The 144179-nt window shown below is 39.8% G+C and overlaps 1 protein-coding gene across 1 annotated transcript; it reads left to right on the plus strand.

Moving 5' to 3' along the window:
• The first annotated feature begins 15452 nt into the window (after positions 1 to 15452).
• TGFB2 (transforming growth factor beta 2) lies at positions 15453 to 112067 on the plus strand. Its single transcript, XM_036756018.1, has 7 exons — positions 15453 to 16350; positions 82883 to 83046; positions 102700 to 102832; positions 102927 to 103037; positions 104689 to 104854; positions 106784 to 106937; positions 111062 to 112067. Exons 1-7 carry the CDS (start codon positions 16011 to 16013, stop codon positions 111218 to 111220), a joined length of 1227 nt encoding a protein of 408 aa, XP_036611913.1. The 5' UTR covers positions 15453 to 16010; the 3' UTR covers positions 111221 to 112067.
• The last annotated feature ends 32112 nt before the right edge of the window (positions 112068 to 144179 follow it).

Here is a 144179-nt window from a genome sequence, read left to right on the forward strand (position 1 = left end):
CACTTTCTGCTCTCATACTTTAATGGTCAGTATGATTGACACATGTCCCCATATTGCATGTCAGTTATAGGTAGAGGGAATATTTTAGGGCCTGCAGATATTATGAGAGACTATTTGAGGTGAATTGGCAGTAAGACTAAATTTTGAAACTGAAGAGAGAACCATTCTGTGCCTACAAAAAGCTCTCTCATTCCCTCCCCAAGAAAACAGGAGTCTGAATTACGTCCAGCTGGGTAGATGAATCTTACTGACTATTCAAGGCAGAGGTAGGCCCTGTGAGTTTTACTCTTGATCTTAAAATCTGTTATACTTCGCTGCAAAAGAGCGAGCTTTTCTGAAGTTGAAATTCTGATGGGCACAGAGTCTCCAGCCAGCTTTGGAAATAGCATGTTCTGAAGTTTTTTAAGTGAATGATCCTTAGGTAAAGTAAAAAGCGACATTAAATATTATAAATTATATATTCTAGCAAAGTATAACATTTAGCTTTTTTTTGATTAGAGAAATTTTGGCAGTAGTTGTCATCTTTTGTTTTACTGAAGATTGAAGTATTTTCGCTATCAGCCGTTCAGTTAGGTGAGGCATTCTGGTATGACTTGGTGTAACAGCTATTAGGTACAGTACCTTTGAAGAAACTCTTTAAAACTGGATTTTTTTCTTTTCCACTTTTTGTTTGAGGTTTTTCCTACTGGCCGTACCCCAAGGTGGTCCTTGACACAAAGACCAAGAAATAACTGCCTATAGTTTCAAATACTTTTTCATGCTCAGATATGGACTCTTTGAGTCAGAATGCAAAGGATTGCTTTCATTGTGCTTTGCCTTTGTTGAAGCTCTTTTATCCAATCTTTTATCCAATCTTTATCCACTTATTCATCTTCATCCACTTCTTTTCCCCCTTATTTTCTTCTAATATAGTAACTGAATAAGCCCCCTGAATGTATAATTACCTTATCTTTGGCATAGGTCTTTGTTTTTTTTTCTTGAATTTTATTTTTATCCCATACAAAGTAAATGAGTAAGTTTTGTGAAAATACTACATGTCTACATTTATTTAAAACTATTTTGATTATGTATGCAGTTTTGGTTTTTGACTCTAAAATATTTTAGAGACAGAGTAGGATGATGGAAAGAGTATTAGACTTGGTGGAAGTAGACCTAAGGCTCCAACATTTTATTAAACATGTTACCAAAAGCAGATCACCTAAACCTTTCTGAACCTACAGTTTCTGCCCCTGTAAAGTGGGGATACTATTTGTACTGCCTATCTCACAGGGTTAATTAAAGTAAATAATATTTTCTCTTTGTCAAAAGTATAATGAAAAATGCAGTTAGAAACTATGGGTTTTTTTTATATGTAGCAAAACATGAATTTTTGTGCCATCAAAATGCCTTATGAAGTTTCAGAGAACAATATTGAAAAATAGTACAACTTTATCAGTTGTATTTAAGGTCCCTTCTACAATTTATATTGAAGGGGGGGAGTGTTTAAAATTTTTTGCTAATCATTTTTAATTATTTCCTGAGTTTAGGATTCATTGTTTCATGTTGTACAGCATTTAACTAAAATCATAGAAAATTAAGATAGAACCCTAGAAATTTATTTAAACATTGCCTTTCTTCTGCATCCCCCAGAAGCACTATGCCAAATGTAAAATTTCCTCCCCACTCCAACAGAAAGGTAAATGATGCCCAGAAACATTACAAAATAGGTGCTTCATGCAACAGATAATAGACCCTATGACTTCTGGACTACCTTACACGCCACTGGATCCCCATGTCAACATTGAACTTGAACCAAAGAACAGTTATTTAGGTCTTCTGAGAGGTTGGCTCAGTTGTGGGTCTCAAGTTGTTCAACAGCTCCACTCTGTCTGTCACACTCTATATCATGCAGGGAATACAAATGTAGGTTGCATTTTGGGGCAAGAGAAACCCCAGAAAACAAAGCACAATGAGTAATATTAACTTAGCTTAAAGTGATGAGGTGTTAACCACATTTGTATAAATAACATCTTCTCCAACCCCTGGATCATTACACTGCATTTCTAATGTAATCGGTTCATAAATATCAAAGCGGGAACACCACATTTGTAAGGGGTCAGGACCAACTGGAGTTCTGAATGGAGAGACAGCTGAGAGCCTCGTCCCAATGCGTGGGTGGCCTCTGCAGCTGTTGATCCATCCTTGAGCTGCTTGGGGGTTGCCTCTTTTCTCTTGCAGAACCAGAATTTGGCCTTAAGTCAATTCATCGCCCAGCGTGGAATTGATAGAAGCAACGGATTGACCTCAACTCTCAAAATTGCAGTGAAACAGCCAGACGCAGCAGTGGCTGAAACATTGAGCAGTACCAAACACAATTTCAGGAACTTTACTAAATGATGATGTTTGGTTTTATACAATATCTGTCTCTGTAATGTGTCGCAAACATAGAAATGCATTCTTCTAGGATTCAGGGAGAGTGTTTTCTGTGGTTTGTAAGTAGAGACAATCACTACACTAATATTCTCCTTTAAATAAGAGGGAAATTAATTTCTTGTGAAATAAATTACAGATTCCATGTTTACATCTGGCATTGGTAGCAACATTAGTGATATTTTTTTATTTTGTGTCATTTTAAACAAGATGCTTGTTGTATACATTAGGTTTTCCTGGGAATTTTTGCCATAGGTAATTATAAATGAAACCTATGTAGTTTTACATTGTTCAAAAACAAAATGAGAGAGTTAACCATTGTATCTCAAAGTTGTCTCCCGTGTGTGTGTGTGTGTGTGTGTGTTTTTTCCTCCAGATAATAATTTTTTGAAATCCCACTTCGCTACTGAACAGTGCTTGTAAGGCCGCGCCTTTGATGTGGTTTTAGGTGTTTGCTATTTTAAAATTTTATTTATTTTGTCAAAACACATGGACAGCTGGGTAAGAGGAAATTTTTGACAGTTAACAAGAGACTACTCGATCAACCTGAAAAGGCAAATCTGAGGCTTTGAGGGGGAAAAAAAAATCAGGATTCCTCAAGAACTCATTGAATCAAATAACAGCAAGATAATTTAAAGCTGCTTTGGATTTTTTCACCATCTGTGAGGAAGGCAACCTCTTTTTTGACCTTTATTTTTGGAACTTCAACATTTAAATTATCCTTTTTCTCACCCTTGACCACGTAAGGGTTGATACAGGAAGTACTGGAATTGACACTGGCTTGTAGGTACATATTGATTTTATGCTTTGCATAATCAGTTGTAATTAAAATGGGAAAGGCAATTGAATCACCTATGTACAAGTACTACGATAAGACCCTAGGGAAATAATTAAGGTAATTAGGACATTGGTCCCTGCAGCTCATAGAGTGGACTAAAAGCATATGACCTACACACATACTATACAGTGGTACAGTTCCCCTATCCATAATGCAGAATATGCTGTCGTAAAAGTGGGGGAAAGTATGTATACTTTGGAGAATAAGGAAACTATAGAAGTTGTGATATTTGAGATGAGCCTTGAATGGTGGGATTCTGAGAGATGTGGGGAGAGGAGAGCACTCTAGGTATAGAGAATGGCATTAGCAAAGGGAAGGAGCCAGGAAAAAAGATTTTGCCTTCAGTGTCCTTATCTTCAAGAGTTGGTTTAGGTACCATCCTGTGAAATCTTTATTAATTATTCCTCTCACTCCCAATATTCTCTCCACTCCTTCAAATTACCTCATTTTCTACACATGTACTCCCCACTAGGAACTTAGGTGCAAGAGTTGTTTTGCTTTTTACTTTTATAGGGCAGTGTCTTGAACACAGATGCTTGATAAGCATTTGAATTTAATTGATATACACAAAGACTGTTTGTAATCCAGTTTGACTGAAGCATGATGCCACCTTTGGGTAGGTGGTAGTGTCTGATATAGTAGAAAGGTGGGGAGTGGATGGCCTTGAATATCTGGCTAAAGAATTTTTGACTCAGTAGGCAATAAGGGGCTTTTGAAGGGCTAAAGCGGATCGACCTAATCAAATCTCTTCATTAGGAATTCTGTCGGTGATAGAGGGACTGAAGGTGTGCAGACGTATCTTTCAGAGAGGTAATGAAGGTCTGTACCTGGTTTGTAGTGGGGGAAATAGAAGAAGGGAAGTGGTAAGGAATGGGAAAGATTACAGAGGCACAATTGATGGGACTTGACAACCAACAGGATTTATATTTGACTCTCTACTTTTCCTCACCTTACAAGTCAAAAGTTTTGATCATGGGTGACTGGGAGAATCAGGTGGTACTGGAGAGAAATAAGGGGAAGTGGTCTGTTTGGGGAGAAGGATATGTTCTGTTTGGGGCATGTTCAATTTAAGATACCACTGAGCCTGAAAGATCACAAGATCATCATTTAGGGGCAGGGGGGACCTTAGGGTCCATCTTGTCTAAGCCCCTCAATGAGCTGGTGAGAGGTCAAGTGATTCACTCAGGTCATGAAACTCATATCTGAGACAGGATTTGAACTCAGGTCTTCTTGACTCTCTAGTAATCTTGAATAGAAAAAGCAGACTACTACTTCACCAGACCCCCCCCCCAAAAAAAAATCATTTCTGAGGACACTGGGAGTAGTAGGACACACTGAGCAATCTTGGAAACTGGAGTTCCAAAGAACAAACGCAGTTCTTGCCTATGCCAGCCCTTTGTCAAGAGCTCCAAAATTTTCCAGATTTCTACTGAACAGCTCCAGCAGGAAAGTGTGTGTCATTTGGAGTTAATGGGAATCCTGCTCCTGCCATCCACTACCTGTGTAACCTTCAGCAAGTCATAACCTCTCCAAACCACAGTTTCCTCACCCAAAAAATATAGAGTGAGATTAAGTATGAAACACAGACCAGCCTCAAATACAAGTGACAGTGTCCAGAGTTCTGTGTATTAGTGTATCATAGAGAGACCTGATATTTTCATCACTTACTTTGAGAAATATATTACATACATATAGATAGATACATCCATTTATTTGTCTATCCAAATACATACAAACGTATATATGCATATGTATATGTGTATATAGTATATGTGTATATGTGTGTATGTATGTGTGTGTATATATGTATCACTTAGGAGCATCCTTCATATGACCTGAGTTTATGGCCAGCAGAAAAAGCAAGGATAAGCAAATGGGACACAGTCTTTGTAAGTAAGAAAACGTCTTTTATTGTGCAAACCAACGATTTAGGACTTACAGCTTTATGCCACCATATGTCCCATGTTGAAGGCTATTAGTTGTTACATAACCATCCATCTTCTTTTAAAGTCTTATTTCACCAGATCTCCGTCTATGCTTATATTATTACCAAAGTACTACAATTGAATCTTCTGAGTCTTCTGACATAGGATAATTACTATCACCACTGGAGTGATGAGCATTCATCTAGTAAAAAATGACCAGCTTTAGCTGCTCTTCTTGCATATATACCAAAAATGAAACAAATTGCAATTCGGTTAGTATTTGGAGACCTGCAAATTAAATTGAATCTATGCAGATTAAGATGGTGAGATTCTTTGCTAGTAAGAATTTAGACAATGAGCTATTTTTCCCTTACTCTTCCCTTACTGTTCCATGCTAAAGTTTATTCTCAGTAAACAAAGGAACTATATTCCAAGCTTTGGAAATAATTTGAAATATAGTTTTCAAACAACTTATTGAAACAGGACTGTGCTCTTTCTAAGAGTTTTTTCTATTGGTGGACAGAAATTAGGTTGTGTGATTTGATGACTAAAGCACAGCTTTGGGGTACTATAGTTGTATAAGCATGTCTAGATCTCTAAGTGTAGTCAAATGGAAAGTATACTTAATATAGAATCAGAGAAACTGTATTCAGATTCCAGCTCTGTCACTTGTGTGGCCTTGTGCAAGACACTTAACTTCTCAGTTTCCTTATTCCTTACCCCCAACCCCCTCTAAAATTCCTTGTTACTTTTTGAGGGCACCACCATCCGCCAGTCCCCTAGACTTGCAACCTAGATGTCATCCTCAACTCCACATTATATTCCTCCCCCACCCCCACCCCAATCCCAATGTGCTGCCAAGGCCTGGCAATTTCACCTTTGCTCCATCTCTTGAATGCATCCCCTTCTCTCCTCTGACTGCCTCCACTCTGGTCCAAGCCTTCCCCACCTCACACTTAGACTATTGCAATAGCCCACAGGTGGGGCTGCCTGCCTCAAGTCTCTCCTCTCTCCAATCCATCCTCCATTCAGCCACCAAAGTAATTTTCCTAATGTGCGGGCTAGTCCCTTCTTACTCAGTAGCTCCCTATCACCTCCAGGATCAAATACAAACTCCTCAGATATCCAAAGTCATATGTAATTGCCCCCCAAAACACACACCTTTAACATCGCATGTCATACACCCCTCCACATATTCCTCAGTACAGTGATACTGGCCTCCTTGCTGCTCCACAAACAAAATGCTCCATCTCTTCGTTCTAGGTACTTTTATCGGCTGTACCCCATACCTGGAATACCTTCCTCATCTTCTCCTCCTGGCTTTCTTCAAGTCCCAACTAAAATCCCATCTTCTACAGGAAGCCTTTCCCATCCCTGTTAATTCCAGTGCCTTCCCTCTCTTAATTATTTCCCGTTTTATCTTGTGTATACCTTGTTTGTATGTGTTTGTTTGTTGTCTCCCCTATTAGATTATAAACCCCTTGAGGCAGGGTTAGGCATTTAATTAATATTTATTGACTTGCTGACTCATCTGTAAAATCAGATTGGACTAAATTCTTAACATATGTGTGTTTGTTTGTGTGTGTGTGTGTGTGTGTGTATGTGATGGACTCCTTTGGCAGTCTGGTGAAGCTTGAGGTGCTCTTCTCATGATAGCTATTAAATGCATAAAATAAAATACATGCAAAAAGAAATCAATTATATTGAAATAGGCTCATCTTTATCTATCTTTCTATCTCTCTATTTACATGTGCCCTGGACTAGATTATCTTTAGATTCTCAAGTTCTGAATCCAGAACCCCATGATCTATAACCTCATGAAATTTCTGCATTGCCGCTCTGCATCATTTGAAGGGGTTTTCACACAAGGAATTTTCTTCCCCACTGAAGTCTCAGGTCTAAAACAAAAGTAACAGAAGAAATAATTTTTACATTACATGCTTTGTAAGCTAGCAATGATAAAATACACACAGTTTGGTTTGTGGGTCTTTAAAAAATGTTACAGTGCAGAACCTATCGCTATTTTCCTCTAGGTGGCATGATTTAAGCTGTCATTGAATCAACTGTTTCCCCTAACCCTATGAATAGCCGGTTTCTTCTCACTCAAGCAGGACAACTTTCAGCTGATAAGATGCAATTGCTAAAACCAGCTGTGCTGCAGCAATTCAGTTATTTACCTTGCTCAGGTCATTCCACCCTGAGGAGATGAAGTGGTTCTTTGAAGAAAAGAATTTGTGTAATTATCTCTAGTAGCTATACCAAACATTTGGCCAGGTGTCCTGGGGTTTTTGTGTGCTGCGCTAAAGGTAGGGTCTCCTTAATGTGGTGATGGCACTTTTTCAGTGTATTTCTTTGGTTGAGATTAAGTCACTAGCATCCTTTCTGGAAATTGCTGACCAAGCCATTCAGGCGAGATTATTGTCTTGTATTTCACATTCGGATATAACCAAACCCATTTGGATATAACCAAAACAATCTAAAGAGAGGCCACAAATGGTTGAAATCCTGACCACATCTTTTTTTTTTTAAGTTAACAGGAAACACAAGCCCTTTCAATTTTGTGAAGTAACTTCCCAGGTGTCCCTGGTTTTGTGAAGCAGTTACTGTTTATTAAAAAGGAAAGATCAACATGTGAAAAGACAGCATTATGGGGAGCTGAAAGCACCAAATGACAAACAGAAACGTTCTGTTCTTTTTCTGTACCGGCACTAAAATGGGAAGGGAGAAGAGTCTGATTTTGCTCTTCAGAATCTTAATTGGTTGCTCATTTTCTAAAATTTAAAAATGAATTTACCAGAATGAGAATAGAAGAGTCAGCAGGAAGAAGTGTTCTCTCCAGCTGTGGCATGAGATTGCTGTCAGCCCCTCTCTCCTACTTTCTGTTCCCACTTTGCAAACTCTTGATAAGCCTCACTCTGGCTTCACCCACCTTTGACTTCTACAAGAGACTTGTACTCATGGATATCAAGAGTTCTGTTCAGGGGTCTTCTGGCCTTTTGTGTCTTTGTCTTGATCCAGATTTATATTCATTCTAAATAGTTCAAGAAAATAAAGTCTTTTAAAAGTGTAGTCATGGTAGTAGTTGTTGGAGTATCTTCAGTACAAGGAGTTGGGGGAGAATGAAGGGTAATTACCAACATATATTACTCTCAATCTGAGTTTCCATCATACTATAATTCTTTACCATCTACCTTGAGTTGGTCAGGAAGGTGTTGTCTGAATATAGTATCTCCATCATAGCAAGATTATGTGAAAGTGATTGGAAAATGAGTGTTTTACATTCACCACCCAAAGCAAAAGTTCATCATGGAATATTTCTGTTTTTATATCATATCCTGAGAAAATACAAAAGTGAGAAATCATAGATATGGATCCTTTCTAATCAATGACAGATTTAGGCAACAAAAATTTAAATGCCTTAAAAATATACATAGTAAACATTTTTTAAAAAAAGTAAAATCTCTTTAATAGGAAATTGGCTTATTGCACTGTTATAAATTATTTTAATTTCAATTTATCAAACATTTAGTACCTACTATATACCAGACCCGAGATAACTAAGACAAAAACAACAACCACCATCCAGCTCTGCCCTCAAGCAGTTTATGTTTTCTTGAGAACCATGTACATAGAAACTGTAAATAAAACATAAAATACTTTAAGATTAAAATATGATCCACAATTAAGATTGTTTAATTTTATTTTGAGACTGTAGAGACATATTGTAAAGGAGAAACCGGATTGAGAAGATGCAAAACAAAACAAATACAAAAACCCAACAATTTATTGTAAGTCAAATGAACCAAAATCCAAGAAAGGGAATTTGAGAAAAGCTAACGATTATTCAGTAAAATTCTTAACAATACATTTTCCCCTAATATGAAAATAATAGTCTAGCATATTATCTACAACAATTCAGGTTAATTGGACAGACAGAGCAGAGAGAAGCAAACAGTGATCCGTGTTAACACAATCTGAGGACCCATGGAAGCACTGTCAAATTTAAGTTTGATAGTGATTGGGGAGACAGTGGAAATTTGGGCCTCCTAATAGCAAACCTGGAATATATCCTTTGCTGATAAGTAACTTTGGTGAGTCAGGTACCTGGAAACTGGTGTAGCAGAGTGATGAGCAGTGTGGGAGTACTATTGGCACCCAAACAAGTAGAAAGTCAAGGCAGATGATTTGTAGCCAGAAAACCTGGGTTCAAATCTTGGCTCTGAGCTGAAGCAGGTCACTTTGGTTACCTTTTTGGTTGCCTTGTATAAAATGATGGAGCCAGGACCAAACGATCTCTATGTTCCATTTGATTTTAAATCTATGATTTTATGATATATTTAGCAGTATTCTACTTGCTAATTTCTTTCCTTCTCCTAATTGGAGGGTTCCCTTTGCTCTTTGGGGGATCTGGCACTACCTATAAAATAATGAATCATCAATATTAGGTTTGCTCTATTCTCACGATGGTTAGATTTCTCATTTATGTAAAGACTGCTCTGAGTTTTTATTTTTAGGTGGAATCAATATTTCCAACTTGTTTTTAATCTCTAATTATTAGGCAGAAAAAAGGCAGAATACTAAATCTTGTCATCACTGTATGTGAGATGACAACTATGTTAATGGAATATATTACACAATCTATAAACCCTAATGAAATGTGTAGCAGATAAAATGCACCAAACATGCCCACATATTATTATCTTCAATAAAAGGGTATACCCAAGATAACCAAAAGTCATATTTGTATTAATTGTAAAAATATCTGATTTGCTTTTCTCTGCATCATTTACCTCCTCCATTCCTTTACCTTATCTTGCATTTCACTCTTCTCCATACTTCTCTTCAGTGAAGGCCCTATTCTTCATCTTGTTCCCTTTTCCAGCAAGCAACCCCCAGATACTTGTGTTATTCAATGTGTCCTTGGCCCTCAGAAGTGAGGGAGAGGGAGATGGGGGTAGTTAAGGGTGCGACCACAGCGCACTGCTAACCACCTCCTTAAAAAAGAAGTTGACTCATTTGTCATAATCAGTTCTTTATTTTACACTCATGTGTCATGGGGCCAAATACTTTGCTACAGGTTTTGTTTTATGCACTTCACCTAATTTGCTAGTAGACCAAGGGTGGAGAATTTCTTGCCCACAGGCCTGATTTGGCTCTCAGTGGGAGAGTATTCTGTGGACTGTGAGGATTTCCCCTCTGGGGCACTGTTACTACCATCCCATTCACCATGAGCCTCTCTGAAGAGTTATTAATATACTAATCATAATTTTAAGGGGGAGTAATAACTTGCTTAGACTCTCACAACCCAACTGAATAGCAAGGCACAGTTTACCTCCCTGTAAAACCTTAAACCTATTTTTAAAAACTCCAGTTCTTTCCTGCTGATCCCTGCCCCTCTAGCCTGCCTTTTCCTCCAGCCCCTGTCTTACTTTGACTCTTTCTTCCTTACCACCTTTCATCTAACCCCATTGTTTCCCCCATTAGACTGAGAGCTCTTTGAGATGAATATCTATTTGCCTTTCTTTGTATTCCCACTGTGTAGCACATAGTAGGCACTTAATAAATGCTTGTCGATTTGATTCTACTTGGATATAATTGGCTAAATATGGAATTGAAATACATTCTGTATTATTTGTTGATTTATGAAATACAGTTTTATATGTGTACCACAATCTTGTTTTTAAAAGGTAAACAGAATGTCAGTTTTCTAAGAAAAAGTATTTTTTTTCACTTGTGTGGTTCTTAATTGTTTTTTTCCCTACAGAATTAATGACCTTAAATGGGACAGCGGAGGTGGGCGGGGGTTGGGGGGGGGACGGACTATACTCATACATTTGGACCATACATACAAAGAGGAAAAAGCCTACAAAAAACCATTTCATTTTGAATTTTACATTCTGCAAACTGACAAGTTTTCCTATGAATAGCAATGCATAGGAAGTGGATAGTATAGTGATGTTTTAATTGCTCTTCAACTGTCTTTTCTGAGTGTACTACCTTTCCTCTCCCCAAGTATCTGAACAGCATACAGTAGACTCTCAAATGCTTTTTAATTTAGAAACCGACAAGCATCTTGGAACAGTACATAGGGTCAAATGAGATAATATTTGCAAAGTGCTTTGTAACCTTTAAAGTGCCATGAAAATGTTAAAACTAGTATTATTAGTAGGATAAACTGTAAGCAAGAATTTAAGACTACCTAGTGCTTAGCATAATGCTTGGCACTTAGTAGGCACTTAATAAATGTTTATTGAATGATTTCTGTATTCTCACATTAAAGGATTATCTCTACTCCTTTGCATTTGCCAGGTGCCAAGGTTTATAGTAAAATTTAATTAGTTCAGCAGTTTAATAATTTTTTCTTCCCTTTAAAATCACCATGGGAACCTCTCAGAATGATTACAAATGAAATTGTTCTTTCTTTAGCATTAGGAAGGACCCAATCAGCTCACCAACTCCTCTCCCTCCCGATCAATAAGGTTAATGCTGAAGGATAGCAATGAGTAGTTGTTTTGACATCAAACATTTGGTTAGGCTCTTGTAGGAATTCCAGAAGACCTAAGTGAATGGTACCATTTAATGAGCAGGCAAAAGCTAGTGACTGAAACAGCTGCACCCTCCTGCACTCTGATCTGGAAAACAAAGAATTCCGTTTCAAGTGAAGTTACAAGAGGCTTAAATCTTTACTACTTTGCAGGATTTAAATGGTAAACTAGCATCCGACTCTGGGCATTTCCCAGTTCTCTCTCCCCATGGGCACAGATAGATACATCCATGGTTATGGGATCTTCTCTACATGGGTACTCAGAAGCAAACCACAAGCAAAGTTGTGGGGATGAGGTGACACAGAAAGCCATTGTTATAGACAGAACATTTATTAAGTGCTTATTATGTGCCAGGTACTGTACTAAGCACTGGGGAAACACATACAAACAAGCAAGACAGTCCCTTCTATCCAAGAACTTATATTTTAATGGAGGAAGTATGCTGAAAGTGAAGGGGAGGGGAAACTGAATAGGAGCATGGTGAGGAGAGAGCTGGGAAGTTGCATGGAGGCATGGGCTCCAGCAAAAAAAGGCACAGGTTGCCTGTCAGGGCCAGGGGATCAAATGAGATGAAGATGGTGGCCAGGGGTAGGCACTTAATAAATAATTATATGATAGAATATTTTATTTATTTTTTAATGTTAACTTTTTCTACACACAAAATAAATGAACAGCATAGTACCCCATCTCTATAATTTAATTTCATTGAGTGGCCAATGTTGGGAAAGGCACTACTGGATACTGGAGATCTTTTTAGTAGGAGTCTCCCTATTGGTAATAATGAGCAAGTATTCACAAGTGAAACTGAATGTCATTGTTTTTCATTGACCCTTACCCTAATGGTTTCCTCATTTTAGTCAGAAAATGAAGAAGTCAGTATTCTATGACTGTTATGTGCAGTCCTGGACTACAGTGAAAATTATAGATGACAAAGTGGCCACAGAGCCATGAATTTAGATGTAATTTTCTTCAGAAAATGTATGTGGTATTTTCACCCTGAGAATGAGAAAGAGATCGATTTAATAGGAATGAGAGAGAGAGAGAGAGAGAGAGAGAGAGAGAGAGAGAGAGAGAGAGAGAGAGAGTAGATGTGAATCTGCCCATAGGTTCTAAAGCCTTTCTTGCATAGGAAGTCTCCAAGATGGTTGCCATACTTCCTTTTCTGCACACTCCTCCTTCCAGTTTACTAGGCTTCCCAATAGGGAGTAGATGGCAACCAGATGTAGCACCCCCACCCCTGTTTTGCTGAAGGACTTTACTGTCAGCCCTACCCTGTCCTTCACAAGTTGGCATGATAAGGTGCTATTTACCTCCCCATTTTACAAATGAAGTAACAGAACCCTAGAGAGGTTAAGTGACTTGCCTAGGATCATATAGCTAGTGCTTGAGGAAGACTCAAATTTGATTCTTCCTGATTCCAGTTTCAGAGCTCTGTCCACATATCAGGCATTTAATACATGTTTGTTGATTGATTGTGTGGTCACAAAGCATTATTGCCAATGCCAAAATGGAACCCCCTTTCCCCAAAGCAGCTGCTCGAATTTTAATGCCTTATGACCTCAACATAATGAAAAGATTGTTGTTTCTTGGTTGCTTCTCTTGAACTGCCTACCAATCTCAGTCTCCTCTCTGTTATTTTTTTTTGTTTTGGTTACAGGGTGGTGGCAGGATCTCCCTTAGTTTACTGGCTACTTTGGTCACATGCCCTTCGGCCCGATTCATATCTAGAACTTGAATTATAAAAGCTGTAAAGTGTCTGGTTTTTCTGTGTTGCAAGGAAGGAAAGCATTATTTTTCAAAGAATGGGATAGTCCTGTTCACTTCAGGGATGAACCTTCTCAAGTGATAGAGCCCTTCCACCTGGATGACCTTTTTAATTATAATCTAGCTAAAGTAAAAAAGAAAAAAAGAGGGAGAGAACAAGGTTACCTGGCAGAATTTTATCTTGCATTTCTCCAAAGGAGGAGACCGAGGCAGAAAATGGCAAGCTGTGTGCAGTGGATTGCAGGAGATATCCAAGTTAGAACTCAAGTCACCAGATGAATGCTCATAGGAAAAAAAAAATACAACTGAAGGACAAACTCTTTGGCCAGAGGAGGAGGTGAAGAGTGAGCCAAATAATGTATTAAGCAAGCAACTAAGGAGAATGGGGGTCATCATTTTCTATTGAGATAGGAGCTAGGATTTGAGATAGGTGAAGATATGACTTTCTTTAGATGTGCCCTGGTTAGTGGGCAAGGGACAGGCTGGGAGACTGAATTGTAGATAGACCAGAATATGAAGGTGAAGTGTTTCTTTGTATACATATATATGTATATATGTATGTATATATGTATGTCTGTATGTGCAAATATGTGTATATGTTTATATACACATGTGCATACATAGAAACATATATTTGCCATGAGGATGAAGGACTCAAATATAAGAACAAGCTATGAAGCCCTGGCTTTCAAAAAGAAGGTTTAATAATGTAGGGTAAATGCCAAGCCTAACCTTCCAGGAGAGCCGCCTAAAGTTATTATATAAAGTTAAATGCAGTTAATCGTTTTTGTGAGGGCTGCTATACTCATACACTTCTCCCCTGCCTCCTTCAATCCCACACCCCATCAGTGCCTCAGAGAGAGACTCAATAGCTGGGGGTAAGAAGGAAAGAAAAAAAAAAAAACGGGAGGACTTCTGACTGCAATCCCAGCACGTCACTTTGTTGGAGGCAAACACGTGGTGCGAGGAGAACTTATAAATCTCCCCTCCCCGGCAAGATCGTGATGTTATCTGCTGGCAAAAGTTTCCCTCCGAGCTGAGCTAAAGGAGGAGAGAGAGAGAGGGAGGGAGAGAGAGAGAGAGAGAGAGAGAGAGAGAGAGAGAGAGAGAGAGAGAGAGAGAGAGAGAGAGAAGGAGAAGAAGGAGGAGGAGGAGGAGGAGGAAAGAGGGAGAAAGAGGGAGAAAGAAAAAGAGAGATGGAGAACAGAGTATAACGGTCTTCCAAACCATTCAGGAAAGGAACAGAGGGGTTGCCCGGTAGAAAAGGAGAGAAAAGAAAGGTGGAGAGACTCTGACTTTTCGGGTGGCAAGTGCTGGAAAATAACACAGGGAAGATTGGTCAAGCGGGCCAAAGACGGAGAGAGATTCGATAAAGGGGGAGGTGGGAGTCCGAGGGAGCGAGCAAGGAACCCACCGAAAACAACCCCCACGCCCCTTAGGAATAAAGCATCTCCCCAACCAGTCCTTCCAAGCCGCTGCCTTTGCGGGCAGCCAGGAGAGGAAGACAGCTGCGGCGGCGGCGAAGGCAGCGTTGGCGGCGGCGGCCGGGGCAGTGGCTTGTTTGTAGCTGGGTTACAGTTTGGTTTGGAGGAGCAGAAGGAGGAGGAGAAGGAGGAGGAGGAGGAGGAGGAGGAGGAGGAGGTGGAGGAGGAGGAGGAGGAGACGTTCGCGGGCAGCACCGGCGGCTGCAGCTACAAGAAGTAACCCGGGCGGGGTTGGTGCACGCGGCCCGGGGTGCATGCAACAGCTTGCGGCACCCGGAGCGAAGATCGTCGCCGCCTTTGCTGCCCGCTACGGACAAGGACGGAACGGGGTGGGAAGCGGAGCGCACCCCGCCTCCCCTCGTTGTCTCGGGCTCTCCCCCAACATACAGGCGCGCGCGCGCGCGCGCACACACACACACACACACACACACACACACACACACACACGTGTGCGATTTTCGGCTGCTCCTCCAGCCGCAGTGTGTCTTCTCTCGCAGAGACTTCGGCGCCCGCAGTGGAAGTGGGGAGAGCTGCCTCTTGTTCCCTATCCCCACTTTTTGATTTTTATTTTTAATTTCTCCTCCCCTTTCCCCACACCCCCAGCATCTCGGAGCACCCCTTTCTGTCGGGTTGCTAGCTGCCAGCACTGGGGCCTCCCTGTCGCAGGAGGCGAGTTCAGGTTAGCCCCTCCGGGCTGGACACTGACACACTGAACCCCGCGTCCTTCGGCTCAATGATTTCTGCCTAAGAGACTTTTTTCCCTTCTTTTTTCGCCTCCCCTTGCCCCCGCCCCACCAAAAAAAAAAAAAAAAGCTAGAATTCCCCCTCACTCACCCAACTGCCAGCCCATATTTATGTTGCCACCCTTCTGAGCACTCACATTTTCTCTTTTTTAGACAATTTGAGAGGTCATTTGGTCATTATCTTTAGTTCGTTTGCCAAATTCCATACTTGATCTGATTTTTTCGCCCTTTAATCCCCATCCATTCTCTATTTTGAGGATCTCCCCCCTTTTTAACTCCCCCTTCCGATTCTTATAAAAAAAATGCACTACTATCTCCTAAGCGTTTTCCTGACCCTGGATCTGGTCACCGTGGCGCTGAGCCTCTCTACCTGCAGCACCCTCGACATGGATCAGTTCATGCGCAAGAGGATCGAGGCGATCCGGGGCCAGATCCTCAGCAAGCTGAAGCTCACCAGCCCCCCTGAAGAATACCCCGAACCTGAGGAGGTTCCCCCGGAGGTGATCTCCATTTACAACAGCACCAGAGACTTGCTCCAGGAGAAAGCCAACCGGAGGGCAGCGGCTTGCGAAAGGGAGAGAAGCGACGAGGAGTACTATGCCAAAGAGGTTTACAAAATAGACATGCCCTACTACTCAGAAAGTAAGTGCTGCGTTTATTCTCGAGTCCCTGAGATTTGGTGGTTCCCGGCGCTTTCCAAACTCCCTCTGTAGTCCTCTCCTCTCCGAGTTCCATCTCTGCTCAAGCTGTCTTCCCCCATTCCCTTCCCCCCCACCCCAAACGATCCTTTAGAGTTATGTGCTCAAGGCAATTTCTTTGTACCTTTACTTTCTGTTTTTCTCCTTTCCCCTCCCTCTTCTCTTCCCTCCTTTTCCTCCCAATCTCCCTCTGCTGCGCTCTTCTTTTTCCTCTTCCCTGAAAATTCATCACACGGTCCATTGGCGAGGAGGCAGCCCTCCTCAGCAACCTACGATCCACTCCCCAGGGGCAGAGCTGACTGCAGAAATCTTGGTAGGTTTATTTTCTTTGGGCGGAAGAGTTTGTTACCACATTGGCTCTTGAATGGTTAAAAAAAATTGGGCTGGAGGGAGGACGAAGACTTGCCTCCTTCCCACCTCGCGCCCCACCGCTGATCTGATGGCACATTTCTGAATCCATCTCCATTGTATCTATGTTTAAAAATTATTATCTACTAAAAAAAATACATCTAAAAAAGATGTCAGTTTAAACTTTGCATTTGACTTCTTCAATCCCTAATGCGTATCTTGCCACCAGAAAATGAATGCACGTCCCCTCTCTCTCATATCCCCTCCCCCATCCAGAATCCTGTAATTTCACTTTTTGGACTTTCATTCATAAGGAAATGGGAACTTTTTTTAGTACTTGAATTTTAAGTCGACTTTCCCCCTAAATTGAGTGCAGGCTGACCTCTCTTCCCCTGCCACATACTCATTTGGTCTTATTGTTTGCTTAAAGGTTTAGTAGAAAACTCTTTCCATTTTTCTTAATAGGTTTATAACAAGTCCTCTCTTTTCAACCTATGTTGCCTGTGCTAACTTAACTCCCTTTTCGATTTGCTCTCGGCAGTTGTTTTGATGATGCATTCCTAAATCTAAGAGGGAGTAAAAGAGCCCTCCCTGCTCCTAGACTTGCTGGGTTGCCATATCCTTAAATCCATCTGGCATACAGTAGTGACTAGAGGGAAATGATTTACTGTGGAGTTCTTTGGGCGGGGGAGGAGGGGGGGAGAAGGGAGTGGGGCAGTTAGCTTGAAATGGATTCAGAGCGCTTCTTTAAAAATGCCTCCTGTGATACCTGAGAGGGTTAAATACCAGGAAGAAATCATGGAGGGGGGGGGGGGGAAGGGAGGGAATCCTTCAACATTACTGTATTCCAAATCCCAATCCCTTTCCGTTTCATTGGCTGCCCATTTCTCTCCTCCCCTTTCTATGCCCTATATACTTGTTGGCCGCTTTTGCAAAGTCTCCGTGCCTTGCCTAAATAGATAATACAGCCATCTTGGTAACTTTATCCAAGAGTTTCTAATTGCAGGGTGGTGCATTTTTTAATATATTTATTTTTAGTTTAACAAGTCGCTGCTTTGTGGCTTGTCATGTCTTGTAGGTGATGGTCCCAGAATGACAGCCAGAGTGTCTGAACCCCAGCCTTTTCGGCAGTCTTTCTTCTGCCGCTGTTGTCTCTCTTTTATTGTGAAATGACAGCATCAGGTTCGGGCCACTCCGGCAAGCAGGATGATTTTATTATTGTAATTATGGCACCCTCCAACAACAGCTACGAGAAATAAGCGCCACCCTTGTTATCCCCAGGGAAATAAGCCTTTTTACTTGGGCTGGAGCCAACGGGATATTCGGAAAGCAATGGCATTGCAAGCTGTAGCAATACCAGGGAGACAGAGTGAGGAATCAGGCCAGCTTTCTTTTTCCGGCACGTGCAGCAGCCCTGCTGGTACTTGGGTGGACAGACCAGCACACTGTCTGGTGCCCGAACAGGTCGTGCTTTAGGCGTTTAGGAACAAATGCGAAAATAAATTGCTCTCAGTTCTTGGACACATCTCTAACCTGTAATCAATTATTTTGGAGATACCAGGTTATCTAAGGAGAAAGTGTCGACCCAGGGTTCTTTCCAGTAGAACTTTGAGTCTAAGAAACTAAGGCCACACCATCCCAGTTAACTTATTTCCATTATCACTGGAGGAAGCCTCTGGTTTTAGAAGGAGCCCAGTGCATGTTATATAGGCTCATTCTAGGTAACTACCTTCCTGTAAAAGGCCAAATTAGGTATCTAAAATATTATCAAGGCACTCAGAGGTATGGGTCTGTTAACCAAGAAGGTAACATCGAATCCAGTTATCTACCAACAGGGCACATTACAGCAGTTTAGAAGCAGGTCCTATAAGTAGCAGATTGGGTATTACTGTGTAAATACTGAGTGATTTTATAGAAAGTAGGTTAACTGATTTTCCAGCACTTTCTAGTTATGCTGGATTATATGAATCCTTCCAAAAAAAAAAGAAAGGAAAAAATCACTCCATCATATTTTTTTAAGGAGTAAATTGAAAGAGAACAGACCAGCTCTCCCCGTTTAGAACTTTATTGCATAGTTTTTACTTCTTTCACTTCTGAAAGGAGTGGTGGAGTGGTAAGGGAGGTGGGAAAGGAGACTGGCATTTCTTGCCGTGAATACACTGAAGGTCAAAAGCTGTAGAGATGAAGGCATGGGAAAGATCACTGGCTCAGTTTTTTTTTTTAAACCACAAAGTTATTAGCATTCAGTGACTGACTTTGGCATGAGTATTACAAATATGCTCTAATTATACTGAGCCAGCTATATATCACTACAGATTGCTGATAGCCCTTTGCAGGACATTTCATAAAGTTCAGACTAAATATTTTTAGCAATGTGGAGATTTAAAAGCAGAAATATAAGAGATATTGTATATGCCCTAAGGCATATTTTGTCTTAAATATTATCCTTGGCCAACTGTACTATATAAATACAGTAAATATGAATAGAATTGGCCAGGTGCCAATCTCCTGGGATGAATTTTAGTCAAGAAGGTATGTATAGGATATAAATAATACTGTGTCAACATTTAAAGAAGGGCTCTGATTAGTTTTGAATTTATTCATATTAATCTTTTCACGTGCTGTTAGTTTAAGGCTCAAAGTAGAGTTATGCTAAGGTTTACCCATGGTTTGCACAGAGGGAATCAGGGGACATCTGGTCCTTTTGACAATCCTTTTGAGATTCAAGGCTCATCTATTCAAAAGATACTGCAAAAGACTTGAGTGACTCAGAAAGATTGCTTCAAATACAATAGGCTTCTTGATGTTTTTTAAACTACTAACAATAAAAATATAACCTAAGGGCTTGGTAAATCAAAAGGGTCTAGAATTTTTTTTTCCCCTTTCTTCTTCTCTGCTCCTTGCTTCCCTTTAATTGTAGCAATCTCTTCATTTCTTGTGTTGCTTTATTATAGTATGATATGGCACAATTCTTCCTTTACATTCATTTCAGATGACTGGCTTTCTCTAGTTATTTTTTGTTGGTAGTAATTGTAATTAATGCCTCATACATGTATATTTCTTTGTAATTTTCAAAGCATTTTCACCTGCTTTTTCTCATCTGATTCTTTTAGCAACCCTGTAAAATAGGCTGTGTCGGTATGACTACCCCCATTTTACAGAGGAATAATGAGAATCAGAGAAGTTAAGTCACGTACCCAAGTCACACAGCAAACAAGGAACAGACTTCGGCTAGAAAGAATTCTGTTCCTTTGGCTCCTTATGCTATCTTCTTTATACTAAGCTGTGCTGCCTTTTAAAACCCAGTTGTGCACAAAAAAATGATTATGATAAAAGGATGATTAGAAAGTTCTCTTAGGTAAATGGGAGATTGTGAATTCTTTTTATATAGCATGTTTTATTCTTGTGATCTTTACTTATCAAGGCCTTTTCCCATTCATTCACTTTCACTGCTGATCTTTTCTTAGGGTAGTCAATATTGGGAGGGAGGGAAAATGAAGAAGTGCCTCAGATTTTACTTGCACAGAAAACGAGCAGTTCATACAAATGCAGAGTGAACATGGCCAAGCTAGGCACTGAAGAAAGTAAGTCAGTCATCACTTGGCTAATTCTATCATGTTGAGTTGGATGGACTAAGCTATACAGTCTGAAAAATCAAAAAGAAATTTCCTTTGTTACTGTTTCACATGAATTTTAAACATTTCCTCTTAGAACTTCCCCTGCCTCTAATCTTTCCCAGTGACAATGTGGAATGCAGAGTGAGTGTCAATAATGTGGTAGGTTTGGGGAGTGTAGCTGAGGATTCTGTTCATGAATACTGCTTTCTACATATAAATTGACCCTTTACTGGCCAACTGCCCAATGAAAGAAAACATTACTGACTGGACACAGAAGTATTTTTGGCTTTATCTCCAAGGCGTTGAATTTTCAGGAATTCGGAATAATTGAGTTACTGGTATGCAACTGGCAAAACTTCTCTCCTCCCCTTCATATATTGCATCATTACTCTGTGTTGTTACTGCTGTGCAGCTCACTTGTGGTGCCTTTAGTTTAGGTCACTACCGACTCAGGATCAGAATTTCTTCCCTTTTTCCCTTTCTCTTTTTCCCCTTTCTCCTTCTTTCTCTTCTTCCCTTCTCCCTTCTACCTCCCTGTCTCTTTCTCCTATTCTGTCTCCCTCTCTGTTTCTCTCTTTCTGTCTCTCTCTCTCTCCTCCTTCAGTTCATCCAAAGATTAAAAGCATACTTAAAATAAACATAATACTTTGAAACTGGAATAATGAGACCTTTTGTAGTGAGGCAGTAGGAAGGCTGACTGGCTTGGCACCCTCCCCAGCTCACAGTAGGGGCTTTGAAGTCTGAAGACCTGGGTTTGAATCCTGATTACTTTCTTATAACTTGTGTCCTTGGGTTACTCCCTTAACCTCATTTGGCCTAAATTTCCTCATCCCTAAAATGAGGGAGTCGGATGAGATGACTTTGAGGTTGCAATTGGATATAAATCTGTCATCATGTGAACTACTAGGAAATCTGACTTCTATCATGGGAACAAATACAACTTACTTTCTGGGGCTAGAAAGATGATTGTGAATTCTTGACCAGAGATGGGAGCACTTGTGTCTCCACAGTGACCCCTACAGTTCATATGTAGCATGGCACTTTCAGGTTTTCGCTTCCCAAAATTACAGCTTCTAGACCTGGTAGGGGCTTCAGAGGTCACCTGATACAATCCCCTCATTTTACAGATGAAAAAAAAAAACCAACAGCATCAAAAAACTGAGGTACAGAGATGCAAAGTGATTTGTCCAAGGTCACACAGGTAGTTAGTGAGAGAGGTGGAATTTGACCCCAGACTATTGTTGTTTTCCCATCTCCTTTGGGAACATTTGGCATGGTTATTTCATTTTCCATATAAAAATACCCAAACATACCAGGATATTTTCACAGAGGAAACTGAGATGTTCCAAGGAGAAGATCCCACATCCGGTTGTTGGCTGACCCGAAGAGTCTGCCCATTGTGGGCCCTTGACTCATTAATTGTTTAAGGATTAGAATATGTTTAGAGACTGCAGGGATAGTAGATTAGAGAAGTAAAGAAAATACTTAGCAAAGTAAAGAAGCCAAATCCAAAGGGGTCTTCAGAATTCCAGGAGAGACAGAAAGATTTTGGAATAAAAAGACCACTGATGATGACAGGTCTCATTTTAGAGAAAGAAACAGTCTATCTTGAAATAATGGAAGGGTTGGCATGGGGAAAGCAGATTAGTGTTATTATTTGTAGCTCCAAAGGGCAGAATTAGGACCTGTTGGTAGAAGCTATTAGGGAAAAGAATCTTGGCTCTGTATAAAGGAAAACTTCCCAAGAAATTGAGCTCTCCACAAGAGAATGGACTACCTAGGAGGTGGTAGATTTTTTTGCCACTGGAAATGTTGAAGCAAAGTCTCTAGGGCCAATTGTCAGAAATTCCTACATTGGATGGGGATGTTGCACTATATTATCACCCTCTGAGATCCTTCCAACTTAAAGATTTTATGTGTTTATTTTTTTGAGGAGGAGGGGCACATTGTACTTTCATTGGTATAGAGAAATTTCTTCTACCAATGCAGATCAGCAACTGATCTGTAATTGATAAGTAACTTTAGAAAGTTACTTAGGACACTGAGAGGTTATTAATAATAACAAATACATAAAAATATTGATTTACATAGAAGCCTCTATATGCCAAGCACTGTACTAAGCACTGTACAATTATAATCTTATTTGATCCTCAAAATAACCCTGGGAGATAGGTGCTGTTATTTTCCCTGTTTTGAATGATGAACTGAGGCAAACAGATTTTGTGACTTGCCCAGGGTCAGTAAGTGTCTGAAGTCAGATTTGAACTTAGATCTTCCTAATTCCAGGCCTGTGTTCTATCCACTGCTCCACTTAGCTAAGGTTCTACCGTTACTTACATGTCAGGAAGTAGGACTTGGACGCAGTTCACCCAGCCTTCAAGGCCAGCTCTCGCTATCCATGCTCCCCACTGCCTCTGCATGACTATAGTAATTAGAAAATTCATACTGTTCCTCTCCCCTCCCCAACCCAGAATCCTCCACAAGGTGAGCTTTTAAATGGCATCCCTTTCAACTATCTTGATGTAATGTTTCAGGCACTGGTGTGATCCAGGAGAGATGGTTTGGATTTGCCAGATGTGCTTGTTCTACTTACGCTGGCCTTCTCCTCAGGAGTGTTTTCCACATTGCAGACTGGGAGTTAAAGCTCTGAACAGCTTGACAAAAGGAGGCCCTGGCAAAGATAAACAAATGTTCCCATTGTCATTTCGAAACCTTATGCTGTACATTTTCATTTTTTTAAATAAAGGTAGTTTTTAGCCTGAGAATTATATGTTCTCCAGGTATTCCCTCTTCTCTCTCTCTCTCTCTCTCTCTCTCTCTCTCTCTCTCTCTCTCTCTATCTCTCTCTCTCTCTCTCTCTCTCTCACCCTTCCTCCCCTATCTCCTCCTTTGTCTCTGTCCCTCTGTGTTTCTTTTCTCCTCGTCCTCCTCGTCCTCCTCTTCCTCCTCGTCCTCCTCTTCCTCCTCGTCCTCCTCCTCCTCCTCCTCCTCCTCCTCCTCCTCCTCCTCCTCCTCCTCCTCCTCCTCCTTCTTCTTCTCTTCTTCTTCTTCTTCTTCTTCTTCTTCTTCTTCTTCTTCTTCTTCTTCTTCTTCTTCTTCTTCTTCTTCTTCTTCTTCTTCTTCTTCTTCTTCTTCTTCTTCTTCTTCTCCTTCTCCTTCTCCTTCTCCTTCTCCTTCTCCTTCTTCTCTCTTTCCCCTGTCTCTCATTTAATAATATGTTAGGGATGCCTCAACAGGTTTGTTTAGACTGAAAAGCTTGCCTCAGTCATTTGTTTAGAGTAAGTTTGCATCCTGCCTGCAACCACAAGCTGTTTTTTACTTCTTTTTAAATCTTCAAATGTCCCGAAGTAGATGCTGAACTACCAGCTTTCTTCCTGACCTGACTGGGCTGGCTCTGTTTTCTCTGAAAAGTCCCCCTTGATTTCTTTCCCATAAGTCCTCAGTTGCATTCACCTGATTGTTATTATGAAATACCTGCATGTTTCTCAATTAAACATACACATAACTTACACACAGAGTATGCCATACCTGAACCAGGAACGTTTTCTAACATGAGGTTGGAAGAAATTAGTACATTAACCCACCAGGCACCGTTTGCAATGTCAGGCCTTCTAGCTCATTTTCTGTATTGCTGTCTCTGCTTAGTAGGAATACTCAATCTTGGTTCAGTTAGATACTTCTCTGGTCAAGAATGCCTTTGATACTTTAAGGGTGAAAGGGGTGCAGGATTTAAGAGTGGCAGAAAGAGGCAGGAAGACTGGGTCTGGTCCTACCTATAGTCCTGATGCTAATGAAGTTGGTGAGAATTTCCTTTCCATTCAGAGGAAGGAAGGATGAGTTAGTTGGAGAATTCCAGGAACAAGTGACCCATGTGACCAACTAAGGACTGTCTTTCCCCTTGTTATTAGCATCTTTTCATTCCAAGTCTAGAGCTTCCAATAACCTTAGATTGACTCATGGTCTGAGGTTTCATGTGTAGCCTAGGAGATTGAGGAATTTGGCACTCCTCCTCCCTACCCTGGTTAGTCGATGGATCAAGGGAATAAACTAAGTAAAGTGGAAGAGTTATTAACATTAAATTCATATTCACTCAAAAATATCAAGATTTATATTTATATTCTTAAACTCTGTTCCTAGAAATGAGAATGACTGGTCATGAAACTTGGGCAAGTCTCTGTGCCTGTCTGCCCCTGCCTCATTTCCCCCTCATTAAGTACAATTAACTCTTTTTTTCCCTGCCACTCAGAGATAAGGAAGATATGGGTCATTGAAATCCATGATTTTATTCTTTAGTTGGAAACTTCTCCCTCTTAACATTTTATCACCTTTGCTAACTGGCCAGCTTCCCTTTAATTTCTCTTTTGTATTCCTCATTGGTAATAGCATTGGTTCATGTGACCCACCCACCAACATTCATTATGCCTGGGCAGGGCACAGTACTGGATGCTGTGGGAATTCTCAACAAGAGAAGGCTCCCTTCTTGTCCACCCTCAGGGAGCCTTAACACCTATTTGAGAGAGCTCACAGTAGATGGAATGTAAAAGTCTAGTAATCTGGGCAACAGGAGCATCTAGAATTGCAGTGAAACCAATCCTCTGGAGCATGTGGTAATTTACTGCCCTCAAGCGGGCTTGGCTGTGTGGCGTGCTGGGATGTCCCCAGTTATCTCCAGAAGCTTTGTGAGATCTCACATCAAAATGAATTTGAATTCATATTAATATGCACACCTTTAAATGTGTGCCATAAAACCTGTCCTTCCCTTTGATTTTATGTGTCAGGAAACAAAAATAATATTCTAGTAGTTGTAGCCCCAAGGTTTTGACCTACTGCCCAAACCCTTAATGCCTTGAACCTTGGGATAAAAGCAAGGAGTAAACCTTGTATGCTGTGTAAACGTTATCTATCACCTTGATCAAACCTTCCACCGCCCCCCCCCAAAAAAAAAATTCCGAACCCTGACGGGACCACAATTAAGAGACTTGAGATGGTATGAATCTGGCAGTTCAGGAGGCTACAATCAATCAGTCAGTCAACATTTATTTATTGGGTGCTTCTTACATTCCTGCTAGCGCTCTGCCTGAAAAATGCAAAGATAAAAAACGTAAGAAGTCCTTGTTCAGAGGGACATCGCGATCACTCCCAAAAGCAACTGGAGGCCAAAGCTACCAAAACTAGATCAAGATCTAAGCTGGAAGTTGGTGATGGAAAGGAGAAAACATGTTAGAAGGAGGGAAGTTCATGAAAGTGAGAGATGGACTGAGAAGGTTCCCAGGAAAGAGGAAAGAGAAGATGTAATGGAAGGTCAACCCAGGAAGATCCGAGAGGAAAACTAATTTTATTAAAATTTATGGTCACATAGTGCTTCAGGATTTGCAAAATATTTTACATGTGTCATCCTGTAAAGCTGTTATTACACATATATGAGCTTATTCAAGCTTCTCAATAATGCTGTGAGGTAGATTCTTCAGGTATTTTTATACCCATATTACAGGTGGGGAAACTGAGGCTCTGAGATGTTAAGTTATTTGTGCTTGGTTATAATGCCAGCATGTCGTAAGGGAGGTGATATTGCAGAAGAGAAGTTGAGTCTGTTCCCATTTTAGTTCATATCACATTGGGTCTATTACAATTTTTTGAAATCCCTTCATTGGCACTAAAGATGTTTCCCTATCATGGTTCAGGGATGTGTGAAGTCCTGAGTGCTTAGGAGTTTGCATTTTTTAGTGGAAAGGAAAACATTCTTCACTGAATCTAGGATCTTAGTAGTGTGAATATAGTGTAGAATCCATGGGTGAAAATGGAAATTCATCCTTAATCCCTCATCTTGTTTGACTCTTGTCCATATCTTCCGATAGTTCCTCCAAAGGGAGTACAGCTAAAGTGTCGAGCATCACCTTCTCTATCTCCTGACCTCAGGTAGGCCAAGAGTGGAGTAAAGCATGGGCATCTGTTACCCTTTCTTTCTCTATACAAGCAAAGCTTGGTGTGGGTCAAAAGAAAATTTGATAGAGGTAGTTTGTCCATTCACCTTTGGATACTCGACTAAGTCACTTGTTAACAAAAACAGAAATGGGTAGATTGAATTTCCCTTCAAATAGAGAGAATTATGGGAATCAGGGGAAAAGGGGGGGAAATAATTGTTGGATTTTGTGAAGCCCCAACCATCTGAAACCAGTTTGAAAACATGGACTAACCCTCAAATGCAGATGTGCTTATGTCCATGTTCGCAATGAGGACTTGTCACTGTTTTTTCAATTCTTTTGAGTTGCTTGCTTTTTTTAAAAAAAAGATAAATTTGAAGCAGATTCAGATGTTTTATGCCTGAGGAAAAGATACTGTTTTTCCCAAAGGAAAAGAAAAACATACAGCAAGCTGTTTAAAAATAATGACTGGCTTTTATTTATTTTTTAAATGTAGCATCCTTTTAGTTTCGTGAAAACAAACAAACAAAAAAAAAGAGGCAAATGTTGTGACTTAGATCTTGGCTCTGTTTGTTTGGCTCTTTTTCTCCATATCTAACCCACACTACTCTGACAAATACTGCATCTGTCTTGACAAGCTAGTTCACAAATAACCATTCATTCATAACTTCAGGCTGTTGTAAGAATTCCTATTTGTTACTTAATCTTGTGATAGGGAATGCAAACTTTGGCTTGGAAAAAGGACCCTGTCAAGTGACCGAAAGTACATCATCATCTTTACAAAAAAATCAAGAAGGAAGTCTTTTTGAAAGAGGATCTCATGCTGTTGTAGATTAAAAAAAAATAAATACACTGAAGAGCATTAAACCGTCTCTTGTTGCTGGAGCACAAACTGGAATGTTCTGGGAAAGATCGTTTAATTGTTAAGTTTTGGATTCACTTCAGTAATTGTAATTTCAACGCTTCTTGGGTAAAGTCGGTCTATCAGTGATTGTTCTCTGTACACCAAATGTGGCAGTAAATCTGTCATTTTTTCCATCTTGGCTTTTCCTACTTATACAATCGTTTATTCTCCTTTTTTTTGGCTGGTGTCTTTATCTCCCTTTTTTCCATTGGTTTCATCTCACAACCCTGCTTTGAATTCTCAGGCTAGGAAAATACTGTTGGTATTTTATTTTTCCTTGTTCTTTTGTTTATTTGTTTATCATTTGTTATTACGCAGCTATTTCAGCTGGGTTACTAAAAGATTGGTCATTTATTCTGGTTGTAGATCAGATGGAGATGTCATACTCATGGTTTGAGGTAGTTTTCTTGCAGAAGGTAGATGATTTGGTGAAGGAACTGACAAATCATTTGAAGTACAAGGGGAGGGGAGAGGAGGGGAGAGAAGGAACAGAAGTCTTAGTCCTCAAAACCCTCCTCCCTTACCATGTTGACTATTGGAAAAAGAGTAAGGGTAAGAAACAGAAACAGAAGTCTAGGGGAAAGTCTCAATACTTTTTAAGGAATAACCAGCCCAGGATGAGGTATCTTCTCAGAGCTCTTCTTCAGGGACAGACTTATTACTTATATTTTGCAACTTTCATTTTTGAATGTTTTGTGATAGAAACAGAAGAATGCTTGGGAATAGTTTGTCACCCCTTAAAAATGTTTGTGTATGTGTGTGTATGTATATGTGTATGTGAACACTCTCAAAAAACTGTCCTTTTTCCTTGCCTTCTCTTCCCCCACCCTAATACATTCATACACACACACACACACACATACATACATACATACATACATACATACACCCATACGTGCATATTTCTTCTCAAAGTCTAAGACAGTTGCTTGGTGAGTTGCCTTTTTTAGGTCTCTGCTGAAGCCTATAACTTAGGACTTGTATCTGTGAATGTCCTGTTCTGGATCTGAGCCACTTTGGGGACAGGCACCTTTGATCACACTGATCTGTGTGCTAGTTTAGTCATATAGATGTTTATCAGCCTAGAATTAAACCTGAAATTACTAAGTGTGTTGATTGAGCTCTGGGCGTGGGGTCAGAGCCTTTGAGCTAATCTCAGCCCTGACACTGATTCACTTTCTGAACTTGGGCATGTCTCCTTCCTTGTGGTTTTTCTGTTCTACAGAATGATGCTAGCCTTGCTCTTAGGGGTGTATTTAAGGATGATTCTATTGTTGGACAGTATCATCATCAAGCTGATGAATAATAACTGAAAAAGAAGACAGGAGCCTCGTGGATGGGGTGAAGCATGGTGTTAGTAATTTTGTGGTACCAGCTCACCTGTCCTAGATCGCTCACTTGACCAATGAATCAAAAAACATTTATTAAACCCTTGCTATTGGGTCAGTAAGCATTGTGAATAGAGCACCAGGCATTGAGTCAGGAAGACCTTGGTTTAAATCTGGCCTCAGACACTTACTAGCTGAGGGACCCTGGGCAAGTCACTTAACCCTGTTTGTCTCAGTTTCCTCACCTATAAAATGAGCTGGAGAAGGAAATGGCAAATCACTCCAGTATCTTTGCCAAGAAAACCCCCAATGGGATCACAAAGAGGAGTCAGACATGATTTAAACTACTCAACAACAATGAAGCATTTTAAAGCACTTGTTACATACTAATTACTGTGCTAGATTCCACTGATACAAATAAAAAAGGGAGTCTCTGCCCTCAAGAAGCTTAAGTTTCTCTAAACCAAGTTAGCATTGGATTCCTCCTAGTAGAACCTCATTTAATGTTGGGATTGGGAAAAAATGGTTGCTTTACTTTGTAGGATTTTTGTGTCGTGCTAAAAGAGATGCTGTGCATATATTCCAAAGATGCTATTGCCAAAAAGATAGGCCACACATACCCTCCAAATTTGGACAGCATTTTCTGTGGTAGCAAAGAACTAGAAAGAGCAGATGTCCATTGATTAGAGAATGGCTAAGCAAATTGTGGGACAAAATGTCTTAATGGAATATAGACTGTTCTCACTTTATGTAAATGGGCATTCCTCAGATCTCTATATAAAGCGATATTTTCATAATGCAAATTTGCCCAGAGATACAGGGAAGGGAGGGAGGGAAGCAGAAAGGGGCCCCCCACTCTGGTGGAGGGAGGGGGCCAGGACAGAGGAACAGGAAGAGGAATATGTGGGGCTGAACCAGCTACACTAGGACCTGGCCAGAACCAATAGGAAGAACATGGGAATGAGGGTTGTGGGGAGGCAGACATAGACAGTAGAGGAAAAGGAACAGGCAGGGGTAGACACTCAGGTGAGTAGGTGGAGCAGGGCAAAAGTCTCCCCTCTCAGGAGGTCTCAAGTGGAGCCCCCCATCCATGGGGGGGTGCACTAGTCTGTTCTGCTGATTTCACTTGGAGGTTTTTTGGGGGGGTGAGGCTGTGGAGCTGGGGGGCATGAGGGGAGAGAGAGAGAGAGAGAGAGAGAAAGAGAGAGAGAGAGAGAGAGAGAGAGAGAGAGAGAGAGAGAGAGAGAGAGAGAGAAAGAGCAATACTGTACAGTAAAGTTAACAGGGGTTTTTTGGAATGCGGATTTCGTTTAGGATTCTTTATGTAAAGTTGAATTTGCATAATACAAATTTACATAAAGTATGGACTGTCTGTATTACTGTAAGAAATGACTAACATGACAAGTACAGAGAAGCACAAAAAAACTTAGATGAATTGATGCAAACTGAAGTAATCAGAGCCAGGAAAACAATATATCCAGTGACGACAATATTATAAAAAACAAGCATCACAAAACATTCAAAAATGAAAGTTGTAAAATATAAGTAATAAGTCTGTGCCTGAAGAAGAGCTCTGAGAAGAAACCTCATCCTGGGCTGGTTACTCCTTAAAAGGTATTGAGACCTTCCCCTAGACCTGATTGGCTCAGGGGAGTAAAGGCTCAGACCTCACCCCCTGGTCCCCTGAGTACAAGGCATCCAGGAGGTGCTTGGCTGATGGCTCATGATGGGTAACTCACTCAGCTGAATCAATTTGAAGTTTCCTCAGTGCCTATCCTTGTTGAACATCCTCCTTGCTGTGGCTAAGGAAATCTCTTTTTTATTAACTTTTGAATGACCTACAAATGTCTCATTTTGTTCCAGGATTGAACCTAAACCATAGGATTGGTCTGAGCTTAGCCCAGCACAGAGCACAATGAATAGAACTTGAATTCTTGTAGCCAGAATACTATAAAATTAGATGCAGCAGGAGTATTGGGTTGGATTCCAGTTCAAATCCTATCTGTGCAACTTACTATTTGATAGTCACTTAACTCTGCTTGATCTCAGTTTCCTTGCCTGTAAAATGAAGACTTGAACTGGCTGACCCCTGAGGTCTCTTTCCAATCTAAATCTATGATCCTGTGAATTGAATTAGTGAAGACAGTGGCTTCAATTCAACTCAGTTCATTTGGTTGCAAAGAGAGGTATTGCCCTGTAGATGAGAAAAGCTTTCTGACCAGCCTGTAGATCTGTCTAATGGTGCCTCTTCCAGGTTCTATTCACCTGCTAAATGTAAACTAAATTTACATACTTGACTACTACTTGACATAAATTGTTAGTGGTTATCCCACGCGTGCACTTGGTGACTCTGAGTTCAACTAATTAAAAGAGATTGTCTCTGTTCTGCAACGCAGTAGATACTGGCCTGAAGAAGGTGCTGTTTCCCAGGGAAAGGAGTTAAATCCCCCAAGAAATGCCTAATATCAGAGTTGGGGCAAAGCAGTATTAACTGAGCCAGAGTCCCGCTGACTGATTCTTTCTCATTGGTTATTCTGTTTGAGGTTTGCATTTAAGAGAACAATTTTCAGCATCTCTCCTTCGAAGGTCAGATAGTAGTGAGAAAACTTTGTTTGACTTGTTAATCTGGTGAGGAGCAAACAGTTTATATCAGTGTAGCTTCCTGTCTTTGCAAACTGGTTATTTGAGGTTTTTTGATCTGTAAGCCGTTACAAAAAGGATTTAAAAATAAACAATATGGTTCCTTATTGTTGGGAGCATATGTGAGCAGATGTCCATTGGTAGCAGCATATGGCAGCAATATGGTAGTGTGTCTGATTGGAGAACAGAGAGTGACAGGCCTTCATTAATGCCCCCATAATGCTCAGATTGTTCAGTCTCCTGCACCTGAAATAAATAGTATTCTGACTAGAAAAATCCGATGCAGCAGATCACAATATAGTACTGGAATCTTGGCCTCAGCATATCCTTTAAGGCACTTGGGAAGACACAAGTCAAACTTCACCTCAGGCAGGAAAGATCACAAGCTTAGATATATGTGGCCTTGGGCAAACTTCCTGGGCCTCAGTTACCTTATTGTAAAATGGAAATTTTACTACATGGCTTCTGAGGTCCTTTCTGGATTTAGATTTAGGATCCTAGTATATAAATTGCAAATTCTGCCTTTAGTATGTGCAATAGGAACAAGGCAAGCCAGAGGCAAAAATCTATTAGATATTCATATGGGTGGTCAAAATTTGTTTGAGTGATGATGTGACAGCCATTTGCTTTAATGATTATTTCCTAGAAGTCTGATTTTTATATTCATTAAGTATAAGATGGACTTTTTTTTTGGAAGGAGGCTTTGTGGCATGGTGGATAGAGAACTATCCCTGGAGCCTGGAATACTTAGGCTCAAATCTTGCCTCTGACAAATACTGGCAATGTGACCCCGAGAAAGTCACTTTCCCAATGTCCTGTTAAATTCTCTTAAGACTATAAGTTATAGAAAAGATGCCAACCTGCATTGTTGGAAGCAGTTTCTCCATGTGGGAGTTCCCAATACCAATGAAAAAATAGGTTTAGCTTATTACTCTTCCTGGCCCCCAGGGTTAGAGGTAGGACCAGTGAAAGTCATAGTCAATAGCTGTCAGCTTAATGTAAGAAAAAGTTGCTTAATAATTGTATTCATCCTAAAATAGAATGAATTGAAGTATTGCCTATTCTTGGAGGTCTTCAAGCAGAGGCTGGGTGACCAACTATTTTAGGATTCTTGTAGAGTGAATTTGTATGTCAGGTATGGCATTTTATACTCCAAATACTTAGAAATTAATGAACTCTATGGTTCTCTCCCAATTTTGCAATTATAAGGTCTTTTCCTGTCATTAGAGAAAGTCCTTAAATTAGGGATGAAGGAAAAACTAGCCACAATGGAGGCAGTGTGGTACAGTGGCAAAAGCACTGAATTCAGCCCAAGGACTCAGTTTCCATTTCTGCCACTAGTACTTGTGTGACCTTGGTGAGTCACTCTATTCCTTTGGACCTTCCTTGGTTTCCTCGTCTATAAAATGTTGGACCTTCAAGTTCCCTCTCAGCTCTAAATCTATTATCCTATGGCACTTCTAAAAGATAAGGCCTAGTTGAACAAAAGATAGATTTCAAAAATTTAGGAAAAGGAACTGGGCAGATAAAGGAATCACCCCCTGTTAGAGCTGAAAGAGACCTTAAAGTTGATCAAGATCTTCATTTTGTACTGATCTGCCTAAGATCATAGAGTTTATTAGTGGCAGAACTATTAGCTGTCATCATCATCATTGTCATCATTAATTATCTGCTTATTATAACTATAATGGAATGAGGTGACTCTATTTTTACTAAGCAATAAATTAGGCATTTATACTTCTAGTGTTTTGGCCTTTTTGAGGCAAACAGGCAGGTCTTTGGACTCTCAGCAACAGTTCCTGCTTAACTGAGGTTATTTCTGTTAAGTTTCTCATTGGGAGAAAATGCAGACCAGTTTACCAGGTCTGATTGCTCTTCTTCAAAAAGTAAAATATTTCATTCCTTAATAACTGTTAGCAGCATATGGTAGTGTTATTTAATTCGTCACCTGGAGCTCCTAATAGCACTGGTTATAGAGCATTTATGCCTTCAGGCTAGCAGGCAATTCTTTTACTTAGTTGGTTAAGAAGATATCTTCTGCTAATGGAAATGATCAGTGTTTTCTTAGGATTCAGAAATTCAAGATAGTGGATTTCTGGAGCAAATGGGTTGTGTCTTCATTTGTAAATTGCTTTTCATTTGGAGAGGTCAAAGCATTTTATACTCTAAATATTTACTTCTAAACTCTCTACAACCTGGCTTCTGATCTTAAGATTCAACCATTCTCACTGAAGTTATCAGTGATCTCTTACTTGCCAAATCTCATGGCAATCCTCATCCTTCTTGACCTACCTGGATTTAACGGTTTATCATCCACTCCTGGATGCTTACTCCTACCTAGGTTTCTGTGACATTGTTCTCTCCTGATTTTCCTCCAGTCTGACCACTCCTCAATCTTCTAGGTCATACACACTAATTGTGGGTGTCCCCCAAAACTCTGTTTTGGACCCTCTTCACTCCTCCCTCTATACTATTTTGCTTGGTGATCTTATCAGTTCACATGAGTTTAATGATCATTTTTATGCAGACAGTTCTCAGATCCATAGATCCAGCCTTAGCCTCTCTATTGAGTCCAAGTCTCGCATCAACAATTGCCCTTTGGAGATCTCAAATACAGATACATACAAAGTACTGAAATGCTAGGTAGTTATGGAAGGCACTAGCAGGTGTAAGAATCAAGAAAGGCTTCATTAAGAAGGTGCTACTTGAGCTACATCTTGCGGGAGGAAGAGAAACTTTGTGAGGCAAAAGTGAGAAGGATGTGCATTATAAGAATGGGGGATGGTCAGTATGAGTCAGGAGAACCTGAGATGGAGTGCCATGTGTGAGGAACAGAGAGAAGGCCAGTTTTACTGGATTATAGAGTGCTGGAAGGAGAGTAATTTGTAATTAATAGATGAATAAATAAATATTGTTGGATTGAATTATATCGCAAAAATGGGTAATGTTCCAAGGTCTCTTTGTGGGTATCTTGTCTACTTGGACCTTGAAACAGCTATGCAAAAGAGGAAAATTCGGGACAATAATACAGCTAGGTGTGGAGCTGGCCAGCTGGACAATGGGAATCTGGGGTTCATTTTCTCATCATTGATCTCCATGAGATCTCAGCTGTGCACAGGCAGGTTGAAAGGGAGAAGAAGATGCTGTTTGTTCCATGCTCTTGAGTCCAGTGAAGACATTTGGCTTCGGTTGGGTTTCAAAAATGGGTGAAGGTTCAGGATTCAGGGAGAAACAATCTTCTCATTCCTACCCAAACTGGTTTGCCAGATAGTGGCTACAGCTGAGGACTGGTTCACTTGGATATTATACTCTGCAATTTGTCAGGCCTAACCTCACTTCTAAGGAATCACTATGGTTTATTTCACAGCACCCTTGCCTGTGGTTTCCTCGGAAGAGCTGGCTTCTGAAAAGATTGTGTATTTCTCATCATACTAGGAAAACTTTTCTGGGACTATGAACCCTAATATGCATTTAAAAGGAAAAACAAAGAATCAGGCACTTAATTGATGCTGAAAATGAGGATATTTTATTTTCCTTTTCTTCTGTCCCATGACACAAACAATTCTGAAGCAATATCTGTTTCAAATAGCTCACTTTCTTTTTTAAAAAAATAAGTTTTACTGACTTTTTTTGCATCCCTAGTATCCTTCTTCCTTCCAGATAGCAACCCCATAAAACAAATAGTGTTTTTTTTTCTGAAGATTAAAAAAATGAATAGGAAAAAATTAGCAAAATTGAACAATATGTTGAAAAACTCTGAAAATAGGCACATTGTATAATGCTTGTGGACCTCTTCCTCTTGCCTCTGTAAAGGGGTGGGATGGCAGTCTCTCCTCATTTATCTTCTTAAAAGTCAGGCTTGTTCTTTATTATTTTTCAACATTCACTTTAGAGAGTGTGTGTGTGTGTGTGTGTGTGTGTGTGTGTGTGTGTGTTTGGTTGTTCATTCTATTTACGTTGTATAAAATCTCTCACTTTAGTTTCATGTCAGGATTTAAATCCAAGAGCCAAAAGTCTGACTTGCTGTCCTCTGTACAACACTATATGAGACTGATTTGAAACAGAAACAAACCTAAAACATTTCTTTCCTCTTCTTTCCTTTGCTTTGTCTGCCCTTTTAAAAGCAGCCTATCACTCTGGGCTAATTTCCTTTTCATCCGTTATTACCCCAGTAAACAGGTTGAGCAATCAATCTATCCTGGTTCCCTGGGCAGTATTTCTTCCTAGACACTCCTTCTTGGTTTGGGTTGTGTCTTAACATTCTGTTACGAGGGGCCTGCCTTCAACCTTGTTAAAAATGAGAGCTCAGTACGCTTCTCAGCTAGTCTGGAAAATTCAGGAGTGCTTCTCAGTGGGTGAAAGGGGGAAAGCAAGGGCAAGAAGAGACCGCATCTACCATTTAGGGCTGGGGGACCAGAGCTTTTATCTTTGCCGACAGTCCAGACAGAAAAATCTACTGATCACTTTTAAATCTTTCGCGCAGTATAGCCGAGCAGTGGGGGTCTGCATTTCTTTCGTCTCTGTTCTTAGAAATAGTAATTGAGTAAAAATGTAAGTGACTATGTGCCAGGGGGCAGGCGTCCAGGGTCAGAGTGAATTTCTCCATGCTGAGTGTGATTTTGAACACTCGTTAAGTGGAAACGACCTGTGCCAAGCAGTTAGAGGGCCATCTCTGTCACCTTGCATGAACTGCTTCTCCATTCCAATGAGATGTTGGGAACGGTTTAGAAGGAGACCAGGACCTATGGCGCCGCTTGCTTTCCCGGCCCTCTAATCTTGGGCTGGTGATTGCCACGTGTTCTAATGTTGCAGCCTGGGCCTGGCAGCTGTAATGGTTCAGGTGCTTTAAAATACTTCTCAGTTTAAAACAGTATTTACTTTCCACCTGCCTAGGTTATTTTGTTTGATTTTTATTTATTTATTTTTTTTTTTGTGGGGAGGATCTTCCTCATTAGTTCCTGCCAACATGACCAAAAAGGAGAATGTCTTCAGATGCTAGAGAGATTCTCCGGGGGATGCAGAGGGACAAAAGATAAACAATTTAAACAGTGTGTGTGTGTGTGTGTGTGTGTGTGTGTGTGTATCAGTCAATAAACATTTATTAAGTGCCTACCACATGTCAGGCACTGTGCTAAGTTCTGGAGATACAAAGGAAGGCAAAAGACAGTCCCTGCTCTCAAGGAGCTCATAGTCTAATGGTATAGACAACATGCAAACATATATGTATGTGTATAAACATACAAATGTATATTATATATACACACATACATCTATCTCCATTGACTTTAACCTCATCTGTACAATGGTCTGATTAGATGATTCCAAAGGCCCCTTCCATTTCTAACTCCAGTAATCCTACAGGCCCATGAATTGGTGCATCTACTCTGGTGGGTTTGGATTTTCAGCTGATTACTGAACAACTTTCAATGATCTCAGTTCATCTGTGGATGAATGGCAGATCTGAACATGCGTATCAGCTTCTCCAGGGTTATTCAGAATCTGGGCTCAGCGTTGTTTTGCCCACTTGACTGTCTCTCTTCCTCCTCATCTTAAATATAAACAGTAAAGAGTTAACCCCTGTTTTCTAGTCTGCAACACCCATTTCCACATGGGTGAGCAAATCACTCACAACAAGGGTCTAAACAGTGAGTGTGCTTACATGGTATGGAGCACTGCATCACTCGAGGTCCCAAACGCAAGAGGTGGGTGCCGAGTTCAGAAGTTGGATCGGTTATGCATGGGACTAAATTCCCTTCTCCAAGTACGTTTAATTGGGGCAGCTGTGGAGCAGGAAGGGAATTTTGGAAGCTAAAGAGCAGTTCCCTGTGGTTGTGTTTTGGTCGAGACTTTCCAGCCCGTTCATGGCCAGAGTCCCATGCTGAGCATTCCCGCATTCTGTGGGCTGAGAATCTAGCCTTAGAGAGAATGCAAATTCTAGTGTCACAGCCAAAAGGCATTTTCAGGTCAACAAAGTTTTCTCTTACTGCTTAGTACTATTCTCTTCCAAGGGAATTACCACAGGCAAAAATCTGACCAACTGATTTAAACAAGGACAATAATAGAAAAAAAATCACTGCTAAATGAAATAGCTTGGGTGATTTATACAGTGCAAAAGTGTCCATACGCTAAAACCAGTCCCACCCTCTTACCTTGAAATCATTTGGTAGTTGCTCCTTACATGGAAAGATGAATCTGGCAGCCCAAGCAGTGAGAATTATGGGGTTTCTGACCCACTTTGTCTCCTGAGTTCGGCTCTACGGTATGGCTGCCCTGATTCAGATCGTTATTGTAGAACTTGGTCCAGTAAGCTGCTTTGAGAAATCTCCAAGTCTCCTCAGAGTTTATTAGTTTACTCTATATGTATATCTAAGTTGAAATATGAGAAGAAACAACAAAAATAAGGAGCCCCAGGAAAAACATCACTGAGATGAATTCTAGTTTGATTCTATCTAGCCAACAATTATATATTAAACATGTATTATGCACCAGGAACTAAGTGCTGGGGACATAGAGACAAAACTAAAATAGCCCTTGCCTTCAGGGAGCTTCCATTCCAATGGGGGAAAGTCAATAGCTTTCACTAAGCACTTGCTACCAGCCAGGCTCAGAGCTAAAAGAGTAGAAAGGAAGATAGTCCCTGCCCCCAAGGAACTTACATTCCAATAGGTTGGTTAGGAGGTACCTAACTAGGGGTGGGAGTGGGTGCTTAGTAGAGAAAGTCTGTAGTACTGCCTGCAGAAGAATGAGACAATACTGCCCCAGAGTCCTTTTAGAATTGAGATTCTAAGGAGGATCCATTCAATCAATTACAGGGAGATTTGGGTAGTTGACTACTTCCTATGTGTGTGTGAATTCCAGAGCTAGAATAAGCTTTCAGGATGAAAATGTTTCTGGTGCATGGTAGAGAAAATCTGGAGTGAAATGGCTTGGATGTCCCTCTTAAATGAAGACTCTGGGAGGAGTTATACAATTAAGAGAGGGTTCGAGGCAGAACGAACTTCTAACATATGAATTAATATTAACTATTACTGACACCCAATGCAGTACTTTGTCCACAACACCATGATCCAAGACAGATCCACTCCAGGTACCAAGTCCTTCCTTTGTAAATAGTATCAGAGCACTTCAAGTGTACTTTGAGTATACAATAGATGTAGTTCCAGGTGCTTCAGACTCCATTTTCCTTATCTTCTCTTTAGAGCGGTGTCCTCCATGCATAGAAAGCCTTGTAATATTACATAAGTCTGTCCCATTTTTCTACCCTCTACTTCGGTTAGGCCTGATGAGAATGTAAGGTGATCAAAAGAGTACTTGTCCTTATGCATAATTCACTGTGTGATCTTAGGTAAGTTACTTCAATTCTCTGGGCTACATAAAAAGAGGGAATGGACTAAGGTCATTTCCAGCTCTAACATTCTGTGATTCTGCATTGTAGACCAGGAAAGAGAATCGTTCCCCAGATGTCACCAACAAAGTATTGCCACTTTGCTCTCTTCAGAGACAGTAAAATTGCTCACAGTTCTAGGGGGTAGAGTGGTATCTGCAAAGTGAGTAAGAGACTCCCATCTTGCAGTGGCTTATTTTTCTATACCTTTAATATCCAGCTCATGGCTCCTTTGTGCACTTGAGGATATATGGCTGGGATCAAATAGGCCTTTAGACTTGACTAATAGCCCTTGAGACATAAAAGTTAGAAGGTACTATAGCTTAAAAGCCCAAATGAGACTGTGAAAGTAGAATATTAAAATGAGACAGTTGCACCTCATGACCTCTAAAGTTCTTTTCAGCTGGAATCCATGATCCTAGGTGGGTCCTGAAAGCCACCAAGTATTCACTTATTGAGTGATAGCCCAATGTGTAGGATTTCCACTGCATTCAATTTTTAAATGCCTAACAGAAAAGCATTGTCACTGAAATTCTCAAGCCAGGAGGTGGAAGTGAGGAGGAGTGGATGGGGAGAGGGAGATGAGATCCCAATGAGATTGGGAACAGTTTAGAAGGAGATGAGGACCTATGGTGTTGCTTGCTTTCCCATCCCTCTAATCTTGTACTAGTGATTTTTGAGTTCTAATGCTGCAGCCTAGGCCTGGTAGCTTCAATGGTTCAGGTGCTTTAAAATACTTCTCAATTTAAAATACAACAGAGAGAGAGAGAGAGAGAGAGAGAGAGAGAGAGAGAGAGAGCAAGCACATGGGGATCAGCTAGTGAAAAGGCATAAGTTATGGAGATGGCGTGTCCTATGTGAGAAACAGCAAAGAGGCCAGTATTGCACCATTATAGAGCATATAAAAGGGGGTAAGGCATAAAAAAATTTTAGGAAGAGACATGGCTGTACAAAGGCTTTAATGCAAAACAGGATTTTGAGTTTGATCCTGGAGATAGCAGGAAGCCACCGGAATTCATTAATTTTGTGACAAGGGGGATGACATGGTCAATACATGTGCTTTGATGAAATCACTGGCTTCCGAGTGGAGAATGGATTGGAGTGGGGAGACACAAGACAGGGAGACCATCCAGCAGTCTCTTTTAGTAGTCCAGGTGAGAGGTGATGAGAGTATATACCAGGGTGGTGACTAGATGAGAAGGAAAAGTGATGTGAGATGTGAAGAGTAAAAACAAAAAAAGTGACTTGCCCAGGGTTACACAGCCACTGTGTGTCAGAGGCAGACATGAACCTGGGTCTTTTTTGATTGGAAGGCTGGTACTATACCCACTGCACCATGCTTCTTCTCTATATTTAAAGAAGGAAAAATAAACTTCATGTAGGACCATTTTCACATGTAATTTGGTTTTTGTAACTGAGACAAGTTTATCACCTATAATATGGCATAGCCAGTTTTGCCAAGGAATTTGCAGCACAGTCTTATGTGTGACTTGACTGTGTTAAAGAAATTAAAACTCTCTGTGCCTCAGCATCTCCTCCTCTAAATATGAAAGTACCCTGGAACCTTTCTGTAAACACTCTTTGCTTTAGTGCAGAACACCTTGACCCTTGGGGGTCCTAGGCAATAGCCACTGTGGCCCTGAGAAGCCTAGAAATATCTCTTATGTTCTCTCTACGGTAATGATCTGAATTACATTTCCAGTTTAGCATAACTGAATCCCCCACCATTTGCCTAGAGGGAGCACAGCTATCCAGTTTTCTAATCTCTGGTGTAATTCCACATTTCTCAGCCTATTTTTTTTTAAGGAGTGTTCTTTATTTTCTCTGAGTCCCTTGCCAATGCAAACATCATGTACTTCATAGTCTCTCAGAATTCCGTATAAAACTAAGCCTTAGGATTCTTAACAAACACTTATCAGGAAGATTATGTGGAATCTTGCTTCTTTAGACTGGTTAGAAAACCAGAGAGATTGCATGTAACAGAGACAGTGAGCGAGCGCATCCCTAATGCGATGGAAAGCCGGCAGTTCAACTTTCTGACAGGCCCTGAGCTTGTTGGGTTCCTTGGGTCTTACAAGTTCATAAATAATCATCTCTACAGCTTATTCTTAGTAACAACAGATGCTGCACTTTTCCCATCCTGCTCTTTGGGGTCCTGGTAGGGGTGAGGAGTGGGGGCTGGAAAGAAGAGGAAAAAAGGAAAGCATTGTTTTGCACATGGCTGGACATCTGTATTTTCTGAATTGCCCTGTTGTATGTATGATGCAACTGCTGGAGCTGTTTTGCTGAATATGAACTTTGTCCACCGACTAGAGTCTAAATTGGTTTTGGATTCCTCCAAAATCGAAATGGTCAGGCCATATTTTTCTAATATTTCCTTGGATCGCATCTTGGGTCTCAAGCGCCTAGTACAGATTTGTATGCGTTTGCATATTCAGCATAGATTGCTTCCCTTTTCCTGGTGTACCTTGCCTGTTTTCCCAAGACTGCTACTTACCTCAGCCCTTTATGTGCATCCAGGAAAGGAGGAAGGCGGCTCCCCATGGAACTGAAGCCAGTGTGGCTTCAAGGATCATTTACTTCAGTGTTATTGTTAGGAAGAGAACAGATTGGTTTTCAGAAACAAAACAGGTGAAGCACCATGAGCAGCTAACCTACTGAATAGTTATGGAAACTCCAATAACCTCCTGAAAACTTGGACCAACTTTTCAGATCTTGCAGAGTGAAGGTCATGTATTTTGATCATCTACCCTAAAGCTTAAGCATCTATTCAGAAACTCAGGAGGCCTGCCTACCTGTTAAACAGCTTTTATGACTTGGTAGACAAAGCTTCTGCTACCAATATGGCAGCAACACATAGAGACCATGTATTTTTTTTCAGTTATGTTAAATTTAGCATCATAGGATCCTATATTTAGAGTTGAAAAGTACCCCAGGGACCATCTAGTCCAGGGGTGGGGAATCTGTGGCCTTCTAGGTCCTTGGGTGAGGCCTTTTGACTGAGTCCAGTTTTTACAGAACAAATCCTTTTGTTAAGGGGATTTGTTCTATGAAGTTTGGATTCAGTCAGAGGGCCACACTTGAGGACATAGAGGGCTACATGTGGTCTTGAGGCCACAGGTTCCCCACTCCTGATCTAGTCCAACCTCCTTATTTTACAGATGAAAGAAACTGAGGCCCATCGGTAGTTAGTGGCAGAGGTGGACTCCAGAGATAGTGCTCTTTCCATTGAGATTTGGCATTTTCCCCCCTTTTATATAAGGGATTTTGAATTAGCAATGAAAAATAAAACACCAAAAAAAATCGTTTTTTCAAAGTAGATTAGTAGAGAATTCAACTTTCCCTTTTTGAATCTGGAAAACATTCTATATTCAGGAAAGGAGTTTATTGTGTTCTTAGGAGACTTCTAGTTGCTGCTGTTGTGTTTTAACCCACTTTGTTTCTATCCTGTCACAGTAAAAACCTATGAAACTCCAGGTTCGACAGCAGAGTTCAAGGCATTCTCCACTGGTATTAGAATCCAAAGAATAGTATTCCCTGGCTGCATTTGACCTACTGACTGCATACCTCTGTTTTTCCTATCTGTGGAAAGAAACCTAGAAGCACAGACTCATAGATTTAGGGCCGGAAGGGCCCTTCGCGTCCATCTGGTTCAACTCTCTTATTCCTCTGATGAGGAAATTCAGGCCAAGACAGATTAAATGATTTGTCTGATTGGGGCCATTCAGATAGTAAGTGACAGAGTTGGGATTTGCATATGCTTTTACATGCATGTTGTCTCCCTGGAGAGAATGTAAGTTACTTAAGGTCAGAGATATTTCATTTCTGTGTGCTTACCGACTGATTGATTGACTGATTGAGCCATTGATTGGATACAAGTTTTCTGACTCCAAATACAGTGATCTTTACACTGGGGGAGGGAGAGGAGAGGAAGTAACAGCATTTGATTAAGTGCTTACTGTATGCCAGGCACTGTGCTAAGCGCTTTATAGATCTTATCTCATGTGATCCTCACAATGACCTTGGGGGGCAGATGCTACCATTATGCCCGTTTTATAGTTGAGATTAAATGACTTGCCCAGAATCACACAGCTAGTGAATGTCTGAGGCTGGATTTGAACTCAGGTCTTCCCAACTCTGGGCCCAGCTCTATTTACTGTGTCACCTAGTTGCCTCATTGTTTTTTATTTTGACCTTTACCTTTAATTAGATGTGACTTTGGGAATGACATTTTATCTCTCTTAACTCCAGATTCTCTATAGAGTAAGGGGGTTAGACCAGATAACCTCTAATGCCCCTTCCAAATTTATGATTTGAAAGCACTTAAATAATGAAGATAGCGCCTCTTAACGTTATAAAGGGAAGCAGTACATCCTTGCAGATAGCCACTGAGTAACAATTTATTCAGGATGAGAAGTAAATATTAAAAACTCTTGATATAAATTTTTGTATTTCTTTCATGGAAAGTGTCAGCCTTTTTTTTTTTCTTTTTGCAAACTGGTTACTTTAGGTTACTATTTGTGATTACTTTTTTAATTCATTGATGTTTATAATAGATAGTATAGCACCACCCTCTATCAATAGGTAAAAGTTCTAGAAATTTCAATAGCTGTAAGTTGGATAAAATGACCTTCATCCACCTTCCTTTTCACTTTAAGGAATAGTAGGTATTCAATCAATGTTTGTTGAATGAATGAATGGCTTGGTGAGTGAGGGAGGGAATGATTGAATTTTACAATGGTAATAATGCATTGTCTTGCATTACCAGCTGCCTCTTAAACATCTCAGATTGGATGGCTAGTACACATCTTAAACTGAATATCTCCAAAAAACCACTTCTTTACGATTCCCATAAATGCTTCCCTCTTCTTGACTTCCCTATTATTCTGTAAGGCACTGCCATCCTACCAGATACCTCAGTGACATTTTTAATTCCTCACACTCTCTCATGCATTCCCTGCCACCCCCTCCCCCACCCAATCCAGTCACTTGCCAAGCCAAGTCATTTTTCCCTGCACAGTGTCTCTTGTCTCTATCCACTACTTTCCTCCGACCCAGCTGTCACCCTGGCACACCCTCATCACATCAAGCCTGGACTTTTGCAATAGCCTCTGATTGGTCTTGCTGCCTGCAGTCTCCCCATTTCCAGTCCATCCTCCACTCAGACGCCAGAGTGATTATTCTTCCTAAAGCACAGGTCTGACCATGTCCCTCCTGTACTCAATAAACTATGGTGGTTCCCTGTTACCTTCAAGATCAAATACAAAATCCTGTGTTTGGCATTTAAAGCCCTACACCAGCCTTCCTCATTTCTTTACAGTCTTCTTACACTTTCTTGTTTTTGACTGACTTTTCATGACCCCATTTGGGGTTTTCTTGGAAAATATACTAAAGTAGTTTTGCCATTTCCTCCTCCGGCTCATTTTACAGGTGAGGAAACTGAGGCAGACAGGGTTAAGTGACTTGCCCAGGGTCACATAGCTAGGAAGTGTCTGAGGCTGGATTTGAACTCATCAAGATGAGCTTTCCTGACTTCAGGGCCAGGGGTCCATCCACTAAGCCACTTAGCTGCCCCCTCTTACACTTTACTCTCCTCCATGTATTCCATGATCCAGCAACACTGGACTGTTCTTGTACAGAACATTCCATCTCTTTGCATTTTGACTGTAACCCATGTCACGAATGCTCTCCTTTCTCATCTCTGTTTCCTGTCTTCCTTTAAGACTCAGCTCAAATCCCACCTTCTGCAAAGGCCTTTCCAGGCTTCCCCGTCTCCCCTCTCCCATTGCTAGTCACTTCCCTCTGACATTACTCCCAATTTGCCCTGTATCGATCTTGTGCATGCACAGTTGTTTGCCTGTTGTATCTTCCATTATAGTAATGCTTATTAAGTGCTTCTTGACATGAACAAGAACTTCATGGGTTATCAGGAAGAGAGGGTCTAAATTGGCCACAACCCAGGTTTTTTTTTTCCCACCAGGTCATCCAGTCTTTTAGCCATCTTTTAATTGCTTACCTAGAGGAACTCTGAACAGTCATCACTATGGAACTGTAGTCTCTGCTTAGTCTTGCTCAACCATGGCTCACTTTTGTTGTTGTTTCAAGTAGCATTCTTCATAAAAGCATATTATGAGCTCAAAAACGCTCCGAGTCCCTAGGGCACCCCAGGATCAAGAGAGAAGCTGCTTGCCAGCCGTTGTGAAAGAGGAGAAGTCCAACTCCTGTGCATTCCCGCCATGGATATTCCTGCAGGGACACCTAGATTAGACAACTCTCCCTTTGGGAGTTCAAGCTGCTGTCAGTGGGGTTATAAAGAAAAATTTAGGTCTGTGCACTTGGGTCCATAGCCAGACAGCCTAAGTATTTTTAGGGCTCTTCTTGTCTCAATTGGTGATCCCTGCTTGAAGCTTTAACACATGCGGCTTCACTGAAACAACTTTTAAGCTATTCTCAGGGCAGTGCAGGAGGGGTTGGATTAGTGTTATAGTCTTTAAACAGTTTTCTTCATAGCTAAATATCCAGCAGGCTGAATAGAGGAAATTCAAGTCTAACCCTGAAGGGACCCCTGTTTAGTCATCTGTCTAGACAGACTAGTTCATATAATAGGCCTCTCTTTGTTTCTTTTTCACTCTTCTAACAGTTGGTGGTCTCTTCTTTTAAATTGGGTGAAGATGTCACCCTTTGTATTTTTGATCTTGAGGCTACCGGTGACAAGCCAAGAAAGTGACTCACGCGTGGGAGCCTCCGTTGCCTCTTGAGTTAGAAATTTCTCCTTCCTCCAGACCCTTCAAAGCTTTTGACTTTACCTTTCTTTCACCCCCTTTCCAAGTGCTATTCTCAGGCCATAGCAATATAAGAAGGTCATGTCCATGTTTTTTAATGTCCAGTTTAACGGATTTATTTAGTTTAACTCAATAACTTCTGGGGGTAGGGTGAGGGGAATTTGAGAAAAGCAAATAGCATCCAAAAACTGGTCCAAAGAAAGTGTGGTAGTTACTTTGCAAGAGGAATATGATATTAGTGTCAGTATTTGAATTGGGTTGGGGATAGGTGGGATTGAGAGGATGAGGTTATCCTGCTTCAATTTGCTTTTTATCCAGAGGGCCTGAAACCATCTGATTCCCTGAATTAGCCTAATCTAGCTACTTCTTTATTTCTCCTACTGAAATGTTACACAAACCATCCCACATCCATTTCCTTTTCATCCCTTTTTTATAACTGTTAAATCACTGCTTTGAGCCTAGTCCTGAAAAATATGGTCAGCACTCAGTAAAGTGATGAAACTTACATTGTAGAGAGGAAAGCTATGGCATCTCCAGGGCAATTGGGCTGCCATGGACAATCAACCTTAATAAAATAAGCTAAAAAACTAACAACTAGAAAAAAAATCGAGCAGGCCCATCAGCATGATAAAGGCACTTATGAAGGGAATGAAGTTAATGTTCTGTGTGTCAGTGATAACATTTTTTCCACAATACTTAATGAAATGCTATGCAGCATAACTCTGTTATAACATGACCCTTGGATCAAGATATGCTGTAGAGTCACGTCCCTCCAAACCCAGCAGCTTTGAGTAGTAGAAGCCTGATGGAACTTTGGAGGAATCTTAGAGAATATTGAGCCCAAGTCTTTCATTTTAAAGATGAGAAAACAATTCTCAGAGAAGGGAAGTGGCTTATCCAAGGTCATACAGGTCAGAAGTGCCAGAAGTGGGATGTGAATCCAGGCCTTCTGACTCCAAAACTTCGCATTACTCTACCTGCTTGTTTTCTAAGCCAGCTGTCCTCCCCAGAGCATTATAAGTGGGGTCTCATTTTAACTAGTCATTCATTCCATTTAGTACTCCCCTTTGTTTGGGGAAATATCTTATTTCCCTAAGTATGGAAGAGACCAAAGTTCCTTTTTAATCTCCATTTTTTTTTGGTGAATTAGCTATTTGTACCCCTACCCCTACCTCCTTGGTAGAGGCCAAGGGCATATACCAAGCTATTCCCTCCCCATCTTCTCCATCCTCCCAAACAAACAAAAACCAACAGGTATACATGTGCCTCAACCCCTGGCTATATCCTTTACTCTCTCCTTTGGCAGATAGTTATAGCTCATGATGTGGTTCAAGGGGTACCTCCCCCACCCACAATGTTTCCCCCATTAATTCCTATAACTCTAGCTTTAGAAATCTGTGCATTTGGGTTAAGCCCCACTTTCTCCCTGGGTCCTTTTAAAACACAAATACTTGGTGGGGGGCAGTGTAACACAAGAAGCCAATAATTTCTTAAGGTATTGGTTTACAAAATATAGCTCTTCCAGACTAGAGGAATCTGGGTCACCCTGTGAGTGCATGGTTCAAAAGACACTAAATGGGGAAAGGAGGGAGGGAGGAAGAAGGGTGCAGAACAGCACTGTGTGGGATAATGTCTGGCCCAGTGTACCACTTCAGATGTATCATCTCATAGCTGCAAGCAGATTACAGAGCTGCTGACCATATATACCAAGATGCTATACCTATATGCTATAACCCAAGTCCCAAAGCCCATTGGTATGGGATTCTCTCCTCATTGGGGAAGATCAATGAGCTGGACCAAGTTGGTAAGAGAGGAAATAAGAAGAGATCTGATTTTCAGTCTCTTTAGGTTCTTCTGGCATAATGGTACCCTCTCTTCAATGCCTACCTACATACATAACACATATACATGTATGTACTATATGTATATGCATATATATATACATATAATTCTGCTCATGCTTGTAGGACTGGGCCCTCATTCAATCACACACATGCACACATACACCCCAAGATTGTGTTTTTTTAAAAACTTCAGATTTTTTCCATATCGCCTTTAGCTCCCTCCACCCCAACCTTGGATACCCTCAAACCATTTCGTTTGATTACCAATAGTTGAGGGTAGGACTTAATATTGCTTTAATTATTGTAATGGTCAAATAAGAGAATATAGTTTCTTTTTATTTATGGGCGGATTACCTATTCTCTTTGAGCCTCATTTTCTCATTTGTAAAATGGGGATAATAATACCTATGGCATTCACTTCATAAGATTGGTTGTGAAGCACAAGTAATACAATGTAAAGTAGCTTGGCAAACTTTAAAGTACCACATGGCTGTCAGTTATTAATAACATTGTTGAGTAGAATAAATATAAATCAATGTATAATAAATTCATAATAGTAAAATAACATAAATACTAATAAATAAAATTAATAATAATCCTTATGATGAGTCTAGAAAGACAGCATAAAGTAGTGTATAAAGAGCTTGCCTCAGAGTTACAAAGACCTGGGTTCAAGTGTAACATGCTGACTGCTGCCCCTAAACAAGTCACTTAACTTCTCCTGTGCTTTAGGAAGTGAAGAAAGATGGCATGGTACAATGGAAAAGAACTGGATTTGTAATTGGATCCCATGGGTTTGAATCCTGTCTCTGCTACCTGGTGATGGTCAGCAAGTCATTTTCACCTTTTAGGAACTCTGTTTCCTCATCTGTAAAATGAGGGGGTGTGAGCAGATGATCCCTAAAGTCTTTTCCAACTCTAAATCTATGATCTTTGAGGCATGGGTGTTGTGGGAATATCCCTTACTGAGAGTTCCCTTTGCCAGAGGATTCACAGGTTGGGACAAAAACAACAAAAAGAATACTCTACGCTCTTCTTAATTCCTCTCTAATTCCCACATTCATCCTACATGTGTGTTCTCCCACCCTACCCCCTACATTTTGCCAATGGGGAAGAAACTGTTTAAACAATGTAGAGTAAAAAATCTGGGAGATAGGAGGATGCCATGGGAAAGTTCTTTTAGTTTCTTCCCTCATCTTGGCATTTGTACCAGGAAAGGCCAATGTTTGCATTTCTGATTCTTGCATGATCTCATTTTCCCTCTTTCATTTGAACATTATCTCTCTCCTTGGGTTCAAAGAGTGAGAAGTGGCTCATTCATTTATTCTACTATTTAGACTCTTATGCATTGTAGTACATGTTTCCAGTGACCAGCTTGTTGTTAACAGCTAGAAATTCAAGGTTGAGGGAAAGCAAAGAACCAGTCCCATCTGAAGAGGTGCCAATTTGTCATTCACTCTGCTTGTTACTCGAGTTATTTGACCCAGAGTGCACTACCAAGCACATGCTTGATAGCAGATACCTACTCCCTGATAATTCGATGAGGACATGAAGATTACTTGTAGTTGTCTACACTAGTAAGCTGAGTTTACAGTTATGGCATTCCTTGCCACAGACAGGCAAAGAGATCCTTGGAAGTGTGATTTAATTGCTGGTAGCTTCCTGAAAGAAAATTTCAATTCCTCCTTATGCAGATATCTGTAAAAAATAGTCCTCTGATTTTACTGAGCTCAGTGTTTATCTCTTCTTTGGCTGGTGTGCACGATTCTAGCTTAGCCTCCTTTAAAATTATTAATTCTTATTCAAACTTTTCATTACTGACAAATAGCATCCTCTGAGTCTTCACCCCTCACTCCCACACTTGCCTTCCAGAGGTACTGACACAGGAAGCTGTATAGGGAAAGAGCTGGTCTTTGCAGACTGCAGAAAAGAGTTGAGAGTAAGGGGAGATAGGATAATAGAGAGACCACTACCCTGGTCTTTCACTGGGCTGCATTTACAAAGAAATTACTATGTTGAAAAATGGAAAACATTATGCCCCTTCGTTAGTGAATGTTCATTAGGGTCAGAAATATTTAAAAAGAGTAATTGAGGATGTCACTTATTTTTGTTTTTAGGATGGTTTTACTGGTTCCTTCGATTAGCAAACAGAGCAAATGTTTATAGAGTTGGAGGATTTTCGATATCTTTATTTGAATTGTACAGAGCAGCCAAAGGCGGTCTGGCGAGAGGCAAGAGTGAATATGTAGAGGTGCCAAGAAGGAACTGCATTGAGCTTGGGATGCCGAGCATTCCAAACCTGTTACCTTCTAAGTGTAATATTTACCAGATTTTTGCTTCTTCTGGAGATGAGGAGCAGAGCAGGGTAGGAGGGGGTGTGGGGGGGGGCAGAAGAGCTCTGTGTGAAGTAAGATGAATTGCCCTGGCATTTGGGTAGCTGAGTTGGGTGAAAGTTTTGCTAGTAATCTGCCCTTGCTGGGAACTATTAGGAAAGGAAACAGAAAAGAGACCTTGCGGGTAGAGGTCAAAGATCTTTCCAGATTAACAGTGCATGGCTAAATAGTAAAGCAGTCTGGAAGCTTCCTCATTTTAATTTTATTTATTTTTGAATGAAAAAAAATTGTACAAATTTCACTGTTACTCTTGTCATGGTTTTTGCCCTGCTTCTTTCTCTGGCTCCCTTTTTATTTTTGTGGAGCCTGTATAGGTCCAGGAAGTAGTTGCTTAAATAAGTCGGTGCTAACTTGAACTGAACTCTCCATGAAAGAAGGAGTTGGAGATGGAGATCCAAGTAGGCTAAATTGAACCCCATCTATCTAATTTACACAAACTAGTAAATGTGGGAAAATTGTTGGAGTGGAGAAAGGGAAAAAAATAGAGGAACATTTTCAAACTGGATGAATTAAAAAATGTAGCCACAGCAGTCATAATAATACAGCTAAGTCCCAGTTGGTAAGAATAATGAATCTCATGGAGTGGTTGCATTAGTTTAATTTGAACTTGCTATTTCCACTGGGCTAGCACCAATGACTATACTTTTACACAATTATAACTTTGAGTAGTGTGAATTTAGAATGCATGTGAGCACATCACAGGTTTCATTATGCTCACTTATTGGGACCTAGCAATAAAATAATATCAAGCAGGTATTTAAGATTTTCCAGGAACTTTACATATGGTATGTCAATTTTAAGGCAGCTGAGTGGCATAGCTGAAGTCAGAAAGATCTGCATTTGAATCCTGCCTCGGGTTTTTATTAGCTGTGTTATCCTAATCAAATCACTTAACTTCTGTCAGCTTCAGTTTTCTCATCTGTAAGTTGGGGATAATAATAGCATCTACTTCAAAGACATACGAGGATCAAATGACATAATATGTAAAGTGCTTTGTATAGCATCTTAAAGTGCTACGTAGATATTTTGTCTGTTGTCGAAGTTGCCGTTGTTATATCCAGTGACTTTGTGAGGTAGGTATTATACTCAGCAATTCATTTCAACTTTTTCTACTTGACCAATACCATTCTCTGAGCCCTCACTCTTTACTCCCACACTTTTGCTCAAGAGGCATAGATATATAAATTTGTGTGGAGAAAGGGTTTCTTATTTCACAAATAAATAAACTGAGGCTTACAAAGCTGAATTGCTGTGAAAGCACCTACATAAAGTCAGCATGTTTTACTCTCAGCATCACCTCATTTGAGGAGCAAATTCATGAAAAATTCCTACAGGTCCTCAAATTTCAGTGGAGAAAACTCTATCCGGTACATTCTTGCCTTCGTAATAGTGGTTTGGAATTTTTTTTTGGCAAAGATACTGTAGTGGTTTGCCATTTCCTTCTCCAGCTCATTTTACAAATGAGGAAACTGAGGTAAATAGGGTTAAGTGACTTGCCCAGGATCCCATAGCTAGTAAATGTCTAAGGCCAGATTTTAACTCAGATTTTCCCTACTCCAGGCCCTGCGCGCTTATCTACTGTTCCAAGATGTGAGGTATTTTATAATGATCTGAAAAATTTAAGGCTCGTTTCCATTTTTAAAAAGTGTTTGTTCCATATTGACTACCACAGCACTGGAACCAGCTATCACATGCAATACTATTTTTTAAAAGTCAGTTTGCAAGCATGGTATTCAGGGATGTTTTTCAAAGGAGGCTGGAAGCTGGAAACAGATGACCCGTTTTGCTTTGGGAACCATTGAGAGAGCCCTTATTCAGCCACCATTAATTTGCTTCTCAGGGAATGTGCTTTGGTTAAGTTTCACCCAAAATGAAATCCTGCCTCAGATGTTCCTAGCTGCGTGACTCTGGGCAATTTGCTTAACCTCTGTCTGCCTCATTTTTCTCATCTGTAAAATGGGGATAATAGTAATACCTACTTTCCTGAGAATCAAATGAAATAATATTTTACAAAGTGCCTTGCATATAAATGCATAGAGCAGTGTAAATGCCAGCTATTAGATTTTTGTTTTATGTCATTGAAGATGGAAAAAAATCAATGCAATGGAAAAGCTTCAGAGATCCCTGGGTTACTTTACCTTTTAGTAGATGTGTCTCAAGACACACATTTAAACTTCAGGTAAAGAAGTTAACAACTGTGTTTAATTTTAACCACTTGGTTGTGCTTTCCAATTACAATAGGTGGTCATGATTTTGCTTCTATGAAAAAAGTCTTTCTTTATCATATGATAATCAGTCTTCCTTCCCTCCTTCCTTCTTTCCTTCCTTCCTTCCTTCCTTCTTTCCTTCCTTCCTTCCTTCCTTCTTTCCTTCCTTCCTTCCTTCCTTCCCTCCCTCCTTTGTAGCTCAGTTATGCCCTGTTACTGAGCTTTTAGGTAAAGGGAACTTACTTCATCCAAAGAATGATTTTCCCACACTTGAAATTTTAACACATGGAACTTAAGCAACTAATTCATAGCCAAAAAGTTAGTAGGTGAAGAAACTGGGAAAAGAAAAATCTGGGACTTACCCTTGTCCACAGCTTTGTTTATTGTTGTTGTTTCAGTCATGCCCAACTCTGTGACCCCATTTGGGGTTTTCTTGGCAAAGATACTGTTGTGGTTTGCCATTTACTTCTCCAGCTCATTTTACAGATGAGGAAACTGAGGTAAATAGGGTCAAGTGACTTGCCCAGGATCACATAACTAATAGCCTGAGGCCAGATTTGAATGCAGATTTTCCAGACTCCAGGCCCTGCACGCTATCTACTGTTCCACCTAGTTGTGCTTTTGTTCTCAGCACTAGGCCACAGTTGCCTTTAAATGCTATCCATATCCCTCCTATTGGTGTATTCCATAGCAAGCTTTGAATTTCAGTTGGGAAAGAAGCATAAGAACAATATCCTTTCACCATTGACTTCTGGTTACAACTTCTGAAAATAAATATTCTATGTAATAGAGGAAAGAAATATTGAAGAGGGGATCATTATGACACCCTTCTAAGTTGTGTTTTTATAATACCTTAGCTTTTAGACTTTAACATTCCAACAGAAGGGGAAATTTCCAGGGAAGACAAATTGAAAAAAGAAATACTGAGAGGAAGGAAGGAGTTATGAACTCTTCAAAGAAGATAGAACTTAAATAGTTCTCATTCTCTTCCATCTCAGAGTGTTATGGATTCAGAGAAGTTGTGGATTCATGGCAGGAACAGAGGTTTGATTAAAAAGTGAAATGACTGAGTAGCCATAGAACACCTTTAGAAGGGGTAACTTTTGATGTGTGGCACCCAAGTTAGTTTCCAGAATATAATACATGCCACAATCCACTGCAGATTTGAATCTATGCCCAGAAGTACAAAAAATGAATGGTTTTTAGATGTAACAGAAAGACTGGTTATTTGTCCAGGCGAAAGTCTTTCCTCCCTAGAGGCAGCAGGAGCTGTTGAGGTAGGTGGTTCATGGAACCAAAGGCTTCCACAGGCAGAGGAAGCAAGTCTGCAGACAGCAGCACTATAGAAAAGTAAGAATTGCATGGGTGATGAGAAGTGAAAGTATTTTTTTCAAGTTCTTCGTTGCTTTGACCATCATAGTTTAGGTTTTTTTTTTTTCATTTACATGCTTAAATATCACCACATGTCAAAGGCATGCCCAGGATTTGGGGATGTTTCCCATGTGTTGGTTTCCCTGGCTTGGAAGTAGCAACATATTAACCACAGACTCATGAAGTGTTTTATGAAAAAGGTGATTTTATGTAATAAAAGTAACCTTTAAATTCCCCATTCACTGCCAGAAGTAGAAAGGTAAACACCAAATTCTGAGGAGCCCCTAGAGTAGGAGTTATTAACCGTTTTATTGTGTCATAGACCCCTTTGTCAGTCTGTGGATCCCTTCTCAGAATAATTGTTTGAAATTCATAAAATCAAATATACAAGGTTACAAAACATTACCTTGAAAGATAATTATAAAAATATTTTAAAAATCAAAATATTAAAAATGTTTTTTAAAACATTCATATCACCACATGTCAGAGGTGTGAACTTGACTTAAGGCCTGGCATTCTATCTACTACACCACCTAGCAACCCTCCAGGAAAGGGAAAGAAGGAGAAATTTAAACTCACTGAGAGTGGTGACAATATTTGTGATGTAGGAGCTTGTCACTCATGATCATGAAAAAAGTGAATGTAGATAGTGTGCTTTGGAGTGAACACAATAAAGTATTAGCTGCTATGAGCAACATGGGAAAATATGTGATGAAAAGGGGGAGACAGTTTGAAGCAGACGTAAAGGCTACCAGCCTAGTTCAAGCTGTTTTCATCCCTCACCTAGATTATTGCAAAAGCCTCTTGTTTTCCCTGACTTATCTCTCCCCTCGCTAGTCTATTGTCCAAAAAGTTTCTTCTACAGAAGAGGTCTGACAGGTTACTCTTCTACTTAACAAACTCAGGTGGCTCCCTATTAACCTCTACCGTCAAATAGACTCTTCTGTTTGGTGTCTAAAGCTTTTAACAACCCTGAGAATATGGCCTATTTTTTGTCTTTGTTTCTCCAGTGCCTCGTATAGTGTAGGCACTTAACAAATGCTAGTTGGTCGATTGATATGGGGTTTGAAACAATTGATGTCAGTGATGCTTTTTTTATAGTCCCTTACTTTCTTGTTTCTCATCTGATTGCTTTTCAGTCACTTTACATAAATCTTCTCTTTCTGGCTCCCTCCCTAACCTTTTTCTTCTTATTCCTAATGGATATTCAACCTAGGTATCAATCAGAGCTAAGGATGTACACAGGCTCATATACAGGTTACTTTGCCCAGGTAGCAGTTACAGAGAGCTTCCCCTTATAAATGACCTCATGAGTGAAAGACTCCATCCACTAGTGCTGATTGTAACCCATCTGAGACTTTTCATTCTATGTGATTCGATTCTTATTCCTGTCTTTCCATAAATTCTCTATAAAGAATCTACTCCAGTGGTATGAATGCTTTCCTCTGGAAGGTTTAATATTTTATGGATTCCAATGCAAAACTCTGACTTCCATGAGAGTAACTCAGTGAATCTGTGGGCATATAGATTAAAGAAGTAGTGATTCTTTCATCTGAGAGGCATTCTGCCAGAGAGGATAGTGAGCTGGCCTCGGAGCCAGGGAGACATCGGTTCAAGTCCTGCCTTGGACATATACTGGTTATGTGACTTTGGTCGAGTCGCATGACCTTTTAGAGTTCTAGGCAACTCTTTAAGGCTGTAAATTAAATTACAGAGAAGGGCTGGCTTACATTGGCAGAGGGAGTACCTTACCAGGTGCTCCCTACACTAATGAAATTACAAATCTGGTTCCTATTTCTGTTTCATCACACGTCTTACTGAGGTAGACGTATACCTGGATGCAGTGAACTATGGTGCCCTGATACAGTTGCAAATGCAGGTATTTAGTCCTTAGAAGTTTGTGCTCTGTAGGTCTGAGTAGGGAAATGGGGGCAGTGGGTGTATTGAGTGTGATATGGCAGTTGAGAAAATTAAGCTCTTAGGCTACATTAAGGGGGATGAAGAATTCAGTAATCCAAGGAGTTCAGAGTCCTTTGGTACAGTGCCCTGGCCAGAGCATATCTGACATATATGTGTGTGTGTGTATATATACACACACACATATGCATACATGTCTGACATATATGTATACATACATATATACACATGCATATAGATATACATAGATGTACATATGTGATATATGTATATGTGTATATATATATTATATATATATACACATTGTGTGTGTGTGTGTGTGTGTGTGTTTTGAATAGAGAGATGGCCTCAAAGTCAGGAGGACCTGGGTTAAAGTTATATGGCTTTGGGCCCATCATTTAAGCTCTTAGCGTCCAGGCAATTTTCTAAGACTATAAATTACAGAAAAGAGGCTGACCCACATTGATAGAGGAAGTTCCTTCCTAGGCATTAATGATAAAGTTGCAGATCCAATAAAAAACAACAAAACATAAGATAGACTTGCGATTTCATTGGCGCAGGAAACTACTGCATACAGATAGTCCCTTGTTCTGTGAATTGATACATATGTGGATAGATGTACACCTCAAAGGCATGTCTGATAGAAATGGTTCATTTGTAGTGTCAGTGACATTTTAAATGACCTGAGAGGTTCAATAAAAATATATCTCTGTCCTAGAATACCTTTCATTGATTTTGAATTTTAAAAATATAACATAGTTTGTTTGTAAAATGGTATTTGGGGAAACTTCCTAAAGCTCTCAGGCTATCCACATAAATACAATTTATGAACCACTTACCAAGGAGACAGACTTAAGCTTGAGTTCCCACAAACTCTTGTGCTCTCTCTCTCTTTCTCTTTATCTTTCTCTCTCTCTCTCTTTCTCTCTTTCTCTGAACCTCTAATACACACACACACCCCTTTCATCAAGTGAGGAAAATATGGTCCACCATGAAAATTCTGAGGAATGATAAAAGGTTTGGGATTTATTTTTATGCCAACTGGAATCCTTGCATGGTACATATTAGTGGATAAAAGAACTGGACTTCTGATTTTAAAAGGTGGCTACTAGCGCTAATGACAATAGCTCTTGTTATTAATAGAATTAAATTGAATTGTGCATTGAATTGTATTGAACTTCCTTTTGAAAGTACTAATTATGCAATCTGTTACTGAACAGGTAAAGAACAGAGAGAGAATTTTCTAGCAAACCATAGTCCTAACTATTCCCAAAGGACATAGGAAAAGAAGAGACTGCTCGGGCCTGGGTCTGGGCTGAGGATATCTGAATTCTAATTATGGTTCTGGTACTAACTGTGTGACTTTAGACAAATTGCTTAATCTTTCAGTTTATTTTATTTTACTTTTTTTTTTTGTAAATTGAAGATAATAATACCTGACCTATTTATCTCACAGGTCATTGTAAGAATTCAATGAGTTAATATGCATAAATTTTGAAAATATAGATGTCAAATGTTATTGTTCTGAAGAAGAGAGGAATTAAGACAAAAAAAGAAGCCTCATAGTAAATCCTTGTACCTTTATGCTATCCTGAAGACATGGGGTCTGTGGATTCATTTGCTTTTAAAATGTGATTTCATTCTATTAAGAAGGGCAGTTAGAGCAAGTATCATTGTTTCCATTTTATTCAAGTACACAAAGGATTTTGTGATTTTAGTCACCAAGACCCCAAGATTAAGTGACTTTCCCCGGGGGTCACAAAGCTAGTAAGTGTCAGAGGGAGGAGGTGAACCCATGTCTTCCCTATTCCAAGCTCAATACTCTATTGAGTATACCACGCCACTCAGTTCCTGTTTTACAAAGGAGGAAACTGAGAATTCAGAGAAGTCTAGCACTTGGCCTGACATCACACAGCTGCTTAGTAGTATGGTCTCTGGGATACAGATTTAAAAGACCCTAGCCTGAAAGGGCCAGTGTCTCCTGTTGCATCCTGGGCCATCTCCAGTCGTCTTGGTGAATATCAGGCCACTGGACCTAGATGACTCTGGAGGAGAAGGTGAGGCTGGTAACCTTGCACAGCCTTCCCTTACTCAAATCAAAGTCTACTGCAAGTCATGCCATCATTTCCCTGATGTCACAGTCCTCTTCGAGAACGAAGGACAAGCACAACCTATTGAGTATGATATTGCAACTGAGAAAGCTAAGCTATTAGGCTACATCGAGAGGGATGAATAGTTCAGAAACCCAAGGAGTTGGAAAGCCTTCCTGTCTCTGTCCTGGCCAGGCCACATCTGCAATGTGTTCAGTTTTATATGCCTCATCATTTTAGGAAGGGCATGGGTAACCCAGAAGATGGCCAGAGCAGGGCAATATTAAATTAAAATTAAATATTAAAGGGCTTTGAATCCATGCTATATGAGGAGTGAAAGAATCAGAGATATGTATCCTGGAGAAAGAGTGAAGGGTGGAGTGGAATACGAGAGCTATCATCTAGTGTTTGTAGGGCTGTCAAAGAGAAGAAAAATGAGATGTATTGTTCTGTTTGTCCCCAGAGGGCCAATCCAGAAGCAAAAGGCAGAGGCGATTTCAGGCTTGAAGTTGGGGAAAAAGTTCCTAACCATCAGCGCTCTTTCTCTCAAAGTAGAATGGCATGTTTCAGGAGGGAGGGACTGCTGTTGAAGGTCTCCCTTCTCCTCTCGGCTTCATGGCTCCCTCAGCTTCCTTGGCTTCCAGTCTCCACTAAAACCCCACCTTCTGTAGCAACCCTTTCCCCATCCCTCTTAATGCCAGTGTTTTCTCCCTCTGCTGATTAGCTCCAATTTATCCTATCTGCCGCTGGTTTGTATGTCATTGTCTTTCTCATCAGACTATGGGCTCCTTGAAGGCTGGGACTGAGCTTTGTGTTTCTTTTATATCCCCAGGGCTTATTACAGTGTTTGGCACATGGCAGATGCTTAACAAATGCTTACTGACTGACCACTTATCATGGGATTCTTGTAGGGACAGTTTGGACTAACTGGTCACTGAGGTTCATTCCAACCTGGTGATTCTGTGATCCATTGGGAAGAGAGACCTGCCCTGTGGTTAGCCCTACAAATACCACCCAAGGAGAATCTGATCTATTTTAGAGATGACTTTGATTAGCCTTGCCACAAAAAGTTGTGGAGGGTCTTGGCTCATCCATTAGCAGTTTGGATTTCCTTGCAACTTGGTAAAAGGAGAACAAAGGGGCCACTTCTTCCCTCCTGATTCAAGCAGTAAAAGAAAGGCTGCTTCTGTGGTCTTTAACTTATTTGTCGGTAGTTGGGGAGAGGAGGAAGGCAAGATAAGGGCTAGAAAGAGGATTTGGAAGGAGGAACAAAAAAAAAAATCTCCCATTCTTGTTACCCTTGAATCATAGGAACTTGGATTTAGAACTGGAGGAGGCATTGAGAGGCATCCCAAGGCCTATCTCCTCATTTTACAAATTAGACATTTGAGGCATAGAGAAGGTAATCAATTTGTCTAGGGTCACACAGCTATTAAGTGTTTGGAAAAGGATTTGCATCTGACTTAAAGTCTAGACCTTATCCATTGTCCCTCCCTGTCTCTTATACTATTGCTGTCGGTTAGCAAACACTCATTTGTAGTGAAAAGAGGCCTGAATCAGGCAGATCTATGTGGTTGATTCTTGGCTCCACTGTTTCTTACTGTGTTGGCACAATTACTTAATCTCTCAGTCTCTCAGTCTCTCTCTCTCTCTCTCTCCATACATACATATATACATATATATACACACACACATATATATGTACATATGTATATGTGTGTGTGTGTTTCTAGATGATCTCCAAAGTTCCTTCTAACTCTAAATGTATGGCCTGGCTCAGAGCTAACTCTGTTGTATTGGGTTTCCTTTCATCTTTTATGTCTGATTCTTAGTATGACAAAGATTGCGAATTACTGAGATGTTTATAGCAGACTCCATCAGTGAATAAACCAACCTGAATTGTGTTGCTTCTCTGTGTGCCAAACACTATACAAAGAGCTAGGGTTACAAAGACAAAAAGGAAACAGTCCCTATGCTTACAACGTTTATATTTTATTAGGGAGAAGGGGATCTGAATATATTTATTGTTTATGCTTTCCTTATGAGAAACATGACAGGGGAAACACCTAAGATACTTTCAGGCACCCTTGTATCTCTATTCTGTTTATTTCAGTCCTGCTGTCCAGTGATCCCTGATTTCATTTTCAATTACTGGCACTGATTTGAAGTCTCTCTGGTCATACCCTGCCCCATCCCCACTCCCACCCCCCATCTTGCCTAGCCCTGCCCCCTAATATATATCTGAGCAAACATTTATAGAAAATAACTGAGACCATAGAATGTGGCTGTCATTCATTCAATCAATTTGTTCAACAAGTATTATTGAAGGCCTACTGTGTGTCAGGGATTGTGTTAAAGCCTATTCTGTTGGAAGATGAAGAGTGAGGGGAACCAGCCTTAAGCAGTGTTAGAGAGAAAGCAAGAGCATTATTACTTATATAACGCCATTGGAATAACTGCCCTTATTCCTAGGATGATAGCTTTGCTTGTGAGTGCTTCTTTGCAAGGGGCAGTTCCAAGTTTAAGTCGCCACAAGGCAAAGCAAGAGATTGAAGCCATGCAATCCAAAGCCCACTGCATTCTTTTCTTTTGTATTAGAAAATATTTTTTATTACTACTGATTATATTTGTGAGTGGACATGACTGTGCCTAACCAGCATTTGCCCTCTGGTTGTAGGCCTTTAGCAGCTGTCATCATGCGATGATTAGGGCTTATTAGAGAACTTAGTGTTTCGTACTTTCCTTTCTGTTGTCCTCAAGAGTGATGGAGTGTATTTATATTCATGGGGCAGGATCTAAATTCTTGGCTTTGTTCTTTACCTTCTGTGGGACCTTGAGCGAGTGACTTTACCTTTCCAGGCCTCATCTAAGGGGTCTGTGGACAGATTTTTTTGGGGGGGTGGTGTATGAATGTAGATGGAAAAAAATTACACATTTACTTCAGTATAGTTGGTTCACTTGGTAGTCCTATACATTTTATTTTGTGCATTTTCAAAACATTACTCTGAGAGAGTCTATATGTTTTGCCAGAATTCCCAAGGGGTCCAGAACACAAAAATGGTTAAGAACCCTTGGACTAGGAGATGTCCAAAGCCCCTTTATAACTCAAAATCTACAATCCTATGAACAAGGATTGACTTCTACAACTTACTTGGCAAATGAGTGTGCTGCCTTTGCTTAAAGACTTTTACTGACCAGAAGCCCACTACCTCCCAAGACATCCCATTACACTTTGGGATATCTCTCGTCACTAGGAGTTTTTCTTTACCATATAGCCAGAGACATCTGAAGAAAAAAAAGTATCAATTCTCTACCTACAAGGCTTCGTTTCTTCTTTTCCTCTCCTGGTCAGGGATTACAGAAGAGAATCCCTCATAACGAAGGTGTCTTCCAGTTCCAAGATTTTATGATCCTAACTATTCTAGTTTACCCTTATCTCTCTTCACTGGATTCCTGTGAACACTCATAATTTTTGTCATATGGCTGCAGCTCTTTTGAAGAGACATCAATTTATCAATTTGAATTTGTCAATTGAATATTTACCAGTTAGTGGTGATTTCTGATTCTTTTCCAACAAAGCAGTAATTTCTAAAAGGGCAGGGACCTCATCTTTTCCTGTATTCTTTATGTTACTTACTGATTGCTGTATATAGATTGGTGCTTAATTCATGGGTATTAGTTGATTCTCCCAACAACCATTAGAAAAATTAATGAATTTTGCTTCGTTATAGTCACAAAATTCCTTGAAGTAGATTCAAACAGAACTTTAATCATAGGCTCTAGGGTACAACCATTTAAAATTTTTAAAAATTATCTCTGGGGATCCCAGTCAGTTCTACCCCCACATTTCAGGGCCAAATTAAAGACTGGAGGTGGGATAGCTAGTTAATGAAGCAGGGAGATACCCCTTTGGAGACATCCTAGTTAATTTAGAAGTAACTAACCCTTGAAGCTTCAATTTCGACAATTGCTATGAAACTGAAATGGTTTCATTCATCTTAGACATGTTCTGGCCTTATTCAGCAAATGCATCAAGACAGGATTAAGATGAAATACTCCATTGGGAATTAAAACATTTTTCCAAAGATTTGTCATTGGAAGGATTTATGAGGGAGTAGAAGATGGTTTAGGATAGAAAACTGGCTCATTTGGTAGCATAAAAACATTGCTAGAAAATACTTGTTAGTCTCAGGTCATCAGCCTGCTTGACATAGCTACAGCGTATTACGTTTATTTTCTGTGGCACATAGATAACATGTGAGAGCGAATGCTTAATATTTCTTGAGTAAGTTGATGTTGAAAGTGTCCATTGTACCTAAGCAGCCTATAGAGGCTTGATGTCTCTTCAAAATAGCTTTGTTCCTTGACTCTCCTTCCTCAAATTTTCCTAGAGTGCTTTCGCTCTTTCTGCCACCTTATATATTATATTTGCCTTCATACTTGTAATTGTCTCTTTATTGTTTTGCAGGCTCCTTGAGGGCAGGAACGGTTATTTTGCCTCTTTTTTATCCTTGCATCTAGCACAGTGCATTGTACATAGGATCGTAGCACAGTGCCTGGTACATTGCATTTCTTGATCACAGAGATTCTTCACTTTTGGGTCTCAGGACCCCTTTGTAAGTCTGGTGATGCCTATGGGCTCCTTCTCAAAGTAATGTTTTTAAATCCACAAAATAAAATACACGGAAAAAGGAAACCAATTCTGTTGAAATATAATTATAAAATATATATTTTTAAAAGTTTACAGACCCCAGGTTGTTGTTGTTGTTGAAGTTGTTTCAATCATGTCTGACTCTTTGTGACCCCGTTTGGGGCTTTCTTGGCAAAGATACTGGAATGGTTTGCCATTTCCTTTTCCAGTTCATTTTATGGATGAGGAAACTAAGGCAAACAGGGTTAAGTGGCTAGCACAGGATCATACAGCTAGTAAGTGTCTGAGGCCAGATTTGAACTCAGGTCTTCCTGATTCCAGGTCACCTAAATGCCTCTTCCTTCTACCTTGAACTAAATAAGTTTTAAGTGCTGATTACTAACACCTTTCCTGGCTTCCAAGTCTCAGCTAAAATCCCGCCTTCAACGGGAAGCTTTTCCTCATCCTCCTTAATTCTTGTGCCTTCCCTCTATTATCTCCAATTTATTCTGTATATATCTTGTTTGTACATAGTTGTTTCCATCTCTCTTCCTCACTAGACTGTGAGAGCACAGTCTGTCAATCCTTTGCCTTCCTTTGTATCCCTAGCACTTAGCACAGTGCCTGGCTTGTAGTTAAGACTTAGTAAGGGCTCTTGGACTGACTGATCTATTTATATGCCTTCCACTGGCTTTTATCTTTGAGCATTTAGAGGTTCTGTATGGAAGGGAAAGACCGTTGAATAGTTGAAGACATCTATGAACCTTTGACCTGGGCTCAAATCAGGCAGATCCTTGCCAGGCAGTGAATGGGGGTGAGTCTACTATTGAAATAGCACTTTTTATTCTTTGGCTTGGCTACTGCTGAGGGGTTAATAAATCTGCTTCCTCCTGTTCCCAAGTGATTGGAGAGAACAGTTAGTTTTAAGGATCTCCAAGATCTTCACTCATAGACCTAACACTGGAGCCATGTCTCTTCATCCAACCATCTATCTATCCACCCATCTGCCACTGGGCTCAGTGCCTTTGTGGCTAACTGGCCTTGTGGATTGCTAATGCAGCTGCTATGGAATGGACCCCCACCCCCATCTCTGTCTTCCCAGACACATCAAGAGTACAAAGCCCAGACCAGGCCAGTGGGTGTCTTAAGCCGTTACATAGCTTGGTCTGCCCCAATGAGATGAGTCAGAGTGAGGTGGTAGCAAGCTCTGGTACATACTGTCTTCTCCCACTCACCTCTTTCCAAGACTTTGCTCCTCCAGATATCTGTGTTTGGCACTGAAGGCTGCTTGTGTCTCTTGGCAGCAGAAGCAGCTCTCTGAAATAAGGTAACTTTCATGAGAGGGGTCAGGGTATCAAAGCCACTGGTACTTCTAAGTTCACTAGGCTTTCCTTGAGTCTATGTTCATGTGCAGATCTGAATTAGAATCTGTGGAGGGCTCCTTCCAAGAATAATTCTCCACATACCTGTTAGGGACACAGTTGCTCTATAAGATGTTTTATATTGCATGGGCAAGATCTTTTCCTGAGAAAAGATGCAGTGTGAAATGGTGGAAACTGTGCTGAATTTGGAGTCAGGAGACCTGGGTTTGAATCCAGTTCCCACTTCCTGGGCAAGTTACACAAGCTATCTGAGTCTCAGTTTCTTCATTTGATAAATGGGGGAAGGTACTATACTACTGAATTGTTGGGGACCCTGGTTTCCTCAATCCAGTCCTTTTACATAGGATCAATGTGTACAAAATTCTTCCTTGACCTGGCTGACTTCAAATCTAGTATTTCTTGAATGGAAGCTGGAGAGTGGCCGCTAGAGAGGATTGCTAGGTGGTATGATGGATAGAGCATGGGACCTAGAGTTAGGAAGACCTGAGTTTAAATATGACTTTTGTTACAAGCTATGTGACCTTGAGTAAGTTACCCAAATCTCTGTTTGCCTCAGTTTCCTCATCTGTAAAATGGAGATAATGATAGGACCCATGGGGCAGCTGGGTGGCACAGTGGATAGAGTGCTGGCCTTGGAGTCAGGAGGACCTGAGTTCAACTTTGACCTCACACACTTACTGGTTGTGTGACCCTGGCAAGTCACTTAACCCTGTTAATTAATAACAATTGAACAGAAGCTTGTTGTGAGGATTTAATGAGATAATATTTGTAAAGTGTTTAACATAGTACTTGGCACATAGTAGGTGCTATGTTAATGTCATTATTATGTGGCCAATACCTCCTTGTGGATTCTACATAAGAAATGAATTCAAAGCTACAATATTATATGTCAGAAAGACACAATTGATAAGATGATCACATCACTAGTAGCTCACATTGATTCAGCATCACTTATTTCTCATGTATTTTGTATGTTTTTACATAAGCTCCCAGAAGGCAGGTGTGGTTTCATTTTTTTTCCTGCAGCCCAGGGATTGCCATGTGTCTGAAACATGATGGGTCCTTAATAATTGCTGATCTATTGCTTCAAGATTTCAAATGCCTTTCATCACCACAATCCTGCGGGATAGGTAATATGAATGCTATTATTCCCATGAGGAAACTGAAGGTCTGAAAGTGTTAGTGACTTGTCCTAGGTCGCATAGCCGATGGACATTTGAGATGTGATTGGAGCCCAGATTTCCTGACTCCAAATCCAGTGCCCTATTATCCATGCCACAACAGCTCTTATTATGACTTCCATATCAGTCCCTGTAACAATAATATAGCACCTACTATGTGCCAGATACTGTGTTAAACACTTTACAAATATTATCTCATTAAATCCTTACAACAAAACTGAGTTCTGTTCTGTTCAATTGTTCTTATTAATTAATAGGGTTAAGTGACTTGCCAGGGTCTACACAACCAGTGAGTTTGTGAGGTCAGATTTGAATTCAGGTCTTCCGGACTCCAAGGTCAGCACCCTATACACTGTGTCACCCGGCTGCCCCATGGGTGCTATTATTACCTCCAATTTTACAGATGAGGAAACTGAGGCAAACAGAGATCGAGTAACTTAATCTTGGAAGATCCAGGACCTGAACAGATTTATTCAGCAAATTATAGAACTTCTGTCAACTGGCTGAGGCAATATTTTGTGGCATGAAGAGCTCTGGACTCAGTCAGTAGATTTGAGTGTTGCTTTTGAGACTTTGTAGCTATGCATCTATGGGTAAGTTAGCTAACCTGTCTGAATCTCATATTCCTCACTTGTCAAATGTAGGTCTGTAATATTTGTAGTACTTACCTTTTTGGTGTGTTTGTTTCTGTCTCTGTGATTTCATCACTATAGAGAATTCCCACTGAGGAAATTCCCTCCACTAATACAGATCTTTGAATATTGTGCAATTTATACTCTGAGAGAACTACCTGAGACACGGGTGAGGCTTGCCCAGAATCACACAGCCAGTATGGACTTGGTCCAAATCATCTTTACTCCAGGGCTGGCTCTCAATGAACTACTACTACAGGGCTATTTGGAAGGGAGTATTTTTTTTAAAATCTCATTAAAATCCTCCTGGCATTTGCTCTGGTCTTTATCAATAGATTTATTAGTCTAGTGATAGTACAGATCGAAAGTTGAAAGAACTGGAAGGAGGACTATTTAATCTGGAAAAGAGATGATTTAGGGAGATATGATACTCAAGAACTTTGGTACTGCTACTGACTGCTTCTGTGACCCCAGGCCTCACTTTTCTCATCTGTAAAATGAGGGAGTTTGGCTAGGTTTCCTCTATTGACCAGTTCTAAACATATGATCTCACGAATCTTCTGCTGACACAGATTACCATGCCTTCCATGCATTAGTAGATGATCTTTGTGAGTTACAGCAGCCAACAAACTCATCAGTCCTTGGACAACTTTGTGATGAGGCTCTCTGACCTTGGCTAGGCTTTACCTTGGACAACACTTCATCATGCCTATGCTCACAGCTTGGTAGACCTTCAAGAACACAGTCTGCCTCTAGGCAACAGCGAGATACCACAGTAGGACTTTAATTGGGTAGGTAGTAGAAAGCAAGACAGAAATTCTTAAATATTCAGAAAATTGTCATGTAGAAGAGGGATTATATTTTGTCCTGCCTAACCCTGGATGGCCAAATTAGCACCAATAGGACCATGATTGAACAGTGGGAAGAACAATGGATTTGTAATCAAAGGACCTGTGTTCAAATCCTGGCTCAGCTCCTTTCTTCCATTCAGTAAGTCAGTCCTCTCTGGATCTCAGTAAGATTCTTCAACTATGAAATGAGGAGTTTGAATCAGATCATCTCCAAGTTTCCTTCCAGCTCTAGATCTTATGATTTGTAACAGGGAGAGAAATTTAGGTTCAATTACATAGATGTACTTCCTAATGATTGAGTTATTCACAAATGGAATGGGGTGCTCCCCATCACTGGAGGTTGTGAAACAAGATGACCACTTAACTGGACTGAAAAACTTTAGGTCACTTCTAACTTTTAGAGTCCTATGATTTGAATTTATTGTCATCGGTAGCCTGTTTCACTTAACCAGAAAGAGCTGAAGTTATTTCAAGTGCACCAAGCAGGGTATACTTGGCAAAGCTAGGTAGTCTTAACACCAATTCTTTATAGCCCTGTACTGGGTCATGCATAGATTTTTTCTGTAGTTTAATTTACATGCTTAAACATATACATATATGTGTGTTGTTCAGTCATTTCAGTCATGTCTAACTCTTCATGACACTTTTTGAGGTTTTCTTGGCAAAGACACTGGAGGGGTTTGCCATTTCCTTCTCCAGCTCATTTAACAGATGAGGAAACTGAGGCAAACAAGGTTAAGTGTGACCTTGGTCACACTTGCCCAAGGTCACATAGCTAGTAAGTGTCTGAGGTCAGATTTGAACACAGGTCTTCCTGAATCCAGGCCTGGCTCTTTATCCTCTGTGCCACCTAGCACACATATATACAGGTGTATACACACATATATGTTTAGGCAACTACACACTTATGTATTTATGAATAAACTGTCCTACATGTATTAATTTTTTATTTCAAAGATCAGTGATTTCAATGGTGTGAGTGCTGCCTTCACTGATGCACATCCCAGTTTCTCTACACTTTAGGTAGATTGTCTTTACAAGTTCTTATGGCTAAAAAATGTGTCATGTGTTAGTCAATTTTCTGGTGAGGAGTATCCTAACTGGGCTTGTCTTTTGACCACAGACTATCATTAATGGACCCATACTCAAGGTATCTTCAGGTGGGTAAGGCCCTGCTAGATTTTCATCTCTGATGATTTAGATTTTAGGAATCCAGCATTACTACCTGTGAGGCCTCAGAATAATACTTTATTATTGATTGCATGTGTGCACGTAGACATTCCTATTGGCCTGCCTCTGTGTGTATAACTCTGTATGTATGCATACATAGACATACACATACATATATGTGTGTATATATGTAAAGTATATACACATATACATGCAACCATTTATTTATTTATTTAGGAAGAGGCAGATGTGGTTCCCCCTTCTAATCCCTCTCTTCCCATTCTAAAATATTTATAGAGTAGTTTTTTTTTAATCAAAGGACTGATCTAAGCTAATGTATTTGGTCTTAGAATGGATTATCTCACCTGGTTCTCCATCACATGAACATTCTTGTGGTAGGAGGAAGAAAAGTGGTTCATCTTGTCCCAGCTAAACAGCCTTCAGGGAGGAAAGGAAGTAGGGAGGAGACTACACAAACTCTTGACTTTCAGGAGCCCCCTGAGATTTGGCCTCTGGATCTAAAGCCCTCTAAAGGCTGCCAAAACAGTCAGAGGGGCCGGTAGAACAAAGAATCCAAGTTCCCCCAAATAGCAGAAAAGTAGTCTTTTTTTTTGCCAAGGAATTCTTCTCTTCTCGCTCTTATTCTTAACACTGGAGAGCTCTCAGCCCTTTTTGAAGAACTGAGATGATCTGGGGCCTGTCCCTTTGGATGTTTGGGCAGCTTTTTTCCTAGGGGGCTATAGGACAGACTAAATATCCATAAAATATATTCTGAGTCTGTTTAGTGCCCTCCCTCCATGTACGAGAAACAATTCAGTCTTGCAAAGCAAGGATCTTGCTGTATACCATTCTGGCCATTTTTCAGCCTCTTCCACGCACAATGAGAAAGGCTTAGAAAATTGTTTATAACCAAACCACATACTTTGCTCCAGGCTATCCAAATCAACTGAAAAGAATACATATGCTTCAAGAATCTTCCAGGTACCTAGCAGTGATCTTGTCTTGTATCAGCAGTGAGAACTTTGAAGATAGGAGGTTTTCTCCATAAATGGAGGCAAGGGCTTAGAAAACAGAGGGCAGGGTAGCACCCAAATTAATAAGATCTTTTAAAACAAGTCTAATACCCCTGGCTTGCTGCCAGAACTCTTCATGCCACAGTTCATCTGGATTCCTATAATTCCTTTATGTTCCCATATCTTAATTGCCCATGGCTCTGTTGCCAATACAAACAGGATGGGGGAAGAGTGAACACCCTTAATGAATACCTCTACCAATGCTAAGAAACCACTGTCCTTTGAAACTCTAATATTCCTTGTAAGGAACTAAACCACCATCCTTTGAAACACTTATATTCCTTCTCTGAGAACCATATTTTCCTTCCTGGCAGTCTTCTCCCCCATCTCCTTTATATCATAGTTGCATGGGCAAGCATTTTTCCAAAGGAACAAATAGGCCTTCAGATGACCCATTTTGAAGTAGCTGGTTTAGTTCAGGCACTGAGAAAAACCCCATCTCTGCCAGGTGCTAATGCTGCTTTCACAGATAGGAAATCTCTTCCTTTAACCTCATGTACTGCTTCAAGTTCTAACTGTGGGCCCTTCTGAATAGTTGCCTGGCCAGGTTTGACTTCCCCTTTTAGGGACCAGCTTACTCTTTTCTTCACTTTCCTTTTGTCTGCTAGGGGAAGGAAATGGCATTCCTCTCAGCCATTGCTGTTACTGGTTGACAGTGCTGATAACAGGCTTCTTCTGGGGCACTGGCGGAAGAAGGGAATCTTGTACCTAATGCAAAATCAAGTAATGCATTTAATCCCTTAGGGTAACAAGGTGGGGCAATGGGAAATTTTGTGGGGTCTGAGGAATAGCAAAGGTTCTTCATGGCCTAAAATAAGTCAATACCTGGTGCAAGGTAATAGGTTTCACCTTTCTGGTTACATCTTTCACTGGTGTTGGAAGTTGAAATTATTGGCAAAGTGAGGTTTAGCTATTGTATGTAGCTTACAGCTTTGGAGCTATCGGGGATCTTACAGGCCACATAGTTCAAGCCTCCTTATTTCCAGTTATGGAAACTAAAGACAAATTTTAAGCAACTTTCTCAAAGTCACATGACTAGTAAGTGGCAGAGCCTGGATTTGAATCTGGGACTTCTGATTACAAATCAAGTTCTTTCCCTGCTTCAGCACTATGTCTGCTCCAAACAGTTCCCTTTCCGGTGGTCACTGCCCAAGAGGGAGGAGTGGGAGGGCACTAGGAATCTGGAGGCTTAAGCTCAAATGCCAACTCCAGCAGTGACAACACTATCTGTGAACCTTTGGGCGAGTGGCTTCATCTCTGGTCCTGTCTCCTCCCTCGTGAGAAGGGAGATGACCTCAGAGGAGCCTTTCCGCTCAAGAATTCCTATAATTCAAACTGTTCGAGCCCCATAGTCAGTCTCTCCTGATATCTACTCACCATTCAAGTTAGGGATCATAGAATATTAGGGCTGGGAGGAACTCTAGCTAGCGTCTAGTGAGTCCATCTCCCTCATTATACTGATGCAGAAATAAGACCCGACAGTGGAAATCACTTGTCCAAGGTCACACAGTTACTAAGTAGCAAATGTGGGTCTTGAACTGAGCCTTTTTGTAGTAATATTAATGATGATGATGATGATAATCCAGCATTTCAGGTACCGTGCTAAGCACTTTATAAATATTATCTTCTTGGATCCTCACAACCATCCTGGAAGGTAGGTGCTGTTATCATCCCCATTACAAGGTTGAGGAAACTGAGGCAAGCAGAGGTTGAGTGACTCGCCCAGGGTCACACAGCTAGTAAGTGTCTGAGGCTGGATTCGAACTCAGTCCTCCTGACTCCAAGCCCCAGCTCTATGCACTGGGTCACCTAGCATCATAGAACCACAGAGTCTGAAGGGACCTCAGAGGTCACCTAGTCTACCAATCCGTGCCTGCATATGAATCCCTTTTGCAATATACCAGAAAGCTTTTACTTGAAGAACTCTATAAGGGAGCCAGTTACATTTTTTTGCATAGCTTTAGTTGTTAGACTTTCTAATGAGTCTCTTGTATATCAATCCTAAGTTTGCTTCTTTGCATCTTCGCCTCATTGCTGCTAGTTCTCTCATCCAGGGCCAAATAGAACCCGCTCTTCCATGTGACAGCCCTTGAAGATAGTTATCGTGACCTCCAAGGGGTGTCCCCAGAAAGCCATCCCTTTCCCAGGCTGAATATCCCCAGTCCTTTCAAATTATCCACATATGTTAGGATCTCCAGGTTCCTTCCTTGCCTCTTCTCATGCTCTCAAGTTTATCAATGTCCTTCTTAAAATGTGTCACCCAGCACAAAATGCTCCAGATGTGACTTCTACAGAATGGAGAACCCCAAGCAGGAACTACTCTGCCCGTAGAGTTGCCCAGGATCATTTGGCCAGTACTTGTCAGAGATGGGCTTCAAATCCAGGTTCCCTTTACTCAGATGTCTGCTTTCCATCAAGCGATCAACAAATATTTTTAAGTGCCTACTGTGTGTTAGGCATTGTCGTAAGCACTGGGGATGCAAAACCAAAAATGAAACAATCCCTTCTTCCACAGGGCTTAGATGTACTGGGGAGAGACAACATGTATACATATAAGCATAGCCAGCACATGTGCTCTGGCTCATTCTCCCAGAGGCCAGCTGTCACATCTTCTTCCTGAACTTCTAGGAGGGTGACTGGAGTGTCTCTTTTCTACTGCCATCGGCTTGGGGCCCCTCTATCTGGGTTTCCTCCATTTATCAGGGTACCAGTAACTAAGACTCCAGTTCTATTTAACAACTTACCACCAATTAGCTTTTACAGAGGGATACAGAGCTTCAAAGATAGAACAGGAACAATAGTACAAACATCTGTAATTCATCATTTTAGTACCCCTAACCAACAAGACATGAGGTTAATCTGATAGAACCTGTTCACGATGAGCACTGTTCTTTGTGATCACTACCGTTCTAGGTCTTCACTGACTACCTCCACTAGTAAGCTCGTTGACCTATAGTTTGCAGGCTCTATTCTTTTTTCCTTTTTTTTTTTTTTTTGAAAATTAGAACATTTGCCTTTTCCTTCTCAGTACCTGCAGTGCTTCCATTCTCTAAGATCTTTCAGAGATCACTGACAATAGCTCAGCCAATCATATCCTGCCCCCTTCTCCACTCACTTCACTATTGGCTGGTAACTTAAATTTCTCCATTTAGGTGCTTTCTTAAAATCCTCCTACTTATGCTGGTTAACACTCTTTAAAGAACTCAAAATCATGACATTTGAGAATCAGGTGAAGGAACTAGGTTCATTTAGCTTAGGGGGGAAAAAGTTTCATCAGGAGACAGAACAGCTGTCTTCAAGTATTTGAAAGACTCTCATGGGGAAGAAGGATTAGGCTTGTTCCACTTGGCCCCAGAGGATAGAACTCAGAGTACTGGTAGGACGTGTCAGAAAGGCAGATTTTGGCTCAATGTGAGGAAAAACTTTAACCATTAGAGCTTTCCAGTAGTGAAATGTTCTGCCTTTGCAGATACTTGGGTTCCCCCTCATAAAAGGCCTTTAAACAAAGGCAAAATGACCACTTGCCCAGAATGTTGTTGATGAGAGTCCCACTTAGGTATGGATTGGACTAGACAGTCCCCCAGGCCACTTTCAACTCCGAACTTCTTCAAGCCTTTGCTCTAGCTTGAGTTTTGATGAGGGTGTGACACACTACTCATAGGCAAAGCAGCCATGTAGATCAGCACATTGCCTGAAAGAAAAATGAATCAGGCTACAAGCAAGAAAGAAAAATGAGAGCACCAGTCCAGAAGTGCTAGATACCTTCAAGACTTTAAATTGTACCACTAACGTGTTGCTAGAAGGCCTGGAGAAATTTTTTCCCCTAATACTTTTTAAAAAATAATTAAAATCTTAAAAAATTAATTTCTTAAACAAACCTAAAAAGTTGGAAGTTAGAAATTATAATCCTAATTCTGCCTTTGTTATCTTGTGAGACCCTGGAAATATTCCCAGTTTGAGTTTCTCCATATGTGAAAAGCATCTTCAGAATGCCAACAGCAATTGCTTTAAGTGGTACCCACAGTAACTCCTCCATATTTTAGCGAATAAACTCTCATAGCCACTCTAAAGGTCATGAGTTAGTGTGGTCTGGTAGAAAGAATGGTGGCTTTGGAGGCAGAGGACCTGAGTTCACAAGGACCTGAGTTCAAATTCTGCCTCTGATCTTTGCTACCTGCGTGATCCTGGTAAGTCACATCAACACTCTGGACCTCATTTTCCACAATTATAAAATGAAGGGGTTGGACTAGATGACCTTGAGCTCCGTTTAAGCTCTAGACCTAATATCTAATAATCGTTAGGTCAGGCCAACTAGGCTATGAGACACCAAATGTTACATTTCCAGATTACTATCTCTTTCTGAAGCCTTCACTTACCAAGGCTTGGTAGCTTAACTGTAGTCATTTGCCTCCCCATTAAGGACTGCAAGGCTCCTCTGTTTGACTGCATAACCCATGTTTCTTTGCTGAAAAGTGATATTCGTTGGTGCCCACAGGTTACCTACCTTTGACCATTGGGATCAGTTTGATGGATATCATAGAATTCACGTGGTCATTCAGGGCTGACTTGGACCCCTTTTGCTTGATGCGCAGAGGGAAAGCTGCTTATAACGATTCAGCTGCTTTTTTCTGGAGTGTTCAGAGGACGACCTGGTCCTCCACTTCACTGGTCCCTGCAGAACCCACCATCACAGGCAGTGTGAGGGCTGGGTTGCATCAGCTGCATGTCGTTGCAATTAGGCACGTCCGTGCCAACGCCTTGTCGAGTTTGACACATTCGCAGCCTTGGAGGCTCACGCCTTAAATTACAGATGCTGCACTGCTGTATTACATTTAACAGGGAAGGATGGTCCAAGCGGCAAACAGAAACCACTGTTGATACACTGTTTATTTCTCAGTCATTTTGTGTTAAATCACTGTGACTTGAATGTCAGCACAGCTTGGGATGTGGTAGTGAAATCAAACCCATACCCGGCGTGCCAAGACAAATTTCAGAAAACCCCAAAACACAATTGTCTTGCTTTCTTGCTGGCTGTGTTTGTGCAAACATAGGCAGAGGTTGAGGTGATGGCGCTCCCTGACCGCTACATGAGCAGCTTCGTTTTCCTCACTCCAGTGGGCTCCTAATGAACCCCAAACTACTTCCTCTGACTACGCTGTGGAGGTCAGGAGTGAGAAGTCGCCACTCCCCTGAGGCATGTCAGAAGTCCATGCCAATCCCTAGAGAGCCACAGGGAGAGTTCAGCAGTTTATAGAAAGATGGATATCAGTGCGGCACTGCTTATATGAGGAGGGTTCTGGATGAGAGACACAGATGGCCACCCTGAGGACTGGAACTGGGGTAAGAAAGTCTGGGAAGTTTGACAGGGAGCCTCAGAGATCTCAGAAAGGAACTGGCAGAAGTACAACCCAGAATGAACTGAAACCACATCTTAATTGCTTTTATGCTGAGGTCACTAATTACCTTGTAAGGATCCAAACTAACAGAATTTTTTTTTTAATGTATCTTCAGTTCAATGCGGGCATTTTCTTGGGTTCGTTGGATTAGTATATAAGTATATAAACTAAAACTTTGGGGCTTCATAGAAAGATCTTAGAAAGGGACCCCTTAAATATTGTTGGATGCAAAATGAAACATCTTTCAGGTGAAGAAAGCCCTTCATGACCTTCCCTACACTCCAATGCTTTTTGGATGACATTTGTGCTATTTCTTAATTAAAAGTTTCCTTATATTACCCAAAGAGGATGCCAGGCAGGGTAAGGAGCCTATGTAAAGAAGCCACAATGAGATGAGCCTTTCAGTGGGAGGGCCATGTGTAATTTTTCCCTTGTGGAATGAAAGCATTATAGGATGTTAAGGGAAGCCTCATAGGATCGCTAAGACCTGGAAGGGAATTTAGAGGCCAGCTAGTACAAACCACCTCATTTTACAGATTAGGCACCTACAGCTCACGCTGCAATGAAAGAAGGAGAATTAAACTTAGATTTTCTTACTCTGAATCTAGCACTCTAATAACACATTGCCTCTCCTTCCTAATGAGCCATTGCGGCAGTTAATTCAAATTCTGAGCAGAGTCTAGTAATAGTAAAAACAATAGGTAGCCTTTATTTGGCATTATAAGGTTTGCAAAATGCTTTACACATATTAACTCATTCAGTCCTCACCACAAACCCCGGGAGGTAGGTGCCATTTTTATCATCCCTATTTCACAGTCAAGGAAACTGAGGCACACAGGTTAAGTGACTTGCTTAGGGTCACACAGCTAGTAAAGTATTCGAGCTCAGATCTTCCCGACTCCAGGTTTATTGCTCTCCCCACTGTACCACCAAGCTGCCCAGATGTTCAAAGGAACAGGATCTTACCTGATTACCAGGATGGAAGTCAGAAACACAGGGATCCAAGAGATCGAGGCAAGACTAGCTGGGAAAACCACATGGTCCAGACTAATAGAATAGGTCTAGAAAGACAGATCTTGGTAGATCAGTAGATGAGAGAATGTCTTGGGAGAGTAAAAATACCTGGATTTCACCTGGTCATAGCTTTTCCTTCGCATGACATTGGCTGTAAGTTTAACCCTTTCTTGCCCAGTCTGTTTTCTTATAGAGTGTTTCAGTGGGAGAGAGTTTTTTGCTATACTGTGGGGGAATATGCTACTGGGGAATTTGGATGTGAGGGCAAGTATATGGAAGAAGAGAGGAACAGTATTGAAAAGAGGAGGCAGAAACAAGGGTAGGGAAAAGAATGAACAATTCTATTTATTCTTCTAATAAGAGATGGTCACAAGATAAATTGGAGGTATAGGATTTCTATTTGAATGGTTTCCAGAAAATTGTGGTAATCATTTCCCCAGTTCCTGGAGCCATTCCTTTTATTTCACAGTTTCCAGACCTGTCACTAGCCTTGTGTTAAAATTTCAGTGTCATTGTATTTATTATCCATACTCTCCATGTATTTTCTATTTCCCTTTCAAGTATAAATTCCCTTCGGTCAATTTGACAAGTTGTTTTTTTTCTCCCGTTCAGTAAGCATTCATTAAGCACTTACTTGGTGCCAGACACACTGAGCTATGCACCAGAGATGCAAAGATAAACCCAAACAGCCCTTACCCTCAGGGCCCTTACATTCTCCCAGGTCAAACATGGTCTTCCTGGTCCACATGAGCTGTATTTCTTCACTCACTAAGGAATCTAATCCTCTGGAGTCACAAATCTTATGCCAGAAAAATCAAACCTTTATCTTGAACACAGTATTTGGATGACAGGGGAAATACCATGATTTGGAATGTTGTTTTTGAGCTCATCAATTGGCTTCTGGCTGTTCTGAATCCTGTGAGTTTTCCACTTGTTCTACTGGGGCCTGTGTTAATACGTCTCCTGAAAAGGCAATGGTGAAACACACACATTCATATATACATATATACACACACGTATACATACATACATATGTATATATACATACATACATATATGTACACATACACACACCCATGTATGTATATATACATCTATACAAACACACATGCACACACATACAGACACACATATATGTATCTATACATAGGTACATACACATATATAGACACATACATATATACTTACACATATACATAATACACACATCTATCTATACATATATACACATATAGATACACAGTGTACATATATATATTTATAAATGTGTATATTGGAGTTTTTTTAACTTATGATTTCATTACTATAAGCAATTCCCAGTGAGGAAACCAGTCCTATCAATTCATATCAGTTTGTACCCTGCCACGTCTAGTCTTGGAAAGGCACCTGGGACATTTAGAAGCTAAGAAACTTGTCCAGGATCACACATTCACTTCCCATAATATATAAAAGTTCCTATAGTCTAGAGGATGCCCTGGACTCTGAGTCAGCAAATCTGAGTGTGGGAGTTTTCTTACTAACTTGGTGAGTTGCTTAACTTTATTGAACTTCAGTTTCCTCATGTGTAAAATAAGGATAGAAATATAGGACTTGCCTCATAGGGTTGTTGTAGGTAATGTATTAAAAGGTGAGGATTTTTAAAAAAACCAGCAACAATAGTTTTTAGATCTTTCTACCTTGTCTTATATCTTCAGTTGGAAGAAGAGATAAAAAAAAAGTCATTCATATACCTTCTTCCCTGGAACTTTAGCATCTATCTATCTATCTATCTATCTACACATATACATATATATATACATATGCACATTTATATACACATACATGTATATATATATACACACATATACATAAATATTCCAGTATTTGATAATATCTCACAATATTGGTGTGAGGCACAAATAAGAGCATGGTAAGTACATTGTAAAACTTGAAGCACTGTGTGTGCATGTCTTTGTGTGTATATATATGTATGATATAAATACACAGAAATACATATATATACACACATATACATATTATATATATTCCAGTATTTGATAATATCTCACAATATTGTCATGAGGCACAAATAAGAGCATGTTAAGTATGTTGTAAAACTTAAAACACTGTGTGTGTGTGTGTGTGTGTGTGTGTGTGTAGGTCTGTGTGTATATGTATTATATATATATATATATATATACACATATATTGTTATCATTGTTATTTTTTTCTGATGAGCTCATTTGGCAAAAGCAGTGGTTAGTGGTCTTTATAAGTGTTAACAGGCTCACCTGGATACTTGGTGCAGGAAATCAGCATATTTATTAGTGATGTGGCCGTGCCCATTCTATGGGATTGGGGATGAGTGTGCCTCAGTACCCCTTAGCACCTTAGCAGGAAGCTATCGTCACTGCGTATTTGAAGCTCTGGGGCCATTAATGAGATTTTGAGATTCTTAGAGACTGTGCATCCAGGTGATACAGTGGCTAGAGTGCTGGACCTAGAGTCAGGAAAACCTGAGCTTAAATCAGACCCCAGACACTTACTAGCTGTGTGACCCCGGGCAAGTGACTTAACCTCTGTTGTCTCGGTTTCTTCATCTGTAAAAAAGGAGAGATAATAATACCTACCTTCCAGGGTTGTTGGGGGGATCAGATGAGATACTTGTAAAGTGCTTTATAAAAGTTAACATGCTATATAAATACTATTATAATTATCTTCCGTATTGTATAGATCATATTAGAAAAACAGGACCATAGATTTAAATCAGGAAGGTCATCTAATACAGACCTTCATTTTACAGATGAGTGCTTTGCAAACTAAGGTCATAGAAATAGCAAGTGGCAGAGCCAGTATCTGAGCTCAAAGCCCCTGACTCCAGGTCCAGTTGTTTTTCCATTGCATGATACTTCTAGTTCTTCAGAAAATCCAGGTTTACCATCTCTGGGAAGATCTTACTACTTACTATAAAACTAACTCCAGTGGGACTACAGTTCTCTTCTTTTTCATATCCTTCTATTTTATTGCTGTTGTCGTTCAGTTGTTTCTGCCATGTCAACTCTTTGTGACCCTGTTTGGGGTTTTCTTGGCAAAGATACTGGAGTGGTTTTCCATTTCCTGCTCCAGTTCATTTTACAGATGAGGAAACTGAGGTAAATGGAGTTAAGTGATTTGCCCAGGGTCACACAGCTAGTAGATGTCTGAGGCCAGGTTTGAACTCAGTAAAAGGAGTCCACTGGGCCACGAGTATAAACCATTTAAGTTGGGCAAGACCTATGCATACCCACATGAAATGGGGAGTAAATGCGATAATATATGTTAAATTGTTGTGGACTTTAAGCTGATAAGACTGTATATAACAACAGGACTGGCTTGATTGTTCATAAATACAGGTGTTTTGCTCCCAAAACAGGCAGACCTTGTCTATCATCATGAGCTGTTCCATGAAAGCACAACACGAGGCAAAACAATGGTTGAAGAAGTGTTGGCAGGAAAGGGAGTGAGGAGCCAACTTGGCCAGGGGAGGAAGGAGCAGTATGTTGTTTTTAACATAATAGAAAACAACATTAGTTGAGGCAGTGTTATGCCGAGTCTGCAATTATCCTGGTAACCATTCCCTTTCCCTACTAAACTCTAGGCTGCTTGAGAGCAAGGGCCCATGCCTTTTCTTAAGTTTATATCTTCCCATCAACTAACAGAGTACTCTGTACAGTTAGTACTTAATAATTGTTGAATAAAATTTCCTTAAATTCCCACTATTATTATGACCATTTAGATTCCCACCTGTTTCTTCATCTTGTTTCCCAAAGCCTGAATCAGGAAATCAGGGTTTGAGTAAGGAAGAATTATCCTAGTTTTTTTTTTTTTAATACCACCCAACACAAGTCATGTCAGTTGCATTCTTGAATGCTGTCCATGGGCTAGCTACCGTTTTGTATCTAGTAAGGGAATATGGGAGGTTAGGGGCTGTCAGGGGCTTACTATGGCAAAAAGGAGCAGAATTAAGAGTAGAAAGAAAAGCTTAAGAGGACTGAGGGGGTATTTGTTTGGCCAGAGTGAGGAGAATGGTAAGTGTGGGCACTAACGAAGGTTAGGGCCAGGGACCTGGTGACTTGGGATCAGAAAGAAGCTGAGCATAGAGCCGCAGAGAGCAGTATGGAGAGCTCTCATTCCAGAAGGGGAAAAAACTAGTTCTTGGAGAAAGGCAGAGGAAAAATCTCCATCCCTCCAAGTCTTGCTGGGTGGATGAGTGATGCTCAAGTCATTAAATCCCTACCCTGCCCATTTGGGCCCCTGAGCAGGGGGAGTGGGCCTCAGAAGTCCCAGCAGTGTTCTGACAGGCCTGTTTTGGTCCTCCCGCACCGAGCATCCAGAAAGCTTTCCAGAGGGTTAGGGCAGGGTCAAAGAAGTGGGCCAAAAGCAATTAGCCGAGAGGGTTTAAATACATTTTTTTTTTTTTCAGACCTCGAGACATCAGGTTGTTCAAGTTCTTCAGACAGGCAGGGGGCTTCTGACCCTATAGCAAATGACAGCAGGGGAAAACAGCAACCAAAATGTTGAAAGTGTTAGACGGTCATTCAGTCAACAATATTTATTGAGTCCCCACTGTGCTCTGAGTCTGGAACTGGGCTGGAGGGTAGGTTGGCTGTTGTCTCAGCATGTGCATCCCACCACTGTTACAGGACCCAGGCAGGGAGTTGCTAGCCTCTGGCAGGGCCGCACAGCAGTCTTTCCACCTTATGTATAAACTGCTTCTACTCATAAAATAAAGGGGTGGGGGGTGGGAAGAAATCTGGGTTTGTGTTATCAGGGAGTTATAATATAAACAAGGCTAAATGGTTATAATAGCCAGAGGGGGAGAGGGCCCTTTGCCAGTGTATAGAGAACATAACAACTGCACTTAATAACAATCAAGCTGCTCCTGTAAATATTTGCATATAAGGGCTTCAAAAGCTCCAAAGCCCAAGACAGGCCATTTGGGTGATTTGCTTAGAAAGAGGGGGAAAAAAATTGACCTGCTGGTCTGAGGCAACCATAATAAGAGAGTGTGGGCAGAAGACCAGAAAGGAAAAGAAAAACCCTCTAAAGTTTAATAAACACAAAAGAGAATAAAAATAAATCTGCAGAGCCTTTATTTACAAACCTTGATGGAAGGAGAAGATAGAAGCTTATGGTGTGTGGGGTAGGGATGGGCGTGGGGGAAGGATTGTATTTGTCCATGTGCTGCTGGCCAGTAAGGTTCCATTGAGAGAAAGGGGGGGGGGGGTTTGAGGAAATAAAAGACAAGACTTGTTTACTTTTCCTGACAACAGGAAACATATTAAATTAGTTCCACTCCTTAAAGATGCTCTTTCAAAGAATGCTTGCAGCTTCTGCTGGCTAATAGTGAGAGGCCCCACACTGCACAATAAATGCCGCTCCTTCACTGGGGGACAGTTTCTCAAACAAACTTTAGCTAGCCTATATGATATGTCACATATGTCCTGAGGCACGGGCCCTGCCTTGTCTCTGGCTCCCTGCCTATCCTCATGGCCTCTTCCTTGCCTGAGCTGGCATGGTTGGGACATAGGCTAAGCAGCAGAATGTAGGGGGTGGAAGGGACGAGAAGGACCAATGTTACCTAGTTAGTCACCTGGATCTGGGTACTGCAAAGGGGAGAGGTCTTTTCACTAATGAAAGCAGTAGGCCTTTATGGAATGCTGCATCAGCCATTCACTAGCTGCCTGACCCTCTGAGAGTTACTTAATGCCCGTAAGCTTCACTTTCCTCGTCTGTAAAAGAGGAATAATTACAGGGTTGTTGTGAAGGTCAAATGAAATAATGTTTGTAAAACGGGAACTAATATATAAATATCTACTCTCACGCATACTAATATATGGTCTGAGACACCCAGATGTGATCATGGTAATAGAGCAGTGCCATTTATATAATGCCTTAAGGTTTTGTGTAGCACTTGATTATCTCATTGGATCATCAAAACAACCCTATGAGGTAGGTGCTGTCGATTACCCCCATTTTACAGATGAGGAAACTAAGGCAGACAGAGGTTAAATGACTCACCTGGGGTTATACAACTAGTAAGTATCTGAGTTCAGATTTGAACTCAGGTCTTCAGACTCCAGGTGAAGCTCTCTGTCCACTGTGTGCCCTAGTTGTCCAGAATCACGTAACTAGTATGTATCAGTCGTCAAGGTCTTCAAGTCATAAGTCAAATGTCTGTCTGTCTATCCTTCTATCCATCTATCTATCTGTCTACTTATCTATCAACTTATCTATCTACCTACCCCTCTCCTTATCTATCCCTATTTATATACCTCTCGCTCTTTTGGTCCACTTATCTACCTACCTTTCTTCTTTTCTAGCCGTTATCTATCTACACTCCCCCCCCCATCCTTCCCCACCCCCACCTCCCCTTTCCCTTTCTAACTATTTGAGAGGCAGCAATGAGGAGACAAGGGAATAGAGAACTACTCTGTATCTGGAAGCCTGAAGTTGAGGACTTGCTCCTAACACAAACTTGCTGGGTGACTTTGAACAAATCACTTAACTTTTCAGTGCCTTAGACTCTAAGTTACAGAACAGATTCCAGTCTGCATTGGTAGAATGGCTATCCTTATGAGGACCTCTCTGACCTCACAAAGTTCCTTATATAATCAACTAAACAGTTATTCAATGATTCATTTTGGTGTAGACTTATGATTTCAAGGGTATATTGAACTTCCAGTTGGGAAACTGGTATAGATCAGCAACTCAGCTGTTACTTAACATTTGAAAATTGCCTGGGGACCCTAAGAATTTAAGTGACTTGTCCAAGGTCATATGGCCACTATATTTTAGCGGTAGAACTTGGACCCAGGTCTTCCTAAGGCGGACCCTCCATCTGCTACACCGTGCTTGTTGTTGTTTAGCTGTTTTCAGTCATATCTGACTCTTCATGACCCAATTTGGGGTTTTCTTGGCAAAGGTATTTGAGTGGGTTACCATTTCCTTCTTTAGCTCATTTTACAGGTAAGGAAACTGAGGCAAACAGGTTAAGTGACTTGTCCAGGGTGATATAACTAGTAAGTGTCTGTGGCTGGGTTTGAACTCAGGAAGTTGAGTCTTTCTAACTCTAGCTGCAGAGCTCTATTCACTGAGCCATGTAGCTGTTAAAACAAATATAAGTAATAAGTGTTTTTTTCTCTATTTTGCTAATGAGGAAATCTGAGGCCACAAGAATTTAAGGGGCTTGCCTGAGTTCACAAAGCTAGGTATCTAGATCTTTTTGGAAATTCATGTGTATTCAAAAGCTTAAGAAGGAAGTCAACATCTATTGAGTTCCCATTACATACAGACTATTGGGATAAAACCTTTCACCTCTTCCTTAAGGAGAACCTATGGCCTTAGATGTTCGCTTGAACAGGCCACAAAATGATTTCTCTGGGCACTAGCCAGACTATCAATATTCCTAAAATGTTCTCCAAAGTGAAAATAATTTTCCAAATGGGGGCTGACAAGAGTAGAAAGGTTTTGTCTCATTTGTAAACTGGGCACTATGCTTAAAATTGAATCTAAATGAATATATTGCAAACTATGTTTGTAATTGCTAAATGGAGGCAAAGCTACGAAGTAATAGGAACCAAGTAGAGTTCATAGGGAAGACAGAACCTTAGCTTCAAGTGAGGTTTTATAGAAAGAGGGAGCATGTCTCAGAAGATAGCAGGGGATATCACCTATAAAATCGTAGGTGGGAGATGGAAAAGGTAAAAGAGGTGGGTAGCATGGGAGAGCTGACCTGAGTTCAAGTTCCAGTGTGGACACATCCTGGATGTATTACTTTAGGCAAATTACTTGACTTCTTATTATCCCAAGCAACTTTCTAATGCTGGGATTCTCAGTGTGTGTGTGTGTGTGTGTGTGTGTGTGTGTGTGTGTTTGAGAAAAGACCAAAATACTGAAACTAGAAAAAGATGCAATATGTGGGCCTGGATAATGTTGAACATTTTGATGCCAAACTTTCAAGGAAAAAAAATACACAGGGCAAACTGTTTGCCATTACGAGCTATTTTCTTGGCACGTCCAATTAAAGTGTATGCAGGCCTGACAGCCATCGCCAGCCATCAACTCTGGTGCACTTGTTCCAGTTCATAAGCGTCTAGGATTTTCCACCATTCTTTCAGCTTTCAAAGGACAGGGTTAACTGCATGCCCTCAAACAGAGTTCAAAATGGTTTGTTAATCTCTATTAATCTGTTATTCCCGTAATCAAATGCACATGCTTATTTTTCCTGGTTAAGTCGTTAATGGTATTAAATTGGCAATTGGAACCCGAACCAGGCTGCAGATATTTTCCTTATGGCGTCTCTAGGGCTATCTTGTACTGTGGTCTTCTGGGGAGAACAATGAATTTTATCATTCTCAGTGACTTCCTTAACTCTTTACAGATGCCATCCCGCCCACTTTGTACAGGCCCTACTTTAGAATTGTCAGATTTGATGTCTCAGCAATGGAGAAGAATGCTTCCAACTTGGTGAAGGCAGAGTTCAGGGTCTTTCGGCTGCAGAATCCCAAGGCCCGGGTGTCTGAGCAACGGATCGAGCTCTATCAGGTAAATGGTCTGGGATAGTTGGGATGACTTGTAACCTAATGGGAGAATTCTTTCTACAACTTTAGCATTTTCACCCAATTTGGCCATCGCATCATCTACATAACACATGAGTGTTCATGCCCTAGTATTAGGAAGCAGCATGGTGCAGTAGACTTTACAGTCAAAGGACCTGAGTTCAAATCCTGGAAATAACCAAAGAAAAGAAAAGAAATAACACTTACTGCCTGTGTGACCTTGAGCAAGTCACTATTTTCCTCCACTGTCAGATGAGGGGTTTGGACTGGATGGCCTAATATGTAGTCATAACATGATGGAGATACCTCATTGATGAATACTCTGGGTGAAGAGCTTTTTCATGATGAAGTCAGCCAAATGTTTCTATAGAAATAGCAGTGGCCTGGGATTCAGAAGACTTGGGTCCGAATTCTAACTCTGCTGCTTATTAGTTATGAATCAGTTAAACTTTCTGCTCTATTTTCCTTAACTTTAAAATGGTAAAAATGCTACCTGCCTTCACTACTTTACAGAGTGGCTGGGAGAATCAGATAAGACCACAGGTCTTAATATCAAAGTGAGAGTACTTTCTAAGCTGCCTAACAATCTATGGGTTTGTCTTTATTATTATTCAGTCCCTTGAGGGGACGCAACAGATTGATAGTTCTCTGGGTAAGGTACCTCCCCACTACCTAATTCCTTGGAGGGTATAGAGAGGGCAGTGGCTGGGTCTGTAAGGGAATCAGTCAATCGACAAGCATTTATGGAATGTCTGCGGGGTGGGTGGGGCTGGGGATACAAATGCAAAACTGATATAATGCTGCCCTCAAGGAGCTTCCGTTCTACAAGAAAAGCAAAGGGACTTAAAAAGGAGGAAAGATGGAGGGGAGAGAGATGAGGAGGGGAGGGAAGTGAGGAGGGAGTTTGGGGAATGTCACCAAGAGGAGACGAGAAGGCCTTCAGGGCAAAGGAAATGGGCAGAGATGGGAAGAAAGGAGAGTGGACTAGAAGGGGAAAAGCCTTTCTTTTTCCCATGGTGGTATAGAAATCTTCACCACCACCCACCCCCACTTCTGATGCCCTGAAATACATCCCTGTGTTTCCTTTGGTAACACAGTTTCTGATAAGAAAATATGTAATTTGAATGCATCCAGTTCATTTATGGATATTTTACTTGCTTATTGTGGCCTTGAGCATTGTTATTCTGAACCATTAAAAGTCTCCAAAGAAACTACCTTTTGACACATAGTGAATAGGACTGAAGTCTGTCATTGACGGTAAGTCAGCTGCTCTGAGGTGTTCTCCCATAAGCTATCTGGCTAGAACTGAAGGTCAGCTGCTCCAGAAGGTGTGTTCTGTGATGATGATGGTGATGTAATTAATAATAGCTGACATTTATTTAGCTCTTCAAAGTTGGCAGAGCACTTTCTATGCATGATCTCATTCAATGCTCACAACATCCCTGGGGGGAGGGGCACTATCATCATCATTATTATTAGTCTTACTTTTACCGGTGAGGAAACGAAATTCAGAAAAGTTCAATGATTGGCCAAAGGGAAAACATAGCTTGTAGGTATCAAAAGCAGGAGTCAAACCTGACTTTCCCTGACTCCAAGCCCACTGTTATCCACAATAACATATCATCTCTCATCATTAAAGCAGAACATGAAGAAAGGTGTGTGTGTGGGGGGGTAATTTATTTTAATAAGCAATAAAAGCTCATTTGGCTGCCTTATGACTGTAATTTGTGATTCATTTAAATGGGCACCATTTTTGCTTTATCTGTGGGAGAAAAGTTTGTCAAGTAGATCGATTCTGTTTATATGCTAGCAGAGTTTGAATACAAACTGTTTTCAATCAGTAATTTACATTCACATCACTGATGGGTTGATTGGAAAACAGTTTTCCTCTGTTCATTTAAGTGGGTCCCGAAGGATCTCTACCTGGAAACACTTTGTAAACCCAGCAGCGCTTTGTGTCTGTTAATGTACATTCTTGAAAATGATAGAATTTAATTTCTTTGAAAAACATTAAAAAATCATGAATTCATCCTGAGCCCTACCCCCGCAATCTTTACTGGATACAATAAATCTTTGTCCTCCCTTTTTTCTGAATGTTATCTGGGGAAGGAGAAAAAAGAAAGGATATTAGAACAGATAACAAAACTCTTGGAAGAAAAAGTAAACACCTCAGAGATTATTTAGTGCATGTCTATTCTCTTCCATTTTATAGATGATGAAAATGGGGTTAAACGAGAAGAGGGTTAAGTGACTTTCCCAGAATTAGAACTCAGATGTAGCTCCTAGGCTGGTGAACATTCCATGACATTATAGGGCCATGAACGATTACTGTGACAAACATAGACCTGTATGAATGAGTGTTGGTTGTTGAGAGATCTGCTTTACTCCTAACCTTTATTTCAAGTTATTGAGGATGAATAAATCAATTGAGAATAAGAAAATGAATAGAATAGGCTATCTTTTGGGACAGGGAGTTTCTTATCCCCAGAAGTAGTCAAGCAAAGGTTGGATGACCACTTACTGGGGATATTATACAGAGAGGAGATTCTTGCACCAAGTGAGAAGTTGCACTGGATGGTCTGCCAATCCCCTTTTACTCTTAGATTCTATGATTTCCTGTCTCTGGGAGTGATTATTTCGGAAGAGCTCAGACATTGCTGGTGTTTGTCTTCCTTATTTGTTCTTAAATGCTGATGCATTCCTATTTGCCCCATTTGAGACATCATCAGACAAGCCCCTGAACCTACCCTGATTAGGTCACTTTGACACCAATGATAGCTAAGGTTCACATAGTGACATGTGATCTCATTCGATCCTCATAACAGCCTCATGAGGGAGGTGCTATTATTGTCCCTATCTTACAGATGAAGAAAATGAGGCAGACAGGGATCAAGTGACTTGCTCGGGGTCACACAGCTAGTAAGTGTCTAAGGCAAGATTTGTATCCAGGTCTTCCTGATTCTAAGTTCAGTGTGCTATCTACTGCACCACCTAGCTGCTTGTGGTCTAAAAAGACACAAGCTTAGGAAAGGAAATGACTAAAGTATACAAAATCCTGAAGGTTTTTGATAGACTAAATATGGATACTTTCCCTAAGTCTCAGAGTAGCAGAATAGAGGCTGAAAGGAGGTAGCTTTAGAAATATAAAAAAAGGAAGTACTGATTTACCCATGTGGTAGTAAACATGTAAGGGCAGCTAGGTGGTGCTGCAGTGGATAGAGTGCCCAGCCTGGAGTCAGGAAGACTCATCTTCCTGAGTTCAAATCTAGTGTCAGACACTTACCAGCAGTGTCATCCTGGGTAAATTGCTTAATCCTGTTTGCCTCAGTTTCCTCATCTGTAAAATGATCTGGAGAAGGAAATGGCAAACCGCTCCAGTATCTTTTACAAGAAAACCCTGAATGGAGTCAAGAAGAGTCATACACAACTGAAAATGACTGAACAATAAAAACAAAACAACAAACATGTAAAACTGGCTATACGATATGATTGAATAGGGGCCCGCATAGACAAAGGAAATAACATGGGATTGGGAGTCAGAGAACCTGGGTTCAAATCCTAGTCCTGATACTTAATTACCTCAGACAACTCATATAACTTCTCTGGAACTCTGTTTCCTCATCTGTAAAACAAAGGAGTTGGGCTAATTGGTCCCTATTCTCAATCTGCTATGTAAAAACTTTTAAAAATAGACCCTTAGAGGCCATCTAGTCCCTTCTCCCCAACAACCCTTTCTTAACTCTTCCTCATTTTACAGATGAAGAAATTGTAGCTCATTGAGGTTAAATGGTTTGCCCAAAGTAGCAGAGTAAAGATCCAAACTCAGGTCTTGTGATTCTAATGTTCAGTGCTCCTTCCATGGTCTCGTGTTAATAAGGGGCAATTGTCCCCTTAAAGTATGTTGGATCATGGAATTATGGATCTAGAACTGGAAAGGACCTTAGAGCCCAATTAGTTCAGTTTTACAGATAAGGAAACTGAGGCCAACTAATGGAAGTGACTTGCCGAAAGTCACACAAGTAGAACCCAAACTCATTCAGACCTTTTGACTCCAAATCTAACACTCTTTCTGTTGCATCATGCTTCCTCCCACCCTTTGGGTTCAAGGTTCTCCCACAACATGTCCCATCATTAGAAGTAGAATATGGGCCTGGATAGAAACAACATGTCATTTCTAGTGGATTTTCATGTTTTCCTCAAAGTAGTTGGTCAATTGAACAATACTATTTAATCAGGGCTGCACAGGGACTGCTGTCTCTCCCTCCCTGTGAGAAAGACCTTAGGAGTTGAAGCTTCTATTTGAAAAACACATTTGGCTTAGCAGAGGATCTTGGGACTTTGATTCTACTCTTTCAGCTCTCCTATAGAATTCTCTGTCAGCACTCTGGAGAGGGGGAAGATCCTGGGGCTGCCTTTCTCTGCCCTCTGCTACTCTAATCATCTCCAAAGAGCATACATTTATTTGATCCCCGTATGATTTCAAATGTACACCAAGATTTGGGACAATATTAGAGGGATAAAATCTTTTTACAGAGGGAAAGAAAAGAACAACATCAAGTAAGAAAGTTTTGCCTGCTACAAATAGCCCTAGCAATGTTTTTAAAGATTTATGCCAAATGCAACCTTTATTGGAATTTGATCAGATAAAGCTCCAATGACTTGAGAATGCCTTTGAACCCATGGTATTTATCATAACTCTTGGCCACTTTCGAAGTTCAAGTACATCTTTCTTTGATTAAATTGCTCCTGTATTTGTGATTAAATCTCTTCCAGAATCATGGGTTTGGGAAAGGGAAATGGGAAAAGAGAATCCCCTTCCGAAGGAGCATTCCAGAAACAAGCCAGGGGCACCATCTTAGAGAAGGGGAAACTCAGGGGCAGCCACTTAGCTTGTCTGTATACTATAAGAACTGGATCAGAGCCACCATCTAGCCAGTTCATGGAAACCCTGTACTGCTAAAACCAGGGAATGACACTTACGGCTGAAGGGAACTTAGCGATCATCTTAGTTAAGGGCTTAGTTAGGGCTGAAGGGAACTTAGTGATCATCTAGTTAAACCATTTCATTTTACAGATGAAGAAACTGAGGCTCAGAGAGGTCAAACAACTTTCCCAGGATCATACAAAGACTTTAATTAGAGAACCAGGACTAGAAAGATAATAATAACAATAGTAACTAACATTGACATAGTGCTGTAATATTTGCAAGGTCCTTCAGATATATATCATTTAATCTTCACTATAACCCCGTGAGGTAGGTGCTGCTATTCTTCCCATTTTATAGGTGAAGACACTGAGGCTAAGAGAGGTTAAATGACATGCTCAGGTGGGCTTCAAACTGACTCCAAGTCCAGCTCCCTTTTCCTTATTATGCCATCTCTGTACAACTCTGAAGTTGGCATCTGTGGCTGGGACTATTTTCTATAATACTGACCTCAAAGGATTTTCTGTGTCCTAGATATCATCATCATCATCGTCATCATCATTAGAACAATAATAAAAGATATCCCTAATTTCCTCTTAATAGTAATTAGCAATTAGTATCCAGGAAAATATCCAAACCCATCTTGAAGCTGTTGATCGTTTGTAGCTTTTACCAAATATCAGAATTAGAAATTTTATATATTTACAACCAATCTATCAAATGTTATAGTATAATTTACTGCATTTGATGGATTGGGACCAGGCACAGTCCTAGTACATTGACAGTATAGGCTACAGGGAGGCCATAGTTGCCTCAGAATCCTTCCTTGCCTGGAAGAGTGGCTAGTAAGTTCACACTTTGTGGTGAACAATCCTTAGGTCTGAATTGCAATACTGGAACTCAGTTACCAGGGGAATGATCTCACTCTCCTACTAAGGGGGTGAAAAAGTCCTCTTCTGTAAACCAGCTAGACCAACAAGACATTATATGTAGTGCAGAAATGATCTTAATTTCTCTTAAAGTGATGTTCTTCTCAGGTCTAGGGAACATAACTTCCTCCTAACATCCTGGGGTTTGTTGAATAATTCATGTGGAAGTCTTGTATTTTCAGCTCATACTTTCAGGGTACATTCTCAGCTATTCTGAAGAATGGGAATTATATGTGTGTAACTTCAGTTACATGGTAATGAAGTTATGAATGCATATTCCTTACATAAAGATTAGAATATGCCTTTCTATTAGTCCTTCAAGGACAAAATTTTAGTATATTTCACTTGAATAATTCCATGCTGCAAATGTATTTCTATAGTCTCCACTTGGTAAATGTTTTAATTAGAATATGTATTTTGTGAAATTTGAGTTTATTAACTGGTAACTTTTGATTCCCAGTTATGGAAGAAACTTTGCCTTCCATATTCATATTGGTTATGATTGTAGAAATGCTGACCTTATTCTTTCTCAGACTTTCCCTTCCCAGATAGAAAAGCCATCTAGGTCAATGGTCTCAGACAGGAGCCACCAGGTTGTTTTCAAGACTAAGTTATTAGCTTCAAACCACTGAGCAGTAGCATGTTAAAATAACTTACTAGGGAAGCAGTGTGGTACGTTTGGGTCATACGTCATAAAGCATCAGGAGAAAAGTAGCCAAAATCCTGCCTTTTATCACGATGTTAGTGTGAGGCTGCATATATTGGGTCCCTGATAGGCTTAGGAGAATGGAATCTGCTGAGCATTCCTCATTAATCATTGGAGAAGGAATGTGTTGAGTTGAAATGAGCTTGGGATCTTACCCAGTGTGTTTCAGTGGAGCTCTAGATTACCAACAAGGGAGTAAAGATTCTAAGTCAAGGGGAACAATGGAACTGTGCAGAAGGATTTTTACTGTCACCTCTGGCTCCCTTGGAACTCTGAGAGAAATGGCTTTTTTGGAAATATGTCTTAAGTCTTCCTGGATTTCAGTACTGATTTACCAGGTTGTATTATATTTACACTATTGGCAGTTAGTTAAATCTTGGGTTATGTGCACTAATGTAGTTGAATGATACAATGAATAATATGACAATGGTGATTTCAAAGCTACGTGTCTTTGGAATCTGAGGTCAGAGGACAGTGTTCAAATCCCACTTCTGATATTTATTGCCTGTGTGACCTTTTGCAAGACACTTGACTTCCAGGGGCCTTGATTTTCTCATCTGTAAAATCAAGGTCTTCCCCTTGATGGCCACAGGGCTCCTTCCCCTTCTAGATCCATTATCTAGGACAATAGTAGGTTTTAGTTGTGGGTTGTCATTTAGCAATACCACCACCCTATTTACTGCACCGCACACCTCCAACCCTTTGCAATGATGCAATGATGCTATAAGCTACACATAGATAGATGCTTGGTTTAGTCCTTGCCTTTACTACTAATTTGCTGTTGGATCATGAGAAGTCCAGGTCACCTCTCTGAAGCTTAGTTTCTTTGTAAAGTAAGAGGAATTAGATCTCTAAGGTCACTGCCCCTTGGTGCTCTAATTCTGGTACAAGATCAGAGAGACAAGTCCTATTTTTAAAGGAAATTCTGGTGTCAACTATGCAGGGAACATAGCCTTGATGGGGTTAATAGGAGTTTTCTCCATTTTTATTTTTCCCCAGAGATATTTATGTTCCCTCTGTCTCTAGCTCTGTCTCTATCTCTGTCTATTTCTGTCTTTATTTATCCCTGTCTCTCTCTTCCTCTGTGTCAATCTGTCTCTTTGTTTTTCTCTCTTTTTTTCTGTCTTTCTCTATATCACCGTTTCTGTCTCTGTCTCTGTCAGTGTGTCTCTCTGTCTCTGTGTCTGTCTTTCTGTCTGTCTGTCTCTGTCTGTCTCTGTCTCTCTCTCTCTCTCTCTCTGTCTCTCTCTCTCTCTCTCTCTCTCACACACACACACACACACACACACACACACACACACTCACACAAACATACATAGAGTTCAGCTTTCATTTCTCATTTTGCCCAGGGGTGCACAAAATAAAAAAAGAGGTCAGCCAAAAAAAGAGTGGCTGTTAAATTAGATTTACAAAAAGTGCTACTGAAAGAGGTCATACTGTGCTTCTCTTGTCCAAGATTTTATGGCATACAATCCCCTTCACACCGATCCTTACCGAGGCGCCACTCTGTAGGCAGACACAGCACAGTACCCCCTTTTTAAAAAATGTCCCATGATATAATAAACACGTTGTATGCACGAGACCATTAATATCGAGATTTTTGCAAACTGAACAGAAGCCATACTTCCCTCCTAGGGAAAGTAGATCATTGCCACTCCTGTAGAGGGCTGACCTATCTACTGGGTTTGATCTTCTTTGTGAATGGGTGTGGTCAAAAAAGGCTAATTCGTGACCAGTTGTACTTTCCATTCAAGGTTGCTTCTGTAGCTGCTATTTTCAGAGCCTGGCACTGTTGCAACTCTGACTTTAGACTAATGCTGTACTTGACACCTTTCCTTAAAAATAAAAACGAGAACCCAATTCCTACTGTTCCACAGCAGGTTAGGCCATCTGCAGCTGTTTTCCAAGGGTTATTAAGCTAGCATTCAGAAGACTTGAATTCTAGTCTAAGCTCTACAATTTACCAGTTGCAAACGAAAGAACACTGACTTTGCAGTTAAGGAGGACTTGCTTTTGAATCTAGTCTTTGCTATTTCCTGCCTCTGTGGCCTAGGACAAGTTACTTAATGTCTTTGGGGACAAGGAATTGGATTCAATGACCTCCACACTGCTTTCCAGATCTAAATCCTATGATTCTGGGCAAATCACATCCCCTTTTGGGGCTCATTTCTCTCATCTGCAAAATGAGTCTATTGGACTAGATGAAGATAATCTCTAAAATCCATAACTCTATGTGTTGTTTGGTTCAGTAAATAAACAGTGCCTAGTAAGTCCCAGAGAAAGAGCAAAAGCTGGCCTCAAAACCAGAATGCCCAGAGTTTAAATCCTGTTTTGGACCCATACTGCTATGTGACCCTGGATGAGTCACTGAACTTCTCAGTGGTCTAAGAAATTCCCTAAAAGTTGTAGAGTAGTGGCTGATCTGCATTGGTATGGGGGGCTTATTCACCTATTCCAATGAAATCCCAAATCCAGTGGCTTGATCCCTTTATCCCTCTGTTAAAGCACTCTGCCATGGATTTGCCAGTCAATCAACAACGTGGTCAGCATTCTCATGCCTCTTTTCTTCAGCTAGTTAATTCTGTTTGTAATTTTTTTTCCAGTTCAAACTACTGTATAGATGTTGCTTCAGTTTCTTGCCATCAGCCTTTCTATTGATGTATGAACCATGCTTCAAATATTGAATTCTGTAATTGTGCATCTAGAAGAGACCTTAGAGTTTATGTAGTCCAACACTGTCATTTTAGTCAATGAATAAATAAGCATTTATTAAGCCCTGAGCTCTGGGAATACAAAAACAACCAAGAAGAAAGAAAAGTTTAGAAAAAAGGTTAGGTAAAAATACCATGACCTGAGATTCTTCGAAGGAAGTCAGTTCAAGAGGATAAAAAAGAAATGTTATGTCCATGGCATAGCTCATCTAAACATTCTAATGAGAGAAGATAGCACATAATAGGGAGCTGAGAAGTGTAAAAGGGAAGAGAGAAGGTACTTATGAGATTGCATGATAAAGTCCAGAGTCAGGAGTAGAGCCGAGAGAAGAATAAAGACATGGGCACTTTCTGGGCATTTTTCTTTAATTGGAGGGTCTGAATTTTACAGATAATGAGCCCCAAAGAAGTTAAGTGACTTATCTGTCACACAATTAGTAAGAGTTTGAAGCAAGATTTGAACTCAGGTCTTTCTGAGTTTAAGTCTAGCACTCTACAACCAAGCTTTCTACCTGCCTTTTGCAGATGAGGAAATTGAAGTCTTTGAGGTTGATGACCTTCTTGTTCTTCTTCTTGGTCTTCTTGTTCTTCTTGTTCTTGTTCTTGTTCTTGGTCTTCTTGTTCTCCTTGTTCTTGGTCTTCTTGTTCTTGTTCTTCTTGGTCTTCTTCTTGGTATTCTTGTTCTTGTTCTTCTTGGTCTTCTTCTTCTTGGTCTTCTTGTTCTTCTTGTTCTTGTTCTTCTTCTTGGTCTTCTTGTTCTTCTTGTTCTTGTTCTTGTTCTTGGTCTTCTTGTTCTCCTTGTTCTTCTTGGTTTTCTTGTTCTTCTTGGTCTTCTTCTTATTCTTCTTGTTCTTGTTCTTCTTGGTCTTCTTATTCTCCTTGTTCTTCTTGGTCTTCTTCTTCTTGGTCTTCTTGGTCTTCTTCTTGGTCTTCTTGGTCTTCTTCTTGGTCTTCTTGTTCTTCTTGTTCTTGTTGTTGTTCTTCTTTTCCTTCTCCTTCTCCTTCTCCTCCTCCTCCTCCTCCTCCTCCTCCTCCTCCTCCTCCTTCTCCTCCTATTTCTCCTCCTTCTCATTCCCCTCCTCCTTCTTCTTCCTGTGATTATGTTGCTCCAGGTCAATAAGCTTTAGAGAAGAATTGAGGCTTCAACTGCTCCTTGCAACTTGCCCACATTCTAGTTTGCCAATATATTAGCATCGTGCTTTGTCAGCATCTCAGGGCCATTTTACTTTTGTATCCCTAATACCCAGCACTATGCCTTGCATGTAGGGATAGTGACTGGATTTTATTAGTATAGGGAAGTTCCTGCTAAAGAAAATCTCTCTTCCAGTATAGGCTAGCACCTTCTTTGCATCTTACAGCCATAAAGACTCCTCTAGAATGGTGATGTCAAACTCTCTTGTGGCCCACACTTTAAGCAGCTAACAAAACTCTCCAATGCAACCCAAAGTACATTAAAATGTAACTGGAAAATGTTTAACAAAATAACTAAAAATACAGTCCAACATAGATAATGATCTTTGGGGGGGGGGAGGTTAAGTCAATATGTGGCATAGTATGGAGTTTGACACCACAACGTCCAGAGCACTGAGAAGTTAAGTGAGTTTTCCAGGATTACACAGCCAGTTTGTGTCAGATGCATAACTTAACTTTTCTTCCTGGCTCCAAAGCCAACTTTCTATCCACCATGCCTATGCCACACTACCTTGCACATAGTAGCCACTCAATAAAGACTGGGCTGAATTGAATTGTCATCCTTTCTGATTCTGGTTTATAACCTGCTAATTAGCACCTCAATGGAGAACATGTACCCTAGGAAAGAGAACTTAACTATAGCTTTTAACCCAGAATCCCTCAGCAAAATCTTGCTTGTTAGATTTTCCTGATTCAAACTGTGAGTTTCCTCTTTTTTCCTTTTTCTTAAAAAAATAGTCTCATCACCTTTTCTCACATCAATAATTGCAGATATACTACTCCAACCCAGAGCCCTCCCTTATAACAAGGCAAAAAGAGTTAAATGAAACCAACAGTTATCCAAATATCATCCTCATTTGCAAATTACTGCTGATCATTCATGCCAAAGACACGTAGGAGGGAGGTTGAGGTTTGCATCCATTGATGGTACAGTGAAAAGAGTCCCAGATTTAAATTCAGAGGGACAGAATCCAAATCCCAACTCTTCCACTTCCTTCCTCATCTATAAGATGAGCAGCATTTAGGATTATAAATTTAGAGTTGGGAGAGACCTCACAGGCCTCATAGTCTAACTCCCTTCACTTTATATATAAGGAAAATGAGGACCAGGATGGTTAAATGATTTGGCCAATGTCACATAGCTACTAAATGTCAGAGGTATGATATATGGTATTGTGATATTATTGGGGGTAGGGAACACCTACATAGATTATGTGTCTGGGCATCTGGTTATTCAACCAGTTTTAGATCTACCAAATTACACGGTCACTCAGCTTATACATATATCTTCACCTTATCTATATTATGTGAATTTTTTGTTCCCTACTTCTATAATTGAAGGAAATGCTGAATTCCACTTAAAGCTTAGTGAAAATAAAAATACACATTTTTTTCCCATCCAAGTTTATGGGCCCCTCAAATCTATCCACAGGCTCCTGAACTAGGATATCTCTAAAATCCCTTTATGTTCTAAGCCTCTAATCATTTGATATTTGAAAAACTGTGGTGAATAGAAGTACTATAGACCTAGAGATAGGAAAATATTGTCTAAATGCTCAAAAAAGAAGACAGTAGTCCAAAATGTTTGACTTTGACTCCCTGGCAAAATTCTAGGGTTTGTTTTTAAAGGAATGTTTTTGTGAGCACTTAGAAAAGAAAGCAGTAATTACTATCATGAGTTCATGGCAGGTTTATGCAAGACTTAAATTGATTTACTTCTTTACAAGGTTAATAGAGTTCTAGATGAGCTATGCCATGGACATAACATTTCTTTTTTTTCCTCTTGGACTGACTTCCTTCAAAGAATCTCAGGTCATGGTATTTTTACCTAACCTTTTTTCTAAACTTTTAAAAATTCATTCTCCCACAGATTTGGCTATATGTCAACCTGTGTCTACCAATTAAATGCCTTATCTGTAGTGAAGTCTAAGATCGATTGGTCACCTCCTTTCAACCTTTGGGCTATTTCTACTTTAGTAACCAGCTCCTCCTTGTTGATCCAGAATAGCAGCAGCTTCCTCATCGTTGCCTCCACTTTCTCCAGGTTGAAATTATCAAGAAGTTATGTTTTTGTGGAGAGGCTTTCTTAATTGGTTAGCCTAGTAGGATACGTGCCTGACACTATGCTAAACTCAGGAGATTCAAAGAAAGATGAAAGAGTGTCCCCAGAGTTTCCAATCTAATGAAGAAGATGACATGAAAATGACTATTTACAAATAATCTAAAGACAGGATAAATTGGAGATAATCAACATGAGGAAGGCTCTAGCATTAAGGAGATCAAGAAAGTTTTCTTGTTGAAACTGGGGTTTTACCTTAAAGAATCTTTGCCTTTACATTTGATGAAATTAACTTAAAAATGACAGAACTATTATATATAATTCATCATAACATACAAAGGAATAATGCATATTTGTATGATTTGGTATATGCTGTCAAAAGGTAATATTTGATAGAGTGATAACTTACATATCTGGAGCCTCTTTCCCCTATATAAAGTACATGCTTTTATGTGCTTCTTTCTTTGGAGGGTCATCTGTTTTTCATGGGAGCAGATTAGGCAGGGACTGAAATTCTAAGACATGCGTTACTTCAGACCTCTTAGGTACAATCACAAAGGAGCCATTGCAATTACAGGAGGGAGAAATAAAGAGAAAACAAGATAAGTGCTGGTTCTGTTAAGGCCCTTCTGTGAAATAACCATCCTCTGTGTTGGGTTTTCAGGCACCCCTCAAGTGACCCAGGTAGTGATCAAGGAGACTACAGTCAAAGGGAATACAGAGTTGTATTTGTGCCACAGTGGAATATTTTATCAGCAACGAAAGCCACTTATTTCACCCAGGCCTCTGGCACTGGTCAAGGCCAGGCTTTCTATTGCTTGAAAATTAGCATGTGTGTGTGTGTGTGTGTGTGTGTGTGTGTGTGTAACAGTTGAGTAAAACCTTATTGTAGACCTGGCATTAATTGTATTGATGAATCACTTTTTTTCCTTCTGATTAATTGTCCTTAAAATAAATGCCAAGAAATTTTTTTCGCTCCTGTCATAGTACCAGATACTGGGTAGTTTCTTATTTTTTTAGTGGCTGGCATAGGCATAAAGTTAAGTTCATTCTGTAATCTGAAGCTTTTGAGCCTCAGTATTCCTCTTGTCTCTGGTTTTGCTCATTGCCCTAGAATTCCAGATCCTCCCTTACCACTAATTGGTAAAAATTTTCTTTTCTCTGTAATTAAGGTGAGCAACTTGGGTATTAAATTGTTTGAGAACCTTGAACATAAGCCACCTCTGTAAGGGAAAAACTACCCTAAATTAGCTTTTTTTCTGTGTATTTTAAATCAGTTCAAAAAACATTTATTAAGCTTCTAGCAAGTGCACAACCCTCATCTAGGTGCTGAGCACAATAAGCCGTATTCTTCCAGGGCTAAACTAATCAGTCAGCAAATATTCATTCATTATTATGTTCAAGGTAATATTTGAAGTGTTGTGGAGGACCTTAGACCGAAAAAGTGACAAACTTGGTTTCTGTGGCCTGGGAGATTACAATAGTCAGGGAGATAGGATAGAACACATAAAACTGTAACTACAAGGTATTCTGTGATTAGTGCCAGATGAGTTGTTTTGACACTAGGGTGGTAAAGAAATTTAGGGGAAGGAGAGATCACTTTCAAATTGTGCTGGTTAGAGAAGGCTTCATGGAAGAAAAGGAATTTCACCTGGGACTTCAAAGATATGGATTGATAAAGGGAAAGGGCAAACAAGGTGTTCTTGGAGGGTGTGCATAGTATGGACACAAATCTAAGAAACTAAAGGTGTGTTCTAAGATAGAGCATTTGTTTAGCATTTACTATTTGCCAGGCACTGTGCCAAGCCCTCAGGATACAAATACAAGCAAATAAGATGGTCCTTAACTCCAAGGAGTTTACATTCTAATAGGTGAGGTTGAATAAGAATAGTCAAGAGAGTGAATTGAGCTGGGAGTGAAGTAAGCATGGCTGGTAAGGAATTCACCAGTCAGAAAAGCAGGTCCAAGGGCAAAAATATCTCAATGAAGTGAAGGCTGATGGTGTGGAGATGAAGTCTGGAGAATGTGCTGAGATGGAAGTGAAGTGAGCATGGCTAAAGACCCCTGTGAAATGATGGTAGGAGAAATAGATTCACCCCAAGGAGAGTGAATAAACAAATGTATTCACAGACTAGGGACTCTGTTGGAGATATGGCTATAAAGATAGTCAGCCAATTAATATTTATTAAGCTGTTATATGTGCCAGGTACCGTGGTGGGGGATGCAAAAAAGGGCAAAAACAGGCCTTGTTTTCAAAGAACCTGCATATGACTTTAAGGAAGGGGGTTGGAGATAATATTTTAATAACTAGGTGAACATAAGATATATATATATATATATATATATATATATATATATATACATACAGAACAGATAGAAGGTCATTTGAGAGAAGGCATTAGCAACTGGTGAAGGCCAGTTACTGCAGAAGGTGGGACTATATTTGTATTTCATAGTTTGTCAAGAGTGTTCATATACATTATCTCACTTGATCCTCTCATATATTTTTGTGTGTGTATGAATATGTCTGTGTATTTCAGAGGCAGTTGTACAGAGAACCAGCATCAAAAGATCTGGATCTGAGGCCTGCCTCTGACACATGTATGAATCTAAGCAAATCACTGAACCTCTTAATTAATCAAATCCCCAAGACTATCAGTGGCAGTGAAGGTTCTGATCTGCTTTGGCAAGGGAAGTTCCTCACCCTACACCAATAAAATCATAGATCCAGTTCCATGCCATCCCAGATTGATGTTAATGTATATCAGCGATGTAATAAGTGAAACATTTGCCATCATTGTGGGTGGTAGCAAAGTTGGGAGACAACCAGATTTTAATTTTAAGTAGCCTGGAAATGTCTTTTTCGAGTATGTCTGTGTGTGAATATATGCACATATATGCATATGTATATGTACATAAACACATGTGTACATATATATACACACATGTATGAAGGAATTAGGAAGAAACCTGCTTTTGGAAATGGTGAGGTCCCTGCTGTTCACCCAGGACATTTATACTTTAAAATAAGCCTAGTGGATGGATGGGGCAGGGAATCTTCAAGAAAATCAAAAAGTAAGCCTTCTGGACCCTCTTCCTGTCAATTTTAGAGTCAAAGAAACAGCTACTTAACCTTTTAAAAAGAAGATAACATCAGGTCAGTGTGTCCACCCTTTCTCCCACAAAAGGTCAGATCTGCACAAAATGATCTAATTTGGCAAGGGAGATAAACAGAGTGTTCAAGGAAGGCTACGCCTTTGGAGTTAAGATTTCTGAGCTTTGGGCCACGATGGGGTGGATTCCAGGCCAGCTCTCAGTCAAAGGGAATCATGAAGCAGTAGGAAGACTGCTTTTTTTATACATTATCTTTTGTTCTGGAGGGCAACCTGTATGATTAAAGGTTTAGGAAATTGGCCCTGTGAGTAAAGACTTAGGAAACTCAGTTTATTTAGCCTAGAGAGAGCAGGCTAAGAGAGGACTTAATAACAGCCTCCAAGAATATGAAGGGATATTCTGTGAGTGATGACGAGCAGCTGTTTCCTGTTTCCACTGAGGACCAGATAAGAGGGAAAGAGCTTGAACTGCAGGGACACGACTTTCTGGACGTAAGGGTTATAGCAACGTAGTAAACTACCCACAAAAGCAGGGGAGTCAGCTTTCTCCATTCAGAATTGGGTGGAAATAATATTTCTGGACCAAATGCAAGTGCTGGTCTGCCCTAGGTTACTTGCCCCTTTTGTGATGTAAAGAAACTTCTCTGGGATCAGAGGTCTCTAGTAGATCTCATGGCTTCACCTGTATAATACAGAATATGTCTTGGAAAGAACTATAAAGAGGCAGCTAGGTGGCGCAATGGATAGAGCACAGGCTCATGAGTCAGGAGGATCTGAGTGCAAATGTGGCCTCAAACACTTACTAGCTGTATGACCCCGGCAAGTCACTTGTCTCCCCTCCCTTCCCTAAAAAAAGCATATTCTAATAATCTCCTTTGAGAAGTTTGGTCTATTTCATGAGATAATGATCTGGGTTCTCCCCTATCTCTATCAGGTCTAGGATTTCCTTAGTGTCCCGGGTTCCTGTGACTCTCTGCCATTTGGACCCACAACTATGAGTTTTATTCTTTGTTTCTTTTCTGCTGTTGAGAGTGAACAATCATTACAGTGAGGCTCATATAGTAATAATTAAGGAAGCAGCCAATCAACTAAGTTATTAATATAGGAAGAGCATCTTCTCCCTGTATTCTGTCCCCTCCTCTTAGCACTATGGGAAGATACAAAGAGAAAATTATGTTCCTTTGAGTCTAATGAAGAAGATAAGACAAACTCCTCATGAGTAGGTACTGTTTTATTCTTTGCATTTATACCCCCAGCACCTTACACAGTGCCTGGCACGTTGTAGGTATTTAATAAAAGTTTATTAATTGAGTCTTGCTTGACACATGGACATCCTCCCCTATCCCAGCAAACAGTTTTTCAAAACAACTTAATGCTGAGAAGCAGTGTGGTACAGTGCCTAAAGGACTTCACTGAGTCAGGAAGACCTAGGTTCAAAATCTGCCTCTGACACCTACTGGCTGTGTGACCCTGGATGAGTCACCTAATCTCTTTAGTGAATGGGATCCTAAGCCTCTAAGTTGCAGAACAGATGCTGCTGATCTTCACTGATTGATCCTCCCTTGGAATTCCCTATTTCAATGAAATCACAGATGGGATGTAAACAAAACATTTTTAAAGGAAGAAATCCAAAGGAAAAACAAATGTCAAAGCACCATGAATTAACAGAGAAGGGCCACCAGATTTAATAGATTCAGAGCCATAACTGGGGTTTCTGGTCAAGGATGGTCAAGGATAAATTTTTAGGAGCTCAGGAATAAAAATTCCCGAAAATCTTTTCTTCATTGTTCATAATTACAGCACATACTAGGCTAGCAAGTTACATCTATTTCTAGGCAGATGATGGGCTCTGGGTGTCTCAATTGTTCAGATATGTATTGGCAAAGGACTGTTTGCTTCTCCTGCTTTTTAGTAATGCCTATTTCCTCTAGCATTAGCTCTATATAAGAATTAGGGGTGGGACAGAAAAGAAAGAGAAGAAATATGATCTTTAACTTTTGAGAAGCTTATGCTCTAGTTAGAGAGATCAAATCCTATATACATGAAATGGGTCCTAAATAATAACATAATAGAGCTTAAAGAGACTTTAGAGATCATCCACTAACCCGCCCTTTTGTTTTACCTATGAGTGAACTGAAGCCCAGAGAGTTCACAGAATCTGATTATGTACATGGTCACCCAGGTAGTAAGTATGATTGGAACGGTGTCCTGATTTCCTTCCCACATTATCCTGAAATGACTTGCTAACCCATTTAGTTAGTGTAAAAGTCCAGCAGAGCTGGTCAGTAGAGATTTGTGATTTTCAATATCTAGTTAGTCCATGGTTCTTTCCACTCTCTCATATTACCTCTTGCCACCTATCAAGAAGGGCCAAGTCCTGTAGTACCACCCTGGGACTAGAGATGCTGTGAAACTCTGGAAGAAAGGAGCGTAGGTCGGTCAGTAGTCAACATCAGGAAGCTTTAGGTTAACCCGTTCTCATGTGCTGTTTATTACACAAAGGCAGAGAATCAGAAAGCCATTTAAAAAGGTAGATCCTCTTTCAAAAACCTGGGGACGCAGTGCTGCCATTTTTCACTTGTTTGAAATGAATACCTCTTAAAGATGTCTTGCGTAACTTAGATTTGCCTGGGAGCTCTCATCTACACCCTGCTCCTGACTGCTTCTGCCCAAACTCATTCCCAGCCTGTGGGATAGGAGGTGTCTTTATAAATCCTACTAAGTCCTCTTAGGAGTCAGAAGTCCAGTGTTATCCTTACCTAGAACGTTGTGGCATGCCAAGGAATTTAGGATCAGTGGAGTTAAGAGCTAGGGTTACAGCTCTGTTTCCTTTATCAAGAGATTTATAACAGGGGCCTTCAGAGAGTGAGAGAGAATGAGAGAAGAAAAGAGAGAGTGAGAGAGAGAGAAAGAGACTTGGAGAGAAAAAGATAGTGGGAGGCTGAGGGAGGGAAGGCCAGCCCACTGTGTTGGGCCCTACTCTCTGCACCACCTCCCACTACACCCCAATTAAATAAATATGGCACTGAGATCTATGGAACAACAAAACTATTAAGTTAATAGCCCTGACTTTTATGACTGAAGTCTTGTAAAGCATGTGTCAGCAGAAATAAAATAATTAATGTCACTTTCTATTACCCATTTGACAGGATGATTCACGTCACTTTTTATCATAACAAGCAGCTGATTTCATTGCTCCTTTTTTTCCCCATAGCATAGCACCTGGTTCCATGTATTCTCTGTATATGAGCATGTTAGAGAGCTAGGTAACAATATGAGGATGGTCACATGTACCTAAAAGGACATTGATAATCCAGAGATTATCGAGCAGAGAGCGATTTGGATGGGGATGACCTCAAGTCTGTGTCACAGGAGAGCAGCTGAAGGAACTGGCTATGTTCAACTTGGAGAAAGGAAGACACAGAGGGGATGTAGCGGCTAGTTTCAAGAATTTGAGGGGTTGGAATGTAGAAATGGGATCAGGATCAGTCTGCTTGGCTCCACAGGATGGAACCAAGAGCAATAGAGAGAAAGTTAGACCAGATAGCAGGACAAACTTCCTAACAATTAGAGCTGCCATAAAGTGGAATGTGATTCTTGGAGAGCCAGTGGGTTTCCCCTCATTGGATAACTTCAGGGAGAGGCTGGAAGTCCCTTTGTTGGGCAGAACACAGTGAGGATGCCTTTCAGGTTTGGATTATTCTAAATGGCTGCTGAGGTCCATATCCCACCTCAGAAACACTTGTACCTGCATGATGTTCAGGAAGTCACTTAACTTTCCTAGGCTTCATTTATAAAATGGGAGTGGGGAGGGATGACCTGGATGGCCTTTGAGCTACCTTCCAGCTCTAATTCTATAACACTTTGTCCCTCAGTTCTGATTCCTTGGAATTTAGGTGGTGAGTTGCGATCCTGTTCCCATAAGATGAGCTAATATTTTTGGTTTAGGTCTTGGTTAATATATACCTGTTCTTCATTTTCCATCCTGTTTTTTCTTCTCTTCCAGATTCTCAAATCCAAAGACTTAACATCCCCAACCCAGCGCTACATTGATAGCAAAGTTGTTAAGACCAGAGCAGAAGGGGAATGGCTCTCGTTTGATGTCACCGAAGCCGTGCATGAATGGCTGCACCATAAAGGTTACCCACCAGCCCTTTGCTTTCCTTGGTAGATGTTTGGTGACTGAGTTGTTAAGGGGGAAAAGAATGACTTCCCTGACTTCATGTTTTCCAGACAGGAACCTGGGATTTAAGATAAGTTTACACTGCCCATGCTGCACTTTTGTACCATCCAATAATTACATCATTCCGAATAAAAGTGAAGAATTAGAAGCAAGATTCGCAGGTAACTTGCTAGAACTTTTTGTCTTCTGAGGTAGGGATGGTGGTTAGAATTCTGTGTGGGAGAAGTCATGCTGCAGAGGGGAAAGTGCATTGTCAAAGTGGACTGGAGTAAATTTCACTTACTTGGACAAGAGTGGGGCTGGCTGTGGGCATGGGGGTTTAGGAAGGAAGGGAGGCATTACTGGAAAACACCTAGTACCCAAACCCCATACCTTATAGATGCTCAGTTAATACTTGTTGACCATCTGGCTGAAATGTGGCAGAGAAATGTCAAGTAGTCTTTTATATTATTTTCCTTTGAGTTCAACAAGAAAATTCCTTTCAGACAGTGGTACAGCCTGCTCTCTGTTATCTGGACAATCAGAAAGGGGATGGCACACACTGATAAAAATTCACAGATAATCTCCAAGCCTGTTTAAGCTATTAGTTCTAGGACAGTGGCACAGGTTTAAATTCCAAATTGAATTTCAGAAAGGAGAGAATTCTAGATATCCTCCTGTCTTTTCTGAGTCTGAAAGCACAGATTGGGCTATAGAAGTACCTGGACCTTAAAGTTCTTTCTTACACAACATTTTCAAGAGTTCACAAAAAATTATAAAGATGACTTGTTTCAGTTTCCCTTCCTTTCTCTGTCCACCTCCTGATAGAGACATTATCAATAAAATACCCAAAAGCCACAGGGAAGTGGAGGAAGCCAACAGTTCAGATTATGCACAGATTCAATAATCGGGCCTTGAATGCAAGAGTTGCCAGTAACCCCCAGACATATTCTAAACAACCACTGCATCAATCCAAGACCAAGATCATGTGGCATTCTGTCCCTGCATGTACTACCCCAACCAAGCTTCCATGACCCTTTTGAAGGACCACAGTAGGGCTTTGTGGCCCTTACTAATGGAAAAATTCCTTCCTTTGCTGGAGGCCTTGAGATTAGGGCCATTATTCAACCTAGTCACGATTCTTGAGAATATTGAGATTAAACGATTAAACCAGCAATCTCTTGATTGTGCTTCTGCAAGCTCAGGTTTCTGAACCTTAGAGGGAATCAGGAAAGTACTGAGGGTGCCATAAAGTTGATGAAAAAGCCTTTTCTTCACCATCTCCCAAAATAGCACTAGGTGAGGGTGACTTCTCTTTTACTTATACTAAACTTTCTCAGTGTAAGGCTTACTTGTGTTCTGCCAGAGAGGGTTCCTGATTTGGTAGCTTGGGGAGGAATGTGACAGGCATGGACATCCAGGCATGGTGGACTGCCATGCTTTCGGCCAGGAAAGGACTGAGACCAGCCCAAGTAGATACTGACTGAGCTAAACTTAAGAGGTTACTGTTGGTTTCTGGGATAAAGGCTTACTATATGATTACTTCTTCCTCCAATTCTTACTGCTCATGGCGTTGAAATTCTACTTGAGGAGAAACCAATTTAGGAGAAGCAAAACAAAGAAACAACTTATTTAGAAAATTAGTTGGTGACTATGTCCGTGACAAGGCCTATTGCATGACATCCATCTCAATGGATGGCAAGCATAGCACCCTGCTGTTGATTTCATCATCCTCTCTACTGTCTGTGACAATGATCAAAGAGATAAAGATGGTTGATTATAATTGATGAAGATAAAAGCTAAATATTTATTACCCGAATGCATTTTTTTAAGGTATTGATGGCTCCTTCAGTGATCTGAAAACTATAAAGTCCACTAGGAAAAAAAACAGTGGGAAGACCCCACATCTCCTGCTAATGTTGTTACCCTCCTACAGACTTGAGTCGCAACAGTCCAGCCGGCGGAAGAAGCGTGCTCTAGATGCCGCCTATTGTTTTAGGTAAACAAAGCAAAACAAAAAAGAAACAAAATCATTTCTTCTTTTATCTTCTGAATGGCTTTTCCTATCTATTGAAATGAACATTACTCCTGGCTTACTCTTGGCTATTCCTAAGCCCAGAGATGAAAATAATAATGTCTTATTATTAACTTTCTTCTTAATAACTGTAAGTGAATGCATATCCTCCTTTCTTCTTTGCATATAAGAGGTTGCTTACAATGCTTTCTGATGTGGAAGGTAGAAAATCCTGCTTTTAAATCCTATCACAGATTCATCCCTGGCCGAAGAGGGAATAGGCTTTCTTCCTTTTTCCACTGTATAGGCAGCTGGCATAGTGGGTAGAGCCTTGGGCTTGGAGTCAGGAAGACATGAGTTCAAAGCCAGTCTTAGATGCTTATTAGTTGTGTGACCCTGGGCAAGTCACTTAACCTCCTTAGGTCTCAGTTTTCTCATCTGCAAAGTGGAAATGATGATAATAGCATATGTCACCCAGGGTTGTTGCAAGCACAAAATTAAATAATATTTGTAAAATACTTAGCATTGTGCCTGACATGTAAATGCTTTTTTTTAAAGTAGCCCTATTTCTAGTAACCGAATGTGAGAGCTTAAAGGGACTTTAGAAATAGAATCATCTAATTTAACTCCCTTAGGTTACAAATGAGGAACCTAGGACCCAAAGAAGTAACTTACCCAAAGTAATACATATGTAGCAAGGCTTAGCAAGACCACGTCCTTCTTGCTGACTCATTAATGCTAGAGCAGAGAGCATGAAAAGGGGAGGGGTCAGGGTAAAAATCACTTGTTCCTTCCAAATCGGGCTAGAAAGTGACAGGGTGACTGTCATCCTAGTCAACAACACCAGAGAAACAGGGATGAGACCTGAATCTATTGTAACCCATGCCACAGCCCACAGAAAGAGGAATATCCAATCCCAGTATGCTTTAAGAGTATGTCTAGAATTCCTACCATTTATTCATTACTATATCTCATTCCTGATCATCAGAATAAGTACTGGGATCCTTGGTCTGGATGCATTTAATTTCTTCTGACCCTATGATTACTAATGATGCCACCATACCAGCTGAGGCACAGACCAATCTTCCTCTCCAGTGGTACACAACTTTGGTGGCACACGCCTGTCCTAAGATTCTTTGTCCCCAATAGGTTTCACTGGGATGACATTTGACCTTCACACTATTCCTGTTTGCTATATGTGTGATCAGAGGCAAGTTCTTTCATCTATCAGTCTTGGTCTCCTTGTCCGTAAGACAAGAAAGTTGTACTAGATCAGGAGTTCTTAACTTGGGCTCTGTAAACTTGAGTTTGAAAACCAATTCTGAGAACTATATTTCAATATAATTAGCGTCCTTTGTAATTCTATGTATTTTATTTTATGCATTTAAAAGTATAATTTTGAGAACGGGTCTGTAGACCTCACTAGACTGCCAAGGGGGTCTCTATGACACAAATGTGTTCAAGAACTCCTGGCCTTGAAGATCTTTGAAATCTCTGCTGGTGCCAGGGCTTCTAAAATCCTTTAAGATTGTGGAATCTAGCAGAATATAAACTTCCTTAGAGTAGAGACCATCTCTTTGTATTTATATACCCAGTGACTAGTATAGTGTCTAACACCTAGTAGGCACATGATAAATGCTTGACCTAATTGCAAAATTGCCTTTGTAAAGAATTGCAGAGAATTTGGTCTCTCTCAACCTTGTCCCTGCTATTGTCTGACAAGGAAATTGAGAATAAAAGTTTGATCATCCTGGCCAAGGTTTAGATTAATCAGACTTAGGGCTCAAGGCATAAAGAATAGTAAATCAACTGTGTTGACCTAATGTGATCACTCTAGATTACAGCCAAACCCTAAAGGTCTGTGGTTCTTTTTTTTCATTCTAATACCACTGTCTGCTCTTTTTCTCTCAACAGGAATGTACAGGATAACTGTTGCCTGCGTCCGCTTTATATTGATTTCAAGAGGGACCTTGGATGGAAATGGATTCATGAACCCAAGGGGTACAATGCTAATTTCTGTGCTGGTGCCTGCCCATATCTATGGAGTTCAGATACTCAGCACAGTAGAGTAAGTATATCACTAACTTGAATACTTGCTTGTAAAGCTATTGAAAGCGTCAAACACTTGACGTACAGCATTCCCAAGTGTGACCAAACTTGATTAAAATGTGATTGGGAAATATTTAACAAAATAAATAAAACAATAGAATGTAGTTAATATTAACATGTGGTTTTCTAAATCAACACATGTCCTTCAGGGATCCTTATGTATAGTTCAGTGACCCCCATTTCTATTTGAGTTTGGTATGATTGATATAGTGTTCAGACACACATGCTGATGGCATTTCCAAAAGATTTCTGGTCAGTGTGGCACTACATACATTACAATTCATGGATGGATGCTGGAGAAATCTGCTACATGGGGGAGAAAAGATGTGGAAACTTTGGTAAATGTGAAATCAATATGAGTTCCCTTGATCATTTTCTGCCTTTGGAAAGGTACATAAGGCTTGTGCATAAGGCTTACAAGTGCTCTGAGGGTGAGGCTTTCAGGATGCTCCTAAATATAGCAGGATACCCCCAAAATAGTTTTTGAATGAATGAGTGACCGAATGACATGGTATTAACAGACAAAAACAATGAGAGGAAACGGATTTGTTACTTGAAAACTGGATGGTAACTTGTCCTCATGTTAGTTTGCTAAATGTTTTCATTTCTAAATTTCTGTATAGACTAAAGTGAAGTGGGGACTTATCAGTTTTCTAGTTACTTACGTCAAGATAATAACAAATGACATTTGTTTATGATTTTAAAGTTTGTGAAGGACTTTATGCGGGATGTTCCAAAAGTCTTCAGTTTTAAGCTATCAAGCTTAAAACTTTTAAGCTATTAAAGCTTAATAACAATGATAGTCTCAAAAGTTTTTTAAAGCCTTAGTAGCCTAAAACTGAGCGAAGACTTTATATTTGAGACTATTACTTTTATTTTAAATAGTTTTAAGCTTTGATAACTTAAAATTGAACCAAGACTTTTGAGACTATTATATTTCAAAATAGTTTTAAGCTTTAATAGCTTAAAACTGAACTAAGACTTTTGGGACACCTTGTGTAGATTATCCAGTTTAAGCCTCCCAATAAACCAGTGAGGTAGGTGCTGCAAGTATTAGTATCCTTATTTTACAGGTGAGGCAACTGAGGCTCTGAGAGATTATGTAATTTATTTGGAGTCACACAGTTTATAAATGTCGTAGGTAAGATTTTTAACTCAGGGCTAACTAGCGGTCTAGCATTCTAGCGACTATGTTTACTACTTCTGGACAGATAGTTGGTTTGGGAGAAGGGAGGGCAGAGAGACAGATTAGGTCCTATGAATTCTAATCTACAGCCTTGTCTTTGCTGTGTAAATACTTATTGATCCTCCATTATACTTGCCTGTGCCTAGTGATAATAGTAGTAGTTAGCATTTATATAGCTCTTAAGGTTTGCAAAGCATTGTGCCTATGTTATCTCATTTGATCCTTAGAACCAAAGAAATTATAAGCTAGACTGGTTGGCAACAGTCATTTAATCCAGCTTTTTTTTTTTTCATTTTACAGAAGAGAAAACTGAAGTTCGTTGAGTTTAGGTGATTTCTTCAAGATTGAATCGTTAGACCAGGGCAGTGCTAAGTCTCTTAACTTGCAGCTCTGTGCTTTTTTCTTTCTCCATCATATCATTCATCCTGTTCAGTTCTTCCGGAGTCTGTGTCAAGAACTTGCCAACTTCTGGGAGAGCTAGATTAGACAATACAATACAGTGTTATAGAGAGGAGGGCTAGCCTTGGAGATGACAAGAACACCAGCTTCTGTCACTAGCTGAGCAACTTTAGTGAAGCCAGGTTGTTGTTGTGTTTGTCCTTCGTTTTCAAAGAGGACCATGGCATCAGGGAAATGATGATGTGACTTGCAGTTGACTTTGATTTGAGTGAGGGAGGGCTGTGCAAGGTCACCAGCCTCACTTTCTCCTCCAGAGCCACTTAACCTCTGAATCTCAACTTCCATATCTGTGAAATGAGGATCATCTGACTTATAAGGTTGTTAAGAAACTCCAAAGGGGCCAAGGGTGTCATGTGCTTTGCAAACTTAAAAAGTTATTTAAATGCTATTATTATTATTGCTTGCCACTCACTACCTTTGTAGTCCTTCCTGCTTAAGAGCTGTTATGGGAATATCCTACAGTGTTGAATAAGAAGATGAATTTGTTACCAGAAAACACATAATTTATCCAGAAGTTTCCCTGTGCTTAGAGTGATCTGTCCTAGTAATGTCCAAGAGCACACATCAGTTCTTGCTGATATCTGAAATAATTTTAAAGTATCTATAGCCATCTGACATCAGACAAACAAATAGGACTCGCATTCCTTCATTTATATTCTGAAACATTGGACTGACTTTGGAGATGGTGCAAGGACATAGTACCTGACTTGGAGTCAGGAAGATCTGAGTTCAAATCCTGATTGGGTACTTCCTACTTGTGCTATAATTATTACATCAAATCAATTTGACACTCCAAGTTAACTGAGTCCTCAGCCTTAAGAGAGATTCTCGTACGTTCCCTTCCCTTTGTCTGGGTTCTCTTTGGACAGACAGGCTATTGTGTAACAGCACTTTAAGCTAGTCCAAATTGCCAAGTAGAGACATTGTTCATCTCCTTGATACATATACATAGTATGGGAAATCGGGAGTTGTGCTTTTTTTTTTTTTTTAAGGAGAGAGGAAGAATAAACTGTCATGGTCACAAATATGTGGTTTGGACAGTTCCCCAAGAAGCCAGAGGGAGTTTAATAAAGTGGCTAGTGTTGCTGGACTGAACAGAACTTCTGTTTGAGGTGGAAAAGCTCCATAGAATCTTTGAAGAGAAGGCCAGTTAGTGTTTAACCTAACACATTAATGGTATCCTTGGAAATACTCATACATCACCAGTAGGTAACCTATAGACTTCTCTTGGTGAATGTCCAGGTGAATATAATGTAGGTTTAAAAGCATACTATTAAAATGTGTAGAAATTGGACCTTCTTTTGATTTCATGGCTAGTTTTCTAGTCTCCACTTCCTTCCCTTCCTCCCTTCCCCCCTCACAACATGGAAGCCTAAATTGATATGACTTTAAAGTAAAAAATGGAAAAGAAAACCTTGGCCATAAGGAGCCTTCCCATTCTCCCCTTGATATATAGTCGTGGTATCGTTTCATTTCTGAAAACAATGGTAAACCAAAGGAAGTTTCTCTCTGGAACTTAAGAATAAACTGAAATTAGGAATCAGATCACATAATTCATTTGACAGGAAGCCTTCAGAGGATTTGGAGTATGGAGATCATCTGATCCAGCCCTTTAATTTTGTAAGTGAGGCCCAGAGGTCACACAGATAATAACAGTGCTAGCTTTGGAATTCAGAACCTGGGACGCTGAATCCAATTTTCATTCATAATACCACGCTGCCTTATCCTAGTAGTATTCCCACCGTGAAGAAAGGGGTCTTGCTCTGTATCCAAAAGTGACTTAAAACTTTACTATATAAAGCTGTGACAAAGAGGATATGTTTATTCATTCCATAAACATGAGTTCTTATGATATGTAACAGAGAGCACCCTACTTTAAGAAGAAGAGCTATAATAAAAGCTAGATGCAGTCATTGTCCTACAGAAGTTCATAATTTAGGTGGGAAGACATATTGTATGAACATGAAAGAAAAAAAAATTGCAATTATGAAGAAGCCTAGAACCAAATATGAGCTTTGGTGCCATCATTATCAGTAAGTACTGAGGGGTTTTACAGAAGAGGAGTGATCATGGTAAGAAGGTCAAGTTGAATGAAGGAAAGCTTCTTGGGGAGAGATGAGAAAATCATTGGTTGATTGGCTTTGTTCATCCTGACCAATATTGTAGAAAGGAATTGCTGAGATGGCCACCAAAATTATTGAGTGAAAAGTGGCCAGTTTGCTCTTTGCACATAGATGCAGCCCCATATAGGTGTAGATGGAATGGGAAAGGGGGAACATTGTGAAACTTAGACATCTCAGTCAAGATCATGAGACTCTTTAATCAATTCTTTGGGTTATCAATAAAACAATTTGTTAGTTCTCTATGCCATCTGCTAATCCCCTTCATCCCCTCCTCTTCCCATTCCATTTTCTCACGACCATTCGTTCCCCTTGCAGGTTCTCAGCTTATATAACACCATAAACCCAGAAGCATCTGCGTCTCCTTGCTGTGTATCCCAGGATTTAGAACCTCTCACCATCCTCTACTACGTAGGCAAAACCCCCAAGATTGAACAGCTTTCCAATATGATTGTCAAATCTTGCAAATGCAGCTAAAAATCCTGGAAACAGATAATGATGATCACAGCGATGATGACGATGATTACAACGATGACGATGATGATTGCGATGATAATGGCATGCATACCAAGAAAAATAAAGAGAGAGCCTCAGTTCATCAGTGTTAAAAAAAAAGAAAAAGAAAAGAAAAAGCGGTACTAGTATGAATACTTTGGAAGTTTGGTTCTTTGTTTTTTAAAACTGGCATCCGAAGCAAAAAAAAAAAAGTTGAAGGCCTTATCCTACATTTCACCTTCTCTGATAGTGAGATAGACAAGAAGCAAGACCTTTTTTTTTTTTAAAGAAAAAATAAACACTGGAAAAATTTGTTTAGTGTTAACTATGTGAAAGGAAAAAAACAGGAAAATCCCATTAAGTGGAGTTGTTGTATGTACCTGTCCTGTCCCATGCCTCACTTGATTTCTCTGTATTGCTATGCAATAGGCCCCTTTCCCATTTCTTTTAGCTGTAGAGTTAACAGTGCATTATTTATTTGTGTGTAACTATACAATGAACATTTCATGGCCCTCAGAAAGCAAAAACTGGTGGATGAAGAGGAGACCAAATCAGTGGCCAGAAACCTGAGGATGGAAGGCTTAGGGAACTTGAACTCTTGACAAGCTGGGGGGAAAATAAAAAAGAAAAATTTTAAAAAGGCCACATAGTGGAGTGAAGACTGAAGTCAGTGATTACATGACTAAGAAAGTCTGACTTGAGACAAAAAAGAAAAAACAAAAACAAAACCCAAACACGTATTTCATATGCCAGATGCCTAAGGAAGCTTCTTGTAAGGTTTAAGATACTGAAAAAAAGCTCATTAATAAAGGAAATCTTTAGCCTGAAAGATAAGTCTGTAAGATTTTTTTTTTACTATAAGTGGTTCAAATGTCAGTTAAGTAAAACTAATGAAATGTTGAAATGTTTTGACATATATTGGTCTAGTCGTCAGACCTTACTTAATGTGTTGCTGTATAGCCATGCTATGGGATTTTTTTCCTTCTTTTTGGTATCTATAACCATACCTATAGTATTACAATAGGTGGGTAGTAAAGCCAGCTTAATTGGAAACATATCTGTAGATCTCTATTGTAAACTATTAAAAAAAACATTAAGTACTTTCCGTGTAATGTGTAAATTTTCACCATATTTTTGTATTTTGTAATACTGTCAACTATGATAAGTTTGAATTTAAATTTGGGGCTCTTTTTGTTTTTTTTTTGGATCACCCAGAATAATGTGTTTCCCTCTAGCTGGCCAGTATGAGCAGAGTCCCTATATTTTTTACTTGCACTACAAATACATGTTTATATGATATTTGCTATACATGTGCTTTGTATATTGTTCAGCATTATGACATAAGCTACCTGACTCCACTTGTCTTTTTTCTTTTACAAAAAAAGGAATAGATTCAAATTCATTGGTTTTTCCTTTTTTATCCATGGATATTGAGACAACATGGCCTAGTGGATAGACTTCTGGTCCTGGAATCAGAAAGACCTGGGTTTGAGTTCAGCCTCAATACATTTTAGCAATATCCCCCTAGGCAAGTCCTTGGAACTGCCATGTGCCGGAGACAACTTCCTAGAACTTATCTACCGAGTCATAGATGGGTTACTGTCTGCATTGGTGGAGAGATTTCCTGGATGAGCAGTTCCCAACATTGAATGAAATCACAGAACTTTGTGTCTCCATGGTTACAGCTGCAAATTACTAAGCAGTTCAGATTTTAAAAAAGCCCACTCCACAGTCTTTTAGGAGATCATGCAAAGAGTTTTAGACATATAGATATGTTTAGGGCAAAATGTTTTCCTTAAGGTACTTAAGGATCTGACTGAAGTTGATGGCTGGGTAAACAGGTGTCTCTTACTTGGTCAAATCAATATGTTCACATATTCCACTTTTCGTATTGTTTGCATAAAAGGTAGACAGCGCCTAGGAAATATCTTTGGCTTTAATTGGATTTTGAGTTTTCAGGGGAAAACAAATTTGAATACTTTTCCTTTCTTTCTTTTTAATTTTTTAAAAGAAAAAATGAAACCTAGATCAGCTTAGAAATAGCTAGTTTGGTTTATTTTACCAAAGTGAATGGTTGTTCCAGATGTTCTTTGTATACTCCAAGAGAAGCTAAATTCTTTATTTACAAATGGAGCCCTATGGAGTGAGTGTCATCTTTTTCTTAGGCTTGGATTGCATTGGCTCATATTAACATAGGTGGCTAGGCCTTTTGGGCAAGATACCTGTAGTTGCATCTCTAAGTGTCCCAAGCACTGGTCAGTGGTAATGGATTGATAAAGAAACACTGAAACAAAATGTGGGAGGCAACATTATGAAAGTGGCAGATGTCAAAAGGGAAGTCTTTTAATTTTTGTTTCCGCTTATCGACTTCCTTGTCTTTAGATTTAACATGAAGAGATTGCTTGAGAAGTTTGAAAAATAGTCATGCATAGAAATAGGATGCTATGATGATAAACCTATACTTGATGTGTGCTGAATGCAGCCCAATGCCAGATTTGAGTATTTTTTCCTTTCCATTTTCCTTTTAATTCTATGTAGTGTGCTTTTATTTCTGTAGGAATTTTCTCTCCAGATAGGATGAAGTTTTGTTTTGTTTTGTTTTTTCTTTCCTCATGGATGCACTGATAATATTTTAAATGCTCTATTTTTAAATCTCCAGAATCTTTTCATTGGGGCTTCTGTTAGGCATTTATTCCCCTTTAGCAAATATGGACATAGGGTGGAGGGAAGGGAACAGGGGAAATGTCAGCACCATGGGTGGTTAGGGCAGCATTTTCTGTGTGTTAAGCAGCAATACAATTGTACGGTTGGCATGTTTTTTTTAATGGAACATAAGAACAGCTGTTTTGTATTTTGGTGACTGATTACTCTGTATATTATCACATTGTATGACTGTTTTTGTGGTGCTCTAGTGGTAAATAAATTATTTCAATTGTACATGGATGTGGCTTTCCTATGACAGCATAGAAAACACCTTCTGTGTCATGAATCCTATTCTCAAATGGGAGGGGTTATAAGACATTTAAAACTTGATTTTTTTAAAAGCTTGCATGTTTTTGAACTTGTTGCCTTACTCAGCCAAGAAATGTTGCTCAAGGCTTGACCAGGTGCACATGCAGTCTTTGGAATCAGAAGACTTTAGATAAGTTTTTAGTCCTGCAATTCAGTGTTTCTGTGACTTTGGATAAGTCCCCTGACCTCTGGGCTTCAGTTTGCTCACCTCTAAAATGAGCAGCCAGTACTACATGATCTCTAAGGTTCCTTCTAGTTCTCAAACTTATGAACTCACTGATAATAATTATAGCTCAGATTTATATAGTGCCTTAAGGTTCACAGAGCTGTATATTTTTTCCCGTGCTTTAGGAATAGGTTACTTTGACAGCCATGTAGACCTACACTTCTGACGAGAAACATTCTTTTCCCTTGTTCACAAAATCCAAACAATTTTTACTGGTAGGAAGGGAAAACAATGACTTATTCAGAAGGAAGGTCTTTGTATAACTATTTTAAGACTGTAGAAGACATTATTCATTTGTTCCTGAAATGTGTGGGATTCCCCCTATTCCCCTAAAACTGTTTTTGGCTATAATGCTTGGTGGTTGAGAGTAGACACAGCTTTTCTATCTAGTGGTAAACCACATTCCATTCCCCATGTCGTGTTTATTTCTCCCAAAGATTCCTAATGTCATATTTGTAATTCCAGCAGAATGAATACTATACTTTAAAAAAATGTCATCGATTTCACTGCCTTGTGCCTGGGTCCTCACCTTATCTAAAAGCAACAACAATAAATAAAAAACAGAAAAAAACCTGTAATTATACATGTTTGTATATATGCATATATGAAGAGAATATCCATCCATATATCCATATATGTATATGTGTATATAGGTTAAAGGAAGAAGATTAACATGAGGGTGAGTTCAAATTAATAATACTTCTGCATTGAAAAAATTGAAGAAATATAGACATAGGCAATATATAAGTATATATATGTATAATACGGGCTAGATGGAGAAGACTTTAACTTGGGATTGAGTTCATATTAATACTGCTTCTACATAAGAAAATTAAGAAAATATAACCTTTGTACAAATTGTAAGAATGATATTCTTTAGACAATAATAGTAATATTAAGAATAAGATTCCTGAGGGACGTATATTAGACTGTGGGGGAACAGGCAGCATTTCCATGTTTATCTGGTTAGAGGAGGTGTCCTGAAGTTCATTGTCACCTCTGACCTGAAGCTACATGTGGAAAGCCTTTTAGTCTTCTTAATAAAATTCACAACATCATAGATTCAGAGCTGGAATGGACCTCAGGGGCCATCTAGCCAAACCCACCCATTTTGCAAAGGAAGAAACTGAAGCCCAGAGATATTTAGGTGACTAACCCAAGCTCATGCAGGGAGTCAGGAATAGAGGTCACATCTGAATCCAGGTTCTCAGATTCCAAATCCATTGCTCTGTCAACTACTGGGTGATTCATGCAGGTTCTTTCCAGATTGGTAATTAAGCTCTTCTAAATACTCTAAAGTTATTGTTTTCTTCACCAGTAAGAATTGCTTGGGTTTTGTTAACCAGGAAAAAGAATATTCCATGTAATTGGTTAGAATTGGTTTAAATCTTCCACATAGCTGCCAAAGGGATATTTCTAAAGCACAGGCCTGACCATGTTTGGCCTGAGCTCAGAGAATTCCAGTAGTTCCCTATTACCTCAAGGATAAAATACACCACCTTTGTTCGGCATTTAAAGCTCTTCCTAGTCTCACCCCATCCTTCCTTTTCTGGGTTATTACACATTATTTATTTTCTATTGTGCATAGTAAAGCCCTGCCAACACAGTCTATTTGCTGTCTCTCATACATAACATTCTATTTCCCATGCCTTGGTATAGTGTTCCGTTAAATCCCCTTTTCTTCAGCCTCTTTTTTAAAGTCCAAACTAAAGTCTCATCTTCCACAGCAATTCTTTTCCAACCTCTCTTAATTCTAGTGCCTTCCCTTTCTTATTTAATTCCTATTTAACCTGTATATAACTTTGTACTTATTTGGTTTTTTTTTTGTTATCTCTGCCATTAGATTGTAAGGTCTTTGAGGGCAAGGACTATCTTTTCATTCTTTTTGTATCCCTAGCTCTTCATATAGTGCCTGGTATATGGTAGGTGCTTAATAAATGTTTGTTGACTGATGGTCCCCCATCTCTAGAACACACTCCCCCCTCCTCTGTAACTCTTAGAATTTCTAGCTTATTCTAAAGATCAACTCAAGGGCCACTTCCTACATGAGGCCTTTTCTACTGTCCGCAGCCGCTGACATCCTCCCCTCCCCCGCATCACCCATTTACTTGCATTTATTTTCCATATGTTTTGTATTCACTTATATATGGATTTGTTGCTTCCTCCAATACAATATACACTTTTCGAGGGCAGAGAATTTGTCTTGGTGTCCTCAGTATCTAATATAGTGCTTAGCATATAGCAGGCTCCTAAAATGATAGTTGATGAACTGGTGGAAGTAATGATTTGTCTGAGTTCAGAATCTGCACTGTGCATGCTTTAAATGATGGGAAAAAAAGAATTTTATCACAAAGACAACAGATATAAGCAAATGCATGCAAAATAATGATACAAGAGGCCAACCATAGTTTTTCAATCTGTACTGATAGAACTCCAAATGTTCACATGGACTCTTTGTGTCCAACCTGTGGTAGAACATTCTGAGCTTGTATTGGTCTGATCAGCCACAGTCTGGCACACTGTAACTTGACTGTAACATAGCGAAGTCATTTTGGTCCTCTTTGAGAATGAAGAAAAACAACCAACCAATTATATATGTATGTACGTATGTGTGTATGTACGTATGTATATTTGTGTGTATACATACATATACACACATCCATACATCCATACACGTACATAACAGTATAGCATAGTTTATAGGAGGATAACCTTGGAGACTAAAGTATAGTCCAGTTTCAAATATGCATTTCTGCACTGAGAGTTTACTATACTAATGATATCACAAGTTCAAGTCTCTCCCCTCCAAAATATGTTAAATAGTCTGAATGAATTCTCAATGATGCCAACAGGTGATTAAAATGGAACACCTGGCTTCAGCTCCAAATCTGCTTCCTGAATCACACGGATTATCCTGAATCTTCTACCTTACTAAAAAAAATTGAGACCATTTGTTGTGAGCTCACTCACTTCCCTTTCTCTACACCTTCTGGTCCTTGGCTCCAATTCCCAGGCAAGAGGGAGCCCTTCGTTTGGTTAAGGCTGGTGCTTCAACTTATCCACTTGTGTCCTTGCGTGCTGGTAAATGTTTAACAATCAACCTGGAAGAAATGTTTGCAGGACACATTTTTAAGTTTAATCTGCATTATAAGTACTTTGTTAACTTTATGCAATCATCAAAATAATAAATCAAGCTCTAATTGTAGCAATGGCTAATTTCTAAGGTATAAATGCTAACACTGAAAATTTTACAATCTATTCGAGTTCAGATGGCTGAAGCATATTGTTGCTTTTATTCCAATTTGACCCCTTGTTTCTTCAAGCAATTTACTCTTTTAGTCACTCAATCTCTCTTTGTCTCTTTCTGTCTCTGACTCTCTCTGTGTCTCTTTTTGTCTCTCTTTCTCCTTATTCTCAATCTGTCTTTCTTTGTCTCTCTCTTGCCTCTCAATCATTTTTCCTTTTCTACCAGATACTTCAGCCTATAAATATGCCCAGTTTCCCCATCCTTAACTCTTTTTAAACTTAATCTTGCTGTTTCCAGAAGCCATTTTCTTATATCTTGCCTTCCTTTCAATACCAAGCTTCTACAAAAATTTTCTAACCCCTTCACCTCTAATCCCTCACCACCTACTCATAAAATCATAGCATCTCAGAGATGGAAGAGACTTCAGAAACTATCTAGTCCAACATGTACCTGGACAAGCATACCCTCTATAATATCCTTCATGACTGAGCAACCAGACTCTGCTTGTATGTTTCCAGTGGTGGGAACTTCATACAAAAGGTAGTTTGTTTCACTAGTGGATAACTTTAATAATTCAGAAATCTTCATGTTGAGCAGAAATTTTCTTCCCCATAATTTCCCAGTGCTCCCAGTTCTGTTCTCTGGAGCTAGGCGGAATGATTCTGCTCTCTCTTGTATATGACAGCCCCTCTGGGGAAAGATTGGTTTGGTGATACTTCTGGGACACCCCTACCATCCCCACTGACCAAACCAGAGGAAAAGAGGATGAAATTATCAGGTCAGCTATTTGGAACATAGCCAAGTATCCAAAAGCAAAAGAAATCTTCTTGGTGGCCTGTAAAATAGAGCCCCAAATCAACATACTACAAGTGGAGTTCTTTACTAAGAGGGCCTTAGATCTTCACTCAGTCTTTTACTCTTAATTTATACGTAAGTCTGACAAGCTTGGTTATTAGATTCCCAGGCAAGTGGATCAAATATAGTGTAGCATGAACCAATAGAGGCAGGAAAACCGAGAACATTCGGAGATGACTTTGTTCAGATGCCAGTTGTTAGGGAGAAACAAACAAATTTTGCTTTTTGTTTCCTAGTCTGGTGCTTCTTTAGGGATGCACTTGTTACTTAACAGGGCACAGGCAGGCCCTGGCCTAAAAGTGGAATAAGCAAAGGATGCTTCAGCTTGATTTACTAGCTGCTGAAAAGTTAGCCATCTCCAAATTCTCTAATGAAGCCATGTATCAGAAGCCTTGTCTCATCCCTGCCCATAGGGGGTCCTTGTTGATAGGAATAAGAAAGTATAGGGGAGGGAGCTTACTATAATAGGAGAATGAACACTGGGCTGCTTCCAGTTAGTAAATGCAGATTCTCCTTGTAACCAGGCTACAAATCCCACCACTCTGTTAAAACTTCTGTCTGTAGGGTTACCATGATCTCTTAACTGGGACTATCCTTTTCCAAATCTTTTCTAAATCCCTATCCTTCTTGACCACTCTGAAGTTTTTTATACTGTTGATCATCCCCTTTTCCAGGATAATCTTTCCTCAGTTTCTGTGACAGTGCTGTCTGGTATTGTCCTTCTGTCTGACTGCTGCTTCTCAGTCTCCTTTGCTATATCATCATTCATCTCCTACCCCCTGAGCTTCAGTGTCCCCAAAGTTCTGTTCTCTTCTTTCCTCATTCTTCCTAGGTGGCTACACCAGCCATTCATTCTTTCATTATATAAATATTCATTCTATACCACCTATATTCTAGCTACTATGCTGGGGGCTAGGATTCAAAGACAAAAATGAAATACAGGTTCAATGATCATTTCTATGTACACATGTTTATAAAATACACACATATGGACACACACACACATATATACAGAGAGAGAGAGATGAATGTTAATGTACCAAGCACTGTGCTAAATCCTGAAGATACTAATACAAAAAGCAAAGATAGTTTTTCTCATAAAAGAACTTGTATTTTATTGGGAGAGTGGTATTTTTGTTTAAAAAGTTATAGAAATGATGAGTGAAACCTTAGGGAAATATGTTGACAGAGTCAACTCTTTCCAGGAGGAGAGAGGGAGGAGGTTTGATCTTGGTTTCCGATCTATCCTATCTATCTGCCTATCTACATGTCTATCATCTATCACAGTCCCAATCCATATAGCTCTGTAACTCCAGCCCCCTTTCACCAACTATCTACTGGACATCACCACCTGAATGTCCCATTAGCATCTTGAATTCAATATTTCAAAAACAGAGCTGAATATCTTTCCCCTTAGACTAACCCCACCTCCATACTCCCCTATTTCTGTCAAGGACGCTATTACTTATCCACTCTAGATTCCTAATCTAGGAGAAGGTTTTGACTCTTCTCTTTCACTCATCCTTCACAGTCAATCAGTTGCCAAAGCTTGGCCATTTTGATTTCACCGTTTCTCTCACTTAAGTCTGCTTCTCACCCAAGTAATCATCTCCCAAGTATAGGTCCTTATCATCTCTTTCCCAGATTTAAAGAAGTAATGTGGTATAGAGGAAAGAATATTTCATTTGAAATCAAAGGACCAAGGCTAAGATTCTGCCTCTGCCTAACCTTGGACAGAACAGTTAACCTTCTTTGGACCTCAGTTTTTTCATCTGCACAATTAGTGAGTCTGACTACATGGATTTTAATCTATCATCCTATCCTTATTGTAATAGTTTCTTAATTGGTCTTCCTAATTATGGTTTCTGTGTTCTATAATCTCTCCTCCTCTGAGATGCCAAAATACCCCTGAAGCAAAGCTCTGACCACATCACTTGCTAGCTCAAAAACTTTCAGCTGCCCTCCTATCACTTCTGCAATAACATTTAAACTCCTAAATATGTAATTTAAGACCTTCCACAATCTAGCTCCAATCTACCTTTGCAGTCTTATCGCATGTGTTTTACAATCCAGCCAAACAGCTGTTTCCTGAACTGGACATTCCACCTCCATGAATTTGCATAAACCACCCCCCATGCCTGGAATGCTATGGCTCCTTATCTCCCTTTATCCTTCTTCCCTGGTCAGCACCTGCATTCAACCTGTATTAAGCACCTGGCTTAATGTCCAAGCTCTAGGGAAACAAAAGTTCCCTGCCCTTGAGGAGCTTACAATCTATTGGGAGGGGGGCACGGTTTGAGGAAAGACAGTATATATATGTATGTATGTATATATGTGTAATTACAGAATATATAGTCAGTAAATATGAAGTTACATGATGGGAGACACTAACAACTGGAGGGATCCAGGCCTCATGAAGGAAGCGATGGTGCTTGAAGTAAACCTTGAAGGAAGCTAGGAGTTCTAACAGGCAGAGGTAAGAAGGAAGAACATTATAGGTATGGGGAGCAATGTCTCAGAGACAGGAATGGCACATATGGAGAAGAGCAAATGGGACAATTTGGCTGGAGGCTAGAACCCATCAATAGGAAGAGTCTAGAATGGTAGTCTGGAACTAGATTGGCTTTAAATGCCAAACAGAGGAATTCGGGTTTGATCCTAGAGCCACTGGAACGTCCTGAGCAGTGGTGTAACATGGTCAGACTATATTTTAGGTATCACCTCCTTCATGAAACCTTTCTTGATCCTCCCGATTAATGGTTTCTCCTTCTTAAAGTAACCTATTTATCTGTGTTCACATTTGAGACTGTTTCAGTCTTTCTATTTGTGCTTAGCACAATACCTTGCACATCCTAATCCCTTAATGATTTTTTGTTGGATTGAATTCAGTTCTAGGTTCCAAGATAGAGCACTGGTCCTAGAGTTAGGAAAACTCATCTTCTTGAGTTCAAATCCAGCCTCAGACAATTACTAGCTGCGTGACCCTGGGCAAGTCACTTAATTCTGTTTGCATCAGTTTTCTCATCTGTAAAATGAGCCAGAGAAGGTAATGGCAAAGCACTCCAGTGTCTTTGCTGAGAGTTGGACACAACTGAAATGAGTGAACAACAAAACAACAAAGGGAAAACTTTTTTTTTATTCTTTTTTTTATTTAATATATTTAGTTTTCAGCATTGATTTTCACAAGAGTTTGAATTACAAATTTTCTCCCCATTTCTACCACCCCCCCCACTCCAAGATGGTGTATATTCTGGTTGCCCTGTTCCCCAGTCAGCCCTCCCTTCTGTCACCCCACTCCCCTCCCATCCCCTTTTCCCTTTCTTTCTTGTAGGCAAGATAAATTTCTACGTCCCATTGCCTGTGTATCTTATTTTCTAGTTGCATGCAAAAACTTTTTTTTGTTTGTTTTTGAACATCTGATTTTAAAACTTTGAGTTCCAAATTCTCTCCCCTCTTCCCTTCCCAGCCACCCTCCCTAAGTAATTAAACAATTCAACATAGGCCACATGTGTATCATTATGTATAACCCTTCCACAATACTCATGTTGTGAAAGACTCACTAAATTTTGCTCCTTCCTAATCTATCCCCCTTTATTGAATTTTCTCCCTTGACCTTGTCCCCTTTCGAAAGTGTTTGTTTTTGATTACCTCCACCCCCATCTGCCCTCCTTTCTATCATCCCCCCTTTTTTATCTTCTTCTTCCTCCTTTTTTCCTGTGGGGTAAGTAACCCAATTGAGTATGTATGGCATTCCCTCCTCAGGTCAAATCTGATGAGAGCAAGATTCACTCATTCCCCCTCACCTGACTTCTCTTCCTTTCCTACAGAACTGCTTTTGCTTGCCACTTTTATGCGAGATAATTTACCCCATGCTCTCTCTCCCTATCTCTCCCTCTCAATATATTCCTCTCTCATCCCTTAATTTGATTTTATTTCTTTTAGATATCTTCCCTTCATCTTCAACTCACTCTGTGCCTGCTCTCTCTCTCTCTCTCTCTCTCTCTCTCTCTCTCTCTCTATATATATATATATATATATATACACACATACATATATACATACATACACACTCACATATATATATATATATACATAAACATATTATATATATGCATATTCCCTTCAGCTACCCTAATACTGAGGTCTCATGAATCATACACATCATCTTTCCATGTAGGAATGTAAACAAAACAGTTCAACTTTGGTAAATCCCTTGCAATTTCTTTTTCTTGATTACCTTTTCATGCTTCTCTTGATTCTTGTGTTTGAAAGTCAAATTTTCTATTCAGCTCTGGTCTTTTCACTGAGAAAGCTTGAAAGTCCTCTATTTTATTGAAAATCCATATTTTGCCTTGGAGCATGATGCTGAGTTTTGCTGGGTAGGTGATTCTTGGTTTTAATCCTAGCTCCATTGATCTCCGGAATATCGTATTCCAAGCCCTTCGATCTCTTAATGTAGAAGCTGCTAGATCTTGGATTATTCTGATTATGTTTCCACAATACTCAAATTGTTTCTTTCTGGCTGCTTGCAGTATTTTCTGCTTGATCTGGGAGCTCTGGAATTTGGCAACAATATTCCTAGGAGATTTCTTTTTGGGATCTATTTGAGGAGGCGATCGATGGATTCTTTCAATTTCTATTTTGCCCTGTGGCTCTAGAATATCAGGGCAGTTCTCCTTGATAATTTCTTGAAAGATGATATCTAGGCTCTTTTTTTGATCATGGCTTTCAGGTAGTCCAATAATTTTTAAATTATCTCTACTGGATCTATTTTCCAGGTCAGTGGTTTTTCCAATGAGATATTTTACATTGTCTTCCATTTTTTCATTCCTTTTGTTCTGTTTTATAATATCTTGATTTCTCATCAAGTCACTAGCTTCCACTTGCTCCAATCTAATTTTAAAGGTGGTATTTTCTTCAGTGGTCTTTTGGACCTCCTTTTCCATTTGGTTAATTCTGCCTTTCAAGGAATTCTTCTCCTCGTTGGCTTTTTGGAGCTCTTTTGCCGTTTGAGTTAGTCTATTTTTTAAGGTGTTGTTTTCTTCAGTGTATTTTTCAGTATTTTTTTGGGTCTCCTTTAGCAAGTCATTGACTTATTTTTCATGGTTTTCTCACATCATTCTCATTTCTCGTCCCAATTTTTCCTCTACTTCTCTAACCTCTTTTTCCAAATCCTTTTCGAGCTCTTCCATGGCCTGAGACCAGTTCATGTTTTTCTTGGAGGCTTTTGTTGTAGGCTCTTTGACTTTGTTGACTTCTTCTGGATGTATGTTTTGGTCTTCTTTGTCACCAAAGTAAGATTCCAAAGTCTGAGAGTGAATCTGGGTGCGTTTTCGCTGCCTGGCCATATTCCCAACCAACTAACTTGACCCTTGAGTTTTTCAGTGGGGTATGACTGCTTGTAGACTAAAGAGTTCTATGTTCCAAGCTTGGGGGGATGCGCCAGATTTGTCACACCAGCACTCCTCCTTCCCCAAGAACCCCCAACCCGGACTGGACTTAGATCTTCAGCAGGCTCTTCACTCCTGCTCTGATCTGCCACTTAATTCCTCCCACCAGGTGGACCTGGGCCGGAAGCAACTGCAGCTGCAGTTCTGTAGCTGCCCCACCTCCACTGCCCCCGGGGCAGTAGCCAAACCACGAACTTCTTCTACTCCCGCAGATTTTCCCACTAACCTTCTCTGTTGTCTTTGGTGTTTGTGGGTTGAGAAGTCTGGTAACTGCTGCAGCTCACTGATTCAGGGCGCTAGGGCATGCTCTGCCCAGCTCCTGGTCTGGTTGGTCTGCGCAGCCCATGCTGGGCTCTGCTCCGCTCCCAGCTCTGTGCAGGGTAGATGTCACCCAGAGATCATCCAGGTTGTCCTGAGCTGGATCCCTGCTTCCCTCTGCTCTTTTGTGAGTTCCGCAGTTCTAGAATTGGTTCCAAGCCATTTTTTATAGGTTTTTGGAGGGACTTGGCAGAGAGCTCATGCTAGTCCCTGCTTTTCAGCTGCCATCTTGGCTCCGCCTCCTTCATCAGGAAAACTTCCTCATACTTAGAACTATACTAAAGTGGAAGATACTGCCTTGGGAGGTAGAGAGTTCCCCTTTACTATAGGGCTTCTAGCAAAGTTGAGTTGACCTAGTCTGGTGTGTCTTAGAGGATTTTCTTGGTCATGTATGTATTGTGGACTGGGTGACCGCTGAGATCCTTTGCACTTTTGAGAGTCTGCATTTCTGTTTCTGGATTGTTTGGGATATAGAGAGAAGGGCCATGGGTTGGTAGTTAGGAAGAGGGAGGGCAGTTAATTTTTTTGTGAAACCAAATGAACAATGTTCATTCTTCAAGCACTCTGAGATCTAAGTCTAGGTATGTGTCTTGCCTACTAGTTTAAGTGCTTTGCCCAGTAGTCCAACTTGTTTTCTGAGGTAGGACAAAGAATTATGGGAGGCCTCTCCAGCACTGTGTGACCACTTAGTCAGGGCTACACTTGAAGACCTAGAGAGCCACAGGTTCCCCACCCCAACTTAGATACTTAATATGCTGTGAAATAATGAAGATGGTGCCCAGTAGACAGTGCTAGTCTAGAGGAGAAGTATTGGTAACATCACAAGAGGTTACTGAAATGTTCCTTTAGTTCTCCCATGAAACCTTGTACAGTTGGAAAGGTGGCTGTGATAAAAAAAAAATGTCACGAAGCATTTCACTTAAAGTAAGTGCCTCTTGGAGCCATAATGTATTAAAAAGTGTTTGTTACAAAAGGCCACCAGAGAGATCTTGATTCAAGGCTTTCCTTGTGAGGTCTACTAGGCACCCATAATTGATTGACTAAAAATGCAGAGAACCATTCAAACTAACTTTAGCTGTTCTATATCTCTTAAGAAAAAGAGGACTGGAGAGGGCTCCTTGCAAAGTTGCCCTTGTGGTTCCTTTGACATTTGGGATGTTCCAGCTTCTATTTACAGCATCCAGAAGACCAAGACTGAAAATAAATTGCCTTGTGTTTATATCTATGACCACTAAGATGAGGTAGAATATAAGCTCCTTGAGGGCAGGTACTGTCTTTGTATCCTTTTATACCTAGCAGAATGCCTGGTCCATAGTAGGAACTTAATAAGTACTTTTTGAAAGATTAATTTATGCCTTTTTATTATTAATAGGAATGTTTGTACTAATAGACTTATGGATAGATCCTTAGGGTTTGGAAGGACCTTCTTATGATATTGTGGCAATTAAAAAGTTTGAGAGACACAGTTTCTGGAGTATTTAATCATTTTATTAATAAGGTCAGCACATTATTAATAAAACGATAGTCATCTGGCTATCTTTCTTAAACCAAAGACAATCATGGCTGGGGGCTCAGAGGTTATATGTTCTTTTGGAAGAGGAATGGCAATCAACTCTGATTGGTTAACCCAATAGGAGGTGAGCTATATTAAAATGAGGGCTGAGAGTGACATCAAGTCACCCTTAGAAAGGGAAACTAGCTCTATACTCAGACCACCCCCAATTCTGGGCTATTAGTTCGAAGAATGCATGCCCCACCCAAGCCTGAGCAAGAGACAATGGGCTCCAGGGTGGGTCTAATCTCATTATCAGCAGTGTCCTTCAAGAGGCTGAACTTTTAAAATCAGGACTTTAGAAAAGATTGCAACTCTGGATTTCCCTGAATCATTGGTTATTAATAATAATTTCTCTCAATATTATCTAGTTAAACCCATATATTAGTTTTTTCTTCCTCCAATATATTTTCTTTATTTCATTAAATATTTCTCAATTACATGTGAACAAATTTTTGGTCATTCATTTTGTTTTTTAAATTTTGAGTTCTAAATTCACTTGTATCTTCCTTGAGGGCCCTTCTTGAGAAGGCAAGTAACTTGATGTAGATTATACATGTAAAGTCATGCAAAACATATTTCCATATTAGCTATGTTGCAAAAGAAAACTGGCCAAAACACCCAAACAAAAGCAAAAAAATTTTAAAGGTATGCTTTGATCTGCATCCAGACTCCATCTGTTCTTTTTCTGGAGGTGGATAGAATTTTTCATTACCTTTGGAATTGTCTTGGATCATTGTATTGATCAAAATAGTTAAGTTGTTCATAGTTGATCATCTCACAATGTCGCTGTTACTGTATATAATGTTTTCTTGGTTCTGTTCATTTCATTTTGCATCAATTAATATATGTCTTCCCAGGTTTTTCTGAAACCATCCCACTCATCATTTCTTATAGCCCAATAGTATTACATCACAATCATATGCTATAACTTGTTCAGCCAATCCCCAATTGATGGGCATCCTCTCAAATTCCAATTCTTTGCACCAGAAAGAGAGCTGCTATAAATATTTTTGTATGTATAGGTCCTTTTCCTTTTTCTTTGATCTCTTTAGTGATATTGCTGTTTTGAATGGTATGCAGTTTTAGAGCCATTTGGACATAGTTCCAAATTGCTCTACAGAGCAATAACTCCACCAACAGTGCATTAGTGTCCCAATTTTCCTACATTCCCTCCAACATTTATCATTTTCCTTTTTTTTTTCTATTAGACAATCTGATAGGTATGACGTGATACCTCAGAATTGTTTCAATTTGCATTTCTCTAAACAACAGTGATTTAGAGCATTTTTTCATATGACTAAAGATAGCTTTGATTTCTTCTTCTGAAAACTGCCTTTCCATATCCTTTCACCATTTACCAACTGGGGAATGACTCATATTCTTATAAATTTGGGTCATTTCTCTCTATATTTGAGAAATGAGACTTTTATCACAGGAACTTGCTCTAACATTCCCCCTCCCCCACCCCATTCCCTGCTTTCTTTCTTTCTTGGCTGCATTGGTTTTGTTTGTGCAACCTCTTTTAATTTAAAGTAATAAAAATTATCCATTTTACATTCTGTAATGCCCTCTATCTCTTATTTGGTCATAAATTCTTCCCTTAAGATCTGACAGGTAAAATTTTCCTTGCTCCCCTAACTTGCTTATGTTATCACCCTTTCAGTCTAAACCATGTACCCATTTTGGCCTTATCTTGTTATACAGTGTGAGATATTGGTCTATATCCAGTTTCTCTCATACAGCTGGTTTTTCAGGAAATTTTTATTAAATAGTGAGTTCTTGTCCCCAAAGCTTGGATCTTGGGTTTATCAAACACTACAGGGTTTTCCTAAAGTCTGGACATATAGGCAATTGATGGCAATGTGGAGTTATTGCATCCAGTTCACATGAATCTTGCAAAGCGCATCAGGCTTTGCATCACAAATGGTGGAAATCATATTGAAGGAGTTATTTGTTAATATTCCAATTAAATAAAATTTCATTAATTTCATTTCTTGAAAATATGCATTTTTGCCTATGTGTCCAGACTTTGGGAACACCCTGTAGATTACTATGGTCATTTACTACTGTGTGTTATGTACCAATCAGCTAGTACCAGATTATTTTGATGATTACCACTTTGTAATAGAGTTTGATATCTGGTATGGCTAGTCCATCTTCCTTCACATTTTTTTCCCCATTGATTCCCTTGATATTCTTGAGCTTTTGTTTTTCCAGATGAATTTTGTTATTATTTTTTCTAGCTTTGTAAAATAATTTTTTGGTAGTTGATTGCTATGGCACTGAAATATATAAATTAATTTAGGTAGAATTGTTGTTTTTATTATATTGAGTCAAACCACCTATGAGCAATTAATATTTTTTTCTAAATGTTTAGAACTGTCTTTATTTGTATGATTTTATAATTTATTTTGTAATTGTCTTCATACAGCTTTTTGGTTTGCCATGGCAGGTAGACCCCCAAGTATTTTATATTGGCTACAATTAAATGGAATTTCTCTTTCTATCTCTTCCTGCTGGACTTTGTTGGTAATGTATAGAAATGCTGATGATTTATGTGGATTTATTTTGTGTCCTGCAACTTTGCTGAAGTTCTTAATTGTTTTAACTATTCTTTTATTTGATTCTCTGAGAATCTCTAAGTATATCATCATATTGTCAGCTAAGAGCAATAGTTTTGTTTCCTCATTTCCTATTCTAACTTCTATTTCTTTTTCTTCTCTTATTGCTATAGTTAGCATTTCTAGAATAATATTGAATAATAGTGGTGATAATGGGCATCCTTGCCTCACCATGATCTCATCGAGAAGACTGCTACCTTATCCCCATTACAGATGCTTGCTGATGGGTTTAGATAGATACTACTTACCATTTTAAGGAAAGCTCCATTTATTCCTTTGCTTTCTAAAATTTTTAATAGGAATGAGTGTCATATTTTTCAAAAGCTTTTTCTGCATCTATCGAGATAATAATATAAATTTTTTTGTCATTTACGATCAACTATGTTGATAGTTCTCTTAATATTGCACCAGCCCTGTATTCCTGATATAAATTCTACCTGGCCATAGCGTATGATCTTTGTAATATTTTGCTGTAATCTCCTTGCTAGTATTTTATTTCACATTTTTCCATCAAAATTATTAGGGAAATTGGTCTACAGTTTTCTTTCTCTGTTTCTCTTTTCCTAATTTAGGTATCAGCACCATATTTGTGTCATAAAAGGAATTTGGGAAGATTCCTTCTTTGCCTATTTTTCCAAATAGTTTATATAATATTAGAATGAATTCCTATTTAAATATTTGGTAGAATTCACTGGTGAATCCATTTGGTCCTGGGGATTTTTGTTACGGAGAGATTTAACAATCTTACCATCATCAGACTACAATTTTTCAACAGGGGCTTTCTTCCTGTTCTACACAACATTCTGTCTCCTAATTGAGCCATTTTACTGGCTCTCCCCCATGGGAAGGAACATTCTTCCTCCTCACATTCTTTCCCTGACTTCCTCAAAGACTCAGCTCTAATCTCACTTAGAGGATCTTCCTCTCTAACTCCCAATTCTAGGGCCTTCCTTGTAAAATTATTGATCTACACTTGTATGTATGCATGTCTATATATACATATATATATAATACACACACATATATACACACATATATAATGTATATACACACTTGTATACATTTACACTTGTACATATAAACATATGTACACATATATGTATGTATACCTGTATGTATGTATTAACATTTTCTCTCCCCTGTTAGAAATGGAAGTTCCGTGAAGGCAGAGATCAAGTTTTTGCCTTTCTTTGTATCCCTTGAACTTAGCACAACACCTGTTATATTGTAAGTGCTTAATAAATGCTTATTGACTGAATGGTAATCACTTTGGGGGGATGTAGGAGCAGGGATTCTTGGTTCAGATACAAACTGTACTTTTTGGCTTCTAGGCTTCTTTCCAATTTCTGAATCAACCTTGATGATCTCCAAGGAGAAAACACTGTTTTTCCTCCCATACCACAGAGAGGCAAATGTAGGGTTGGTTCTCTAGGGAAAATGTCAAATACTGTATCAACCAGTTAATGTTTACAAGAATATAGCATGTCATTTCTACAACTCAATCCCAACCAAAAAAAAAATGTCCCCAGTCTAAAGATTTTGGGAGGATTATTCTTACTCATAATGGTAGCCACAGGAGAGCAATGATGGAAGTTCAGTAAGTAGAATAATCTGGGATTTGTCATCTCAACCAGGCATTTCCTGTCTGCCTATGTTTTCTATGGGAAAGTTTCTCTGGGGGACAACTTTTCTTTCTTGGTTGCTTTCTTGCATCGTTATTGGAGGCTTCTTTCTTTCTTTCTTTCTTTCTTTCTTTCTTTCTTTCTTTCTTTCTTTCTTTCTTTCTTTCTTTCTTTCTTTCCTTCCCTCCCTCCCTCCCTCTCACCCTTCCTCCCTTCCTCCCTCCCTCCCTCCCTTCCTTCCTTCCTTCCTTCCTTTCTTCCTTCCTTCCTTCCTTTCTTCCTTTTTTCCTCAGTGCTTAGCACAGGGCCTGGCACATAGTAGGTGCTTAATAAATGTCTATTGATTGCTTGATATATGTTTGCAATTTAATTTCTCATATGCTCTTAGGCTATGTCTACATGACACCAGTCAATACAAGTAATTATGTCAAAAAGGATGGCAAGCTAATTAATTGTAATCATGTAGCCAAAGTAATAGTTGGCTAAAAGCATTTGCCATTTTTTTTTAACAAACTGTTTTGGGGTAATGGAAACTAAGTTTCAGTGGATTTATGGTCTGAAAATGAAGTAAATAAATATCCAATAAGCATTGTAGAGCTGGAGTTTAGGTGAGAAACAGGCTGGCTCTATAGATCTAGGGGTCATCGGAATATAGGTGATAGCTGAACCTGTGGGAATTGATAAGGTCACCAAATGAGCAAGTATAGAAAAGAGAAAAAGGCCCTCTGATTGGTTGATCACTCACTCCATCAAACCATAAACCCTTTGGCATCATTCAATTGATCCCCCAGAGGGCCACAGCCCCCACTTTGGAGACCATTTGCTTAAAGGTTGGAGAACTATCCTAGTAGTAAGGAAGACTTGGGTCCAATCTGGACCAAGACATATGCTCAGGATACATGGCCAGGACACATGAAATGTCTCGGTACCCAATTTTCCTGATGTCAAATCCAGCACTATCATACCAAGATATCTCTCTATATAATTAACCTTCCCTTGAACAACTTGTAGAACTCTACGGGGTCTAATCCATACTGTGTCTCATGGAAGTCCAATATTATAGTTCCTCTCAGCAAGGGACTAGCTGGGTGATCTTGGTCAAGGCATTCAATATCTCTGGACTTCAATTTTATTATTTATGAAATGAGATGGGGAGGAGTCAAGATGGCAGAGTAGAGGAGGAGAAGAGAGATCTCACCTGAACTTTCCCAACATTCCTCTCCAAAAAATTTTAAAATAATGCCTCAAATCAAGATCTGGAGTGGCAGAGCCAAGAAAAGGTCAGGTCAGCATGAAACAATTTTCCAGTCCAAGACAACTTAGGAGGTTGGCAGGAAAGGTCTGTCATACCAAGGTGGTGGTAGGACCAGAGTACAGTGCTGGCAGTACTGTGGCAATTCCAGCAGCAGTCCTAACATAGCAGCCACAACAACAGCAGTAACAGTTTCAGGAGCTCTGAACTCAGAGATGATAAGGGGGTTGGACATCTGGTCAGAAAGAGATTACAGGGGACCCTTTGCTGGCGCTAGGTTCAGGTCCCTGTTCCATTGCACATACACAGTTCCAGTTTCCAGTTCCAGAGTGAAAAAGAGCACTAATCCTTGCAGCCACAGGATAGGAGGGACCCTGGTCACAGGGTTATTTAAGTATTCTATTTCCTGTTCCTTTAATCTGTGCAATTTATATTTTTGTAAATATTCATCCAAATTGTTGGTATATAATTGCCTCCCTTTGAAAGTGAGATTGGAGCTGTCTTTGAGAAAGCCAGGGGATGAATATGAGGAGGAAAAATGTTCCTTCCATGTCCCTTTGTGGGAGAGCCAGTAAAAAAGCTCAGTTAACAGGTATTGTATGGAACAGCAAGAAGACCACTGTAGTCCAACAATGGCAAGTTTCTAAACATTCAATGTGACCATTTATACCTCAGAAGTCTGCAAATGCTACAAATCAGAGCTCGACTTATTATTTTGTTTGTTGTCTAGACTTAAGTAAATGATGGAGAAATGTTAAAAGCACAGAATAAACTCAGAGATGTCTTGTGTATAGTTGTTTGGTTTTTGTTTGTTTTAGAGGGTCTGTTGCTAACTGTAGAGTCCATGGAAGAAAGGAAAGGATAAGACTGGAAAAGGTGGGAGGGGGCAGATTGTGAACAATTTAAAAATCCAAATGTGGGATTTTATATTTGATTCTGGAACTAATAAGAAATCATTGAGTTTATTGAATAGGAAGATGACATGGTCAGACCTGCACTTTAGAGAATCTAGCCTCTGCCTGAAGACTTCCAATCAAGGGAAACTCACTGCCTCTTCAGGCAGAGTATTCCATTTTGGGACAGTTCCATTATGTTACATTTAGCCTACATGTGTCATCCTGCAACTACCATCCATTGCTCCTAACATATCCTTCATGGGCCTAGCAGGAGCTAGGAAGCAGAGAGTTTTTTTTTTTTTTTTTTTTTGGTAAAAAAAAGGTCCACTAGATGAATGGATTAACGAACTGCAATGTTTCCTTGAACCTTCTCCCAATAATTTGCCAAGTCAAAAATTATCCTTTCTTCCTTGAAATTCTTGGAATTTTGCCTCGATTACTGTTCTGGTTTGTTTTATAATTTTTGTGCACATATCTTTCCTTTCAGGTTGTATACACTTCAAATATTAGGTCTCTTACACGTAGAGGGTTTTAATAAGAGTTTGCTGAGTTGAATTGCAACACTTTCTCCACCATTGGATAACCTGGTGTTTTCCATATAGTAGGACTTAAGGTTCTCTGAATCTGAGTAAGAGAACACTTACCATGAATCTCCTGACAGGCAGGATGGAATAGAAAAATGGTGTTCAAGCTTAATCTTATATCAATCAGTAAAACCTTTTGCACGTGTGTATGTTCACAATGTATATGGATTTATTTATTTGTACGTTATACACATATAATCCTACACTAATGCTTTACATTATACAATCTACAATGCATTATACAACCAACAACTTAGAATGCTAGAAGCACGAACTGAATTTTGATCCTAGAAGCAATAGAGAGATGCAAGAATTTACTGAACAGGGGAGTGATAGTCAGGTGGACATTAGGAAAATCACGTAGACGTCTGTGTGAATGGATTAGATGGGATGGATTGGAAAAACTTGGGACAGCAAGGTCAATTAGGAGGCTGTATCAATAGTCCAGGTAAAAGGCAATGAGGCCCTAAACTAAGGTGGTAGTTGTGTGAATGGAGAGAAGGGGACGGATTGAGAGGCGTTGTGGAAGTGGAATTGACAAAACTTGACAAGTATTTAGATCTGTGCAGTGATCAAAAGTGAAGGGGCAAAAATAACACTATGATTGAGGACCTGGGGGGCTAAAAGTATGGTGATACTTTCAAGAGTAATAGAGAAGTTCAAAAAAGGAGCGGGTTTGGGAGGAAAAATAATGTCCTGTTTTGGACCTATTGAGTTTGAGATGCCTAAGGGACATCCAATTCAAAATGCCCAATAGAGAGCTCATGATGTTGGACTGAAGATCAGGTTAGAAACTGGGGCTAATCAGATACATCTGGGATTCATTTGCAAATTGTTTAGTTTTTTTTTCAGTTTTGTCTGACTCTTCATGATCCTCTTTTTGGGGGGTGGGGTGGGGAGAGGTGCTTGGCAAAGATACTGGAATGATTGGCCATTTTCTTCTCCAGCTCATTTTATAGATGAGGAAACTGAGGCAAACAGGGTTAAGTGACTTGCCCAGGGTCACACAGCTAGTAAGTGTCAGGTCTTTCTGACTCCAGGCCTGGCACTCTTTCCACTGTGCCACCTAGCTGCCCATCTGATATGATTTGCATATAGGCAATAATTGAATGATTTAAGGATGCATAATTACATGAGGTTATAACAAGATATGGAATAGCTTCTGTCCCCTCGCCCCCATGTTATGGCTAAGGAGGAAGCAAAAGGTTGCATGCATAGTCTTAGTGTTTCTGTTTAAGTCATTCAGTAGTTCCAGCCTCAAACCTTCCACCTCTCCATGAATTCTACAGTCCAGTGACATTGCCCTCGTGCTTCCTTGCACATGACACTCCATCCTCTGACTCTATGAATTTTTACTGATTGGCCCCCATTCCTGGAACACTTTTCCTCCTTGTCTCCCCCTCTTAACTTCCCTGACTTCTTTCAAGTCTTACCTTTTACAAGAATTTTTTTCCCAGTCCTCCTTAATGTTAGCATCTTTCATCTGAGACTACCTCAGTTTATCCCACCTATATTTTGTTTGTCCATAGTTCTGTGTATGTTGCCTCCCACATTAGATTGGGGGTACCTTGAGAGCAGGAAATGACTTGTTTTGCCCTTCTTGTGTCTCTAGGGCTTAACACTGTGCCTGGTACATAGTAGGCACACAATAAATACCAGTCAACTGATTAATTGATTCATACATAGTAGTCTTGCCCTAGGAACCAGGTTGTCACCAAGCCTATCTAGGAGAGGATACATCCTTTATGAGTGGCAGAGCTTGGCCTAAAGTGGCAGAATGTTAACTGGCTCTGCATTCAGAGGTTCTGAATTCAAATCCTCCTTCTCGTTCATATTATCTTTGCGACCTTGGGCAAATCTCTTCACTTCCCTGGGCCTCAGTTTCTTCATCTGTAAAATGAAGGGACTAGATTTGATTCCCTCAGAGGCTCCTTGCAGCTTTAAATCCATGATCCTGTCAAATATCTGTACCTTTTGTTATTCTAGTCCACCTTTCTGCTTGTTTTGTACCTTGTATTTCTTTCCTAATAGCACATTTTGACCTGCTTCCCTCAGCTGCATTTTTAGTGCTTAACAGCTACTGCAATATGATTACAACCTTTTTAGCTATTAGGAGGCAGATGTTTGAATGGCTTGAGAGTGCAGGCTGTTAGATCATTAGGACTAGTGTCACGAGGTACAAGGAAACCATGGAAATCAGAAAAATGTTAGGATATGGCAGGGCTACCCTAGTGAACCACTAAACATTTGTCTGTTACCCTCTGGATGGGGTCACTTGCATTTTGAGAGAGAATGGGAGAAGCCAAGGCATCTAGCCACGGCTGCAAACTAAGGCATCCTGGGAATTTGACTTGCTTGCTCTGTGCAGATTTGTGTGGGATGTAAGTAAGCTTCTCAAGGGCAGGGACTATTTCACTTTTATGTTTATATCTCTAGTGGTTAAAACAATGTCTCACACTTGGTAGGCACTTAATTATGTTGATTGGTTAAAGAGAACTGTGATGTTATTGTGATTAAAGATCTTTCCCCCCCATAAATCCCATTAATAGGTCTCAGGTGGAGCTAGTTAGTTAAGGGAAGCTTCTCAGGTGGAGCTACTGGGAACTTCAGGAGGAGAGGACAAAGGCAAGAAGACAGCTGGGGTTTGTCACTGGGATTTGTCGGTGAGTATTTACGGGAAGGCCCCAGCAAAGGGGAAGGTTATGGGATGACTTGGCTCCCTGCTATGATATTGTGTTTTAAGTTCTTAGCTGTTATAATGAAGTAGACTTACTGGTTTGGGGATATAATTGCTGCTATGTTGAATTTTATTTATTGGTTTTGGGATTTGATCCTCTGGTTGCTTTTTCTGCCTTCTATATGGAGAAATCTCTTTTATTCTGCAATACAGAACTATACAGGCATATTCATAGTCACCATCGATGTTGTGACACTTGCCTTACTGATACAAGAGCCCAAATTGCTTTTCCAGTATATCATTCAAAGGATTTTTTGTTCAGTTGTTTTCAGTGGTGTCTGACTCTTCATGACCCCTTTCAGGGTTTTCTTGACAAAAATACTGGCATAGTTTGCCATTTCCTTCTCTAGTTCATTTGACAGATGAGGAAACTGAGGCAAACAGGGTCACATAGCTAGTAAGTATCTGAGGCTAGGTTTGAACTCAGGAAGATGAGTCTTTTTGACTCCAGGCCTGGCACTCTTTCTACCGTCACCACCTTGCTGGCCCATACAAAGAATAGACTAAATATTTTTCCTGGTCTTTCTTTTCCTCAGTCTGAGAAGTCAGTCTTTGTATAGGATTTAGAAAAGTCCTTGCTCATGGTCACAGGGCAGTAAGTAACTGAAGCTAGATGCATGCTGGGACCATCTTGGCTCCAGTGTCTAGGCTTTTCCTGCTCACTATAGCACCTCCCTCTCCTTTACTCCAACAAGCTGACAGAACAGTTTCAGCAGACACCAAGGGCATGTTCACCTTGGTTGCTCTTGAAAAACATAGCCCCACCTGATACAATTTGAATAATCCAGGTAGATTTAATTTAAATAGTTTATTAGTGCCTGAAGCCTGATTCTGATCCTTACCATATATCCATTCAACACTTATGTTTTTGATTTACACCCTATGGTGTAAGTAAATTTAGTAAGACTAAATTAATTTTGAAGCCACGTCCTATTTAAAATTTGTATCTCTCCCAGGACCCAGCATAATATTCTGAATAGAGATGGTACATAAAAATTACTTAAATTGAAATTACTTGTCTGGATTTGTTGGACACACTCAAAAGAGTAAAAAAAATCTGAATTATTTTTAAAGTGTAATTTTATCTGCATTTAAAATAGATGAAAATGATTTTATTTCTTTCAAATGAATGCTGTAACTAGAAGTTGGCTAATAATAATAACAGTTAGCATTTATGTAGTGCTTTAAATTTTGCAAAGCACATTACAGATATTAACCTTTTTGATCCTCACAATCACCCTGGGAGGTAGGTGTTATGACAATAAATTACAATATATTATTAATGTACCATAACATTATATATAATATGCTATTATTATTACCCCCATTTTACAGATGAGGAAACTAAGGCAGACAGGGGTTACGTGAGTATTTTGCCCACAGTCACACAGCTGAGGCTAGATTTGAATTCAGGTTTTTTTAAGTCCAAGTCCAACACTCTACCCTATTGGCTGGACCTGGAGTCGGGAAGAATGAATTTAAATTCAGCTTCAGACACTTAGTAGCTATGGAATCCTGGCTAAATCACTTAACCTCTGTTTCCCTCAGTAGGAGTAGCAATAGCACCTACCCCACAGGGTTGTTGTGAAATTAAATGAGATAATACTTGCAAAAAACCACTTAGCATATAGTAGGTGCTATATAAATGCTTATTCCCTTCCTCACCCATTTACTGTGCCTCACAGCTTCCTTTGGCTGATCCAATGTTATGGAATAGCGATCTGGTCAGGCAGAGTTAATACACCCCATGTTCATTCTCTTCCTTTTTAAATTTTGATTAAGTTTGGGCACTATAAGCATTTTGATGATTTTCGAATTAGCAGTGCCCACGTCATTAGTTACTGTTTCTGTGTGATCTTGTAAATACAATTCTTTGAACATTCTAAATGCATTTTCTTCATTTTTCTAATTCAGTTTTAAGCAGCTTGATTTCCAGCCCAGGCTAATTCTGCCTAGTCCCAGAGGACAGAATTAGGTGCAATGGATACAGGGAGACAAATATGGGCTTAGCATAAGGGAAAAAAATCCAAACAAACCCAACAACCAAAAAACCCAAAACTTTCTCAGAAAAGTATTATTCTGAAGTAGAGGAGACTGTGTCTTGGGGTTAATGGACTCCCTCTTACTAGTAAACTTCCAAGTGAAGGTTGGGAGTTGTAGAAGGCAGATTCTTATTCAGGTAGGGTTCGGACAAAATGACCCCTGTGGTCCTTTCTAGCTCTTAGAATCCTGACCACCTCCTTTTCCCGGTTCTACCATGTAGGGGGTGGGGGGTTGAATGTTGCACTATATATATACACATATATACATATGTATATGTGTGACTGCTGATCACAAATAGTGCCACAAAGTCTCAGGTTCTTCATTGTTTGAAAAAGAAAGAAAAAAAGAAAAGAATAAATAGTTCCTGCTTCCATCATGAGACTATTGGGGAGGGGAAATTGAAGTAGTATATATGGTCTTCAAAAACTACTGTTGCTATATGAGTGTAGGTGGGTAACATAATATTTTCCCCATAGTGTTGCACTTAGTGATCAGCAGGAGTGGACATTTAGCCTATGTTGTTGACTGGCTGAAGCATTATAAACTTATTAGGCCTAATCTGTAGTATTGTCAGTTCTGGGTGCCACTAACAAAAAAGAAGAAGCATGAGCACTTTCCTGACTCTAGGCATTTCACTGGCTCTATCCCAGGCCTAGAATACTCTTTCTTCTTCTCCATCTCCTAGCTTCTCTGATCTCCTTCAAGTGTCCCCTAAAATCACACCTTCTGAAGGAAACCTTTCTCAATCTTTCTTAATTCCAGTGCTTATTTCCTATTTATCCCGTATATAGCTTGTTAATGTTAGATTGTAAGCTCCTTAAGGGTAGGGACTGTCTTTTGCCCTTATTTATATCCCCCGTGCTTAATATAGTGCAAGGCACATAGTAGGAACTTAAGTATTTATTGACTGACTGACTTACAGAGGACCGTGTTAAAGGGAATCAAAATTGTGGCACAAGAACTGGTCGAAGGGAGCCATAATATATTTAGTTTGGAGATGATTAGACTTGGTGGTGGCATGAGACATGATATCTGACTACAAATATGTACAAGGTTTTCAAGTGTTTGACGGATTAAACTTGTTTTGCTTGGCCCTACAGGAAAGAACCTGAGCCATTGGATTGTAATTGCCCTGAGGAAGATCTCAACTCCTAATAAAGCGAGGCTTTCTGTTAGAGGTATCTAATAATTGACTTTTGAAGTAGTGAGCTCCCCATTACTGGAGACGTTCAAGTGGAGGACAGATGACTACCTGTCATGGAAATTGTTGAGGGGGTTATTGTTTCGAGTAGAGATTGGACTAAGTTGTCTCTGAGATGTTTTCTGGCTCTGAAGTTCCATGGATCTATGATTCTGTAAAAACTGAATATATGAGGCCTAGAAGGGAAGCATCTGAAGCTTACTTAGGCCACTAGCCAGTAGGGAGGTGAAAGAAGTCTGTTTAAAGCTGGTCCTGAGATAACTGGTCTGGAGAGGCAGTTGTCCCTTAAGGTATGAGGCCGTTTAGTTTATAGGACAATAACAATGGTTTGGGCTCCTTTACCTCCTTAAAAAAAGGATTCTGTTGTGGATTCTTTTAGCAGGTGGGAGGAGAGGAACTCTCTCCCCTCTCTCTCCACCTATCCCTGAGAATGCCTATCAGGCCACCTGGTCCTTTAGAGGTTATTCAGGCATATTGGGACCAAGCCAAGCTTGTGAGAGCTAGTCTGGGGATAACAGTGAGAGACGTCTACTGCTTTAGCAAAATGCAGCCATCTGCCAGGGGAAATACGACTCTGAATCCTATCACATAAAAGGCTGTTGGGAAGTCTCTGAGAGTCATGTGGTGGTGCTGTGCTTTGGGCATCATTTTTATGAGATGAATCATCACCACATTTTTCTCAAGGCAACCTATCAGTTGTGACATTTTGGTGTGGTATATTGGGAAAGAGCACATGGCTTAACATTGGGAGGACTGGATTCTAGTCCCAGCAATATTGTTTACTAGCTAGGTGGCCCTGGGTAACTCAATTCATCTCTCTGGGCTTCTATTTCCTCATTTGTAAGTGGTGACATAACATTCCTACTACTTACCTCCAAACTAATCTCAGAGGCATTTCTAAAGTGCCTGCTCTGTTCAAGGCACTATACTATTCATTGGGATTAATACAGGGAGTAGAGCTGGCATTTCACTGTCACAGGGAACTTCCTCAGGAGGAAGCTGCCTCTACTAACTCAGTTTTGCACCTTCTTTGCAGTTTAGGGTTTTAGAGAGTTGCCTAGAGCACTAAGAAGGTGAGTGACTCCTCTAGGTTTATAGAGCCAATATGTGTTGGAGATGGGACTTGAATACAGTGTCTTTCTGGTTTTGAGGTCTCCTCTGGGGATACAAAAGGACTGACGAAATGAAGATTATCTCCAAAGCCACTAGTGGAGTGGAGACAGCTCCTGCTGCTGAAGCTCAAGAAATTTATATCCTAGGGAGTTCTTGGTAAATAAGGTACTTTGCAAGCCATAAAGTTATATATCTATATAGATATAGATCTATATGCATATATATATATACAGAGAGATAAATAAGGTACTTTATAAGTCATATATTTATATATCTATATTGATATAGATCTTTAGATATTGATATATTTATATATAGATCTCTATATATACATGCACACACATGTGTATATATGTGTGTATATATACATATCTATATCTATCTATATCTATCTATCTATCTATATATATATATATATAGAGAGAGAGAGAGAGAGGGAGGGAGAGAGAGGGAGAGAGTCAGATTGTTTACTGTTGCAGGGAGGGAAAGGAGGAAGAGACAAAATTTGAAATTCAAAATGTAAACAAAACGAAACAAAAACTTAAAAAAACCCAACAGGAAATGCTAAAAATTGTTTTTACATGAAATTGTGGAAAAATAAAATATTATTGAAAAAGTTTAGAGTGCAATATTCTCTTCCCCCACCCCCAATATAGAAGTGAGAACTCTCCTTATAGAAAGGAAGAGACAGTTCAGGAATGAATAAAAGAACAGACTGGCTCCTTAACATACACCATTTTAAAAGTTTTTTAGTTTCCTTGTTCTCTGACTCAGAGAAGAGCAGGCAAGTGTCTTGTTACTTATTAGGAAGTATGGCACTGTAGAAAGAAAACTAGATTTAGGGTCAGTAGACTTGAGTTTGAATCCTTGTTCTGCCCATGACTGCCTAGGTGACCATAAGTAAGTCACTTATCTTCTGTGGGACTCAGTTTCCTCATCTGTAAAAATGAGGGGGTTAAGCTAGAAGATTTCAAAAATCCTTTATAAGAATTCTAAGTGATCTCTCTGATTCTTTGATTACTACAAAATGCATGATCTGCTATAATCTTGAAAGTTTTTCCAGGCTTTGAGCTTCACCAGCAAAGAAGAAACTCTCAATCAGTCCTCCTCACACCCAGCTAGAACCTAAAATTTGAATACTTCTTCCTAATAGTTCCATTCTGTCTTTTCTAACAATTCAGATGTACTGTCCTGAAAAAGAGTGGAAATGCCAGAGGTTATTTTTTCTGGTTTTCTTCCACTGCGTACATTCGGTTTCCGTGGCTGTGTGTATTGGTTACCTAGGAAATGGCAACAGGAGGCAATTGGATTGGCTCTGGACTTGGACTGGCTCCCTGTGAGAGTGTGTGGTGAATGGGTTGCACTAGACAAGTGAGTGCTTAACCATTTAATGATTAATTACCCAATTTTTTTAAAAAAAGGACCAACAGAAGGAGCTGTCTCCACTCCACTAGGGGCTTTGAGGATAACCTAGGTTAATTTAGTTTAAGTACAAAGAGTTTGAATCCAGTTGGCTTATTTTAAAGAACCATCCAGCTGATCAATGTTGGCCATTAAAAACAAATACAAACAGTATTTCAAAAAAAATTCTTTACTGCTGTTCTTCCAGTTCTCTGAAATGCAAACAGGTTGTTTCCACAAGTGAGGAGAAATTCCCATGATAGTGGACCACTGGTAGATCTGACAGGGGTTGTCTTAATCTCCCTCACAGACCCACAAGGCAATGACTCTTTGGGGATAATTTCACCTCTGTGCCTTTGTATATGTGCTTCCCATGTCTGAGATGCACTCCATTCTCACCTCCTTATCCAGAATCCTTTGCTTCCTTCCAACATATAACTGTTCTACAAGGTCTTTCCAGACACCCCGCCCCCTCTTATGAACACTCTTTCCCTTTCAAAACAACTTTGTAGTATTTTGTATACATTTCATATTGACTTTCTTGTGCCCATAAATCATCTCCCACTAGATTATTAGCTTATTGAGTGCAAAGATGATTCATTTGTTTTTTCATATTTCTATTTCTAGCGTGCATCACACAGTCCCTTGCATGTTGTAGATACTTGATAAATGTTTATTGCTTCAAATTAAATTGAATCTAGCCTCTATTAGTGCATACAATAACACATGCTTAAAGATGTGTGTTTTAAAATAAATTTCTATCCATGAAATACGCATTTCATTCAGCACAGGCCAAGGCAGATGGCACGCATTGCTGAATTAGTTAAAATTTAAGCTGAAATCCCTTCTTTTGTAGTGTAGCTTTTTCCCATTAAAATCATTATTTATTTATAACATCCTTTTCTTTTTAGATTTTGAGTTCCAGATTTTTTCCTTCCCATCTTTCCCCCACCCACTTAGAAAGCAAACAATATGATATCAATTATATGTGTGAAATTATGCAAAATATATTTCCATATTAGCTGTATTTCAAAAACAGGGAGAAAATTATACTTCACTTTGCACTCAGTATTCTTCAGTTCTGTCTCTCCTGAGATGGATAGCACTTTTTCATCATGAGTCCTCTGGAATTGTCTCAGGGCATTGTATTGATCAGAGTAGCCAAGTCTTTCACAATTGATCATCATAACATTGAACATATCACTGAACATTGCTGTTGTGGTGTACATTGATATCCTGGTTCTTCTCGCCTCATTTTGCATCAGTTCATAAAGGTCTTGCCATGCTTTTCTGAAACCAGCTCCACATCATTTCTTATAACACCATAGTACTTCATCACAATCATCTGCCACAACTTGTTTAGACATTTCTCAACTGATTAGCATCCCCTCAATTTTCAATTCTTTGTCACAAAAGAGCTGCTATAAACATTTTTTTGTGCATATAGGTCATTTTCCTTTTTCTTTGGTCTTCTTGGGGACTAAGTGGTATTGCTAGACCAAACAGTATGCACAGTATGCTGGATCAAAGGGTATTATGCCCTTTGGGCGTAGTTACAGATCATTTTCTAGAATGGTTGGGTCAGTTCACCATGCCATCAACAAATTCATTAATGTGCCTATTTTCCCTTATCCCCTCCAGCATTTGTCATTTTGGATAGGTATGAAATTATACCTCAGAATTGTTTTAATTTGCCTTTCTCTAATCAACACTGATTTAGAGCATTTTTATGGGACTATAGATAACTTTTGTTTCTTCATTAGAACACTGTGTTTATATCCTTTGACCATTTGTCAGTTGGGGAATGGCTCTTATTTTTATAAATTTACCTCAGTTCCTTACATATTTGAGAAATGAGGGCTTTATCAGAGAAACTTCGGGTAAAATTTTTTGATATTACTTCATTGTGTTTGGTACCTTTTAGCAAAATGTAGTTTCCTGATTATCTCTTTTAATTATGAAAATTTTTGCTTTTGTTTTCTCTAAAATAATGATTGTTATTCCTGCCTTTTTTTACTTCAGCTAAAGTGGAATAGATTTTTCTCCAGCCCTTTATTTTAACTCTAAGTATATATTTCTATTTCAAATGTGTCTCTTGTATACATCATATTGTTAGAGTCTGGTTTCTAATTCATTCTACTATCCACTACTGTTTTGTTTTTGTAAATTTTATTTTAAACTTAAATACAAAACGAGAAAAGGAAAAAAAAACATTGTCATGTACATAGCAGAGCATAAGAGTGGATTCAATATAAAATAATAAATTTCCATTTCAAGAAAACCTATATAATAAATACATTATTTTCAAAGCTGCCTAGCTTTTCTCTGCTTCTTTGTTGTTGTTTTTTTGTTCTCTGCTATGCACTTTTTACTTTATTTTTTTCCCTCTCTTTCCCCCCCAGGCTACAACTAAGCATGTATATACATATATATATATACATATATACATACATATATATGTACATACACACACATACACACACACATATATATGTATACACACACACACACACACATTGTATGTATGTATATATATATACATACTCATACTCACATATAAGACTATACTGTGCTTTTTTCCACCTGCCATCTGTCTCTCTGAAGGTAGCATCTTTCTTCATAGGTCCAATTCTTTACATGTTTTTTCTAAATCAACAACCTCATCATTTCCTACACCAGAGCAATATTCTAACCCCATCACATATTATCTGACAGATCATCTAGGAAAGTTTCTCCCCAATTTTCTGCATTCCTTCTATTCTTGGCTGCATAGGTTTTATTTATACAAGAAAATTTTAATTTAAAATA

This window comes from Trichosurus vulpecula, chromosome 4 (genome assembly GCF_011100635.1).
Source record: "Trichosurus vulpecula isolate mTriVul1 chromosome 4, mTriVul1.pri, whole genome shotgun sequence".
NCBI classification, from domain to species: Eukaryota; Metazoa; Chordata; class Mammalia; order Diprotodontia; family Phalangeridae; genus Trichosurus; species Trichosurus vulpecula.

Bases quoted from the DNA above. Each gene is read 5' to 3' on its own strand.
- TGFB2 (XM_036756018.1), top strand. From the start codon at position 16,011: ATGCACTACTATCTCCTAAGCGTTTTCCTGACCCTGGATCTGGTCACC. The intron at 83,047-102,699 runs GTAAATGGTCTG...CTTCTCTTCCAG, and splicing joins AACGGATCGAGCTCTATCAG to ATTCTCAAATCCAAAGACTT. The intron at 106,938-111,061 runs GTAAGTATATCA...TTCCCCTTGCAG, and splicing joins CAGATACTCAGCACAGTAGA to GTTCTCAGCTTATATAACAC.